Source organism: Lichenostomus cassidix, chromosome 1Aa (assembly GCF_008360975.1).
Source record: "Lichenostomus cassidix isolate B80296 chromosome 1Aa, HeHo_3.0, whole genome shotgun sequence".
NCBI lineage: Eukaryota > Metazoa > Chordata > Aves > Passeriformes > Meliphagidae > Lichenostomus > Lichenostomus cassidix.
The window spans coordinates 42,037,519-42,181,697 of record NC_139480.1 but is presented as its reverse complement, the minus strand read 5'-3'; the positions used below and the strand labels follow the sequence as shown (position 1 = coordinate 42,181,697).

General features: G+C 37.6%; 3 protein-coding genes across 3 annotated transcripts; all 3 read left to right on the top strand.

Annotated features, from left to right (window-relative positions):
- Nucleotides 1–56,356: 56,356 nt before the first annotated feature.
- DCN (decorin) lies at nt 56,357–92,360 on the top strand. Its single transcript, XM_085046424.1, has 8 exons — nt 56,357–56,562; nt 60,126–60,361; nt 74,364–74,476; nt 83,949–84,162; nt 84,351–84,464; nt 85,633–85,726; nt 89,627–89,765; nt 90,850–92,360. Exons 2-8 carry the CDS (start codon nt 60,154–60,156, stop codon nt 91,042–91,044), a joined length of 1,077 nt encoding a protein of 358 aa, XP_084902550.1. The 5' UTR covers nt 56,357–56,562; nt 60,126–60,153; the 3' UTR covers nt 91,045–92,360.
- A 14,292-nt stretch (nt 92,361–106,652) lies between these two features.
- LUM (lumican) lies at nt 106,653–117,956 on the top strand. Its single transcript, XM_085046409.1, has 3 exons — nt 106,653–106,854; nt 109,888–110,784; nt 116,921–117,956. The coding sequence occupies exons 2-3, from the start codon at nt 109,908–109,910 to the stop codon at nt 117,073–117,075; spliced, it is 1,032 nt and encodes a 343-aa protein (XP_084902535.1). The 5' UTR covers nt 106,653–106,854; nt 109,888–109,907; the 3' UTR covers nt 117,076–117,956.
- A 9,650-nt stretch (nt 117,957–127,606) lies between these two features.
- On the top strand, nt 127,607–136,322 carry KERA (keratocan). The gene is made up of 3 exons (XM_085079576.1): nt 127,607–127,688; nt 129,038–129,932; nt 134,343–136,322. Exons 2-3 carry the CDS (start codon nt 129,047–129,049, stop codon nt 134,513–134,515), a joined length of 1,059 nt encoding a protein of 352 aa, XP_084935702.1. The 5' UTR covers nt 127,607–127,688; nt 129,038–129,046; the 3' UTR covers nt 134,516–136,322.
- The last annotated feature ends 7,857 nt before the right edge of the window (nt 136,323–144,179 follow it).

The following is a 144,179-nucleotide window of genomic DNA, read 5'->3' as shown; positions in this document are numbered from 1 at the left end:
CTGCATCAACCTGATAATAAGCTTAGTTCTACAACTTCCAGGTGTGCACTGGGCATGCAAATAAACTAAAACCTCATCACCTCAACTTAGGAGCTGAATGGAAACAGACAACGCAGAAAGAACAGCCTTAAAACATGAATGAATTCTCATTTTGGGGAAAAGCAACGGCAACAAAAATCCCAACAAAAAACAATGCACAAACCCCTTTATCCCTCCCAAACCCTTTCCCCTTTGGGATGAATGAGAATTTTGAGCACCACAGCCAGACCCTGGAGCTTCACGAGCCTTGTACCACAGAAATGCACATGCTTAACATCACAGTTCACTGGCAGTGCTGATTAGCAGCTGGGGGATATTTCACTATCTGTTAAGAATTGCACGGTTTGCCATTAATCAGTGACATGCCCTTTTAAACACACTCCGTGCATGTCTGCACAAGATGTAGGACAGAGCACTGGTCCTGGGAAGAATTAGATATGCAGACAGGCCAAGCTGGAGATTTACCTGTCTAAAGGGAAAGCTGGTGGAAAAAAAAACCCTAGGCAGCTTTTGGGCTGTCATTTAGCAGTGCGAATGGAGCATGGCTCCCCCACAGTTGTTCCCACAGGTTGTAATTCAGTTATTCCTTCTGTGCAGAGTCAGGTCAAATTCTCAGGTGCAGCTGACACAGATTGTAGCTGTGTTTTTGGATACAGGCAGCAGATTGATATTGAATATCTTCTTTTGGCTTTCTTAGCGCATCCTAAACTATATTTTACTTTCTTTTTGGTCTGTTACTAGTTGGAAGGAATGAGGGACTTTCTCAGTAGGTTTTTGAAGGAAAAGCTTTGGACCTTACTGTGTTCCATATGTATAAACCTGGCAGGCCTGTATTCAATTGACCTTCACAAAGAAAGCATCATGCAAGGAAATTTCAGCAGCCCCCCATAGGCAGAAGAGCCAAAACACAACCAACGTAACCTCTTTTTCCAGTAAGCTTCAGGATTTGGGGGAAGACAAGCAGCACACTTGAGGCAAGTCATATTCAGTGCCAAAGGCTATAAAGATTTTGTGGGTAGCCCATGCCAGGAGAGCAGAAACAGCCTGCTGTTATGGCTGTCGTGGCCAGCTAAGCTTCTTCACCCCACTGCTAAGGAAAGATCGCCCTGTGGTTTAAATGGGCAGAGCTGCCTCTCCCACGCTTTGCTGTGGGTGGTGGGAGTTTGCTGCCTTTTGTTGTTCTGTTCCTTCAGCCTCCTTCTCATCTCTGAATGTTTAATGAAAGCTTTCTCTTTGCCTGCGTGGTGCTGGAGGTTTAATCTGTAAGACGAGGGGAATGGAATCTTCCTTCCCAAACAGCAGGTGGTGGTGCTGGGTTACACAGAGCGCTCAAGAAACTGCTTGCAGATGTTGCTTCCTCCTTGAATAACAGGCTGAAAATGGATGCTAAGCAAACTTTTCTCCATTTCTTTCCTTCCTTATTGAGGGACACTGAATGTTTACCCCTTTTCACCAGGTAGTTTAACAAAGTGTGTTGCAAAACAAGCTCTTCCAAAATAAATACTTGTGAGGTTAGGATAAATATAGCTTCCAGAATAAGATGTTATTAATCCTCTAAAAAATTTGCTGCGTGTCATATTTTTCTGAAAACTGGTGAAGTGCTGTTGTGTTTTTTAACTTCTGGAGTAATTTTGTTACATTTTTTTCATTGATTTTCCAGACTAGGGCATATATTTGTCCCTTTTCCTGTTTTTGTGGTTTCTTTTTTCTTTTGTTTTTTTTCTTTTTCTTTCTTTGTTTTTTTTTTTTTTTTTTGTTTTTTGTTCAAATACAATTTAATTCTACTTCCTCCCTTGGTAATTAGAAATGCTGTACAGTGTTGATTATTTGTCAATGGCTGTTTCATGTAATTTGCAATGCTGATCCCCTCGATATGAAACCTTTTACTATTTATTGCAGTAATAAATCAAGTTCTAAATGAGTTTTCATTGTATTCTGTTTCTGTTGACCAAGGGGTGCCGTTACCTTTCTCACCAGTACCATTATCTGAAATTATCACTTTAACATGAATGTTGTAAACAGTTTACATTGTATCATTTTGAAGCCAAGTCTAGAGTCTCACAGTAGCCCAAACATCAGTCAGAGCCTGCAGGTAAAGAGCTTCACATTTCTTTTCCCCACAAACTATGCAGGCTTTGCTCAATTTTTCCTTAAACTATTTGGAAAATAGTTAAACTTGTTTGATGATAAAAAAAGCATACACAGGGGAACACCCCTGCAGTGATGTGCTGGTCCTCAGCTGCACATGTCCAGTATGGCACAGGACTGAGGCAAAAAGGAAACCCAGATCCCATTTTCTAAGATTTTGACAGGCTTTTCCCCCATGTTGGACTGCAAAAGCCTTCTGCTATGTCTCTGTTCAGTATATTACTGCAAGTACAATAATCCAATATTTTATACAGTTTTGGCTTACCTGTATAAAACAGTGTAATGCACAAAGTAATCAGAGAAAGTGGTTTTGCTAACAGCATAAACTAACCCAAACTTTCCCTGGGCTCAGTCATTTAAAAAATTTCATTATTGCTTAGCCAGGAGGTTAACAAAAAAGTTTTCAGAGGCTCCTGAGTAGCAGAGGCATGTTTGCAATTGTTATGGGCAGGAAGGATGATCTTGTGACTCAGGCCCTGGAGTGTCCCAGATGTGCCACAGATTTCTTACACAGACTACTTAATCTTCTGAGGCCATATGTTCAGCTGGTATAAATCAGCACAACTCCAATAAAGTTAGCTTAGCTTTCTGGATTTTCTGCAGCTGAGGTTTCTGACCCCTTGCAGATCCGTTGTCTCTGTAGAGCAGAGATTAACACTTCCCTGCCTCGTGCACTGCAAAGGGATTGGCTCATTAAAGTTCATTTGTCTCGCATGTAACAGAGTTTGTGAAGCTGTAGAAATGCCCTGGCAGACAAAGAAACTTGGCATCACACATAGGTCTTAAAAAGATTTGCTACAGAAATAATATCCTTTTCCAACAGAGGGTTGTTGTGTAGAACTTTGTGTACAAAGAAAATCATTGCCAAACCTTCTGAACTTGTCAATTGCTCATTATTCAAAGGGGGAAACAATTGTAGTTTGGTGGTCCTGCCTAAAGTGTTGCTGAGTGTGGACCACAACAGGAGGAGCACCTCATCCTGAACTGAAACAGGAGAATTTTAGCAAAAAGCAGCCTTTCTGCAAGGCTGCTTTGGCTCCTCACTTTATCCATTTGGTTTGGGTTGGGCTCCTCCAGTGTTTTATGTTGGCAAAGCTCCTTTTAATAATAAGTAAAACAAAGGAAACTTGACGTCTTTTTTGCAGCAGTTACTGAGCAATTAAGGGCTCAATTCTTCAAAGGATTGTAAACCTGTGGGTGGTCTCATTGATTTTGGAGCTACTTGTGTGTGTAAAACTGGGCATGCGCTTGTGCATCTTGTGCAGCTGAGCCCTCCTAGAGCTGCTGCTGAGATTTCCATTTTAGAGTCACTTTACAGTCTCTAAAATTGTTACTGGAACTGCCTCCTCCTCTGGGCATTGCGTACACTGGCAGTTTGCCTCTGTCTTCTGACTGATTTAATGCCACAACATAAGTGTAGGATCGTGGCAATGTTTCCATTAAATCCACACTGTAGTGCACATTTCTCGGTATTTAAAAACTTCATCCTTTCCAGACTATGAAAAGAAATATCGAGATCGACTTCCTTTAAAAAATGCTTATTTCACATCAGGCAGGACAAAGGCTTGAAAATATGTATGCATTAAGTAAAACAAATGATCTGACAAACCTCCCCTCAAAAATGTTAAACGTAGCTAAACAGAATTCCTATGTGGTAAGTGTATTACAGGGCTTTAAATCAGCGCACATGGAATAGGCTGAGCTGCAAGCAAAGAGAAAATTTTGGTTACATATGTTCAGCTGGTAATGTGTGCTTTTATGCTCTCCAGTGTCCTGCTGGGGTTCTAAGAAAATATTTACAAGATGCAAATAAAATGTAAATGGCACCATGTTTCCATGAAGAAAAATGAATGAGCAACATCCATGCAGCTCACACAGTTTTACATATTGCACCAATGTTGCCTTATGATCCTCAAGGACCTTTCTTTGCACAGAAAGCCGATTACCTGAAATGTACCACTTTTTTCTTTTCTTTCTTTTTTTTTTTTTCAAAACAGACATTCTGTTGAAGACTATCTCCCCTTGCAATACATGCCTTCAGATTTTATCTCTTTATCATCTAAACAAACCCTGGGTTCTGAGATGGCTTTCCGTTTGCACAGGTGTTTTTTATCAGTTCCACATTTTCTTCTGACAACATGAAAAAAAATGCATATGTCCTTGCTTAGTAGCTGTTGCCTGACCAAATGCTAAAGCTTTTCTGAATGCAGAAATGTGTTGCGTGGCTGCTGTAATATCTCTGTACCCCAAGGGTCTGCTGCTGCTTTCTTTTTTACAGCGTCAAGGAGTCACATGCTTGGCAGTCAGCATAGAGGAAAATTCGATTCAGAGTCAGAAAGGAAAGAGGTGACCTATTTAAAAACAGTGAAAAAACCCCAGTTATTAGGCATTGTACCTCATTATCTAGCAAGTCCAGTTATTTGTTTCCCACATGCTGGGGTGCAGAGTGTCATTGTTTCTATTGCTGTTTCTCCTGTGTGGAAGCACACCTTGTGTGAAGGTAACAAGCCAGGTCTCTCAGCAGCCATGTTGGTACTTTTCCTGATTTAAGCTAAGCTTTGTTTTCCTGCATCAATGCCCATCCTTCACCTTTGGCACCTCAAATCTTCTTCCATCCCATCCCCACTACCAGAAAAGAAAAAGGTCAGTCCATGCTAGAGAATTGATATATTCTGGGTTCTGAGACAGCCACTGGAGCAAAGCACACAAGTACCACCAATGTGTGAATTTGATTAATCCTGTTTTATCTTTTTAAATGTAGAAATGGAAAAACTCACACTGGGAATATGTAGGCCTTCAAATTATGTACACAGTGCATTTGTATTTCTGTCTTACATGAGCTGTCAAGAAAGCATGATTTTATGGAAAATAGACATTTAAAAAGCACCTGAAATTCCTTTTGACATTTAAAATGTTCGATACGTACTTCAGATGCTTATTAAAATACTTGTCATTTATGAACCCAGACAGCAAAAAAAAAATGCTTTGTAATAATTTTGGAGTAATATGTATAATTAGATAGGAAGCTTTTCAGGGCAAACACTGCTTTACTGCTGATTATAATTACCTAGGAAGTTTCAATTGCTTTACCTTTAGAAATAAATCATCAATTTATTTCTGCAATCAAAGGCAGGGAAAGAGTCTGCATTTCTGAGCCCCATGGGTTCCCAGCCAGTCACCCCCTGCATTCCCACCCAGACACATGGCTGGGGAAGCCAGGCTGCAGTGCCTCTGGGATAGACATAAATTCATGTCATTGTGTTGGGGTGGCTTCTGGAGCAAACTACAGGCTTCTCAGAGATGTTAATCAACTTCTGGAGGGTTTGGTGCTTTTATTTTTTTTTAATCAGAAAAGGAAAGGTCTTTTTTCATGAATGTGAATCAAAAATTCTTGCAGTGATAACAACAGGGGGAGCAAGGGGGTAAGGAGCAGGTCGGTGTTCAGCTGAGTTGTGGGAGCTGTCAGGCTTCAACAACACAACTAACAATCTTTATGAGTACAGCTGGTTTCTGTACATCTGCACCGCCAGTCCTGCAAACAAGCCTGTGTAGCTGTCCAAAAGGATGGCTCATGTGAACAAGCCACAGCACTTAGAACACAAGAAGCACATTGTTTCTATCAGTTGTGCTTTCTTTGTCCACATATTAGTGCAATAGTCTCTTAATATATTCTGAAAAACAAAGAAAAACTTTTCTACCCTCCCCAATAAAGATGAGTGTTGAGAGAGCATGCTTGACCTCAATAGCTCTGTTTTGTTCTCCATTTCATGTTGGTACTTCTTTTAAGGTAAGGTGAGAGAAGAGCATCACAGAACCACGCTCCTGATTTTGTCTCAGCCTCTTGGGACCAGTGAAGGAATAGTCGGTCCAGTCCTCCAGACCTGGACCAAAAAGCCTTTTTACACAGTGTGACGATTGCCCGAGCTCTGGCTGTGCCAGCAAAGGGTGATGACATGCAACGTCACACCTCTGGCTGCTGGCAGCACCCCGGGATGTACAGCTGTAGGAAACCCAGCTCCACCACAGCTTTGCTTCTCCAGGGTGGCATGAAATACTCCGAGTACAGCTGACCCTGGGGCCTCTTTCTTCATTCGCAGCGTTACCAGGTGAGAACAGGAAGGTCGGATAGAGTTTCTGGTCTGATCTTTGTACAAGTGTGTTATGCAGGACCTCCTGTGTGTGCTGTCAGTCAGAAAGGAGGGATAAGTGAGATGTTATAATACCACTGATGTGATCCTGCAGTTTTCACACCAGTGGGGATGCACAGAATGGGCTGCAGGTTTGCACGTGTGGGAACTGAGCAGAGGCAGGTTCAGATTTAGGGCAGGCAGGGGAAGAAGGGCAATGAAACACCCTATTTTATTATGACAGTTTAGCTGCTGGTGGCAACCTGCGTCTCCCCTCCGTGAAATACACAAGGAAAACTTCCATTTCATCCTGTGACAGCAGAATCAGCCCCTTAAACTGCAACTCTTCCTTCAAATGCTTTTGTTTGCTGGTGGCCCTTACAAAAAACCTTATTTTCCAGAGCTTGTTTTACTCACTGACTTCAGGAGAGGCTTTGCTGCTGAATAGCCTGTACTTAGAGCGCACACCCTGACAGCCCAGATAAATAAGGGCAGGTTTTTGCCGTGTGAGAAGAGCTGTGAAAGCCGCCAGCTCAGCCGAATCCATCCCCCGAGCGAGTGAGGAGGCGCCTGTGCAGCCTGTCGCGGAGCCAGGGGAGCCAGGCGGACCCGGGGCTGCGCTCCCCGCTCCGCACCAGCCCCGCTCCCAGCCCGAGCCGCTCCTCGCCAGCATACGTGGCTCTGGAAAATGGAGAGTGCTGTTTAATTTTGGCTCTGATGGGGCTTGCATGTTTCTAATGAGACAAATTTCTCCCTGCGCCTTGCTTTAACTCGCTTGATAAGTCTGCGCGGGCATGTTTTTCATCCTAAAAATAAACAATTAAAGAAAGCTAAACAAACAGAAGGGAGAGAAAGAACTCCTTCCTGTTCTCACAGCTAATCTCTGCAAAATTTAAACATGCTTATCAGCCAGCTGTGCTCCATTATTATCTTTTGCTTCCATCTTTTGTCCCAGTCTGCAGCGGATGCTGGCCGTCTGGTTTGTGTCATCCAGCAGTTTGCTCTGACTGATCGTGATAAAGCAGCCAGAAGCTTCTCGGGAGAATGGGGGTGAGGAGGGTGGGGGAGAGAGGAAGAAAGTTTTCAATGGAAATGGAATCCTGAACAAGCCATTGAGTGTTCTGTGTTTCTACCTCCCTGGCAGTGGCTGGTGGTGTTCCTTGGCAATTCACGCTGGGACTGATGAAGGGAAAATGGGATCCTAGGCAGGGATGGGTGGGGGAAATGGCTCTTGCTCACACTTCTAGCAGTCTTCAAGGAGGCACTGGGTGACGGTCACACTGAGCCTGGGAGGTGGCTGTGTGCTGCAAAAAGCAGAATCAAGCAGCTCTGTAAGCGGTCCAATGTACAGCACGGTCATGCCAGGAATGTGAGGAGCTGCAAAGGTGTGCTGCACCACTTTTGCCCTGCTCTGTCACTGCCTGTTCCCTTGCCCCACACACAAGTGCACTGAGGCTGCTGCACCACGTTGCTTGGAAGAGAAAGCAGTCGCACACATAAGCAGAACCTTGATTTTCAGAGATCAAAATGGAAGCTGATAAAGTGCCACAAAAGAGTTGTGTGATCAGCTGCAGTTCCTGGCCACTCAGGACTAAGGCTGGCATCCAGGGTGGTGTAGGCAAAGCCCGTTTTGGAGGACGCACAGCCTGTTTAGTCTGATCTGTTGAGACTGGAATTTAAGGGGAGAGGGTGGGATGAGAGGGGGAGCCCACCCCTTTCCGTAAACACGCCAGTGCTGCTCAGTTCCAGTGTGCAAGGCAGCCGCTGGAGGGGCTCCTGGCCCAGCCACACGAAGGACAGCTCCAGCCACCAAGGGGCGATGTTGGGGCTCACAACGGCACTGGCGGCGCCGGTAGCAAATTTGGGGGGCTCCTGGGGGAATATACACTGACCAGTTCTGAATTTCTTGAGCTGCAGGACAGCTCACAGGCATGCTGAAAGTTTCATATGCAGTAGCCCAGCATTTTAGCAAATTCAGGCCAGTTTGTGGCTTTGAACAGAAAAAAAGGACTCTGGTTTGCAGCTGCAGAAGTGTCTGAAGATGAAATAGGGAGAGGGTCCTTTGTTGTGTTTTTTGCTGGTTTGGGTTTTTAAACCTAGATTACTCCCCTTGCATTACAGGGTTAAACAAAAACAGATCTTGAAAGGAGAAGTAGAGGAGGAGGGGATAACATGGATGTTGATCAAAAGAGGAGAAAACGATTGCTTAAAACCCAGGGTTGGACAACTGTGGTGTCCCAAGGAATGTCAGTGTTTCCCAGCCTGTTGTAGCAGCTATTTCAATGAACATGTGGGATTACAGGCAGCTGGGGGCTGGTGACCAGGAGCAGCCTGTCCCCAGCTCAGAGGCTGCTGGGCTGTGAGCACTGGGGAGAGTCACCACATGCTGGCTCTGAGGGTCACTGGGAAGGAAGCTGTGGTGCTCCTCCCCATTGCCACATCCCCAGCATCCTCCTCAGCTGCTTGGTGTCCAGCTTGGCACTCCAGGATTCAGGTCAAAAATTAAAAGTAGTGGTATACACCTACTCTTGCAGTTATAGGGTCTCAAGGCAGTCTCAGAAAGCTTTAAACTGGTTTCAGTGTGTTGTTTTTTTCCCTGCTGTGGCTTTGCACATGATTTCAGAGATACAGCTGTCCAGTTTTACCAGCGCTGTAACTTCTCTTATAAACATTCTTCCATGTATTTTATAGCAGGCTTTGTAGTCACCACATGCCACAGAAACATTGTTGACCACTTGCAACTTTCAAACAAGCTAGACTGTATTCATCATCCTTTTCTGGAAAGGCCAACAGAATGAAAGGTCACAGAAAGCCTTGAAAAATGCACTGTTTTGAAGCATGCCTTACCACTGCTTTGGATAGAAAGGGATTGTTAATATACCATGTAGCAGAGACTGGAAAGAATTGTGCATGGAATGACAGAGGAAGGTTCTGATAATTGCTGCCCACGTTATAACTTCATGAGATAAATATGATGCTTTTTTATACACTCTTTCTGAGAAATGCTCCAGTGAATGCATGGGGATTTCTCAGAAATGTTTCTGAGAAATCACTGTGCATTCAGCTTTGGAGAGCTTGTAAACTACCACTTTAGTCATTAGTTTGCAGATGAAATGAAAAAGAAAAACCCAACCAACCAATCCTCCACAACGTATCAAACCCCTATTTCAGTCATCTGCCAGAGGAGTCGAAATACAAGCTAGTCCTCTCATGCTGCAGGAGGAACTCTGTTCTCTTGTAACAGCTGTTAGCAGAATCTGAGGGGTGGTCATGTTTATCTTAAGAAAATTTTTTGGCAGAGCTTGCTCCTAAAGTTTGGGTTCAAATGGTCCTGTATCTCCAAATGACTGTTTAGGGGGAAGGACTGGCAGTGTGAAAGTGAGTGATTGTGATGAAAAACTGGTGAACCCATCTCAGAGACCACTGTGAGGTAAAACTCTGAGTAGCTGGGAAGTTAAGTGAAATTGGAAACCCAATGACAAAAGAACCAGCCCTGTAAGTAGCTGCTGAGGAAGAGAAATTTTGGAAATTACACATATGCCTGCATTTCTAGCCTTTTAAGCTCAGCATCAGTAACTTGCACTTTTCCAAGAAAGGAAAATTAAGTAGAAGCTATTTGCTTATGCCTCCCTGGATAACAGTCTTATCTTTATCTGTAAAAGGCATAAGACAAAAGGAAGACAAGACAGAGCATAAGAACAAATGTTGCTGGGGTTGCTGAGTGGCCTGATGGGGTGATGTACTGAGCTGGACTGAGAGGAGTCTGGAGAAGGAAAAGGAGCTGTAAATGAAATCTGCCATTACCAAGAAGACTTTTTTTTTTTTTTTTTTTTTTTGTCACAGACAAGTAGTAAACAAATACAGCCAGACCTGCAGACGAACATTTCTTAAGGGTGTGCTGGCCATCAGGAGCATGTTTCCTGCTTCCCTGGCTGCCTGCAGGGTTAGAGAAGGATGTTTCCTGAGGAAAAGCCCCAGACATTCCTGTGGGGGAACTGAAATGCAGAGGGTTCTCCCTGCAGTACTTGACATTGCTGCTTGCCTGGGTCAACCAGGAACCTGCACCAAAAGGAAGGGGCTTTCTGACAGGTGGTACATTAGCCAGCAGGCAGAACCAAACCTCTCTTTTCTAGCTGTTTGTGGGGCCTCAAGCTTTCAAAGGCCAGACAATGAAATGCTTTCCTGCATTTGACAATTTAGCAAAAAATATTATTATGGTAAAAGATGTCTGAAATCTAGAAATATTTAGAACATTATTGTGTGTCAGACTCTGTACAGAAGTGATGTAAACACGAAGGGAAGTAAAGGAACAACTTTTTTCTTTTTACATATTGCCTTTGTGTATATGAAATTTTTAGTATTTAAATATATCTTTTCCAAAATACTGAAGTCATTGTATCCATTTAAATGGTTGCTGTTCTCCCCTACCCCACAAATACTGAGTAGTCATGGGCTGCACCACCCAGCAAGTGGATACTCCTTTATTCCCCACCGAGTAAGTGGATACTCCTTTCTTCCCAGTGGTTTCTCAGGAATTTTTTCACAGCTTGAAGAGAGTTGGAGAGTGTTAAACTTCCTTGTAAATATCCTCTTCTATCACAGAAAACTTTACACCTTTCATAGTTCAATATATGTCAACACACTGCAAAAATAAATCCAGGGACAGAAATGTAGGAATGTCTTTACCACAGTCATCTGTTGGGGTCAGTGCAGCCCAGCCCAAAGGACTTGTCAAGTATTTCAATGCTAGAACAACATTTTTGATATCACAGTAACCAACTAGTAGCTAATCCAGTGTTACAGCTGAAAGAGGGCTGGACTGTTATTTTTCATTTCATAATTTTAATGTCATAAACCCTGCTTGTAGTGTCTCACTGTAATGCCTATCCAGCTCTGATTACTTTTCAGAGAGCAATCAAATAGCTTCCTTAGAGCTTTTCTCTCTGCAGCTCACTGATGGGGACCTTCCAGCTGCTTCAAGAAAGAATTTTTTTCCACCACAGAACATAGAGCAACATCTAAAATACCTCAGGAGAAAAGAAAAATATGTCTACCTTCCCCAGTGGCAGTGGTGTATTGTATTCAGAGCAGTCTGAAATCTCATGAGGAAACAAAACTCAACCCAAGTGGCTTGTTGCCATTTGTTTAGACATTACTGAAGGCCTAAACCATACCAGCATACCAGTTTTCCCTAGCTGTCCTTTTTTTTGCTGGAATTTCATCACAGAACAGACAGCAAGTGGAAATGACAGCATCCTCAGGAGTGCCTAGCAAGCCTCATGTCCAAGAGGGATTGAGAGCAATCCTGGACACAATTCTTGGAGGGCCCAGACCAAATAGCTGTCACTGACCCCTGGGGCACACTGGGCTTCACAGGATAGCAGAATGGGTCAGGCTGGAAGGGACCACAGTGGATCATCTGACCCAGCTCCCTGCCCCTCAGAGCCAGAGCTCTTAATGGCAGCAAAGCAAGAGGGAAGGGAGATCTGGTGGACAATAGGACCTTGTCCCAGCCTCCAGTCAGAGCATCGTCTAGACATCTATTTAGACCATGAGTTTGGGAAGTGCTCACTGGATCTGCCAGCGTGGGCTAACCACTGCCTGTCTGGGAAGAACTGTGCATGTTTTCAAGAAGGAGTTGGATTGTTCTTATTTAGACATGCCTCATATATGGGAGGCAGCAGAATAGCACAGCGTGGCCTAATTGCTTACATCTGGATTCCTGCTGAAAATGTACAGTGCTGTGTGCATGCAGCTCCAGTGGAAGGGGCGTGATTTATCGAGCTGTTCTTGGAAGCAGTGGAAGGTTGCTGAGTACAAAGCAGACATACTCCAAGCAGTAACTACAGCCCAGAGCTCCTCTCCACCCTTTTGTTCCATGCACTTTAGCACACGTACACACACGCAGAACTGGAGTGCCAGAGGAGCACTGCTCTCAGAGCCGCTTTGTTAAAATAAAAGGAACAAAGGAAGCCCCTGTGCGAAGGCTATGGTAGCCACAGATACTGTTTACTCCTCAGAGCCATGTAATTCTGAATCTTGACATTTCAATGGAATGGAGATAAACCACATCACGGTTACTGTTTCCACTACAGTAATAATTGTGGTGATTACCTCTAGCACATTATTTTCTACCAGACTGCCTGTGTGAAAGCAGCCACAGAAGGAGGCACAGGCTTCCTCCCAGGAGCTGCTGTTCTCCCTGGCGTTGGTTTCACAGTGCTGCGAGGCCATGCCCAGCCCTCGTGCCCAGGGCAGCTTCCTCAAACACACAGAGAAGCTGTTCAGGTGAAGGGGAATGTGTGATTTTGTGCAACCTGTGCGTGAAATTCTGCACACTTTGGTTGTTAGTCTGGGATACTGAGGGGGCTGGACACCTCAGGGATACCTGGTTTGTTTATAAACGCATGTGTTAATGACTGTAATTTAAACATGAATGCTAACTTTGAAGATTGTCCCTGGAAAGAGGTGATTCCCTGTCACCACAATTTCCATGTATGAATGGATGTTCCTTCCTTTCTCCCTCCCCACACCCCTGTAATATAACCTTTTCATTGGGATTAATTTCGTAAATGTGTTTAGGTACATACCAGACCCACTCCTAGGTCAAGATTTTACTTTGGTCAAACTTTGAGAACACTCTGAGCACTGATTCTCATTGTCTGTTTTAAAGTTAAGGAAGAAGAACAAATTACAAAACTGAGAAGGAAGACAGCAATTAAACCAAAACTTTAATTCAGGAAATGGCTTTGAGATGAATTTATGAATATGTGCTATTTTTCCCCTCCTCTGGTGTTTGCCCCAATAATCAATAGATCAGTCCCATATAGCACCCATTCATGCAGTCATCCCTTCATTCTGGAATCCAATTTGTTTAACAATTATAAACTATACAATTCCTCCCTACCCCTGACTTCTCCTATCTTGTTTTTCTCCACCCATAATTTTTTCTGCTCACACATCTCCCTATTAGTGATTGACCAGCTGCCAGATTTGTTGTCTGCCAGGTTAATATTTTTCCTGGGAGGGGAGTTTTGCATATAAATTCTCCATAAGATCATAATTACATCAACCATGCATCTAGCTAGGTTACTTCTCTATGTTTCCTACAGACTAATCCTTCCAAAAATCTTTCAGCTCTACCACACACAAAGAAAGGCTTTTATTTAATTTTATTTGGAATTATTTCTATATGGAAATCAACAGACCATCTGAATGTTTGGTTTTTTTAATTACTGACCTTACTGCTCTCTGAGTTTGTTTAACTTCTTATTTGCCAGTATCATCTAGCTGGACTGTGTAATAGGCACATACTTATTTTATTGTCAGTTCTTGTACTGAAATAGAAAGCCATTGAGTTGGGTTGCTTTGTAGGGGACCCGTCCTCTGCATAGAATTTACATATTTTTGGAAAAAAAAAGGCAGTTCAAGAGTTTTATCTTTTTATGTCTTCACAGCATGATATTTACTCTGCAAAGTTGTATCTAGGGATGAAAGAAATGGTGTTAGATGCAATTTAAAAGTTCTCTAATCTTCTCTTAGTGGTATTGCACCCTTGATCTTCCTGTGGGGACAGGGAGGGGAGAGAGCTGGACAAGAAGAATGTGTCACTCCTAGGACCACTGTCCTGACAGGTCTGGAGTGCTGCCATAGATCAGGAGAGGGCACACCATTGCATTGATACTATTATCTTCCCTGCAGCTTTTGGGGAGCAAGTATGGTCTCCCAGTTAAGTCCTACTCTTTGTTTTCTTTTCCCTCTCTGCTCTCTCCCCATTTATTTTTTTTATTTGCTTTTGCTTGTACATGTGCAAGTCTGGCTCCTCTCTTAACTCTCTTCTGCTTCTTCCCTTGCTTCAGCACTTTTGTTTCTTGGCACCAGAAAAAGTTGCAAAAGCAGGACATGAAATATGCCATGTGAATAGTATAAGGATGAATGCTCTGGAGGTTTAGGAGTGGCTGCAAAGCCCCGATTGCTCTTTAGATACAGCAAAAGACACTTACAGAAATAGCTCATGGAGAGGAAACAGTGGCACCAAGGGACAGAACTCACTGACCATAAAATCAGGATGCTTAGGGCTTGGAACAGAATTTAAAGATCATCTAGTCCCCACTCCCCATGCCATGGGTTCCTCTAGCAGATCCAGGTACTGCATCAGATCCATCCATTCTTTTTTCATTTTCCTTTGGACCATCAGTTTTATTCAGTTTAAGCCAAAATAAGATCTCATAAGTAACACTTCTAACAGTCACATGTAATTAAAGATACAAAGGCTATGGACAGTGTTCCAGAAATAGTAGTTTTCAGTGTTTATAGGGTCTCAAGGGTTCTGGATCCCTCAAGCAGTACCAAAGAGAATGTTAGTCACCCTATTTTTTGGCATTATAACAATTTTCCAGCTACAGGGATTCTTGGCACCTACATGACAGCTATCATCCAAGGGAAGAAACTCTGCCTCTGACCAGAACAGTTACTGTATGCAGTGCTCCCAGATGTTGTTTACTTCAAATGTGTCTTCCTTGTGAATGTGTCCCATTTGGCAATAGGTAGAGCAGTGGAGGTGATTCCACGTGACACAAACCTAGTAACAGAAAATACAGAAGACTTCACAGCACACACTGTCTTCTGAGTTCTGGCTGACTGTGGCTCTATTTTTTTAAATTTAATTTTATTTTATTTTTGAAAAGACCTTTTGTTTGTCTTTGGAGAGTTCACATAGAAAATAAATACTGTAGTATTGAGTTAGTTCCTGGGACTGGATTTTTGCAGTTTGAACTGGAGACACTGAGCAGAGACAGGAATCAAGACTGTGAGGCTGGAAACCACCTTGTCCCTTGCCTGGGAAAAAAAATATCCATCAGATTAGGAACTTTGTAATCTTGTTTCACTTGAATCACTCACAGACAACATTTTACAGTGTCAGGACTGAATGCTACCCTTGGACAGCAAGACAGAGGATTGGTGAGCTAGGTATGATCAGCATATCTAAAACAAACAAAATCGTTTAATCAGTGAGTACACTTTTATCTACTTCTGCTAAGTGTTGCAGAGACTTTAATTGTTCTTGTACCCCTATGTGAAAAAGCAAAGCAAAGCAAACCAAAAAGCCCTTCTTCCATCCACTTTTATAATATTGAAAGCATTTGCTTCTTGAAGTGGAATGATTTTCCATTCTTATACTCTTCCAAATATCACATTCCACAAATTTGAGAACACCAAAATTGAATTACTGATATTTATTCAAGAAGCCACAAAAATGCTCAGACCTTTCAACCACTAGTATTGTAATCAGCGTGGCTCCTATCTGAGTGCTGATGGTGAAAATGATGACTTATTTTAAAAATAAAAAGTTACATTCCAGACACTCCCATATTGGTTGAAAATAAAAAGAGTTGCTTGCTTCAGTAAAAGTTTCAGTTAAAAATAAGTCTTCACTTTCTTACCATTAATGGCAATTGAAAAGTTCCTAACCTATCTTGACAGTGGCTGGTTTTCATTGGGGTTTTTTTAAACTTTTTATTATTATTATTAATAATAATATTGTTTCATTGGTAAAATCTTCTGGGATGTGGATTTGTATTTGAAAAAAGGAAAATAATGCTATGTTTTCCAATTGGATGGAAAGCATTTTATTTCTAATAAAAGCAGTGTGAGACAGAGAAACAGGGAGAGAGAGCGAGAGAGAAAGCGAGAGAGAATTATCCTAAAATTGCCTGTAGTTTTGGGGTGGAGGTCATATAGCATTTGGCAGGTATGCAGTAAAACAGGCTTGCCCCATCAGACAGAGTAAGGTCTTGAACTATGGCTTTCTACACCCAATTACACCCAACCCCACCATCCAGACCATATCTAGTTGTCTAATGCAATTCATGTTTAGTTGCTGATGCAAAGTAAATCCACGCCAAAAGGAGAGAAAACTACTTCAATACCATATCTAAAGCCTAATAAACAAAGCCATGATGTGCATGGAGAATGAATGTATCCAAGAGCAGAGCAGGAGTGGTGAGAACACTCGTCTCCTGTGAGTTTTTATCTGTACCTATTAAAAATACTCCTTTGGATTACAAATACTTAGAGATGGTGTATGCATTAGTGATGGGAAGGCTGGTGTGAGGTAAAAAAAGGTAAACAATGGGAAACCTTTGGATAAATTATACTTTGAGTCTGTGGGTATAAATTATTAATCTCAAAGGAATAATGTGGAGACAAAGTACCTGACTTTTCAGTGGGTTCAAGCATAGACAAGTTAAAATAGCAAAGTGTTTATGTAAAGCTCTATATTCTCCTTGGTATTTTTCCAGTGAATAAAGGAGGTAACAGTAGTGCTTCCATTGTTCAAGGTGAACTGAAATAATTTTTCTTCATTATAAAAAGTAAGTTTTAAATGTAAATTTCAAAAAAGAGCAGTTCAGGATTTCCAGGATCTTTAGAGAGAGTCCTGAGCAAGTCTTTCACCCAAACAGAATATGCATTAGACATGTCAGCCTATTTATGTGTATAGAGAGAGCAGTCTTACATACTTGCAATTTATATTTCCAAAAGAAGTAATCTGATTTTATCTTATTCCAACATAAGCTGGTAAATTCATAAATTTCTTCCATTCATTGTCATTCCTTAGGGGAGGAAGTTTTTTAGCACCAAGTGAAAGGGGGAGAAACCTTTCAGACAATATTACCTGAGCAGTTGTGCTCATCTTTCCTGCTGAGGTGTGGAGGCACTTCTGCACAGCCTGTCACAGCTCCTCTTTGGTGCTCAGTACTCTTCTGCCCAGTGCAGGTAAAAAAAGGAAGAAAGTCATGAACAAAGTAAATTTCATTTCTTCTGCAGCAGCTATGATGTTCCCAGCTTTCAGCATTCCTTACAAGAGATGTAGGCTTCTCTAGATTTATTCTAAGTATAACGTTAGCCACTTATGGACTGAGGACCCTTAGTTTTATTTTTCAGCACCTCTGCCCTTCCATCCACTTTCCCTTACCAGATAGGCTTTGCCTGGATAACCATCTTTGTACAGAGTTCCTTTGCACAGGAGACTAGATTATTAGCTGTAGGAAGTGCCCCCTAATGAAGGGCTGTAGGCTGTTGTGCAGTAACTTTAGTGCTTCTTTCTTGGGTATTTTATGAATTGAATTAAAGGGTTAGGACAAAACAGAATGATCACACAGAAATTAGTAAAAAAACTGTATAAAAGGACAGAAAAAAATCAGACAAAAATTATTAAATTACATCTGTGGAAGCAGGCGCACAAAGGATCAGAGCATCCTCAGGCTTTTCCTCAGACTTTTACTAAGGACTCAAAAAGACTCTTTAAAATTTACTGTAGCACTGGTGGTTCCTTAGTTGCTAATACTGTCTGGAGTAAAAGGCTTGCCATGAAAGGAAAGAGTAGATGGATAAAGAGAAAGGATTTATGTTCTTCTATTTCTGCATTCCCTCTTCTGAGTCTTTTTTTAAGGAAAAGTTGATTTTTGTGTTAAAGAAAAATCTGTCTTCCGAGTTTAAAATTCCTTCTGGTTGTTCTGAGGTCTCATTTCATGAAAATGACACAGACCTACCTCACTGTCTGGCAAACAATAATAATGACAGAAACAACAGCAGCTACAAAAATATATCAACAAAAATATAAAAGTCTCATGCTCAGTATTTTCCTCTACCTTTTCAAGTACGTTGAAAACAGGAAAATATAGATTTTTTTCTGATTATAAAAATACTGAAATTTTATTTTCATCACCTACAAAGTTGCACATATTTGAGAAATGAAAACAAGAAAAGGCAACTGTAAAAATAGTGGAAAGTTGGGAGTTAGTTTTCATGGTTACCTCTTTTTCACATCTCAGAAAACCACAAAAGGATTCTTTGATCCCAGCCGGTCTAATGAAGTGATAAATTAGGTCGTCATTACCCATTCCTCTGGCAGTTCTTTGGGCAAATGGAAAACACCTATAAAACCAAATATTTTGGTCTGTAAGGGTAAAGGCTTTTATTACAGCTAGGAATAAAAGATGTGTGCAACCTTCTAAAGGTGGGAATTTTTTAAATTTTATTTTCTCTAATTTGTGTCTACTGATGTTCTCAGTTAATTTTTGTTGTTCGTTCAAAACTCCTTTAGGTTTCTTTGTGATGCTTAATTCAACAATAATCCCACTGACCCACACAGGAATGTCTCACAACACTAGTGACTAGCCAGTGATATTTAAGTAATCATAATGTAAGTGTGTTGGAAGAACTGTGTTCTGCTTTGGCCTCTTTACCACTGTTTGGAACATATTTCAGTTATTTTTATGACGTTTTTATCTGATATTCTGTAAATAACCCTGAGAGAAATACTTCGTAAGGGACACATAGCATATAAAAATATACCAATATGAGAAAATTCTTCAGAGTTTTCTAAATAGTCACTTATACAGATACTGCAGTGAGTGAACTTTTTTCCTTTACTTTCCCAAACCTTTTGTATTTTTGTGTTTTAAGTAGATGCACAAAGAACAGCTGGATAACTTCAAAAGCCAAGTCTTGATGCAAACATCTAAAGCCCTTTTTCTACCCAAAGTTTACCCTCAACTCTTTGGATAGGCTTTCTGTATTTTCTAAGTGCAATGCACTTTTTTCTTTTAACTCAGCCATGGTCAGCTTTCCAGTAGGTTCTAATCATCCATTCCTTCAACCTTTGAAAGCTTGCTTACCATATTGAAGACAATGAAAATTATTCTCTAGCATGTTTTTCTGGTGGAAACAGTAAAGACAAAACACCTAACCAAACTCTTGCATGTTTTTTTTTTTTCCTGCTCTTAGACCAAAGGCTATGGAAAAGCTCTGCCTATGTTGAATTTTGCGTGTGTACTACTGTCTCAATTACTTATATTTTCTTCTGAAAATATACTCTTCTTCTTATATATTCTTCTGAATTATTTATGTTTTCATATCAGCCATTCTTGTTATTTTTTGGTTATGACACTTCTGATGGCAAGCAGGGAATCCATCTCCAGGCCCTCATACCATTACATGGTGCAAGGAGCTGTTTGAGGAGGATCTCCTTTTGTGTCCATCTCCTCAGGTCTGTGATGTAGATTCAAAGGCAAAAATTGTCACACAAAGTCACATTGCTATCATAACCATAACAGGCCTCTAACAGGCTACTAGAGCATGCAGATGTTTGAAGCAGAGCACTTAATGGCAATCTCAATCTGTCATTTATGGAAGGAAAATTAAAGCTATGTTTCTACCAAGTTCAAGTGAGGTTTCTGGAAATATCTCCTTGTAAACAAAATTGCAGAGTTTTCCCACCTGCTTCTGCTTTCAGTCCCAATTAGACCTTAAGGTCAATTATCTGAAAATCTAGCAAAATTTCTGAGTCAGAAGCTGATCAGTTTCCAAAAAGAGAAATCCAAATGGGAAAAAGAACGGATAAGGCAAACTGTTAATGCTGACAAATAGGTCAGCTTTTTTAATGGAGTCTGTCAAGTTAAGACAGGGAATTTGTGAAGTAATAGGAACATAAATTGTTGGTCATAATGCAACCGACATTTATTTTAAATTGATGGAAAGTTTCACAATAAGCACATTTTGTCCACATTTTTTCTGCAGTGCAAGAATGCTGGGGCCATTTTTTCTTCCCACTGAGTGAAGAGAGTAAAGGGTCCTTCTCTCAGCTTTTCTCTATTTTTTGTTTTAAAGAACTGATGCACCTAGCCGTTATGTACATGTAATGTGAATATTCTGGAGGAAATCTTTTGATCATCCATCTTTTAAATGGAACACTGAAGAAAAAATATATGTATGAAAGCCAGGAATTTGCTGGAATACACCTTAATGAAAATTTGGAGCAAAAGGATAAGACTATTCCTCTCATGTGATTATTAAACACCAGGTTTAAAGTTTCGGAGCTAGTCAGACTTCCCTTGAAATATTTTTATCTTATGCTGCTCTACACTTACCAGCAGAGATGCTAAATTCTGGAGTGGTCTTGCTGGTTTATTCCCGAGCTCTGCTTGATTGGGGAGAAATAAATTCTGCTGGCATGTTAAGTATTATCTCACAAAAGAGGAACACCAAATCCAGAACAGCTAATGAAAACATCGAAAATGTCATGGGGCAAAGTAACAATATTCCAGAAATTGGAAATCTCATCAGATGAGGTCAGCGAAATGGAATGTATGTCATGAGACATAGGATGTCTGATGAAAATAAAGAGGGCTTAAGAAAGTTATTGAAGATATTGAACCTAAATATTTCAGTCTCTGAATCAGGAAGTCTGAGAAAGAATAGTCAGCTGTATTGGAGCCTCAGGAATCTTAATAAGCATTTAAGGAGGGGGACAAATTTATGCAGGTGATAGGTGGCTTTTAGACATCTGTTTTTACCAATGATAATTTAGTTGAGATGTTGCCTGAGACATACTATTTTAAGGGAATAAGCATGAGATCAGTAAGGTGCAAAAGAAGAATGATGGGAAAAATTAGCAAATTCAGAAAAAAAAAGTGATATACAATCAGAAATTTTAAGAGAACTCAACAGTGGATTTCCTGAGCTACAGACAATAACAACACAAGCTGCATAATATTGGTTGCTACACTAGGAAATTGGGTAGTAGCAAAAAATTTATTTACATTTGAAGTCCTAAAGGATAATATTTTAAGGGAAAAATATATTTCTTCATCAGGAGTTTGAAAAAAGATTGAAATATGGGAATTTAAACTAATTCTTTAATACAAAAATATAATTTTAATTACAATTTTCATTTCCCTTTTAATATCTAAACATTAGCCATTCCTGTATTGAATTTGTAACTGAAAGTTCTAGGAATTTTATCGCTTAGTCTGAAGTTTTTCTGATTCCACATGTTTTTTCTTTTTCATTCTTTTTCTTATGTCTGTAGTATCTTCAATGCAGGAGAAAAAAGGAGAAGCTGAAGAAATGAATGGGCAGAGCATTTCATTAAAGAGATTACATCTGTATTTGGACATATCTCATAGAAATCTGGATTAACCTTCAGCAAATAAGAGTGGAAACTTTAATTTTGTTCCAAGGCTAATGAAAATGTTCTGGATAGAAATGTGTATCATTTAGCAGTGCAGCCTCCTCCTTACTCACATTGTCTGTGTATTGCATTACTCCCCAGGGAACACATGCCTTCACATTTCTCTCCATCAAAGCCAGATTGCTGCTATGCCACGTAAATGGAGGCAGTATTTGAAGTGGAAGAGCTGATGGCTCATGGTTATATAAACTCTGCGGAAGAGTTCAGAAGGGCTGGGGTTACTTGGACCCCTTAGCCTTGCTGAGGCAGCCTTTGTTTTTTTTTCAATCAGATACTCTAGGCATGGTGGAAGAAGCCTGTTCTGTTGGGTTTTTTTCCTTTCATTTTCCTTTTTTTGTTTCTTTTCTTTCTTAGAGGGCTATAATTTTCTTCTTCCAATTACTTTCACTATCAGAATCCTGTTGCTGATGTGATACTTTAAGTATTTATTAATAAGATAATACAGTCAGGATCTTGGCAGTGGGGAAAGCCCTGAAACTGATGAACAGAGACCCCATGCCTACAGTGACTTTTTTTTCCTTTTGTCTTTCTATGAACTATGTAAAGCAGTTTGCAGGGACTCCTGATGCAAGATTAGGGAAAACAGGTAGGAACGACACTTTAACTAAGCAATGCTAAAAAACAGGGGGAAAAGGTTATTATATGTAAATTTTACTAAGTAAAAGAACAAATTTGTTTTAATTTTTTTCTCTCCTTCCCCTTTGGCAACCTGTTAAAGGGGAACAGCATGATCAAAAACCCTTTCAGTGGCAATACTACTCCCCTCTTCTGTAACCTGCTTCCATTTCTTCATGGAGTTTGACCATCCTGGCCTTTGGGAGCTTTCTAGGAGGCTAACACAAGAATTTCTGGTGCCAAAAGCCATTAGGTCCAAATACATGTTTTCAAAGCTAAAATAGATAGCACCTCTCTCCCAGCTGCCTCCCTGCTGCTGCTTTTAGTGCCTGGCAGTTGACCTTGCCAATCTGATCTTGGTCCAGCTCAACAGAGGACAGATACCACTTATCCCTATTTTAGCCTGGGGAAAAGGAAAAATAAAATAATCATAGCAGGAAAGTGATTGGATAACAATTTGACAGGAATCAATAAGGAATAGCAACACAAATCATCTGGACAAACACTGAACTGCTTAATACAGTGAAAAACAAGTGTTTGCCCTTGTTTTACCTGCTTATTTAAAGTTTGTAATCTTCTTATTTCATCCTTGTACTTTTCTTTACCTTTCGATCCCAAGAATCTAAGTCCTGTATTATAAAACTCTCTAACTACATAATATAGCTCTAGTTTCTAGAGCAGCTCTGCAGATTGTGGTTAGATATCACATATGCTTGTCCCAACCTCAGAGTATTATAAAATACTTTATAAAAATTATTTTATGGCTCTGTGTAAAGCAATAGCAAATTACAAGATATGCTGTTACACCAAACCCTCTTTCATCTGCCCAATGCAACCTTCTCAGACTTATTGTGACGTTTCTAACACCAAGGCAATGAGAAAGTATTCATCATTTATTTCCTTCTTAGCTTAAATGCTGTTCTGTGTTTCTCACAATGTTGGACAAGTGTCCAGGAAGAAAAAATAGTACACGTACAATGGACAAGAAGGATGATCACAGGAGGAAAAAAACCAATTTGCTGGGTTTGAGATTTAAGAATCTGGTCTTCTCACAGGAAACTTAAACCAGCACTGTATGGGCCGAGTCAGTTTAGTACAATGACAGAAATGCTTTTGGAATTTCCATGACAAAACTAGATACAGAATTCTATTGCAGAAGTACTTTCATGTAACCTTAAGCAGAAACTCTCTAGTGTCCCATGCAAGCTGTGAGGAGCTGGATTGGGAAAGTTGTTAATAAACTATCAGACATGTCTAAGTCTGCTAGATATAGACAAGCACAAATATATCGCTGCTCCCTCTTTGCCTTGGCATCTCATCCACTATTGGATTAGATACAGATAGGATTAAATACACAAGGAGTTATGACAGAAGGTGTCAAAGGGTGAAGGAAGTTCTCATTGAATAAGAAAAACGGCACAGAGGACTGGATGACATCTGTCTCAAATGTTCAAACTTTCTTGTCTAAATTTCATAAATATTGTGAAATGCTCTGTGGTCTCTATTAGTAACAAAATGTCCTAAAGGCCTTTACTAAAAGTATGCTAAAATCCCCTTCCCTCCCCCTACCCCCTGGAATTACCAATATTTGTGGTCAAAAAAACATAACAGACTGCAAGAAGAAATTAAAAAAAAAAGAAAAATATAAGTGTAAAGTCCATGCAACCTTCTGGGGTTTTGTGCTTTTATAGTAATCCTTGGTGATAATTTCTGTTGACATTTTTCTTCAACATGTCCAAAACTTACCTTAAGAAATAGGATACAATTCTTAGATCATACCTCAAGAGAGCTTGCATATGAAACTTGCAGAACTGAACTTCCCAGAGACCATAAGTGTTACAAGTTTAGATTAATACCATGAAAGCTGGCAATTCTTGCAAACTGCGATGATAATTTCAAATCCTACTTTTAGAGATCCCAAATGGAATTTTGTAAGGAGGACATGAGGGTACCCATTAGAATGTGAGCTGATACATCAAATGATTAATCCTAATAGCACACTGAGCTATTTTGAAAAGTGGCATTAACTTTCCTTGCCCTAATATAGCTGTCAGAAAACTTCTTTGACAAATATGATATTTTTTCTGGTCAGAAAATATCTGTTTGCTGTCACTGAGTCTCTCCACAGGAATGAGCTATTCAAACAAAATTTATTAAGAGAGCCTTTTTATGTTCAGGATAGAATTGCTGATTAAGTGTGAAAGAGGAAAGCAGAGAGAGCTCACACACACACCCAGTTGCCTGGTGGTTGGAGCACATATTGCAATGCAAGGGCTTTGTGTTAGTCCCAAGTGATCCTTGAATCAGGGCTAGTCCCAAGTGATCCTTGAACTTGGGTGTTTCAAATGCGAGGTGACAGCCTCAGCTCCTCAGAAAGTGACTATTTTGGGATGCAGTGATTTCTTCTATTGCTCTTTAGCATAAGGAGAAAATTTACAATGTTTGGACCATTATAAAATCTTAAGAAATGCAGTTCCACTCAGCTGTATTTGTGAGCTTGCTTAGTTCAAAATACAAAAAGTGAGTTGACCAACTCAAATGGCAAAATTTTCAACATGTTATTTCATGGAAACACAGGAAAAGTCAAAATCCCAGTGTGTTGCCATTAATGACAATAAGCAAAGGTTGTAATATCTATGAGCTTTAGGATGTTTTAGGATATTTTAAAATGTCTTAGAATAAATAAAAGCCCAGTACCAAAGCAGGTTTCAGGATTCTGGAAGAGTATTTGACAGATGAATCAGTCTCCATCACAGAGACTCCCATAAAGCACAGGCTTGAAATAGGGTTTAAATTTGGTATACTTATATTCTGGAAAATTGTAAAAAGAGACATGCCATGGACTTTTACTTTCTGAAGACAGAAAAATAGAAACTAACTTCACAGGAAAATATTTCTGAAGCAGCAGCCTCATGCTATCCCCTAAGTAAAAATACCCATTCAGATACTGTCCTTACCTTAGCTATGCTGTATACCCTAGGTGTATATACAAAAAGGATGGAAATCCTGGACAGATGAGTTGTATGGTTACTGCCTTCCTTTTATAAATCAGTGAGTGCCCAGTTCTTGTCACTGAGTGGGTTCAGCATGTGGAAGAAACAGTATGTCAGTGGGAGTGGGACCTGGGTGCAAGGTATTGATGTTAAAATAAGTGACTATTCCTCACAGCTTAACACTGCTCTGCTGGTTGGGATGGGAGGATGGTGGAAAGGACAGATTTTAAAGGACTTTGAGTACTTTGGGGATGTGGTTTATGGATCTTAGATATCCAACCTCAACTATCCATCTAGGCTTCTTCTGTGGCCTGTGGAAAGAAATTGCATAGCCACATGCTCTTTGAATCATCTTAATATGGGTCTGTGTGATTAAGAGAGTGAATCACTTCCTATAACAGCCTAACCCTCTCCATGCCATAGAGAGGTTGCACACATATCTGATTAATTTGGATGCTTCACTTGGAGATAAAGGAAGTCAGGTGAAATGAAATCCTTTCCCCTTAGCACTGTAGCTCGTAATTGTGTAACTTGTGAACAAGGGCTCTCAGTCTTTGTGAAAAGCAATGATCCATAGGACAAAATTTTCAAACTCCCCACATGAAGTTTCTTGTTCTGTTTTGGGGCAAGTCAGGTGTTAAAAAGGAATAAATACAATATATGAAACCTCTTTCACAAGATTTTTTGGTGGGACATTTCCCCAGTCATATGCCACAGTCTGTGGTGGAAGTCATATTTTTCTCAGTCCTTGTGAAATGGTGTCTCATTTTGATTCAGAGAAGTATCTTGTTACTAACAGTTTTCCTCTAGTTTAAATGAGATGAACTGGCTGTTAATAAGTAGCACATCACAACCTTAAAAAGAATGAACTTTACTGAATTTTTCTGGATATTTTACCTGGATTACTAAGTGACCATTATTAAAATTCTAAGCATTCTAAAAGCAAATAAAAAGAGGGTCTGGATGACACCTCCTTGGATTTCTACATTTGTCTGTATTGAATAAAATTATCCTAAATCTTGGATTAACAACTGGTCTTTTAAAATTTAGTTATATAATATTCTAATGAACTTTCAATTTCCCTCCCTTCCCCTCCCTGTTTATTTTAATAAGTACATGGAAGCTCTGTGAACTTTTGTCTGGCAGGTTTAGGGACATTTTGCCTTAAAACAACCACAGAGCACGGGATTTAACAAATCAGAGCCCTACATGCTTGCACTGCAAGCAATATGTCTGTTGTGAGAGGAAATGCATCTTTTTATCTTAAAGGTCATAGGAGGTACTGTGCAAAATAAATCACTAAGTTCTATGCATCTCTGGTTAATAAACATATCCTTTTGGAGAGGCAAAATTCAAGACCTCTGGTGTTTTTCTGTGTGCTTGGGGGATCCACAGTGCTGCGGCCCAACTGCATGCTAAAATTGGATGGTTTAAAGTCAATTCCTCCTTGACATACCTTTCAAGTCTGAACAGATTTGAAGCCCTCGGGGTTCTAAATGTGACCTTCTCTGGAAGCAGTTTATGAGATTAACTCTCAAAGCACAGCTGGTCTCTGTCTCCTGTTATGCTACACATTAGTGATGCCATCAAACTCTATTTGGAAAAACACAAAAATCTGCAAGTCTAAACTCAAATATGACTGAGTAAGACTTGCCCCAAATTATTTATGTTTCCTTTCTCTTTATTCAGAGTCCTTCATAGAAACTGCTTCCAGAAAGAATTCCATGGGTTAATCTCAATGTAAATTGTTTTGCAGAGCTCTTTATAACTCTGGAGAGACTTCAGATTTTCTCTTATGTACATTGTTTTGCAGAACTCTTTATAACTCTGGAGAGACTTCAGGTTTTCTCTTATGTACAGTGAGCCTGTTAATATCATGGTGAGGAAAAGAAGCTCATTTCCCCCAAATTTGTACAAAGACATTTTCTTCAGAGAGATCTTCTTCATAGCACTGGCAACAGTAGATGAACAGTTGTTAGGAAATAGGATTCAGCAACTAAAGAAATGTGAAGTAGAAGCTTCCTTCTTGCTCATATCCTGTGATTAACTGCCAAGATCAATCCACTGAGCTTTCTTTTAAATTGAATTTATTCAAAAGTCCACTATATAAAAAGCACGGAAAGAATGAAGACTCAGACTTTATTAGTTACATCACAGTTCCTGTTTGGCATTTACAGAGTGAGTCTGTGGCTGTCAGAACCAGAATAAGAAGGAAATTGAGCACTACAAGTGGCCAGTGTCGGGACCAAAATGGAGTCAATTAGAACCAAGTATTTGTCAACACTCCTCCCTCTCAGTCAAGGTTTGAAAAATGGAAGATCCTGCATGGTTACTCTCCTGTGTGCCCTGACATCTTGTTACCTGCTCTGGGGTAGAGCTGCCCCGAAAGTTGTGCTCCCACTATGGCAGCAGCTGACCCAAACACCAAAAATTAGACATAATGAAACTACATGTCATTTACTCCACTGTTACACTTAAAAAACCTAAAATATTCTTTGCTTATTTGCTACTTTGTATCTGAATATGAGATTGCAGGACACCAAGGATTGTCACTCAAAAGACCCACTTTATGAGAGTCCTCAGGGGAATAGTTTTAATCCTGAAAAGATCACACTTTATCAAAGGGTGGCATCTGGACAGCTGTCAGAGAAATGGCAGAAGAGGAGTAAATAAGAAGTAAAATTTGGACAGAAGATTGCAAGAGGTCATGGTTTTGTCAAACAACTGGGGCTTCCAAATGTAAAATAAATCAAGTTCCTCTCTGAGTTTTTATCGAGCTCATTTCTAATACTAGAAGAAAGCCTGTATGGCATTATTTTAAAAGCTGCTTTTTTTCCCCCTTTACATAATTTTAAGTATAATGACTTCGTGGCCCTGGTGGAAGCATCATGCATCTGTTACTCTGCTTTTAGAGCAAGCTGTCTTTTATCTCACTGAGGCTAAAGGGTATGGATAAAATTTATTGGAATTTCTAAAACTGTAAAAGGATACCTTCTGATCTACAATGGAAGCTTAAATGGAAAAAAAAATACTAAAAAATCATACTTATAAAGTGGGTGGAGTAGAGGATCTGCCTCTGCCCTGTTTCATTCAAAGCCTCAAATATGAGTTTGTGTTGCTCAAACCCCTGAAATCAGGTGGCTTCTATTTAGCTTTACTGACCAGTTATGGCCACCCTTGACAAAAAAGAAGATACATTCCGGGTAGTTCTGCATAAGCAGAAAAATGAAGAATGAATGACACAGGAACAATCTCTGCAATTACAGGAATAATACTTCAGTTCCTCTTTGAAAATAGAAATAGGCAATGTCCTTTGGAAAAGAGAAGGAAAAAAGTCTGGAAACTTCCAGAGAAACCCACATAGTCATTGACAGTCAGAGGCCAGAAATGTTCTGATAAATGTTATTTATACTGTTCTTATAATTTGGAACATGTGATAGAGCAAATGAATGACTGCACTGGAGAAAGAGGACAATCTGCAAGGATGTAAAATTACACTTGGCACAGTTTGCTTTGCCTCAGGGATTTCTAGAGAATCAGTCTTTCATTTTAGCATGAGCCAAAACACAAGGTTTTTTTGAAAATCTATAACTTTTGTGGTGGGTTGCTAGAAACATAGGTTAAAAAGGAACTTGGAATTACAGTACACAGCTACACTTCCAGAACTACATCACAGTCTGGATTGCTCACTTTCCTGGGGCAGGGGAGAGGAATAGAGAAAAATAATTAAAATTAATATTTTCTTTCTTGCATTTATTCTCTGCAGTAATAAAATATTCTAGAACAGAGAGGTTCTTTGTTGGCAGTATCCAAATCAAGCCTCAACTAAAGACAGATCCAAACGGTGTCCTTTTGATCTTTTGCAGTTTCATTCTTGAAACCACTCCCTTAATGCTCTTCATACCTTTCATCATATGAGCTCAGATGGTATAAGACTTTCCCCACTGTCAAACAGGGGCTGATCAACCCCTCTCAGGACAAAAATCAGTAGGATTGTCTTTGAAGGGAGGGTCTGCACTTTAAGTAACCTTCAGCCTTGTCCTCTGTGTAAAACCAGCATCCTGGAGAAGCAACAGGCAGCACCCTTTAACTCCATGGCACGACCTATGCACACATACTAGACTGTTGGGCTGACCAAGAATTTGTTTTCAACATTTTTGTGGATTACTGGTAGCTCTGTAGTTCTGTGATTTGGGTGCTTAAAGGGAGCTAAATAGCATCAGTGATCAGGGTCTTTCTCTGCTCTAAACTTTTTTTAAGATATAATTGGCTGTGGAATGTTTGTTGTTTTCATATTAAAAACAAAACCAAACCAAAATCAGAGCTATGTGAGTAGTTTAACTGCAGAAGTCTTTAATGTTTACTGCCGTTGTAATTAGAGTTTCAGCAGACATTTTCAAATATTCAACAACAATCAAGGAAACCAGATAGAAGGCAGTGGGAGAACTGTACAAGCAAGGGTTTTGGTTCTTATGCAGGACCTCTGAAAAAAGCTACCACAGCATTGTGGCAGCTTGATAATTCTGAGAAAAACCTCAGAGCCTAGCCCTGAAAAGGCTATGTGGTGAAAATTTTTTATTTCATTTCTGGTTTTTCATTTAACAAGAAGTATTCAAGAATATTCTAAACCAGTCAGTCCCATTTGTGGACAATACTGGAGGTGGCTTTCTGAAAGTAGTTGAGGTGCTGCAATAGTGAAATAAGGGTATCAGGACCTGCTCCTTTGCAGCAAGGTTTTCTGGTCTTTTTTAGAAATTAGATCACATCTGCTGTGGAAAGATGGCTGTATATGTTGTCCTTGGTATGAATGATTTGGTGAATTGTAGGACATGAGGGAACGAGGCTCCAGAATATATAAATATGTGTACAAATGCACATCTAAATCTACATATGCATAAGCATATTTTTTTCAACACTCCTATGCAACACTGCCTTTACCAGATATATTTGTGTGCCCTGATAAAGAAGCAGAACCACTGCTTTCAGATATCACTGCAAAACATGAGAAAATAGAACTGGCCAACAGGCCTCAACCAGCTGAAGAGCTGTTTTTAATTAACCTCAGTGCAAGACGATAATGGAAGTGCATTTCTCTCTTCCTGTTGAATGAAGATGCACTGATTCAGCAATAATTGAACCCTAAACACTTCGTAAACTTCTGGGAGGAGCTGCAGGAAATGCCAGCAAAATCATCTGTGAGTCATTAAGTAGGAGAGAGGACTCTCTTGAAGCTGATCTTCCCAGTCGCAGATCACAAAGGGAAGGCAGTGATAGTGGCTGGTCATCTAAAAGTGTCCTACTTGGCATAACCAGCCCAAGTTGTGAGTTTTCTAAAGGTAGTCGTTATGAGACAATGGGGTAGTCTGATGTGGTCTAAGATTTCTTAATCAAAGATGCTCTCATCTAACAGCTCTTTTACCCATTACAGTAGAGCTGTTTTTATAGTGCTTATGTTAGAAAGCAGGACTGCGTTTATGTTTCTGCTTTGTGACTGCCAGAGCCCTCAGCTGCTTTATTATAGTACATTGCCAGTTTTGTTGTAACTAAGGTGGAGAATTCCTTATGTTTGCAAGTTGGATTTTTTTCATGTAAGATCATAAACTCTTTCTGGTTTTGTCCAGAATTTCTCATGATGCGGGATTAGTTTTGTGGCCCAGACCTGGTTCAATGTGCAAAATTTTCTTAAGATACAACTTTCTGAATAAAATACCATGAAACCTGTTGCTGTGTCCACATGTGAATCGTTATGAAACTGCCCACGGAGCAAAGCCTGGCTTCACTTTTATCCCAGGATCTCTCAGATTCTCATTGCAAAGCTGCTGCTTCCATGAAAAACAAGACTAGGAAAGCTGTTTTTTGTTAAATTAAAAAATAAAAAATAAAAAAAGGCAAGAAAAAAAAAGAAGAAAACAGGAGAAGAGATTAGTCTTTGCAAAGAGTTATGCTTAGCTGTAAGGCACCAGATGAATTAAAGCGAGCACTGGCAGGCAGAATATCCCAGCAAGCATCTGCCCACGAGCCAGGGGTTTTATGAACTTAATTGCTCAAGGGAACATACTTTGGTTGCTGATTCCATGTCACACCCAAGCAATGTAAATCTGAACCTTGCTCTTGACTGAAATTTGAGAAACGTCTGCAGGCGTTTCACTGAAAAGCAGCTCTGCTGAAGGGGGTGTATGTGCATGGAAAAAAAGGTAATCAGAGTCTTCCAGCTAACTAGAAGCTGGTTGTGAAAAGAAAGTGCAAGATGTGCATGCTGGGTGGGAAGTGTTGGATGAATATCCAACAGCAGCTTTGGGAAAGAAGGGGAAACTGTTGAGAGACAGAGAATAACAAAAAGGAATTAAAAGTCAGGGAGCAGCTAAAGGCTAAAGGAGGGAACTGGGAGATCAGGGCAGCAGAAAGAGGAAGGAAACAGGCGAGGGAGGTAGAGGAATGTCAGATGTGTCTGGGACCAGAAATTGCTCTGCTCGGCCTTCCCAGATGTGTTCTGGGTTACAGAAACTGGTCAAGGGTCAATAGTGCCCTCCTCCTGTCTCCAGTTTTGTCAGAAATTGGGCTAGGTAAGAAGCAAAGAGAGAAAGATCATATGGATTCAATCTTTATAAAAGGAGGTCATTTAAAGGTAAGGCGTGGACAACCGGAAGAATGCTGGTGGCCTGGATGACTTATTGTGAGCAGAGGCCTTGGCAGAGCACGGATCAGACAGACCAAGTGAAAAAGAAAGCTGATTGAAAAAGCTGCAGGCTTTAATTTCACTGGTGTCCTAGACAGGACTTGCTTGGATGACAGCTCCACAATCTAGGAAAACCTGAAATCTTCTGTTATTTCTAAAATCTTCTACAGCAGTGGATGCTGGAAAGAACAAGTTCCTGTTATGTGCTAGCTGGCTTCTGGAGAGTTAATTGCTCAAGGAGAGAGCAAGCAAAGGAAGGAGAGGGGGAGATGGAGGAAACAACTGAAAAAAGATAGTCAAAATGCAAATAACTTGTTGGGAGAGAAGGAAAGATCAAGAAGGAGAGATACCTTCTTGAAATATATATTCGTATGTCCCCAACAGTATTAATTTTTCTTCAAAACCAAATTTTTTCTGGAAGTGTTTGTATGGGTTATGCAGATTTTCTATCAGATAAGCAGCTGTTTGATGCTGCTGGCAGATGAGATGGGGCTGCTCTCAGTCAGAATCTCCATCCAGGCTGCCATACAAACAAATATCTCAGGTATGTTCCTAAGCAACTACATGGTGCAATACACTTACACGGATCTGAAAAGCTGCTTCCTAGGTAAGCAGCTAAGGTCCTGTCATTGTCGTGAAATAATTAGATTTAATCTGCAAAAACTAATATTGTAAAATGTGCATAATAAGTAGATCCAACACATCTTGAGTACATCACTCAGCACAGACACCTGAACATCAGGACTGAGGAGGAGTGTGGCAGCCCCAAATTACTCTTCTCTTCTAAGCCTTTTGATCTGCTATAGCTACCATTTATACTGTACTGTACTACTATCTACATATTTGTGATTTATCTCAAAAACTTCTGTTAGAAAGAAAAAATGTTGGCATTTCCCTATTATCTTAACCCTTTGACACAGTAAAAGGTATACTGAAAGGAGTATATGTAATTAAGACACCCAATAGCAACCATGTTGCCTTAAAAAAGAGACTGGTTAGATTAGTACCCTGACCACTGAAGAAACAAAGAATTAACCATAGTCTAAAGTGCTTACAATCTGGGAGAAATATGTGATTTTCTTCCGTTGAGAACAATGATTTATCCTTCAGCTCACCAAGCACTCTGGAATAGAAAATGTTTGGCCCAACAGTCTATGGACCTCCATATTTTCTTTTTAATGAGGCACAAGGTGGAAGCTTTGTTAAGAAGATTCATGATGTTTTCTGGATCAGACACCTCTTTCCCTTGCAAGTTTCTTAAAACATTTATTGTGTTATTGTAGGCATTTCCCTCCAGGACTTAGCATGACCATATGTCAGTAAAAGATGTCAGTAGCTCCTCTTCACTATCCTGCTGTTCCCAGTCTGTGATGGGTTTAAAAGATGCCTTTCTGTCACACTCGGGGGATCCTTTTATCCCCTCCACAGTGCTGATCTGGAGCCAGTGGGCAAACGCCAGCTCACCCTGCTGTCACTGTGGCACTGGTGAAAGGTGATCTCAAATGGGAAAAATTACACATCCTGATCGGAGCTATGAAACAGCGAAGGCTCTACAATGCCAGTACTGCTAACTGCTGGCAGTAGCTGCAGCCTCGATGACAAACATCTCCCTTGGTGAAGCAACAAGTGCAATTGTGCCACAAAGTGTGAAGTATCTCTCATAAATGCCGAGCAAGAGACTTGCTGTGATATGGGAAACATTGGGACAGATTGAGTAGGAACCTATGAGATAATGCATCTTTTCAGTTTTCTGCTTTCAGACATAAGTTTCCCTTACTTCATGCAATTGAAATTGTCTGGAGAGCTCTAGAGAGAGAAAGGAGAGATTATTTTTCACAATAGTACATGGTGGTTCCAGAGTTCCCTGGTATATTCACCACATACACATTTGAAGCTCTTCAGAGCACTAAATCCTTGTGCACATAAGGGCTTTTTAGATGTTATCAAGGTATGAAACTGCCTTCTGAAATTTCTGTCTCTTATCTTGCCATATTTGATATTACCTTGTTATTTCTAGTATGGAGATAACAGAAGCTTAGTCCTGGATTTCAAAGTTAAGCCTGTAAGCTGGTCTGTGGTTTTCTACTAAACAGACAGTCAGAAAATAGGACTTATGTGGAAAAGCTGAGAGAACTGGGTTTGTTTAGTCTGGAAATAAGAAGTTGAAAAAGCAAATGATAACAGGTATGCCAAGACAGCAACACAGAAAGTAGTGACTGATTATGTTCCTGGATCCCAGGGAAAAGGGTGTGCAGAAATTGGCTTATTTTGCATAAAGACAGATTTGGATCAGCTGTTAATTGAGCACTTGAATGGTTACTTAGAGAAACTGCAGAATCCCTTTGAACACCTATTGTATGTTCATGTAATTTCTTTTCATGGACGCTCTAGATCCTATCTGGATTGAAGTCCTCATGTTTGTCCCGTTATGGATGGTGCTGTGCTCTTGTGGTCACAATAACCAGTGAAGGAGTGCTATAGGGGACACACAATGTGTGAAAACAAAATAACCTGAAGATTCAAACAACTTTGTGGTGCAGGAGTTTGGTAGAAGTTTCTTGAAACTCCTTTTTTCTTCCTCCTGTGCTAAGGATGACTGCATTTCCCAATTTCATGCAGAAGTGGAAATTCCAAAATGCTCATGGAAAAGTTTTACTTGTGGTCTGTGACCAAGCCATAGGCATAAAGTACTGGAAACATTGTGAGAGAATTCTACCCGTCAGCTTGGAAAAGAGCAACAGTATTTATTTATTTATTGCCTAGACCAGCTCAAGCATTTAAGCAGCAAACACCCGGGCTTCGCAGACATTTATTTATAACATATTTTTCTATTTCATAAACAAGAGAGTTCATATTTCTGATTGCCAGCATATCCTCCTGTACTCTGTACTGGTTCAGCGTGCTCCTAACAAAACACTAAATAAAACACCTTCCAAACTTCTGAACTACTTTTTCATTCAGCAGGGTGCTGTAAGCAGCCTCAGGGCAGTATTAGCTCAACCAGCTAGTCTACATCGTGAAATGAAACTTAGAAGGTTTCCTTCTGTCCCTGGAGTTGCTTTTTTCTGCTTCCTCTGAATCTTATTGACAAGCTTCAGAACTGTCATGGTGGTGACATTGTCCACTTCCCTGGTTTTGAGTGTCCCTGATTCTTTGCCTAATGGGAAGCTATTAAATCCTGCCATGATTAATTCTTAATTTGATCTAAATTTGCTGAAACCATCAACTCATTTTTGTGGTGATTATTTTTCTTTGGTACTTGCCTCACCACTGCTACATTATTTTTATCTTTTAATACATATTTTCATCAAAACTTATAGTGATTTCTCTCTGTATTAGAAGTAAGTCAGAATTTTGCTGTTTTCTACACAGGAATGAAGGTTTTATATTTACCGTGAAAGTTTATAAAGTTAGACTGACTTTTGCAAAAGGCAGAGCCTATACTTTTGAGTGCTATCTGCTTCTGACAAAGCAGCCAGTTTCAACCAAAAAAACCACCCAGTTCTGTGCTCTTGTCAGTTTGTGGAGACAATTTCACCAATGTTACTCAACTGCTGCTGAGGCATTTCAGACATCTGGAGCTCTGGCTTTGAGGGTGCCAGTTGTCATTTTCTGGGAAGGAGCTCAATAGTTTCTTCCATTTGGCCAGAATGAAGAACAACTCAAATATTCAAGGCTTATAAACGAGCTAAAATACTAGCAGCTCTCAGAACATCTTTGTGATTACTGAATGAAAGATGTAGCCTGACAGGTATAAAGCCAACATTTAATTTAGCTTTGAGAGAGATGTTCATGGGGTTTTATTTTCCAATAAAAAATTTCATTTCAATTCCTGTGCTGCTGATGAATGAGAATCACCTCTGACCCTGAAAGCAAACACTCCTCCACAGCCAGTAATTTTAAAAAAACAGCAAGAACCCACAAAGCACAGTTTAGGGCCTGATTTTTGTTCAGATTTCACTGTGTGAATTAAAAAATTGCACGCGCATTTCACAGATGAAAAGAGAAAAATGTGATAATTAAGCATTCCAGTCTGGCAATCAAGGTCCTTAAAACCATGCTGAGTGTCAACAGTTACAAATTCTTTTTGACTGATATTGTAGCTTCCATCCCAGTGGAGACAGCCATCATTGTAGGCATTGTATTGAATCAAATAAGAAAAGAGCTCTAGAGAAACAATTGATTCTCTCTCTGGAAAATTGCATGGATTTCCTTTTCTCCCAAGCTGAATTATATGAGCACACCCACAACTAGCTCAAAAGAAAACCCTTTTGGAAGCAAATCCTACATTTCATGTACCAGCAGACTGCCACCTCACTATGCAGTTTTTCAAGCAGAAAGAAGATGCACTTCTGAATTAATTTCTATCTCTTTTCCATCACATACAACCTATGTTCTTGCCTCTATTAACTAATCAAAACAAACCTGCTATATTAATGGGAAGCATTTATGCAGGCCTCACATCCCAAATACTTTTATAATTAGCCTATTTTCCAGGGTAGACATGAGATACATTATTCTTCATCCTAACATAAGTCTCTACATGTGTAAAACATCACCAGAGATTCCTTCTTTCCTTCAAGCAGACTTTCCCTGCCCTTCTACATTAGTTTGGCTATTACAGCACTTTTAAGGCACTCCACATGTTGATGAATAAACCGTCATTTCCCACTTGTAATAAGATTACTCAGTCCTTAGGAGCAGATTTATTATCTACAGTTATTTCATGTCTAATCACAGCCTTGCTCTCTGTAAAGAAAATGAACAGGCGTGGATTGCATTTGAGAGCTTGGGCTCCTAAATATTTGGGTTATGTGTATGTAGACTTTGCTATATGGAAGGATACCAAAAGGAAATAATAAAAGAGGGAGGGAGGGCTTTTTACAAACCTAAGCTAAAAATGGACTTTCTGCATATGTTTTAGAGTTTTGCAAAGGCTGAAAACACCTTCACCATATATTTGTCCGACAACGATGTCATCTGTTATGAATAAATGGTGGATGGGAACAGAAAAATGCAAAGGAGGGAATACACTACAACAGTGGAATAAACAGGCCTTATAGTAAATATGTGGTAAGAGAGAGACTTTGTGTGAGGTATAAACCACATTTCTACCAGATGGCAAGGGCAGCTGTCCTGGAGGAGAAGGGATATGATGGGGCCCAGATGTTAACTCTTGAACCCCCAAGTATCATTCTGACCCTAGAACTATGGAAAAGAGAGTTTTGGGAAACCTAAAATTCAGGTAATTCTCTCTTTCCTACCCATCCTCCAGAGTGAAATTCAGAGGCGAGATCTAGCCAGAAACTTCAGCTACAAGGGCAGCTTCAGATGTAGCCCAAGGAGGGTCGGAGACATTCCTACCTAGGGGAGATTTGGACATGTAATTACCATTAACTTGCCTCCATCTAAGCCACAGCTGCCTCTCCTCTGGTAGTGTTTCATTATCCCCTGTTCCTTTCAATGTCCCCTTTCTTCTTATCTTTGCTCTAACTTAGTGTTTTCCTCCCAAGTATCACCACTGTCTCTGACATGATCAGCAGTCTGAGATCTGCTGCCACTCAGTAGTGCTTGTGTTGCCAAACACATCCAGGAGTCTATCTTGTCTGTTTAGAGTAGAAGCTTTTAGCAGCAAGCTGCAGCTGTGATTCTCCCAGGGCTGCCTCCTAGCTTGATGTTAGTGTGTAGTCATTCTACACTGTTAACACATAAATAAGCAAAGAATCAATAAACAAGAAATCAATCTTTTTTCTTTTTTTTTTCTAAGTTCCGGAATCCCCTAGGGTGTCTTATTGGATGGCTAGTGCAGTTAGATTTGATGAAATACTAGAAAATATTATTTTCCAAGTATATTTCTTAATATGGAAGCTCACTTTCCGCCATTTCCCTTCTCTTAATAGATGTGTTGTTGCACTTTTTGGGAGTTAGTACAAAAAGTTATAAATCAGTTTAAAATCTCTTACAGGTTGAGAAGAAGTAGTATATTTGAATATAGGCAAATGAACTGTAAATATTTTTTAACCAAGGCAACCTGGTTTTGGTGATGACTTCACTCCCACAGAACAGTCTATTGATCTTCTCAGCTTTCAAGGGAGGGTCATACTCACAAAAAGATCCAGGCAATGCTGCTGGGATTTATAGGGCTCATTGGCTAACACATCTGTCACACAGTGCCTCTGTTGCCAAGTTACATGAGAAAAGCAGCATATGTTATAATAGCATATAATTATGGTGCCTGGTATACTTGAGAGAATCACAGAGTCCTAGAATATGCTGAATTCAAAGGTACCCATCAGGATCATCAAGTTCCAACTCCTGGCCCTGTGTAGGAACACCCCAGGAATCAACGATTCCTTGACATTGATTTAATATATTAGTACTGAGATTAGAACTAGGAATTTAAATGGAGAGAAGGGGCAGTTCTGAGATTTCTAGCAGTTCCCAACAAATCACACGCTTGTTTTCCAAAAAAAGGCCAGACACCCAATTTAGCACAGGGGGAGAATGGAAGAAAGGAGATTTTATGTGTCTTAGGGATCAGAGAAGCCTCAAGCCTGCTCTGTTGTGGGTGTCTGCAGCACTGCCCTACCCCAAAGTGAAAACCTGCAGTTTTCTGAAAAGTATGGACTTTAAGAGACCTCTTGTATTTTCCAGTCTCTGTCTGGAGACTATAGTTCTGCAAAGATGTAAAACTTTGTATAAGTCTGCTTCTGGTCTATGAGATTCCTATATGTTGAGTATTTAACACAGCTTTGGCAATGCAGCACCTGCAAGAACCACATTGTATGAATTTTGGAGGGTAATTTACTTCACAGAAATTGCTAAGCATACAGCAGGAACAGTGGGTGTACTGAGATTGTATCTAATAATGCCAAAATTTGAATTAATCTGCTGTTTTCAACAACCGGGACACTAAATATTAATTACTGCAAAGCATTTGATGTGAAAACAAAATTAGCCAAGGTCAATCAAAACCAGTGCTGCCCTGTAGCAAGAGGAACTAGAACTGATGTGCATTTATACAAGGTGCTTTTGTTCCCTTTCCACTCTAATAAAACTGTTCTCACCAAAATCCCTGACACATGGACCTCTGCTCAGTCACACCATGCTTGTCACTCCTGCTTTCTTAATTTGCCTGAACCAGATACTCCTCTTCTTTTATTGCTCCTGTGCTTGCCAATGTTTTCCCTTCTGGTAATCTGCTGACCCAAGGGTTGCTCTTCAGAAATACTTCCATGTTTCCATTGTTCTGTAGAGTAAGTATAGGGTCCCTATACTTACTTATATATAGTCTTACCCTTAGAAATATGAAATTATCATATGTCACCACTTAGTAACATTATTGTATTACTTATTTGTATAGTGGTAAAATCATACCAAAATTGTACTTGGTACCTTGATCAAAGGTCTTGAATGTTAGTATGGAAACTGTGTCAATATTCCAATATGATTTCTAATCCACGGAATGTAAAACTGTAAGAAAAGAGATCACACATGGAAAGATGGAAGGGAGGGAGGGAGGAAGGAAGGAAGGAAGGAAGGAAGGAAGGAAGGAAGGAAGCAAGGAAGGAAGGAAGGAAGGAAGGGCACATGAACTGTAGTGCTACACTGATTTATTCTCTTGTCACTCTCTTCACATTAAAGGATAGGTATTATCCAAAATAAGGGAATCTGCATTCCTTAATTTTCCCACATGTCTTCTTTTTGGAGTCTCACTTCTGAAAATTTCAAACTACAATTGACTTCAACATGTTATTTTCTTCCAAAAACCAAACCGTGACCAGATTATTCCTAGGAAGCACTTATGACAAAATTTTTCCACTTCCAGCATGTTAAACCTAAAGGTAAGGTAATTAACAGAATTACCTTTAGCTGCATCCTCCAACCATCAGCTGGGAAATAAACATATTATCTCTCAAATCTCACAGATCTTACTAAAAATAACTTCCACTTTCAGGGAACGAGTTTTTTCTAACATCTCCAAACTTACAATAAAGCTGCTGAAAATTATCCTGCAGCTGTGATTGACAAATTTAGTTTTCATACTTGTGGATATGGCAGATGGAAATTCCAGAGATTTCTGAAAACAAAATTCAATGTTTGAGTGACAGATGGTTTGTGCATTAAGGCAAAGAACATGGACTAAACTGGTGGCATGTATACTTTTTTGATTAAACTGGAAAATCAGCAGCTGTAGCACACATTCTTGCCTTGGCTTTGGGAAAAAAGGGTTATCTTATTCTTTTAATTAGCAGTGACAGCATGTAGAGAGCAGCAAAGAGATTTGCTCTGTACCAAAAAACTTCATGGGGCATGGCCAGGTCTGTGCTTTGAGAAATATGAACAGGAATAAACAGCATTAAGGGCAAAGTTTAGTAAGGAAACAAGTCAGTAGATTCATGAGATGGTGGCTACAGCTGCAAAACCAGCATGGGAACTTCCCTCTCCCTGTGTACTGCCTTTGATCATTAATTCCTCTCCTGTGCTCTCTCCTCACTTGTAGGGCTACAACTGGTCTTAGTGTGAAGTGGTCAGATATGTCACTGAAACTACCACAAACAGCATTTCAGAGAAAAGATAATGCTTTTATTCTGTAATCTCAATATAACAGCGGTCTGTCCTGGAGGTGCAGGAGAGGGAATACAGGGATAAATCACACTGGTTTTCCTTTGTGACTGTAGATAAAAAGTTTAAAATTACTAAAATGATTTCTCAAAGTTTAGGTCATGCCAAAACACAACTGACTTAGGAAAAGGTCTTCCAGTGGTTTTGAGGAACCCAGCTTGGATTCAAGGTTTTCTGATTTCTGCATCTCTGTGTTCAAGGTGTACAGTCAATTCCTGAGTGTTAAACAGAAACCAGTATCTTCTCCACACCTGGGTTCATGTCCTTGCCGCCTTCCCAAAGAACTGGTAGAAGCCACATTCCTACTTCTCTAGGTCATCATGCTAGGCTGAGTTTGGGAATCTTGTCTCAGAAACATAGATCAATCTTCTGGTATTTGAGATGCATGATATAAGCTATAACAATAGAATAATTAGAATTCTATATGTCTAATAATCTCTTCTGTCTTAACTAAGCAGTTTAAATATTTCACTTTTATAAGAACAATTCTTTGGCATACCTACTTGTTAGAATTCCTATGTCAGCTTTTTTATTAAAAAAAAATTACTTCTGCATGTAGTTTTGAAAAACTTGAGAAGGCTTTTGGCTTGGCATTTTTGCTCTCCTTGTACCGCTTGCAAAGCTAGTTTGAAGTACATAATAAAATGTGATTATTTAAATGTTATTCACCAGTGTGAGCAGTGTGCCTGTTACCAATGTCTATGTAGTCTCACAGCTACACAAGTAGAAAAACCCATGGTAAAAATGTTACTCGGAAATAACACCAGTTGGAATAATCAGTTTAGGATGGAAGAGCATTGCAGAAATTAGGCAGTTAATAAAAAAAAAAAAAGCATACAGCTTTGCCCAGATTTGTTCAGATATGTGTGGCTACTATCCTTGTGAGTGGCTAAATGCTTTGGAGGGCCAAAAAAAAAAAAAAAAAAAAATTCGAGTATTTTATTAGTTACAGCAACAAAATATCTGAACTGTACTAAATGTCCTATTCACTTAATCCTTATATAACAGTTCATTTTTGGATGCTTGAAAATATATTTCAAAATTCCTTTTCTGATCAAAAGGCAGTACAAGTAGACCGGAAATTTTTTCAGATATTTGCATTTTAAAGTAACATCTGAAGCTAAAAATAGCAATTTTAGAGAACTGGTTTTGGAAGACCATGTTAAGAAAGTAATTTTTCAATGGTTTTTTATCAACAACCTCATTCCTTTGGAGAATTTACAGTTCAGCAACTGTACACAGGCAAACAGCAGAAAAGAGGGAGTTCCTAAAAACAGCAGCGTATACTTCCCTCTTTATCTTCGGTATATAAAACTGTGCAAACCCAGCTGTTTGATGATAGTGCAGCATCTAAACCACAGTACTATTTAGCTTTTTTAAGAGCCAAAATTTTTGAAATGCTATGTAAGTAGTGAGAGCAGTATATTTTTCCTCTGGCTTCAGATTATACTGGGTTTACAAAGAACTTGTGCCTATTCTGCTGTTTTTACTGGACTTTCTGCCTTCATGTCCACTGACCATCTTGACATCTGATTACTACTGATATGCAAGAATTAGGTGAAAGTTTCATTTTAAATGACCTTTTTGCCTAAAGATATGATGTTACTCCTTAGAGAATGTTTTCATATATGTTCTTCAAATTACAGATCCTCAGACAATCCTCTGACATCTAAGTCATTCAAAACAATGAATATTTTCTCACATTATTGAGGCACAAAATATCTTTATATTTCATCAAGGGGTATTTTAAACTAATAAATAGACAGGCAGAACATTTACAATTGAGGCTGCCATTTTTTCCTCCATTCAGATAGTTTTTAAATGAAATACTGTGTAGTTTTTCTGAAAAGAAAAAGAAAGTGTTGCAAAATTAGATGTGAAATCTGAGATATCTGGGAAGGAAACCAAAGTGGACTCTTCAGAAATCATGTGTTAAGGGGTTTGTAGAGTGGCTGTCACTGCTGCTGGCATTCCCTTCCTCCTACAGGCTCAAAAATGCCCCTGGCCTTACTCTGAAAGAAGCACTTTTGCTGTGACAAAATTTTTTTAACAAATTTTTTATTTGTTTGTTTTTCCCACAGGAGTACAACTTCAGTTTCTTTTTGAGGCCCAAACTTAGCCTCTCTTGTTTGGATAGTACTACTATCTTAACTGCTTTTTTGATAAGGAAGAATTTGAACCTCTGATCACTGTACTCCTTTGGAACTTATAATAACACCAAGAACTATTTCACTACATTAACCATTGTAAGTGCTTCACCTTACTTGAAATAAGGAAAAATGTTGATCTTAAAGAGGCAATATTCATTTGAAGTCTGCTCAGCTTCCAGAACGTGATTTGAGACATCCAGCACAGCTTCACCAAGGGCAAATCCCATCTGACCAACCCCGCAATATTCTATGATGGAGTGACTCCACCAGTGGACAAGTGAGGGGATTAGGATGTCCTTTATCTGGACTTCTGTAAAGCCTTGGACATGGTCCCCCCAACATCTCTCCCCCTAAACTGGAGAGCAATGAATTCAATACAAGGCCTCTTAGATGTATAAGAAAGTAGGTGGATGTTGCATCCAGAGGATGGTGGTCAGTGGCATGGAGAGATGGACATCAGTGACAAGGGTGTCCCTCAGGGCATCATACTGGGACCAGTGTTATTTAATATTTTCATTAATAAGACAGATGAAGAGATTGAGTGCACCCTCAGCAGATTTGCAGATGACACCAAGCTGAGGGATGTGGTTGACACACCTGAAGGATGGGATGCCATCCAGAGGGACCTGGACAAACTCAAGAGATGGCTCCATGGGAATCTCATAAAGTGTAACAAGACCAAATGCAAGATGCTCCACCTGGGTTGGGGCAACCCCTGGTAACAATCCAGGCTTGGGCATGAACAGATGGAGAAGAGCCCTGTGAGAAGGACTTGGGGGTGCTGCTGGAGGAGAGGCTGGACAGGAGCCAGCAATGTGCACTCACAGCCCAGAAACCAAACATTTCCTGAGCTGCAATCAAAGCAGCATGGGCAGCAGAGCCAGGGAGGAGATTCTGCCCCTCTGTGCCACTCTGGTGAGACCTCACCTGCAGTGCTGCATCAGCTCTGGAGTCCCCAGCACAGGAAGGACATGGACCTGTTGGAGTGAGTCCAGAGGAAGAACACAGAGGTGATCAGAGGAATGGAGCACCTCTCCAATGAGGAAAGGCTGAGAGAATTGGGATTGCTCAGCCTGGAGAAGAAGGCAGTTTCAGGGTGACCTAACTGTGGCCTTCCAGTACCTGAAGGGAGCCTGCAAGAAAGATAGAGAGGGGCTATTTACAACAGCATGTAGTGACAGGGCAAGGGGGAATGGCTTCCAACTGAAAGAGAGTAGGTTTAGATTAGATATTAGGAAGAAATTCTTTACTGTGAGGGTGGTGATACAATGGAACAGGTTAACCAGAGGAGCTGTGGCTGCCCCATCTCTGGAAGTGTTCAAGGCCAGGTGAGATGGAGCTTTGAGCAACCCAGTCTAGTGGAAACTGTCCCTGTCCATGGCAAGTGAGTTGAAACAAGATCCTGTTGAAAGTCTCTTCCAACCCAAACCACTCTGTGATTCCATGATTCTATTAAATTGAAGTGATTTTCAGTCCACTTCCTTTTTTTTATTTGAAACTTTTCATGCCTAGTTTCTCTTTTCCTGTAGTTGACCATTTAAATTGTCCCATTTCCCATGGCAACACAAAACAATGGAAAACTGTCTACACATTGGAAAAGGTGAAATCATAAAATTTTGCATTTAGCAACAGAAATATGAATTGCTGATCAGTATCAAAAGTGTTTGTCATTAATGATGAAAAGTTGACTTCCTATGACAACTGGCCTGAAAATGACAAGATAGGGCAGAGCCTTACACCCACAGAGAGGCCATGGTTTCCTGCTGATATGCTCATATGGAAAAACAATCCCCCACTGGAAAAGAGGACAATAGGACATCTCCACACTTCTGGCTTCAATTTAAATTAATTTTCTTCTAGTTTTACAGTTTCCTGACTGCAGTTGTATTTATACTCTCTTAATCATAAATTGCCTTATTCTACTAAATATTTAAGCAACTGCCATAGTACAAATTGTATTTCATGTCTCTCTGTAGCAGAGATACATAAAACTGCCTTTCATTTCCTTTCTGTTAATCATCCCCAGTTTTTTATCTTTACTCCTAGCTTCTCAGCTGTCTGTACATTAATTAATTCTAAGGAATGATACAAAATGCTATCATGATTTTAGTTAGCAAGCCCAAATGCTTTTTAGTAACTCAAATACTTTCCTTTTTTGTCTGTTTATGAAGGTTGTAAAATGTTTATGAAAGTACAGTAGAATTAGCAGCAAAACACTCCCAAAGGATGTTTGTAAAGGCAGCATATTTGCAGTACTAAAGGTCTTAAGACAGGCATTGTACTGTCTGTAAGATTTATCAGCAGGCAAACCATATATTTAATGAAATCATGAAGGGTTATTTTCATCATTTTATCAGTTGAAATAAACTTAGGGAAAATGTCGTGACTGGACAAATTTTGTCAAAAATAAAATGCCTCAATAGTAAGATACACCTTGACTGTTCAGATCTGTACCATCCCTAAACAGCTGGAGTATTTACATATTAAAAATCTGGATGTAAATGCAATTCTTCACCCACACCACCTGTTTTAAACCTACACTGGTGTGGTTACCACAACCTGAAGAATGATTCAATGACTTTTAAGTAAAATAAAAATAAACCATCCATTCAATGGTGTACTCAGCTGCTAGGAAATGATCAGCAAGCACCAGGAAAATGCTCTGATTTTCAGATTTGAACAGATTTGGCCCAGCAGGTTTGTTCAATAATCAGAAAACCAGTACTGAGCTAAGAATTCAGACAATATATCTAATAATATGTGGTTTATGTTTTAGTGTTTAGGAGAAGAAAATTATTCCCTGTTAATAATTTCAATTTCATATTGTGTCCACACTTCTTGGACATATCTACAAGGTGAATCAAGAAATATGAATGTGCATGTCAAAACCAGTATGTTACCTAATATTTACAGTGAGTGGATTGACTAATATTTATGACTATCTTATAAGGTATAATTTTAACTCAGAGTAATGCAAGCAATAATTTATCTGTGGGATCCTAGGGGTTGCCTGTCTCCGTGAATCATATCCAAAATCTCAAACAGCTGTAAGCATATTTAGAAAATGTGAAGTTGTTCCTAAGATTCAGCACCTGTCTGTAGAAATCTCTGTATGAAAAATCATGAGCTAGAAACTGCACACAGCTACGGCAATTAAAAGGTATTTAACCTGGATTGAGTTCTGAATTAGCATTACATTTAGGTGGGTATGAGGGCACAATATTTTCAAGTATTCAAACATGTTGTAAATTTTTTTCCTTTTGTGTTCTGTCTTTGTTTTTACTGAATTTATATACATGTGGAAGTTGTTCCCAATGAATATCTGAATGTTACCTTCAGCAGAAATTTCAACCAATATCAATGCATTTTAAAATCACTGAGACTGAGCAATTCAAAGGCAGAAATTATCCATTTTTGAAAGACAAGTTATATGCCAAGAATGTTACTCAAGCTCAGTGATTTTTACTGTTTTCTACTTGATGCCTTTGTCAATATCCCTGTATTTCCATGAGTGCTGTTAAGTGCAAGCAAAGGACATATTCCTAAAAGGTCATGAGGATGGAACATAAAAATCAGCCTTTCAAATGCCATTTAAATACATATACCTTTAATATTAGGATTTATTCCATAGCTCTAGAGCACTGAAATTATAAATGAGCCGTGTTTTCATATTACGAGATAAATATCTGATAAGAAACACTCCTAGTCAAAATCCAAAATGTTTACAGCCTTAAATTTTCTGTTGCTTCAACTTTTTAGGTGGCAGAAATATGTTTTCTGGCATGAAAACTTACTCTACTTGATATTTAGAAGTATTCCTAGTACACTGAAAAACAATAAGTGAAAGAGTAATCCTGCCAAGAAGCTCGTGCATTCTGTTTGGTTAATTTACTGCATGTTTTTTCACTATAAGTGCCTGGTACTCTGCCTATGGTAATAACATAAAATTGACCATCAACCAACACACAGGAGTCTATGACATGTTATTTCAGAAATATTCCCTACATGAAGAATTTCAGGCCATGGAAAGATAAGTTATTACATACTGGAGCTGGGAGATGTGAAATGGTTTCTTAATCATTAGTGGAGAAAATGCAATCTGGTCTGAATCCATATTAGTGAAACTAGTGGTCCTTCTAAACATGTTCTGCAGAAAAAAAAAAAATCTTTATTAAAATGTATGCAAGCCAAAACTTTTTCAGTACATGAAATATCTGCTTACTCTTCCTGTAATGTTTTATTCACACATGATTTCATAGTAGCTTAAATTTTCTAGTACAATTCCCAAAATATATGCTTATATCCAGATCTGTGGTCTCATTCTAAAAGCAAGGAATTTTCCCACATCTCCCACTGAACAAACACAACTGAGCTAATGTGCAAAATTGAACTATATATTTATGGTTCCATCCAATTAAAATTAAGAATAAAGGCCTCTTCCGTGCAATAAGATGAAAGAATTTGTTACATCCTTTAAATTTAGGAAACCACTCACAAAAAATTTTATGAAAAAAATCTTTAAAATGCAAGAAGAAGAACTTGGTATAAAAGTTTAGGTTTAGAGGAAAATGTCTAATTTTGATCATTGACATTTATATTGGAAAAAAGATGAGTTTCTAAGACTTTCCCACAAAAATTTATTGCTGATAAAGAAGAGTGGCAAAAAAATCTCAATATTTCTTATTCAGAATATCACACAAAAATTATCCTTCCTATGTGACATTAAAACAGTTAACCCTAGCCCTAGTTAATTACCCAGGCTGAGCGCCTGTGTTCGCAAGTTAAAAAAGATGGCGGAGCAGCCACGTTAGGGCCTTGTCGCAATGGCCTTGGGAGGCTCTTTCCAGCGGCAGTGTGCCTGCAGCTCCAGGCCCTTTAGATCTCTCAACCCTAACCCTAGCCCTAGTTAATTACCCGGGCGAAGTGCCTGTGTTCGCCAGCTGATAAAGATGATGAAGAATACTGTCATGAGATATGTCACAGGGAGTAGAATAAGGTGTCATTGTCTTAATTTGCAGCAGATAGTCATGTTTGTTATTGGGAAAGCTTTAGTAGCTATCAGTAGAGCTGAGTAACTGAGTTAAAAAGGATTAAATTAAATGTGCTTTTACAGAAATTGCTCAGAATGCAGGAGAACCAAATAATGAATGCAATTTTTTAAGCAGGATTGTACATGAAACCTGATGTAGAACAGAGGTCTATAGTAAGAATATGATTTTCCTTTTGATTTTGTTGGTTATTTTAAAAATACTATGCAACTTCAATTTTGATTCTATTAAGTATTTTTGTACTTTTTCTACACCCAATTTGGACAATCAGATCCCTTCTCTGATGATTTTATGTCCTTTGGACTTCAAAGAGGTGGAATATTTATAAAGACAAACAAAATAATATTCTCACAAAATAGTTAAATTCTAAAGTCTCTAAAGAAAAATACATGTGGATATAAAAGCATTGCTCATGGTGATAGAAAATATCCTCTTGCCCCGTTGCTGCCTATATGGAGTATATTGTTCTTCAAGAGCAAAGAGATGGAAAGAAGAAACTGATGTACAGTTTTCTGTATCTCACATAATCAAGAGTTTATGGGCCTTGGACTTCTGAAAAGCTAACAGAGAAATCCAAAATTCAGGAAGCAGCAGATCTAAACCAAAATCAAGCCTTTAAATTTAGGATAAGCCTGGGAAGTCTGGGTGAAGGTTGCACTGCAGGTCAGAGATTGGTAAAGCAGTTGCATGTGTCACATCAGTCTTCTCTGTTCACCAGCTTTATACAAACAAAATGAAACTAGGGAACAAAAGAGGCTAAGGTACTCTGAATGGCTAGAAATGTCATATTTAAATAAGTCACATTTTGTAGTAATTTACTGTTTAATTACCAGCTGCCCTGAGTCAAGGGCTCATAGTCACAGGAATGATAGGGTCACCACAATATTTTTTATTGTCCCACTTAGCACCCAGGATAAGACTTATCTTTTCTCACTACTTTCTCATTTAGACTGCAAAATGGCAAATCCCTAAATGTACATCACATCTTAACAAGACAAGATGAATATACACCATTATACTTATTAACTGTGTTGGTTAAGAACTGGAGTATGTAAAATTCACATTTTTCAGAATAGGCCCAGGAATTCTCAGACTGGTAAATATTCTACAAAATTTTATCATAAAGCTGCAATTTGACTCTCTTTTTCCTTGATTAAAGATATCTAATATTATTTTTTAAAGCTTCTGACCTGATATACAACAATGTGTATTTTCATCACCTACAGACATTGATCTTTTATAATAAAAGAAAAAGTCATATTATGGCTTTGGTTTTTAAAAGTAAAATACGCTGAGGTATACCCTTTAAGAAAAGCCATAAAAAATAACAATCTAAAATTAAGGGCTAAATCTAATCTAATTGAATCTAATCTGCTGTAGTCCATAATCCAGATGTTCATTCCATTGGAGCTGGGGGAATGCAACATCTTTGGGACACAGGAAGGGAGGGTTGCAAAATGGACTCCTTCTAAACCATATTTGCTTCCATCCAGGATGGGTGCTTGACAAATAGACCATGATTATTAGTAAGGCATTTCACACTAAATATCAGGTGTCCTTTAGGCTAAAATATGACCTAAACGATTGCCATAGAGGGACATGTGGAAAAAAAAAAACAACCAAACAAATAAAATAAAGCCACAAAAATAAAGATTTTGTGAGGCCTAAAAGGTTCCACAGAATTTAAAAATTGGCTAGGGTTTTCTTGGATGCATTTTCAAAACCTGTTTTTCTGGTGTCTATCCTATAAGTTGAATAATAATAGTTTATTTTCTCTGACTTAATTCCATTGTTTCTTTTGTCAACTCTTTCTCATTTTAAATTGACATCATAATGAATGGCATTGCAGGCTGTGAATGGGTTAGATACAGCATGAGCTCCTCAGAGAGATGAATTTTCTAATTGTGACTGAAGAATAGGCAGTTCCTCTTGTGAATCTGATTCACACTATTTGAAGGAGACACAGTGTGCAGGAACACAGGGAAGAACATGAAGAGAAGTAACTGTTCTAAACTGTCCAAGTCTCGAGATCCAGTTTGGAGAGGTTTTGGTTTTATAAGTGAAGAACAGTCTCTGAATAGATTTTTCCTTGCAGGCACATTTGGCTTCTTCAGAGGCAAGCTTTCCATCTTGCAATAAGAAGCTGATACATTCATTTTGAAACATCCTCTGTAATTCTTACATTTAAAGCAGAATTAGTCAATCCTAGAATTTAGTTGGTAGTTTCTAACTGGTATGATACACTGATCTTCTCAAAAGCTGACAGATAGTGTGGTTGCCTAGCTGTTTTCTCTGTCCATCCTCCAGAGCATTATGCAATACCTGATTTTCAAGAGGATCTTTGAAATCCTCTTTCAAAATCAAATCTATCATCAGAGACATTTTGTAAAACTGGTAGTCACTTTTACAAATCTTGACTTAGACCTCTAAGGGTTTGAGTTCCTCATATATTTTGATAGATGATGATGAGTCAAGAAAATCAGTGGTTAAGTTCTGAAATGGCATAAAACACAGGATGCTGCAATTTCAATAAGATGGTATGATTTATGTCGTCTGGAGTTGTGTCCCAGCATGATAATAAAATTAATCTACTACATATGCAGATCTAAAAAAACAACCAAAAAGCCAAAAGTGAGACAAATAAATGCAAAACAAGAATATTCGTAAGAATAGTAGGTTAACTTTTATTCAGTTGGAACAAAATGGATGTATGTTATCCTCTAAATTAAAATGTAGCTGATCTTTTTGAACAAAAAATTCCCAAAGGTAACTGAGAAACAAAATGTAAAGAAAGAAATAAACAATGAATAATGTAGAAAATGGATAGCCTTCATTTTTTTCTGATTACCAATTAACATTCCACTGTAATTCAGTAGCTGAAGGCATTGCCATCCTATTTAAAGTTTTTCCGTGTAGAGGTAAACTCTCTTTTCTTTAGAAAGCCTCACTATGTTTATTCCAGGTTGACTACAGAAAATTTCTGTTGAGTAACATCAGTACAACATCTTGGTCTACACTATCCTTTGAATAGCTTATTTACAAGAATAAAAGTAGAATATATATATGTTAAATGGTAGTAAAATAAAAACTCACACCTAGTTAAGGCAAGTTAAAGTGAATGACTCTTCCATTGCTTAAGGAAATACAAGGGATATTTTAAAGACCCTTCCCAAAATAGCTAAGGCTTTAATTTTTTAGTTATTATAGTGTGAAAATCAATTTAAAAGCTTCTACTGCACTCTTTTATGAACTTCCATTTCACTCTTCTTTCCTCTCTAAGAGTAACACACAGTCCATACAAAACTGATAAGTTTTGTGATGACATTGCTTATATCTTTAAAGTCACTATTTCGTATGTTTAGGTGAAGTTAGAATTTTTTCCTCAGCAGATTGCCAAAAATGAGCATTTTAATACAGAGAAAAAGACACAAAACCTTATGTAAATGTCCTTTCTTTTTCTATTCCACTCCTTTTATCCAGATTCTCCTCAGCAAAACACTCACTAGCTCCCCCTGAACAAGTTTACTCTCCTTGATTACTAAACTGGAAATGCAGGATGACCCTGGCATTCACATGTGTTTCATAATCTGGGAATAGGCTGTTCAGAGCTGCACAGGATGTGCCTCATTTCGAATGCTGGTTCATAACCCATGACTAAAAGAGTGCATGCAAGGAATACAGTTACAAAATTTGCATGAATTACTGTCATCCTTTTCTAGGGCATTGTGTAATTCAGCTGGGATGACGAAGCTTGTCCAGAGCATGATCTAAGGGCCATCAAAATGAGAATTAAGGTTTGGATTTTTCATCTGAACCTTGAAAATAGTTGGACTGCAACTCAAGATACTGCAAAATACAGAGAAAGGCAAAAATCTGATTGAAAAGCTGCTGACTTGAAAGAAAATTAATCTCCTCTTACTTAAACTAATTGTCTCTCCTCTTCAGTCATCACTTCCTGTTTTACAGCCCACACTCCCAAAGTGACTCTGTTTTCTGGGAAAGTGTTTTTAATGGGGACTTGTAGATTCCTGGGGCCTTTGCTGAGGGATTTCTGTCAGCACACTTCCCTATGAGAGGTTTTCTGGAGGACAGGAGGCTGCTGACACTCACATAGAAACCTGGCAGGAGCAAAATTTAGTGCTATCACTGAAGCACAGCAAATGGAGCACCTGAGTACTGGTACAAAGGTCTATAATTGTTTGCTATAGCAAACATTTTTGCCTATGTTTTCTTCAATTTTTTTAACTAAAGGTGAAGAGGTAAAGTCAAAGTGAAATTCTGGGATCTTTGGTCCACAAACACTTTTACTTTTCTCTCATTCTTTGCTTGTAGTATGGCCAGGAGCTGAAAGGACTAATACAAAGTCTAGTTTTACCTATTTGCTGCATTTTTGAGGGGGAGAGCTAAGGGCAATCTCAAAATGTACATCTACGCTACAAAAACATGAGGAATAGGCAAGGAAAGGCTTCCCCCTCAAGGGTGGAAATTAAGTCCAGAACATATGAAATCACAGTGAGCTGTAAGGCTACATTGATATATGGTTAACCCCGGCAGCTGCTAGATGAACCTGGACAAAATTATTTGATTCAGGCAAGAATAGAAGAGCCAGCGGAAATGAAAGACAGTGTTGAGTACAGGAACAGCTAGGCCTTTCCAAAGAAAAGAGACCAAAGGGAAGGATATGACCACATGTCAGATACTTGAGCTGAGGAAAATTTGAATTTGTTTCCTAGAGTGACCTGTAGATGCCACAGACTCCTTTCAGAAGAGAGGAGAGAGATGACCCTGAGAGGTACACTGTACATGGTCTTGCAGATTGGAAAGGGAGAGATGGGAAGAAGAGGAGACTATTCCTCCAAAGAGAGAGCTCCCCCTTTTGAAGTCTGACTGCATATTGTTCAAACAGTTGTACAAGAATTGCTTTTCACAGAAGCATAAATAAAATGTTACTGGTAGCACACATGCAAAATCTGGTACATTAGCCCTTTTCATCTGTAGAAATGTGAAGGAGTTCAGGCTGACAGTTTCTGAGGTCACAGAGCACTGAAGGAAACTTTCATACTCAGAATATCCAGAAATTACATTTCTGTCTCTTTAACTACCTTGTTAGGCTGTGCCTGGGTCAATATTTACCTGGATCAAGTTTACTAAGCTAGGGTGAATATTTACTCACATTTTTAGTAAAGGAACTCTGCTGCTAACTGTGAAGAACAGTTTACTACACTTAATTGGAAGAAATTATTATGCCTAGTGTAGAAAGAAGAGACAGGCTGTACTACCTAGAGAATGTGGAAGATGAAGTGCTGGGGTGTTAGTAAAGCCCAAGTGGGAGATACCAAGGAGGTGGAGAGGGTTCCCATGAGGCAGCCAAGCAGGAGACCTGTTTTTATCCCTTCCTAATGGGGATTGGCACTTCCCTGGTGGGGATTGGCACTTACCTAGCTGGTTTACAAGGGCTTTGAGGCAGCCTTGCCTGCTCTGCCTTACTACAACAACCACAACAATGCTAACCAGGCTTTGATCATCAAAGATGGGATCTGTTAGAAGGCAGCCCAAAACAATGTCTTCTTCTCCAGTGAAAACTTAGAATGAGGTAGACTCTGAATCTCTGGGATGCCATGTTCCTGCAGAAGAGATCCTGTCCTCCTGCTTTGATTGCATTCCAGTAGCTTTCTGGTTTGCAATAAACGCTGCCCATTTTTTCCCAGACTCCCTAAAAAAACCCTTTCTTTCCACCCACAGGGATGGATTATGTCAGTTCCTCTGGAGAGTCTGCAAGCTGCTCTGGCAGCACTGGGTGCCTGCTGAACATGCCTCTCTCCCAGCTCAGCCCCATGCTCCAGGAGCAATTTCCCCAGGATATTCTTGCTCCTTACAGGGCAGTGTTCATCTCTTTCCTGCAGAGACTTCCACTGGACCTAGGTAGAGCATTTCCCAGCAGGCAGGCTTCCTGCCTTTTTTCCCACCCCTGCACTTTGAAAGCTCCATGAAAAACCCTAAGAGCAAATGAAGCAGATGCTATCCATCAAAATTTAATAAAAATATTGTTATATAAATAACATTAACATGCAGTTGCCTGTAACTTTCTGGGAATCAGTATTTGGAGCAGCATGTAGCCCTAAAAGCTTGTTAAATTGGAGTAATAAAATCACATAGAAACCAAGACTGTTCTAATAATGATTTTTTTATACTGACTAAGCAGTAGTCAAAGTAGGTCAGACTACGAAGGATAGCTGATTGATGCATGGTCAAGCGCCATAAAATTACATAATGACTTAATATTGTTCTTTGGTTGTTGTTTTTTTTAAAGTTGTTTATCTTCTAAGTGACACAGCAGGGGGCAAAGAGTGGGATTAAAGGAATACTTGTATCAAAAAGGATCTGCATTCCCACGAGAGCACGCAAATGTTATGTGACCAGAGAAGGGCAATGAAGCTGGTTAGGGGTCTAGAGAGTAAGTCCTAAAAGGAGCAGCTGAGGGAGCTGGGGGTGCTTAGCCTGGAGAAAGGGATGCTCAGGGGTGACCTCATCACTCTCTACAACTGCCTGAAAAGAGGCTTTACCAGGTGGGGGTTTGCCTGTATTCCCAGGCAACCAGTGACAGACAAAAGGAAATGGCCTCAAGCTGCACCAGGGGAGGTTCAGGTTGGACACCATAATTTTTTCACAGAAAGGGTGGTTAAGGTTTGGAACACGCTGCCAAGGAGGTGGTGGAGTCACCATACCTGGAGGTGTTTGAGAAAAGCCTGGATGTGGAACTTAGAGCCACAGTCTAACTGACAAGTTGATGATCAAAGGTTAGTCTCAGTGATCATGGAGGTCTTCTCCAAGCTAAATGATTCTGTGATTTCTTGATTCAAAACTATTAATAGTGTACTGCATCAATATTCAATGTCCAGGTCCTCTCCCATTCAGTCGCCCTACCTTCCACCTAACTGCATTCCATTTCAGGAGGGGCTGGACCCCTGACACATGCCTCTTCTCCTCGTGGGTATCAACAGGTAGCACAACTGTTTTCATCATTCCTAAAGCTCTTTTCCTCTCTGAGCTTCTTGGAATGGACCTCATGAAAGAAAATGGAGCCCCCAGTCCACCCAGCAGGCACCCTGTGCTCCACCTGTTCCCACCTTTATTTTCATACTTTGGTTTTTGAATCCCCCTAATACCTGAGACAAAAAGAAGGAGAGATGGCTGTTCATCCCCCTCTGCCTACAAAGAAATTACTGAGGCTTTAAATTACAGCACCTTTTAACCCCATAACAGGTATCAGAACAAATGTATTAAGGCTTTGCTGGGAAAGGATATGAATGGGTTTTGTGAAGCAAACTGACAACAAGTTTACCCCGACCTGTTCCTCATCAAAATCTTGCTTTGAAATGTTTTTAAACACCAGATGCAGCTGGTGACCAAGGTTCAAATAACTGACATTACTAAGATGCAGCCAAGATTTCAGCAAGCCTCATGGCGACACTTCTGGACAAAGATAAGGCTTTGTTGTAAGCATGAAAGCTTGGAACACCACTAATCATATGTAGAAAAATGTCACAACAAAAACCATTAGCAGTCTTGAATCTAGTGGAGAGGACTAGGGCTGAATAACTGATCCTTAACATTTAGGGAGAGCTATATAAAGAAGCTGTAATGAAAGATGTCTGATTACACCTTTGTTCTACACAGACCAAAACTAACAGATAATTATTCTACCATGCTTTCTTCCACCAAAGGAGAGCAATTATCAGGTCTCTTATAAGGGCTTTTCTTGAATTTAAATGAGGAAGACAGCTAAAATTTCAAGAATCTATTGTGTTTCTGAAATTCTGACTTCTTTTAAACATCATTTTACAGGCTTTAATTTCAGATTTGCACCTGGTCTTAGCCTGGGGGCAGAAATAAAAAGGATACAAGTCAAAACACAGAGACACAAGCCTTCAGTATTTAGATAGGATAGCTAACTGCACAGGGAAGCTACACATGTTCACAATGTGTTTGGATTACTAAATAAATAGTAATTTTTGTATTTGCTCTCATTTCAGTTTACTAGACTTTTAAAATTGTGCAGGAATAAAGAAACTTCATCTAAACAATAAGTCGGAGGCATTTTTCTTTCCATGTTTTAAAAAAACTTTCCTCTGTCTCTTAAAGAACTCTAACTAACCAAAAAAAAAAAAAGCCACCAAAAAAAATTTAAAAAACAGAAAAAAACCCCACCAACCCAAAACCCAAACAGTTAAAGCTAATTTCCCCTCTGTTTTGCTGTCCTGGTGAGAAGGCAGTGAAGAAAAAAAAAAAAAAAAAAAAGCAAAGTTTATATAAAGCAGCTCTAACCACAAATGTTAGAATCATTTTACTAATGAAAACATGATTTTCATATATATCAAAACCATGCTGTAGTTTGAAAAAATACATACAAACTCTATTATTAGACAAGATAATAATATATTAAACTATATACTGTTTAGTTTGACAATGATTATAGCATAAGCAAAGGCAGGTTGATATCTGTTTAAATAGTTTTACTTAAAGCTAACCCTTTTTTTCTGATATTAATCTCCACTTTGCCTAACTCAAAGATTAATTTTATATAATTTCCTTGATTTCCAAATACTTTAAACAAGAGGAACCAAACATTTTTTTCATTAATGAGTCATAAAACCCCCCATAGTTAAAACCAAGAAAACTTTCCTAAATTTGTCCTGTAGGGACATAAATAAAAAAAGTAGGATGAATTACAGCTAAGAATCTGTCTTATAATGTACAAGTAGTTTGGGATTATAAACAGATGAAAGAGAAAGAAAGCAAATGAAAAAGAAAAGGGAGGAAAAGAAAGCAAAAGAGCTGATAAAGTTTCTGGCTACAATACAGGAGACATATCATTACCATATGATCTAATGTGGGTGTCAGCCTGGATTGTGTTCATTGAGAGAAACCTTATTTTTTAACTGTGCTATGGAATAGAAGCAGGAGGGTTTTCCACCAAGTGACAGTCACTGAGCTGAATTTACCCCCTCCTCCTTTCCACACCTGCAAAGCCTTTTGCCTGGGTTGAATATTTAGTTTAATTACATCTCAGCTTTGAGACCTCCTGTTGCAAATCCCTGGATTAAAAGGTACGTTTTTTAGTAATTCTCCTGAACTATGCTGCACTAATAAAACTTCGGGCAAGTCTATTGCAAGAGCTATTTGAAGTTTTAAGGGAAGAAACTTAAAAATCCTACTCAATGTTTAGTAATGTTAAGTTTTCTATCTAGTACTTTAGATTCTTGGAAACATGAGAATGCATTCTCAAAGACTCTGCAGATTTCCTACTGTTTATTTGACTATTCTGTCTCTTGTTTTGATTTGTATAAGCACTGCTATAGTCCTTTCTTTTTCTTTGCTGTAAACTTTTGCAGCAGTATATTCTCTGTCTGCAATCCAGTGTTTAGAATCGGTGATGTAGAGAGTGTAAAAAATGCGTGTATGCTTACATTTCTGTTTTAAACTGCACTCTGTGATTTCTTTTTCATGTGTTTCTTCACATATATTTCAGACACTGGTGAATATAATTTCAATTTCAGAGAAAGAAATGTGTAGTAGTTAGTTAAAAGGGCTCTGTGTATGCTTTTGTAACGTTAGAAAGTGTTGTTACAGGGTACAAACAAGGGAATCACATTTAAAGAAGGTTCTTATGAATGAAATAGTAGAAAAGAAAATTCCTGCAGTTGAAACCCCTGTTAACAAAGTTTTATTCTCTTTAAAACTTACAACCCTTAGGTCTGCACATCTAGACTTTATTGCACAAAATGGGCAAAACATAAAATGGAGGGGATTTTTTTGAAACTGCAAATTATTGTTTCACTTTTCTTTGTGGAATTTTAAGAGATTTCTGACAGTAGGTGAACTAATAATTTAACCTTAATATTAAGGTAAACTGACAAGAAGACCGCCAATGCAGTGGTGACGTGAACTGATGAAGCAGATTTTCAGTGGTATTTTAAAACGAAATGTGGCCAAGCCTATGGTATAGTTTCCTCTGTTTGTGGAAAAGTCTTCTTCATTGTAAACACATAATTAAAGGAATTTTAAACAGTTATGTCCTGCAGACATAAATATTGTGTCACAGAATTCAGATTTTTTTGCCCTCTCTGCTTTTTTTTTTGTAAGTGAAGTGTAAACATTTCTTGGTTAGGACAGTTTTGTGTATATCTTTTCCTTTGTTTATGTTCAGTTACACAAGCAAACAATAGGAACAGATACATGTGTCTGCAGAATGAATGTGTATATGACTGAAGATATCTATTCCTATATCATGATTAATATGTAGTTGGTGTTTGCTATTTTCTCTGTTGTATCCTCAGGTTATATACTTGGTATCCTTTGTTGTCCTACAGCTTTCCTTTATAGCCAGCTCTTTCTGATTTTATTACAGTTTTTACAAAATAGGGACCAAAGGAAAGGCCTGCTACAAGGTTTAACTGAGATAAATGAAGTCATTAATATTAATATGAATAAGAAGCAAAGTGTGAAGACACTTCCAAAGTGCCTTTACTTTCTTTCTTTTTTTTTTGGTTTTTCTGAGTGGTAGTAATTAAACTCCAGGATAAGATCCTGATTGTGCATTCTTGGGATGGGTGGTACTTCAGCAGTGACCCTGAGAGGGAATAAAGGAGTTTTAAAGATTTAAAAATGTTTAAAAATCATATTAACACATAAAAAAGGCTGAGGAAGGTTTTTAAAAAGTCCTGACTGTCACTGCCATTGAAGAATTAGCATGCAGCACTCCCAATGTTTTTTGTTGTTAATGTACATTCTGAAAAACAGTTTGTAGGGGTAATGTTTTATTGATCATTTTCCCAAGGCAGTTTATTGTGATGAATGGTGATGATTTAGCAAATTTTTCTTCTCATTTCAGATTATTAATAAATTGCATTGTTATTTTACAATAATTTGCACATGATAACTACTATTTCAAAAATCTTGTTTTAGATTAAACCCAAGTAAGAGCTCACTACCTTGCATTTAACAGCACTTTGCTGTGACATCCTGATGTATATCCTGCCCACACTGGTGGGGATGTTGCTGGGAAAGGGACACAGCCCCAGTGTTGGTCGGGAGCCAGGGCAGGAGGAAGCACAGGAGGATGATCTTATATATATATATATATATATATTTTAATTTTTAATTTTTTTTTCTTTTTTTTTCACACTATCCATTCATGTTAGAGTACCTGGTTGGAGCACTTTAGTAAGACAAGCATCAGTAAACCACTCTCACCCAATATCATCTATTCATGTTTGTTATCTACCTGGTAGGTTCCATATGTCAATGTAGAGAGGGAGGCTGTCCTCCTCTTCTGCCTCTCCCAGTTTTTTTTATCCAACAGTGAATATGGAGCTGAAAAATGTTCTACCACACCCCTAACTGTCAGATAACTTCTGCTAGAAAAAGAAATAATCCCAGCTAGCGCCCAGACAAGGCATTTCTAAGATACTGACCTGAAGTAGCAAGTGGACATTTTTACTTTCATTACATCTATATTCAGGACTATGCCATCCATTTTAAGAAAAAGCTCCTATATAAATGACAAGTCTGCCACTCTGTCACTTGGCAATTTGAAGGAAGATTTCTTAATTTTTTCTTGCGGTTTTTTTAAGACCAATTAAAGTTTTTAAGGTGCGAACTTCATTGTATAAAATACACAGTAAAAGAAAATAATTTTCAGAAAATGAGCTGATCTGTACAACCTTGACACAAAACCTGCAAGCAGTTTTGTAACTTCTCCTTAGAGCACAACAACACAGGTAGCACTACCTACAGTGTGTTGAAATACATTTAGGCCTAAGTCCTGAGAACATGTATTTAAGCAGCTTTTCTTGTTAATATCTATGGCAATACATACTTGTGTAAAGTTGCTCCTGAGCATGAAGGTCTGCAGAATGAAGCCCTGAAGTCCTGTTAGAAAATGCGCACACATCACTACAAGCATCAATCCAAATGCTTATGCTGTGCAAAGCAGAGGATTCTCAGGGTGAATGTCAAAATTTGGAAAGAAAGCCAAGAATATTCCATGTAACACACCATTGTATTCCATTTTATTTGCTGTTTAAACTAGGAAAGAAGTATAGTGCATTTAAACAACCAAAGATCTGCCCCTCACTCTCCACCCTGTCACTAAGTCCTACTCTTTCTCAATCAGTTTTACTAGGCTATAATTTAAAACACACTGCAAACTGACACTTAAAAATATTTCTCAAGACATGAAATACTGAATTACAGTGAATTTGGGAACCTCAGGTTTGTCCCCAGGGGTCAAACCCATTGCCATGAAATAAATGCTAATGAAATCAAATAGACTGTTATGTTGGCAGAAAACAGGCACATGGAAAATGTGGCTTATGGCTTTGACTCTTTTGCATAACAAAGTTGACAGCACTGCCTGTTCCTAATAAATATTACCCTAAATATGCAAACAGATGTGTTTACAGTTGCCTCTGTAACAAAAAAAAAAAGGCCTATTGACAAGGAGTTACCAGACTCGTATCACATAACTGTCCCATTTTCACAATGGAGTTTTCTTTTATTGAAAGGAACAGTTATGCAATTGGTAGATATGTTGGACCTCCTTCAGCAGGAGCTGTGCAACTATGGGAAACTGCTACTTTTGCTGTTAATGCGCTGCTTTGAACCCTAGGTTGTGCTGGGAGTCAATGAACTAAGCCATGAAGAGGCTGGCTCTCCTCTTTGTCCTCCTGCTGCCAGCATGCTTGGCCAAGCCCTTCCACCAGCAGGGCCTCTTTGACTTCATGCTGGAGGATGAAGGCTCGGCTGACATGGCTCCCACGGATGATCCCGTCATCTCTGGCTTTGGGCCGGTGTGTCCCTTCCGCTGCCAGTGCCACCTGCGCGTGGTGCAGTGCTCTGACCTAGGTAAGCCCAGCAGGAGCTCCACTCTCACATTCTACTCACAGGTTGGCAGCTGACATGGCAGGGCTGCTGTGCACTGCCATCCCACAACTTTCTTTTTCCAAAGAAATTTGCTATAGCTATGGTTAGCTAGAATTCACTCTACAAACTAGGCCAGAAAGCCCTGGCGAGATGGGCATTTGCTGTGATCATGAAGAGTGTTTGATTTTTTTAATGTGTATTTTGAGTCTGTACATTTCATTTGTTCTTTGAAAGGCCACAGGTCTCTCTTGCAGAGAAAATAACTTTTCAAAGCTATTACTTCAGATGTATATTAAGTACATTCAGTGAGGTCATATGTGGGGTTGGAAACATTTTAAAAGGTTCTAAATTGCATGGTCCAAGGTCCAACATCCTTAATCATTCTGTCTAGTTCCTCAACATAGAAGTCATACGATTTCCATTGGAATACATGAGCATGAAATAACCGACTGAATCATATATCCTGGAACCAGGTCTTTGGAGAAAAGAGCTTGGAAACACTCCAAAATAATGAACACATTCTGGAGTTCCTTATTAAATATCTTTCTTAGGCTCTATATAAGCTGAAACCATGAGAACCTTTCTCACAAATTTCCCTTACTCCCCCATGTACAAGCGTTTGTGTGCACAGTCAGAGCAGCAGGATATGAAGCCATGTCTGCCATCAGTGTATTTGACTTTTCCATGCAGAAATCTCAAGTAATGAAGTTGACTTCAGTGAGACTGCTCTTGGTTTAAACCAGTATTATTCAGTCTTAGTCAGTGTACAGTGCAGAAAATCAATTAAAGTTGGTGTTTCTCATGAGGAAATAGCCAAATAACTTCTCTTGGTTTTATAGAGCTTTTTTTCTTTAAGTGTTCTCTCAGCTCTTTAAATGTATAATTGGGTGTTTCTATTTTCCTATGTTAAAGAATTTGCTTTGATAATTACTGTAAATCATGGCACAAATCCACCAATTAGGACCTGTGTCTCACTGTGGTGGGTGTTGTGTAGTTACAGAAAGGAGGGGGAAACTTTAGTTACACACCTAGAAACTTCTGTGAATTTATTAAAATGAGCCACATAATTAAACAACAGATACATTTGGCAAAGACCCAGTGAACACTGCAAACCAAGTTGCACAAATGAGTGTGGGCTAACCTAGCCATGCATTCATAAAGATTCCACAGTACTGTCTCTCTTGAAAGATATTTTCTTTTTTCACCATTTAGGTGCCAGAGACAGCAAACGTGGAGTGGGGAGTGGAGAGTGAGGAGGAGGTTGCACCACATGCCATGAAAGTCTTAGGTTTTATTGTTGTTACACTTAGTAATGCTGATGGAATTCAAGTTATTTTGGGAACTTGTTCTCAGTCTGCTTCAATTCTGCAGAATGTAATGAGCTTTTCCTTGGTGAAAAAGTAGAGACAGTCACACAGGGACCCCTTTTTCCTGCCCTTGCTCTCGTGGTCATGCAGTTCTCCTTCGCACACGTGGTTTGCAAAAGGTTGCGCTACAGTCCCATACTTCATAAGGTACTTCTGGGTTAATAGAGTCCCATACTGACAAGGAGACTCAGAAATGCAGCAATTAAGGCCCCAGGTCAGTGTTTCCCAGATAATTTCAAGTGGGGTGAAAAGAAAGAAATATATTTCGAGCTTGCTTTAAACCCAAATGCTGCATATGCATGAAAACATTGTGCTTTTTGGAGCAGCTGGGCTGATAACATCCAGCCTTTGGGTATGAGGGAAAAGAGATCTCCCTGGGCTCAAAAGATGCAGCCCTGAAAAGTAACTAAGGTTCAGGGATTGGGTTTCAGGGATCAGGAGGACAATTTGCACCCAGGAGCCATGAAACTAGCAGTGACAGTTTTGCCTCCCTATTAACCAGCGCTTCTGGCCTGCCTTTCCCTTCAGCTCTGAGCATTTCTGACCCAACCAAATTAGCTACATCTGTCCTCCAACATTATCAAATTTAGTCATCTAGTCCCATGGGTACTAATTGAAGAAAAAATTCAGGCCATAACAAGAGTCCTTATAACAACATATTAACACCTTAATAAATTCTCACAAAGAAAAGTTGAAACCTGAAACAGGATCCTTCCTCCCACTCACTGTCTGGCATGGAAGGGCTCTTTACAGCCCCGGGCCCATGGGTGCAGGGGACATGAGCGAGCAAGGCAGCTGGAGGACCCTAACATGGGTAACATATGGAGAGGTCTCCTCTTCCTCAGCCTGTTTCTTTTGTGCCTTAAGGGGCATTTGCTGTTTGTAGACTCGTACATCATAAGGAAAAAAACAACTCTCTGACACAGGGTTATGCGAATAAACCACAAGAGAACTATTGGATCAAGAGTCCAGAGATCAGGTTTGCCCCTTTTCTCATGAACACTGGATGGGAATAACAAAAAAAATAAAATCCAAGTTCAGTAAAAACAGTGAAAAAAAATGCCCAGTGGTCCAATTACACTCTTGTCAGCTGAATTTTTTCATTCCTATACTCTTAAACTTCAGTCACATCTTCCTAAGCACACACCTACAAATTACTTTGTTTTGCCTCCCAGCCAAGAGCTGAGTTGGCAGGAAGGAGAAAGCTGCCTTCTCACATCCTGAGAAAGGATTCTCTCTAAGTTGTGGTTACTGATGGATCAAAAGCAGAACCCCTTGAGCCTACCTTTCAAGAGATGTATTACCTTTGTCAACAGGTTCAAGGGTCTCATCAAGGAAGGCCACTGTGGTGTCCTTATAAAAGTGCTGCCTTTTATGAATATGCCTCCTGTTGCTAAAAAGGAGCCACAGGTTCACATTTTAGTCATAGTTCAGTATGAAGCATTGCTATGGTATGTCCAGACTTTCCATAGAAATCACAAACATCTTCCCTATTCGAGCAGAGTACAGGTGGGGAGTAGCTGATACAGCTGGTCAGGGGCTGCTTTTCCTGCTTTAAAATAATACATACAGGGAAGATGTGCAATCAGCTGGCCAGGCAAACACACTTCGTAAAAACCCTAGCAAGGATTAACAGTTCCATTTAAAGTCTCCTCCTCCCAAAGGGAGCCTCAAGGAAAGTTCATCCCAGAGTGCCCTGGTAGGCAGGAGGATGCATGTGCGATTACTCATCCCTGCAGCAGATGCAGAATGCTTCCTAAGTACATTCAGAGGTGGTGGTCAGAGCATTATTTCACCTTGAGATAAGTCTGGCAGCCCTTTCTAAATGAGCAGTGTCTCTATACAGGATGCAGTGAGATTGCCCTCCTTGGAGACCTTACAGGACATAGTGGGGGACTCTCCATCTCTCTTGCTGGGAGTATCCGTGGAATTTTTGTGGTTTCTGAAAGGTGTGTGAAAGAGAGATATCAGCAATCAAAGTTCAAGCAGTATTACAGCTAAAATTTGAATTTTGCTCTCAGCTTGGAAATGCCGGGTTTATCCAGCTATATATAAAGAAGAGTTTATTAGAGCTCAGCATGGGTGTTGGAGAGTGTGTTTGAAAAACACTTTGAGATCAGGAGATGAGCAGCTCACAGATATGGGAAGCATTATCCCTGGGATCTGATGAGGTAGTTTATCTGAACACACAGAGTATCTCAATATATTACCTGATGGCTCTTCAACACCTGAGCCATCGTTACATGGCAATTTATTTGTTCACAAAAGATAGTTTATCTCATTGTATGAAATCTTTCAGAAGTATCTGAACACCAATTTTCAGATCTTGATGCCAATGTGAGAATCTCATTTCTCATTGTGAAGGAAATTATCTCCTTTGTAATATACCTTGATTTGAAACATAATCTTTAAAGCTAAATGTTCAGCTCAAAATCTTGCACGTTGCTAAATATGCAATAAAAGAAAGCATGTGTCCTTAAATGGCCAGATATTAACAAATACAATTTTTAAATAAAAAGGTTTTTGTGAATTTACATTGTCACTGATGAGATTTTTAGGACAAGGTATTTCATGTTTTTTGCGGTTTTTTTTCTTCTAAGGATAAGTATTAAAGGCTTACTCCTTTCATGTTTAATAGAAGCTCATAATCTCATTAAATGCCCTGGCTTCATGGAACTGGGTCATCTAACAAAATTATTATCACCAAAAAAGGAGTCATGAAATCCATGAAAGTATACTGTCACTTATACTGAGAATAGCCTCTACATCCCAATACCTTGGCCGTAAAACTGAAGGCTAAGTGTCCATGTGGATAATATTCTTCAGTCAAATATAACTGAGGCTATCATCAAGCACAAGTCATTGGGCATTCCACATGCTGACTGGGTGGATTGGAATACCCTTATGTTGGAGGTCAGACTGGAGGACCTGTATGAAATATTTCAGGCATTATCTGTAATATAGGAGCGATCTCAGGTGATGTTAAGGATCTAAGAGTAGTCTGGTTTCCTTTCCCAGACATGGGGTGGGTTAGGCAGCTGCCCATGCAGAGGTTTATCCTGTCTAAGGTAGACAACAGTGATGGAAAGGATACATCACTCTTGAAGAATCAAACTGCCAAGATAAGGCAAGGAGCACTTGAGGCTATACAGTTTACTTTCAGATTAATGAAGTTATGTGTGCTAAAATTGAGGCAAGGAAATATAAATCCATGTTGCCAGCTTTGTTTTGTGATAAATGTGGCATGGATTATTATCTTTTTCGTATATATTCTGCTTCAGTACAATTTTGGGGATGTCCTGGAAGTTAAAACAAACATTAATTAAAGCCTTGTGCCCAGTATAGTCTAGAAAATTATTAAATCAAGAACCCAATAATTAGAAAAAGCTCTTGAAAAATTGTCAAGAAAAAAAGAGTATTGACCTGGATGTAGAATTACTTTATATTATCAAAAAGCCACTATCTATTGCCAGTGTAGCTGTAAAAGACAGGCCCTCTTGCATCACCATCTGAATTACTGATGTTCCAGTTTCAGCTGAGAAACATGATTCTAGATGAAAATTAATCCACTCTAAGTATATCCCTTCCTTATTTACTGCTTACTCCAAGGTAACACTGGCCAGCTTTATATGTTTTCCTTTTTTTCTTTTTTGTCTTAATTTTTTAGATTTGTTTGCTTGCTTCAGACTAGGAAATTCCATTTATGAAAGCCCAGTGGCAGGAATGGAAATCCAGGCTGCCAAGTCTAAATGATACAAGAAGTGACTGTTCTCTGGCTTGCTCTGTGACAAGGGTTCATTTCTAAAATCTCCCAATGTACAAATAAATAGCAAATAGATAGCTAGTAAAATGTGAGTCAATTATAAGTTATAGGAGGTGATTACAATGCTTGAAACAAGCTAAATAATCACTCCTCACATGACCTGATGTTTAGGACTAGTAGGTGTGACTGGTATGTGAATTATGTTCTTAACACCTTTGTAGGGTGTGTTACTTGGTAAGACACACAACTATTTTAAAATTATCTGTGTTTTCACAACAAATAACCTCAGCTATTTAACTGTGAAACATTTCCAGCCAAGGAAGAGCTAAAAACTCCAAAGGCTCCTTCCCAATGCTCACTGAAGACACATTGCCAACAGGGAGGAGATCTAGGAATTCTAGATCCTGTGTGAAGTGACCAATGATAACAGCAAGAAACTTCTGGTATTAGCATCCAGCTATTCAGGAGAACTCTGTTCACACAGTCTAGTCACCATGGTATTTTGAAAATATTCTTGTTTTAAGCAGATTTTCAAAACACCAGTCTCAAACACAGATTGCTGTGTCCCATCCTTATCAAATTTGGACTCAGTGTTCCATATTTTGCTTACACATGTCCTGAATCTTTGATTAAAAGGAAGTGGTCCAAAAGAAGATAATTAGGTTACAGGAAAATGAAGTATTTTTCTGAATTTTTTTTTGTCTTTTTCTAAAGTTCAAATCAAAGAATATATTCTTCAAAATATATTGCCATTTTTAAAAATTTATTAATCCTGCTTTAGATGCCTGACCTGACAAAAAAAATATTGGCTTCTCTGCAAGGATGGAGGTTGAAAAAATGAACACAGACACATGGGGACATCAAGACCAAGGGACATGCCTACATGGGTTAAAAAAAAAAAAAAGATGGGGTTTGAGTTAGAATTTTCCAGTTATGGAGCCAATTATGAAACTCAAACATCTCTGTGCAAATGACTCTGATTTTAGTATGGTTACATTTGCTATAGGGAACTCTACTGCAAACCTCGTATGCAGTCAGTACGAAATAAAAAAGGTGAAAAGCAGTATTTAAAGAATTTATGTGCTCTCTGCATGCATACTCATGTGAGAGGCCACCCAGGAGAGCATCCCATACTGTCTTTGTGTTTGTTTCCTGGGACCTACTTGAAGTGTTTGTAGTTGCTACAAAAATCTGTTAAGGAGAGGATGCACACAGGTTTAATTTCATTAAGAAAGGAATGTAATAATTATATTTAAAAATTGCAGTGGAAGCAAAAACTTTTTCTCCCCACCTGATAGTAACTTTGAGGATTTAATGGCAAAACCCCCAAATAGACAGATTATTTATAGAAATGTTACAGCTTTTAAAACATGTGCAAGTGTAAATGGGGCTAAGGTCTGGTCCTGCAATACAACATTAGCACAACAGAAATATGCAATAAGGCATCTGAGAACCAGTTTCTGCTTGCATGTCCTCTACCACCTTAAACGTTAAACCTAGGATGGTTTCAGTTTCTGTGCTGGACTATGTGTTTTCCCTTCTACTGTTCCAGAATGGGCCTCAGAAACTAAAGAGGTTCTCACCTAATTCATGTTTTAGGGTAACATGGAAGAAAAGTGTTTGTAGTGGTGCAATTTTCAAACTCATTGCTGAATATCTCTACCTAAGAGATATAGGAGCAAAGGCAAATAATTGAATTAAAATCTTAATGTTTTCAGGGTTAGGGGGGAAATTTACTTTCTCGTCTTTATTCTTTCACTCTGTGGCAGAGAGTTTACATCTTCTGGAGATGACTATTAACAATTTTAGAAGACCTGGGGAAGCTCTATCACTAAACGGCTGACAAAATAAAAGTAAAAAAGCAATCGTGTCTAAGAGTTACAGGGGTATATACAAAATCATGTAGTAGAAAGAGAGAACTATCAGGTTGGCAGCTTCCTGATTCATTCAGGAAATTCTCTCCCAAAATTTATTTTATTGTTATTCAGTGTGTCCAGACGTGATCAGAGCAGCTTCTTCCACTGCTTGCTTGCATGAGAGTAGGTTGACAACAATTCTACAACATTTATGAGAAATGGCTGTGTTATGTTTAGAAGGACCTGAAATAACCAGGAACATATCTCTGCCCTCAGGTTACAAGAAAACAAGGGCTGTGTAATGACCATGTGGTCAGAACAGGATGGGGTAAATTTACTTGAAACCAGAGAAGACCTCTCCCAAACGACTCTTTCTGACATTATGTTAGGGCTAATTCTGGTAAATCCCAAAGTAAAGACTGAGGGAACTGTCCTCAATTGTCAACTGTTGCCTTTTGCTAACTTAAACTGCAGCACAGGTAAACATCAAATTATAATACTCCAAGGGGTCATTCAAAATATAATTTGTTAGATAATGCTCACTTTTCTGAGTCACTGAAATGCTCTCTTATGGCTCCTGAAGAAATAAACGTTTCACCTTGCTGCATGAGTACTCAGAGATGGTATATCTGCATTGCATCCACTTTGAGTGAAGCCATTGCACACATGGCTCTGGCAGATTGCAGGAATCACACGAGTCAGCTGCTCTTCTCTGATGGGATGTTTTATGTCTGCAGCCATGGAAGTGGGAAATGTAAAGCTGATGGTTCTAGGAGTTAACTAGAAAATGCACAATACCTGATTTTTATTTCACTTAATGCCTTAATCCCTGAAGTCTGAAGATTATTTCAGAATATTTTTCTGCCTTTCTAAAATGCTGGTGTCTTGAGAAGGCATATACCTTTGGGATCATTGTAAGTAAAAGTCAGAAGTAGAAGTTCCTTGAATTTTAGCTTCAAGAATATATCATTACTCTTAGGAATTAACTTTTGGAGCCAGGAGACTAACTCTATCTGTACCAAAAATGTGACTAGCACTGAAAAATAATTCATAACATCTGTGGCTTTCAATATACGTTATACTTTGAAATATGTGTTCACTGCACAGAGTGGGTGGAAGTGGAAAAGAGCAGTTAAAGTAAGGCATTCAATTTTATACCTTTGTTAGGGCTTTTATAATATTAGCACTACCACAATGGAGAACTATGCGTTTGATCACAATGTGTGTGAACTCATTTCTATTTTCCTGTGTTCCTCACTTTGTTCTGGGAAGTGATGTTATAAATGTTTAGGGGAAAAAAACCCAGTGTAGTAACAGGTCACTAGGTCTACCCTTGATAGGGGCCACCTCAGCAGGGAATGGAGTTTGTTTTCTTGTTCTTTCCTATGGGAAGGGTCAGACAGACACAAAAACAATAATCTGTGATAAAAATAAATCTGAAATTGATCTTATGAGCCTTGTAAACTGCAGAACAGGAAAAAGGTCTAAAAAATGGTTGTGCAAGACATTTAAGAATATGTATTTTAAGATACTTATGCATTCCATAATGCTTTTTTATATCTGTTAGAAAAAAAATTAGTGCTGATTTCATAGCAAGAGAGGAGAAGGTTGAGAACAAATTTTTAATTTGAAACTGGGAGATAGAAGGAGGCTATGGATACTTCTCTAGAAAAAAACAATTGTTTCTTATTTTATGGATGCAAATAATAAAATTACTCCTATTTGCAAATCCCACACAATAGAGAACAAGTTTCCAGTAAATACTGCAGCACATAGCCTGGGAAAGTGTCAGCAAACTTTTCCAAGTCAAAACATTCAAAGCAGTTCCTTGCCATTCTTCCAGAACACAGTCCTTGGATCCAGTTCTCTTTCCGTGACTAAGTATCCTGACCCTGCAAACTCTCCTTTGGCCTCATCTGCCCCAGAGTCCACTCAGGGCATTGCTGAGGTCACTCACCCCGGGAGGATTGTTGCCCATCAGGGGATTCAGCAGAGCTGGGCTTGGAGCAAGGAGAGAGCACAGGCAGCTGCTGGAGAGGCTGCCTCCTCTGGGACTGCAGCCACTGATGATCTCGGCTGGGAATTACATGGAGCTCAGTCCAAATTCCTCAGCTGGCAGCAGCTGTTTGCGGAAACTGAGAGAGTCTTGAAGAGAGCCCCATTTTATGGCCCCTGTGATAATAATCCTAAGTGTTGCAATGTAGTAACACATGTATCCGAGCTGTAGTGCTCAGATGGCTCTGCCTTTTGGCCCCTGCTCTCCAGCTGGGAAAGCAAAGGTTTACTCAGAGGAATAAGCCACATCCCTGCTGCTTGTAAAATGGATAGGTGGAGGAAAAATCTCCCAAAATACCCCAAGCACACAAAAAAGTCCAAACCGCAAGCTCTGTTGTATTGTAAAAATTGTTTATAATTGTCACTGTTCACATATTTGTTATTTTGACTTTGTGGTCTCAGTGTGGCAGAGATGCAATTCTCAGGAAAGTGTCCTCATCTCTGGGCTACAGACTCAGACTTCCATTTGCTTAGTCTCCCTCGCTGGCCCCATAAATCTTGCATTCCTTTTCTGCATACTCGTATGGCTTCAGCAGAAATGTGGCTCCGAGCCAGCGTGCAGGCTGACTTGTGGCTCTCACTGCTGAGAAGCTCAAGCAGTGGACTGAAACCTCTGCAGAGCAGGGAGGGCTCAAAATCCACCCTTCCTTGTGGGTTAAATGATTTCACGGCCACTTGATCACAGCTCCTGTAGCTGAGCAAGTTATTCCCTCAGCTGCAGAAATAATAAAGCCTGCAGTGGATACCAAAACCCAGAACATCCTCACACCATTCCCAAATTCTTGCTACATCTCCTACACCTGTTTGGCTGGCTAAAGAGCAGCATGTGCTGGTTGGGCTGGTGCAGTGCTACACAGGAGATGGCTAGCCCTGATTGATTCTCTCTCAGGGACCTGATAAGGGATGAGTTATACCAGTCTTGGCTCTTTTCTGCCTCATTTCTGGTCTCATAAAATCTCCAGACGCATCAGCCTTCTGTCCTCTCCAGGAGGTGAGGCAATCACAGCTAAACAGCCAGACACTGCCATTTGCTTAAGAAATTATAATAAAAGGCTACATCCCACAAGGATGGGATCCCACAGAGACAAGCTTGGTTTCTGCAAAGTTACCTTCTCCAAGCTCCCACTAAGCAGGGATTCCTGGCCCATGTAACATCTCCCCACCAAAGCTGACTGTGGATGAGCCTTTCTTGTGTGAGAAAGAAATTGGTTAGTGATCCAATTTGGCTGGCTTTTACTGAGTACATTTTGATGGTGTTTGTTATTTCAAGAATCTGTGGTGTAGCAAGAAAATGTACGAAAAATTAGGAAAACTTCTGTCATGAATAATGAAAGCTCATCCTAAGAAAAGGAAATATTCGAGTTTGTTTGTACACTTTAACCCCATTTTATAGTCCTGTGGCTTGTTCTGTTTGTCATATGTTTTAATGTGCATACACTTTTACACGCATAAATGTATACTGGTGAGAATAGTTGTTGGCTCCAGATGATAACATAGAAGAGTAGGAAATTTCTGCTTATAAAAATTCATAAAGGATAATACAGATCTGAGCTCTGCTACTGGAACTGTTGGCTGTTCAGCTTCTATAAGGAACTCATGGTTTCTCCCAGAGAAATATTTTAGTGCAAATCAAAATGATATCGTGATTAAGATATGTGAAGTGATTAATTAAATCTCTTATATTTTCAGAATCTTTAAGCTCTTAATCTCTGTGTAAACAAGGATTTTGGAAGGGTGGAGCTATAACATTTCTTCTTATTTGTGAATAAATTGATTTTTTTTTAATTTACCAACTTAAATACCAACTGACTTAGTTTTATTCAACCAAAATAAATAAAGTTATATGTATTTCAATTTACCACACAGTGGGAAAGGCTGAAAAATCTAGATTTTTATTCAGTTATAAATTAATCTTAGGGACCAGAAACCTGAAATATTTCCTGGGAGTTGAATACCAAACACATAAAAACTCAGACTGCTAGGAGAGATTTCAGAGATTTCAGCTCATGCAAGCTGAATCACAAGCCAATGTAAGTGTGGATCTGGTCTACACCTCAGATGCAGGTTGGTCCTGAATTATTTGGATGCTGATTTTGCAAGTCAGCGTCCAGATTCACCCATTTATAAACCCTTCCTCCCCTGGAGAGCTCCAGATGATATAGTTTTCAGCTGGAGATGTACTGAACTGCTTTCACTGACAATTCAAGGTCTCCCCAGCAGTTGGTGTGCACCCTGTACTCATCTACACTTTGCTATTCAAAACCCACACAGGTCACAAAAATATAATGAAATATAATGTCTGTATCTGGTTTTGAAAACATTTTTTAAAACAGCTTCAGGAAATGCATAACAGAATATACATGGCAAACGTAATAAAATAAATTCAACACTTCAAGTGATGGCAATTATACTCTGCATGCAGAGCCAATTATTGTATTGTACATCCTTCTATTTTCTACTACAAGACACGAAAATAAGGTTATAAGTAATTTTCAAAAATGTATTTGTGATTATTAAATTTGTCTCATCTTTATAATATGAAACATTAAAAGTCTAACTTTATTGCTCCAAGAAATTATCGGTTCTACTATATTTATGGATAGCACTTAAGCTTTTAGAAACAGAAATGTGAAGCTTGAAAAGCACAGCTGGAAATTTAGTTTGAAGTTTAGTTTCTGGCAAATTATCCCTTCAGCAGCAATCCAAGTGTTCTCCAAGAGTTCTTACAAAGTATGTTCCAAGGGCATCACATGAAATACAGCTGTATAGCTCTTGCACCCTTTTGTCTGCCATAACACTTATTAGAGGTACCAGTCTAGCGATGCAGATGCACTGACAACCAGAACACACCAATGTTACTTTGAATATAGGTAATTAAACCCTTGGGGGTGTTTATTTATATGTGGAGAATGCTATGGAAGTTGCTAGACTGTAGGAAGTTATAACAAAATTGTGGTCTTGAAAAAGTAGTGTTTTTTGGGAAAGAATTTTTAGTTGCTGACATCAGTCCTGCTCACTGAAGGCAGAAGCTGTCCAAAGACAACCAACATACAAATTATACAGTATCACTTATATATTTGGAAGTCTAGTACTACACTTCTAAAAGTAATGAGGGTTTTGCAACTATTGAAGTAAAAACAAAGTTCATGCCTAAATGAGGAAAAGTTATTTTAGTAATATGAAGAATCTTAATCTGTATCAAATATTTGTGCACTGAATATCAGTAAGGTAAACAGGATGAGATGTGAGTTTTGGCTGTTGTCAGTTTATGAAGCTTTTACTAATTCATCCCAGGCTTCCTGATTCTGCTTTTAAAACTTTTGAATTCTGGCGTAATTAAAACTCAGAGAGGTGAATTTTTATTGCACCCAATTTTAATAAAAATCTGATCCAAATATTTAATTTTTTTATTTTACCATACTTTTATTTTACATATGCACATATATATTCTAAGAAAGGATTGAAAGAGAAGGAGTTTTACTACACTTAGGATTTTGACAGAGAAACCTACATTCTGTGTGTGAAAACATATTTTTTGATGAACATTAAGTATCACAGAATCTCAGAATTGTTGAATTTGGACATCAACCCTTGAGATCCTTTAGGCCACACCCCTGCTTAGAGAGGTTGCTTGGGACTGTATCCAGACAGCTCTGGAGTATCTCCAAGGATGGAGTCACCACAGCCACGGTGGGCAAAGGAGATCTTCTCTCTGGGAAGCAAATCTCACTGCCTTTGCAATGCCATGCTTGGAACTACAATATAGAGGTTTAAAAAGATAACATATATGGGTACGTGTCTTTCCTCTGAGAAGAATATCATGCAGTTCAGCATCATTCTGGGAAGACACTGGAAACACTTGCAGAGAGATCTTTCCCAGAAGAATTCAAATATAGCTTCAGGAATACTAGTTAAAACCTTTACTGGTAAAAAGACAGTTTTACCCAGAGAAGTCCACTTCTGTCACATGCCCATACAGAGACTTTATTAGTGTCTATAAATTTTTTCTTCCCAACTATTCATTTAGCATTTCACATTCTGTTTAAAAAAAAAAAAAAAAACACCAAAAAATTAGTTAGGAAAGAACATTTTAATTTTGTGGTAAATCAGAATGACTATAAAAGATTTGTTTTATTCCAAGTCACAGTATGAAAGGAAAGCTGGGTAAAGCAAGTGTTATTTAACACTAAATAATTTCATTTCCATGACTTCATCAGACTTACATATCAGCTATTCAGAAAATAGTCCCAAAGAGAGTCTTTAATTTAAACTGTCTGATGTTCTTTTGGCAGTTGTAGTGAAACCAAGAGATTTGTTCTCCAGAAAACTTGGACATCGTTTCAGTTCAAAGAAAAGGGGGGAGGTGGATTGGTGGGTTTTGGTAGTTTGTTTTTTGTTTTTTTTTTTTTTGGTTGGTTTGATTTTTTTTTTAAGGTGGGCTTTACTGCAATTTACTCAGTCTCTGTCAAACCAACTGTATTTTTTCTGGAAATTATTAAAATTAACTATTGTACTTCTTTCAAGAAACCTAGTACCTTTGAAACAGCAGGAAATGTTCTCTGTCCACAAAAGCTAACACCCAGTGAAAATAATAAATACCATATCTCTTTCCAAAAGCAATTTTTATTCACACAGTGTAGTGGAATTAAACATGTTAGAAATGATTTTCCCAAACGAAATCCTTTGCTTCAAGCTATAACTCAGATATATTCTCAGAAAAGGCATAATGGAAATGTGAATAAATAAATGTTGATTCAGCTTAGCAAAATAAAACTCTCTTTGACTGGCTGGAGAGAGAAACACTTTCAAATAAGTCTTTGTAAGCTGCTTCAGGAAATTAGTTCTGGAAATGGTGTTTACTGAAAGGAAAATGCTACTAAGAAAGGCACTGTCCCTTATTTAATGTTTCTGTCAAAATAAATTGTTCTTTTCACTTTCACTAGGTCTGGAAAAGGTGCCAAAAGACCTTCCCCCAGACACAACCCTGTTGGACTTACAGAACAATAAAATCACTGAAATCAAAGAAGGAGATTTCAAGAACCTGAAGAATCTTCATGTAAGTGTACAAATGAACTGGTGTTTGCCAACAAAAATGGGGAGAAAATGTGTTTTTAGCTTGGTACTGTGTTTTTTAAGGAAAACTGATTAAACTTTGTGATCTTCCTCTACCAGCCCAGCCTATTTATTTCTATTCCCACTCCTCTCCTGTGAAGTTTCTTGTCATGCTACAGAAGTTTCTCATCTCTTTTCAGCTCTTCATATCTGTCTCCTGTCATTCAGTCCCCTGATCTCCATCATGACTTCTCTCACATATTTATTTATATTTTCAGTCTCCTTGGCACAGTGACTTCGTTATTTCCATCTCAAACCTGCCACCTCACTCACTCATTACTATATTCCTTCCCCTCCCACCCCTGAGCTCACAGAGATTTGTATGTGCAATGCCTGCCAGCAGATATTCTGTACTAATTTTAATTCAAGAATCTTTCCGAATTGCTCTTCTGCACCCCTCAGTACAATGAAATTGTGTTTTTGCAATAACCTTCTCTCAGCAAAGCTCCATCCTCATCCCTCTTTACCTGCCAGTCTCTTCCAGCACTACTGTCTGGTTTCCTCTTTGCTAAAATATTTTCCTTCCTGGTTTCTGTGAGTACTTTGTTCTTTCTGGTTCACCTCTTCTTTTCCAAGTTTCCATCAGACAGCTACCTTCCTCCATTTCTAATTTTTTTTTTTTGCTCTGTCTGAGGTCCTTCTCCCTGTCTAAAGTTTTTATCAACATCTTAAAATTCATACCTCATACTTTTGCCTCAATTTTGTTGAAATATCTTTTTTTACAGAGCAGAAAAAAGCTATTCTCTGTCTTTGAAAGTAATACCCTAATTCAGGCATATGGCTGGAAATATTATTTTTCTAACATTTCAACAGCTCATTTTTTTCTTTGTATTTCTCCATTTGATCCTTTATTAATATAAACAATATATTATTTGCCTTTGCTTGCATGGATCTTTACAGCCTCTTTCTGTTTCTATTCTATTCTATTCTATTCTATTCTATTCTATTCTATTCTATTCTTTCACAAACAAGAAGCCAACTCCCAGTTTCTATCCATCACTGGTGCCAATATCATCACCCAAAGAAGCACTGTTTCAATCAAGAATCTGCATTCAGCCACTTATATTAGGAAAAAAAATCCTATAAAATTTCACCTCCTAAATTTCTTCCAAAGTCCCTCTAAATATTTGTTTTAATGCAAGATCAAGAAGATAATAAAAAAATCTAGTAATGGGCAGAATGCCAGTCTGTCCATAGTGAAGGGATCTGCATGAGTGAATCACGATGAGGTTCATGTCATCTAATTTTAGCACAGGTGTCTATACTTGATCTAGTTCCATTGATAACTTCTAAAGTCAACAAAACACATTCCTCCACATCACATTTCAGTAGACTAGGTTTAAAAATGAGATAATTTTTTCCCCAGGTTTCTTTTTTTTTCAAATCCTCTCCTTGGCTACAGAACAGATTTGACACTGCAATTCCTGCCCATTTGTTTTGGTTCCACCTTGGAAAGAAGTCCTGTGTTTTCAGTGAAGATTATCTACAAGGTGCTAAAAGAGACAAAATTCTTATCAGTGAAATAAATCTTTTGGCAATCCTTCTCCATGACGCTGCATTAAATGAGTCAGAGCATGGTATTGCAGATTTAAATCACTGCTCCCAGTGACTTCTACCCACTTGGCACTTGGCTCAGGTCTGAGTTACACATCCTGCTGGGAGTTAAGCTGTTGTGAACTATTTTATCTCACTGAAGTTAACTCTAAGGGGTTTTCTTCGGTTTGTTTTCTTTTTTTTTCCTTTTTTTTCACAACAGATATAATTTAATAGTGTATTAAACAAGTAACTCTTCAGGGAAGAAATTATTTGTTTGGCTTTGTCACAAAAATACCCAGAACATGCTTAGGGACCACTGGAAATCATACATTATCTTAAATTTTACCGAATAATCTTCAAAACTGCAATTTTCTTGGATTTACTCAAGAACAAATAATGATTTCCCCAACGTCCACTTCCAACCCAAACCATTCTGCAATTCTATGATCTCCTCCCCAAAATAATAATTTAGTCATGCAGTACATTTACGTAACTGGGCACCATCTTTGCTCTCAGCAGGAATATTCCTGTGTAATATCTGGGAATGATTCCCATTCCCCAGCTTTCAATTAAATATTTTTCCAAGGGAGTATTGTTTTTAGAAAGTAAAATGCAAAAGCATTGTTGTTGACAGAGCTCTATTATGACATTTATTTTATGTATATAATAGATATTATATATACATATATATACATAAAATGTATGTGCTTTTAAATCTTGTTTCCTGACAAACATGGCTTGGGTTAATGTCACACTTGACAGTGATATGTTCAAAAATTTCTTAGACATTACTAAACTTTCTTGTATTCTACTACAACAGGAAAATTTACAAAAATTAATAGTATTTTTGTTCCAAAATCTAAAATGAGAAGATGGAGTTAACCTTTTGCATGAAGTGATCACTTGGAGGAACAATTCTTTAAACTCCAACTTTCCGAGATCTTGAAAAAGAAAGAGCAGTTCATGCAGTTTGTTACTTTTGAAAAATCCATTAAAATACCCTCCTTATAGCTGTCACCAACCACAGGAGTTATAGTTTTAGAAGAGATTTTCATGAGCAAGTTGGGTTGAAACTGAGGTGCAACCGCTACTAAAACCCAGAATAAGTAGTGAGGAAAGAAAGGATTTACCACTAACTTGCCCATGGCATCTCTTTCAGTACAAATGTAACTGCTTATGCTACACTGCAGAGTACACAGCACTGGAGTTCACAGCACTATAGATAAAAGAGAAATAAGAACCTACAAAAATATTCTTTGTATTGAACATTTTCCTAAGTACATTTCCCAAGAGCAGCTAAAATTTGCAGCTGTGGAAATATGGCAAGCAATTAGAAGAGCATGCAACTAAAGGAATATTTACCTGCAAATAATAGATTTCTGCCATGAAACACCAGAGTCAACAGTTACAGTGCACTTGGTATTTTTATAGTTTTTAATTATCCAGGAAAAAGTCACTAAACTATTAATGCTGTGCTACAAAAAACCTGAGATTTCACTCTATTTGAAAATGAAAAAATAAAGTTTATTTTTTCTTTTTTTAATTTTTTTTTTTTACCAGGGGACTTGAGAGAATAGGGGAAAAATTAAGGACAGTCTTTTCTAAGGGCTGAGGACTGAGTTTTACTGTTTCAGAAAACTGCCTGATATTTTGTAAAAAATTTGCTTATGACTTACTTAGACCTGTGGCAAAAAAGTCAGACAGGAAATCTCTTGGAAAAGCCAGGAAAAAAGTCTTCTATTTCTATGAAACTCTCCGAATTTTCCAGGCAGACTGACATTTCTGGATGCAGTCCAGTACTTTGACCCCATGGACACAATAAAGAATCCAAAATACTCCATGAGTAAGCCCTCATGCAGAGTAAAGGAGGAGTTTTCACAAACAGCACATGGAGCTGCAGGCTGGGTGGCAAAGCCAAAGCAAACCAGCAGAATGCCTGGCACCTGGAAAAAGAGGTGAAGGAAACTGTGTTAGATCCCTGTAAGAGCAGCACAAACAACAGAACTGTGACTGCATGCTTTTCCAACAAGGGTTTTTCAGTTGGCACAGTGCTAGTATAGTGAAAGAAGATGAATGCACTATTGGCCTGAAATCAAATGGAACGTTGCTTAATTGAAGCTAGCAGAACTATGCAAAGCCATGGCTCTGCACACTACAGTGCTAAAACCAGCTTTGTTTAAACTGAAGGAAAAGACCAAAGAGATAACAGTTTAAACTTGGAACTTAAAGTTATGACCATATCTGTACTAAATGATTATCTGCACTAAATGATTATCAACACTAAATGCGCACTGAGAGAAACTGAAACATTCTCTGTAGTAATAGCAAGTGGAAAAAAGAATGTATTGCATTACAAAGCTTCATGCCATCCTTTTTTTAAAAACAAAACAAAACAAAAAACCAAAAAACCCAAACCAAACAAAACAAACCTGAAGAAAGGTTTGCTTTTCAGGGATACAGAAAAGCTCCTAAAATACCAAAAAATATTAATGGAATAATCCAGTCTTCTGGTAACTCGTTGCAGCTTCAGATTCCTTTTCCCAGGCATAAAAGGAAGTTTAGCAAACACTTATTCTCTGTAAATCACAGAATGAAGAATCAGTAATTGCCATCATGCTGTAAAAACAAAGACAGATATCTCAGTCCAGGTTCTACCTCTTAAACCAATTCCTAGTATCATCAATGGCAGGACTGAGAAATACCTATTTAAAATTTACTTCTTTTTCCCTGGTGGTGGAGTTTTAGTTTTCTAACAAATATTCAGAGGGTAAAAAAAAGTTAATCTTTCTGAAATACAGCCCTCCCTTGGAGAGTTTTCATTTCCTCAGACTTCCCTTTGCATTGTGCTTAACACACAATGAGATTTTCCACTGAAACAAGCATACAACACACCACATGCACAGAAAACATCTTTCCTGTACAGTGGGTTAAGATATTTTCATGTGAGGAAAACAATAAGACAAAAAATTTTGAGCTCCTTATAATTCTGGAGAGACTCAATGTACTTCGCTAATGAAGAAAGAAAATTTTTATAGAACATGACAATAAAATAATCAGGTGAATTGTGCATGAGGTTAAACTGCTTTCCACAGGCTCCTTTTGTTTGGATTGACAGGCTGTGTTTTCAGTGCCTTGACATCTCCTTCCTTCACAATTCATTCATCTCTTCCCTATTGCTTCCATGTCATCCCTTTTTCCTTGCTTTTCTTAGCTATGTCCTCTTGGTCCTAGATTTGGATGATTAGAGAAGAATGTCAAGTTCTGTTTTTCTGGTTTTGTTTGTTTGTTTGTTTTATTTTGTTTTGTTCCTGGGTTATTTAGTTTTTTATTTTTCCATAAGTGTACATACATTCTTAATAATTTGGAAGAAACCTTGACTATATGTCCAGGCTATAAGTATGACCTAACAACTGAAAACATAAGGTAAATGAAAGGGATTAATTTTATTATTATTTTTATTGGGATGCCTGGCTCCTGAGCTTAAAGTTCTTAAGACATTACTGCTCCTAGCAGAACTGTAATAAAAACCAGGTAATAATGTAATACATAACCCAGGAAATTAAAGAAATTCCATTGGGTCAGCAGACTGACTTTTCAGTTTAAACCCTGAAGGATGCATGCATCAGTAAAGAATGGATGTTAGATAAGAGTACCATCCCCAGCTGGCAAAACAGGTGAATCACTATGGAATATGGCTGATAACAGTTTGCTGGTAATTTTCCAGTTTAATTCTGGTTTTGGCAAGTCTCTTGCTTCAAACTATACTAAATTAAGATGAATGGGGATTGAAACCCCTCAGAGAAATCTCCTGAGATTCTCATATAATGAAATTACACCAGAAAATTTATTCCCCTGATCCCCACCCCTAAAATTGTAAGTTTTAGTAACCGCAAGAAGAACAACCCTTTGCTAATTCCAACCTGACTGCCACATGCTGCCTCTGCAGTTTGTCAGGCTGTGTTTTGACAAAAGCCTGCCAACAAGGCTTCCAAAATTTTCCTGAATTGTGAATCCTCCTTTTTTGTTGGGAATAAATACTTGAGGTAGAAACCAGGTCAGAGAGAGCTAAATGGCCAGATTCCCACTGACTTCAATGGAGCCAGCATCTATTCTTGTCATACAGTGATTCTTTTTTTTTTCTTTTTTTTTTTCTGACTACAGAAACACCAGAGGTGTTTCACTGAAAACCAAAGTCATCTTTAGAGCAAAGCCTAATTTTTTTTTCCTCTCTGAACACCACTTAACCTTCAGGTCATGATAAGTTAGCACAAAATTATAGGAGAGACAATGTTTACTGTGCAGTTTTTGTGCTATATGATGACAAAGGAAAAAAGCTTTATCTCAGGAAAATGATGATGGAATTTAAGTTTTCTCTTATTCATGGGAAATTGCCATGAGCCTTCTAAGCCTGACTGAAGGATTTATTAGTACTTTATGTATTTATGCCTCTATTTGCTCTTTCTTTCTTGCCTTTAATTTTAGTTAAGGCCATATATCTTTGCACCCATACAAGGTCATGTTGAAAGCTGTACATTTGTGTGCTCAGTTTTTTGCATTGTGAATTGGTGATATGCTTCAATTTTTTTGATGGGGGCAGCTAGGAGTTAGGGAGGATATTTATTGTTAATGAAATATCTTTTTTCTTCCACTAAAAATGGAAGTGTTGAAGAAGGTAGCTTTTCAAATAAAAGCATCACTTCCCGTGACTTCTTTTCTAGGCTGTCAGATTTCTGCCAAATCATGTATACCAGCAACATTGCAAGTGACCAAGGGCTCCAGCATTGTGAGCACTTTCAGGCTGACCCTTATTTTTCTCTCCAAGTACTTGCCCTCTACAAAAATTTCATATGTCCTTTAGCATGCTGAATATGATGTCCCATCATGCCATCTGGGCTTTATTCAGGATATCTGGTCCATGTGACCTGTTTTTTCCTAAGATCCATTCCTCAGTAACACTGCCTGCAGATGTTTTCCCTAGGTTTTTGTCCCCTAGTTCCTGTTTTCATTGACCTCTAAATCCCCTGAGTTTTTAATTTTATTTTATTTTGGTTTGGTTTAGCTTTTGTTACATGCAAACCATACGGGACACATTCTGAGGAAAGTAAACAGCATTGCTGCAAGGCTAATAACTTAGTTCTTTAAGCATTGGATAAAATGGAGTTATTGTGAAGTGGGAAAGGAATCCAGGGCTATGGCTGGCCAGGTGCTATAGTGGTGTGTTATCCTCATCATTTGCTGTTGCTCTGGGAGACAGTAAAACTTCTCTTGCAAACTCTGGTGTGTGGGTTTATTTTTCCTTCTCTACAGCTGCACAACAATGTGGAAAAATGAAACAGGTTTAAAATACTGGGAGCAGGGACTTGCAGAGAGGGATCTAAGTGGGAAATAGTATTCTATTGTGAAAAATAGTATTCTATTGTGTGAAATAGTATTCTATTGTGAAAAAACATTGTGAACTCTGATTTGTGGCACCTTCCCACCTCGTACCTCCAAACACAGGTTCCCACTGTGAAATCAGTATTTTTATACATACCTTTGATAGACACCATCATTTCTAAGTGAGAGACTCCTTGAGTGTTTGAATAAAACAAAAATTCTGTGTGTTTCCCCAAGATAACATTAACATATTGAGGAGAAAGCACTGGCAGAGCAGAGCCGATTAATCCTAGGTACCTAGATAACTTCTGGGTTTTGTCAGGGATATTGGTTCTGCTCTGAAGAGATAAAACAATCAGCTACTCAGAGAATATTTACAGTGTCTAGCTGAATGGATACCTATCCATTTCCATCAAGAAATATTTGACACCAAATAATGTGATAAATATTGCCCGAAGATTTTTGTCTAAAAGGTAGTAAAAGAAATCAAAGAAAAAGGAAAAAAGGTAAGGCAAACAGACTTTTAGCTGAAACAAAAGGCTAAGCATTACAAAGCAAGATGCAGGATAGAAATATCGAGTGTTCAAAACATAAGTCAAAACTTGTTGAGGCTTGATTTAGAGATCTATGGAAAAGAAATACATGGTGGAATTAATAAAAATAAAGAATAATTTAATTAGCAGTAGCATATTCAATTATTGAAATAAAAACAATGTGAGACACTAATGTGCATTATTCCAACTGTACAACTTTTGAATAACTGGCTTGTTTGCCATGTCCTAATACTGTACAGGTAGACGTGTTTCACTAAGGACAGAATCTACATCTCTATCCCAATTTTGGCAATCATGAATCAGGAAACCACTCCCAATGAGTATCCATGTCTTCTCATGTCAGATTTTATAGTACAGGCCCAAATAAAAGAGAGCTAGGGCCATGGCTTCCACTGACCAATATATATCTTTTGGGACAAGCTATTGTTAGGGAAATACTCTGCTGAACTGTGAGTGACCTCTTCTACCTCCTCTTGCATATGAGCTATTTCTAGCTTGCATACAAAATTAAAACCAGATATGTTCAGCTTTACGTGCACTCAATGAAACCATGTTCAGTACACACTGCTGCCTTTGCTCAGGGTGATCTGCAAGAGGAGTCCATGGGGGGAAAAACACACATCAATCACCATTTTAAACTACCTTCCCACTTCTCTTTCAGTTTCCATGATGGAGAGGTGCTATCACAAAGGCTGATAGTCTTGTCATTGTTTTAATACTTAACTGATTGTGGAATAAGTCAAACATTCCATTTTCCTCCAAAAATGGAATCAAGTGTAGTTCTGAAAATATTTAAAGTGCATGAAAATGCTCTGAGTGCTCACTTATAGTGCTTACAACTTATGTCTTGAAACCAGCATAATGGAGGTAGAGAAAAAAGATGCTCTATAGGTATTCTCTAGTAACAAATAAAAGTAGCTATTGTATATGTATTTATATGTGTGTATATATATACATATAAGTACAATGTGGCCATTCTATCTAATCCACTGCACAAGCATGCAGCACTGTAAATCTGGTAAGTGGGTAGCAAACAGATGGAATGATAAGAGTCATTTAAATATCTGTTACATCTGCAATACTTTCCAATACTCTGTTATGTTCTGACAGTAATGGGACTTTCTTCTCCCTTTTGGTGTCTTGGTCAATTAATTGATAAGGCTTAGAAGTACTGTAAAATTTCAGAGGCATGCAGAGAACCCCTATTACAGGTAACAATGCTTTCATGGAGGCCTTCCTCCCCTGGCTGTATAGAGAGCTAATTTGCTTAGAGTTTCACACTTGTGAGAACTCGATTAGGCACCAACAGGGAAGGCAGAGTGAGTATGGACTGTGATTCCTAACAATCATGGAGCATGATGCTTTAGATTGTTCTCCTTCCATACAAAGTTTCACTAAACAAAAAGATAGCTTATATCTCTGCAAAAAGAAAGAGTTTGTTATTGGTCAGAAAATTAGTAAGTGCAGTCTTATAAGACTAACAGGAACGAGATGATGTTATGAATGTTTTTATTAAGCTGGGCTATGCCTTCACTCTATTGCATAATAGAACTTCCTGTTCAGAAGTTGCCTAGAATGGTTGTGTGATGATGGGTAAGGTATAACATATCCTCAGAATAAACAAATTCAGGGAAAAAAAATCCGAACAAAAATTAGATTCGTTTTTTGACTGTGTTGAACGTAAATTATGGATGCTAACAGAAGCTGCCTTGCAGTCTCAGTGATGAAATTGCACTAGTATTTGTTCTCCAGGACTTATCTTTCACTGTTTCAGAAGCTTGTAATCTATTTTGTTAGTACTGCATTGCATTTTCTTCAGCTCACCAAATTTGCCATCAGCAGACATCAAAAGGCACTAGAAAATAATAATAATAAAAATAATTCTTAAATCTTTCCCTACTAAAGTAATTTCCCTTGTGATCATCTGAGATCTTCATTTTTACTCCACAGGCATTGATCCTTGTCAACAACAAAATCAGCAAAATAAGCCCCATGGCTTTTGCTCCTCTGAAGAAACTGGAAAGACTTTACCTGTCCAAGAACAGCCTGAAGGAACTCCCAGAAAACATGCCAAAGTCTCTCCAGGAGATACGGGCTCATGAGAATGAGATCTCCAAGCTGAGGAAAGCTGTCTTTAATGGACTGAATCAAGTTATTGTCTTAGGTATGAGCATGAGAAATTATAACAAAAGCGACTCAGTGTTTTTTCAATACGTTGTTTTTAGTTTGATCAGTGATTATATGTAGAAAGCCAAAAAATGCCCCAATAAATTGTACCTCCAAATTAGCTATGACCTGAAGAATAAAGGTACCTAGACTGCAGCACAGCTCACAACCATGTTTTGTTGGCAGAACTAGGCACCAACCCAATCAAGAGTTCAGGCATTGAAAACGGAGCTTTCCAGGGGATGAAGAGGCTCTCCTACATCCGCATCGCAGACACCAACATTACAAGCATCCCTAAGGGTAAGAAATTCAATTAATGATTCAGAGATTTGCACAGGTACAATGTGGTAACTTATAGTCAGTTGGGGGAAAAAATATTATGGAAGCATTTTGAGTCAGTCCTTAGAGTACCTGTTTTTTAATCAGATGGCTTTATTAGTTTGGAAATTTTTGGCTTTTTGTCATGAGAAGCTCCATGAGAGGTGCACTGTAAAACATCATTTTATATTATTTTGCTTTTCTTGTCTTGCAGCTGAAACATAAAGTTTTCAGCCTCCAAGCCTATTTATTGAGCCTGATCAACATGACACTGTTGTAAACTCATATAGAATTCACTGAAGTTCTACAAGCATAAAATCAGCCCTCCACAAGTCTGTGGGTTTGAAGCCAAAAACACTACACAAAACAGAAACCTTTGCTATTTTTCAAAGTACTTAATTGCAAATTCCTACAAAATGAGAACAATTTCATTATAATTTATTAAAAACAAAATAAACAAACCAGAATGGTTCCAATACAGAGGAAATTATATTCAATTTCTTCATACTTCAGCCAAAAGATTGTTTTGAAATGGCTGAAAACTTTTAGAAAGATAATACTGGTTATTATTTTTTTTTTCTTCCCATATTTCCTGTTTTGGGTCTTCCTTTGAGGGACCTCAGATAGGTAAAATATGTTTCCTCTTTTTTTTTTTTTCCCTGATAAACAGAATTTGCAAACTAGTATGAACCTTAACTAAAATAACATTAAAATTATTTGGCCTCATAGTTACAATTGCATTTTCTGCTGCTGTTACTTGTTAAATATCTAGGTGGCAAATATTTGTGTATTTATCTATGTGGATAGTCTGGCTAAAATGAAAGCACTTTCTCCTACAATTGTATGTGTCCAATTTACATGATCATGAAGGCTAGAAGCAAAATCTAAGAAGAATTTAATTTATGTATTTTTCAAGTGTTAACGGTTCTATTAGGACTCAAGGAGCTTGGTCTTATTTCATGCTAAATAAATTGTTACTAATTATTTTCAGTTTCCCTGACTGGAAAAGTTCTTTGTTTCATTTTGTGATGTGTTCATGTTTAGCAAAAATCTAAGTTTTGTCAACTCTAAAAGCCTTGGTATAAGTCCTTTTAAGAAAGTTAATAATCCAATGTAATCAAAAGCAATTTGATGGTGTTCTCTGTTTCAGGCCTTCCTCCATCCCTTACTGAACTTCACCTTGATGGCAACAAAATCAGCAAGATTGATGCTGACAGTCTCTCCGGACTCACCAACCTGGCAAAGTAAGAATTGTTTTCTTCTTTTCACAAAAAATATTTGTTGAAATTCCAATCACCACAGACACAATTATAAAACATCAGTCTGGACTTTGTGAGTGTTAGAATCAGTGAAATAGTCACAACTTAGCAGGAAAGGCTCCTAAGGATTTGTGTACTGATTGAAGAGAACACTTCTTTTATTTTCCTTACAAAACCTTTTGTCTGTTTTCACTTATGAGTGTTATATGCCCAGGAAAACTGTTTATGTGATTTATTTTTTAAAAAAAGAATAATTAGATTTTTTAAATTATATCATGTTTCTCTCATTGTATGTCCATTTTGGTTTATGCAGCTTTCTTGGAACACAGCATTGTTCATTTTGCCTGGAAACTGAGGAAAAAGCACAGGGGAACCAAAACTTCCCTCAACCATAGTTCCTTTGTTTCTCAAGAGAAGCAAATCTGCAATGAGTCCAGGAACAGGATTAAAAAAAAAAAATCATAAAATTTAAATGAAAAATTGTCACTGTCAGAGTGATTTTACTCTGCTAATCTGTGACTATGTTGTTGAATAAGCTTCTCTAACTGTAGGAAAATAAAAGGAAAATTCCCAAAATGTAGTTACAGAGAGTTATTTGTGATTTCATTCACATTAAAAAAAAACATGTAGCATAGTAAAATGGGCCTTTATTACAAGTTGTTTTAATACTTTAACACTTTAAAACTTTACTATGAAAATAGCTTAATTTATCAAAAAGACTGTTAATCAGACTATTAATCAGATTACTGGATCTAATTAATGGATTTTCATCTTAATCATTTTGCCTGTCATAATGAGGACAGAAAACAGAATCAGAGAAAGATTACTGAGTAACAGGAGTTAAGTTTTAATACTATTTATTGTCGCTTGGACAGCAATTTAATGCAATGAAGTATATGGTAACCTAACACATACTTTGGATCTGAAAATTCCAAGATGTAAATCTTATGACAGCTTTGCAGAGCTTATAAACTAAGACACTTCATCTTGTGTTTTATGTTCATATTTGTTCACAGACTCAAAAAAAAAGTTCATCCTAGAGTTTAATGAAAACATAAAAACACTATAATTATGGGTTTCAAGACTATGAAGCAGTTACTCTTTGTAACAGAGGCTTAGTATAGAATATAACATTCTTCAGAGAAATTATGAAGAAAACTTCCAAAACCAAACCAAGATGATAACTACTCAGGTAGAGAGTAATTTACATTACTGGAGGTGGGGGCTGTGGGGTGTGTGAGCTGTCCTGCAGATGACACAGTTTTTCTGTTTTTCACATTCACGCTTGGAAAACACTACAGGCAGCACCACATGGGCAACTTTGTTGGAAGTCTGCCTTAAGACATAAAGGTTTAAACAGCAAGTGCCAATGGGCTCCTAAAAATATCTAACCTTGGGCTGCTTCTATTCTGGCTGCACTGTACAGAGCAACAAAATATTCTGTTGATTGTGATGTGGAAATGTGGAGCTGCTCAGAGCAGGCACCAAATTTTAAACCACTCTCTGCCTGAGCCTCTGCAGGTAACCTAAGCATAGTCAGAGATGCCCTTTTGCAAAAGTAAGAGGCAAGGCAGAACACAGACTTGTGAACAAGGAGCAATTGGACAAAACAGAGCAGACAGATGAGGAAAGGAGGGAGCTGTGGAAGAGCTCCAGCAGACCATTCCAAACCCCAGCTTTTATTTACACATGAGTCTTCAGAGACGTTAGGACAGGGTCAGACAACCTTGTTCATGTCAACTCGAGCCCAACAGTCCAATAACTGCCCTAAAGCACAGTTTAACTTTGAGAAACAGGTACATTTTCTGACTGTGTTAAGGTATTTTAAACTGTAAAATGTTTCACAAAAGAGCTTGGTGTAGGTCTATTGCTCATTCTCTTTAGAGTTCTTGCATTCTAGTAGATGTACAATATTTATCATTTTTGTTTGTTTGTTTTCCTTATAAAATTACTCTTAAGTTTTTCAAAAGCCTTCATAGAGTGCTTCAGGGAAAAAACCAATAATCTTCTGAGAGACCCAACAAAGACTTTGCTGATTACATGCAGGAATGAGCTCCAAGAGGATATTCACATTATACATCTGATACCATTAATGTCTATATCCCATTAAAGCTTATTGAAATGGTCTAGCTCCATACAGTGGAAGTTCCACCAAACAAAGGGAGGTTTAGATCAGATATTAGGAAAAATTTCTTCACTGAAAGGGTAGTCAGGCACTTCAACAAGCTGCCCAGGGAGGTGGTGGAATCACCATCCCTGGAAGTGTTCAAAAGGCATGTGGATGTGGCACCTGGGGACACGGTTTGGTGTGGTCACATTAATGTATGGACTTGGTGATCTTAGAGGTCTTTTCCAACCTTAATGATTCTATGATTCTAAGTCCATAATAACGATAATGTTGAGCATCATGAAGTTTCTTTAAAAAAAAAAAAAAAGTGGAAATGGTCCAGCAGGGGTGTTGGAGAAAAAAGGTAAAAAAGCATTTGAGAATTTCTTCAATTTTTAGATTTGTTTTTGATGAGGCTCTTCAATGATTTATAACACTGGGACTAGATCTACTGAAACACTGGAAAAATGTTATTTATTCACTATTATAAAAGGAAGTAATATATCAATGTATGAAGCAAGAGGGATTTTTCACATTCTTCCTTTTTTTTCCTATGGGAAGGGTGATGAAGACCATATTCTTTCCAAACACTCTTAATCACCCTCTGTTTTACACAATAATATTGGCTTACTTCATCTGTAAGCATAGTCCCAAGTGACTGAGAGGTTTTTTGTAAGACATCTAGAGGAGATGTAATTGCATTTATTTTCACTACTCATGGGACTTAAGACGGTTCTCTACAGACTCCTGCAATTTCATTATTTTCCTAAAAGACTGTGCAAAGTATTCCTCCATAGCAAATTATTTTAACACTTTTCTTATTACACGTATTAAATTCTCGTATTGATTATGCTATTAATAAATCTCAGAGAATTTTCACTTTCAATAATAATAAAAAAAGATTGCTTAAGGAGAAAAAGATAGAGAAAAATAAATGAGCTAGATTTAGCCTTTATAGAAATAATTTTCTCAAATTAAAATACTCCTGATGATGAAAACTCCTGAAGTATTGTCACTGATTTCTATACTGCAACATAGAGCGTTGTAATTTATGAGAGTCTCATGAAAAAGTTCTGTAGTTTGGTAATTGCAAATCAAAATAGTATTAACACAGAAATACACAGATAGTAACAGATTGTCCAAATTGAGAAAAATTTCACTGTAAACCTTAGTATGTGGATGTGTAAAGCAGAAAGGATGATTTTGTGATGAAAACTCTGATTGGAACTTAGGAACTTAAATGTGTAAGTCCCACTTCTGTGTCCTGCTAAGGGGTTCATGAAGTATGACAGATCCTGTTCCCAGCATGTAACATGGCTCTAACTACCTAAGTATCTTAGAATGATGTGATTAAGTTTTAATCTTTACAGTTCTGGGAACATGGGTTGTGCAGTTTGACAAAAAAAGTGCTCCTAAAGTTATACAAGTATCCTTCATGCAGTGTTTCAGCTTTTAAAGAAAGACTGGTGCTTATGGAAGTGCACAGTATATACATATTTACACCAGGGTTAGTCATATAGCTCATCAAAGTATGCAGTAGCATAAGAACAAGTGGAATGATAGAATGATAATTATGATTGTTCACATCAGATGTCAAATTAATTGAATTTTGTTTATTTAAACTAGATCTACCTAGCTCACACATGATTCTGAAAATTAGCCTGGTCTGTTCTGCAACAGTGGTGTAGAGAAGCAATCAGCTCAAGAAAGATGGTTATGTGGGCGAGTTTAACATATTTTTTGTTGGTTTCCTCTTTTTTTTAATTTTTATTTTTCAGACTGGGTCTCAGTTTCAACAGTATTTCTTCAGTTGAGAATGGCTCCCTTAACAATGTGCCTCATCTGAGAGAGCTCCACTTGAACAACAATGAACTTGTCAGAGTACCCAGTGGGCTGGGTGACCACAAATATATACAGGTAAAGTTTATCACACTGTCTCAGAGAGCAAGAGTTGGAAGATTCCTAATGGGATCTGTGTGTTCATTCCGTCTTGAATAGAAACACACACAGTATTTGTAACTTGATGCAATTTTCAAAAACTCTTGAATTATCAAGGAAAGGTTGCATACAACAGGAAGACTCTTTTTCAGATTTTTTGTGGAAATGGTTATGGAGGTGTATAGATCTGGAGGTGCACATTTGTTGTCTCTGTGTGTCTGAGGGTCCCCAACAGATATGGGATTGTTTGTGTACTTTGGTTTCCTCTTTACTCAAAAAATACTTTCTAAGAACATTTCTTTATTGATTTTTTTTTTTTTTAGTTCTACTCAGTGATATATTGCAACCTTTCCCAATAACTTTTCCTTTGAAATTGCACAAAACAGTGCCATCAGGAGGGCAAATAGATGAAATAGGCATTTCACATCACTGGTATTTTTGAGGTCCTTGTGGCTGGATATCCAGAAATATTGCCTCTTGTGAGCAATTTAAATCTGTCTTCACCTGGACTAAGATTTTACAGGATAGAAAGCTCCCAAAGAATGAAGACTCCCAAATGTAAATTACTGCTTGTATGTAGCTTGAAAAAATTCACAAGAAATGGTGAATCTGGAGCAAAATAATTTTCATCAGCTATTTTAAATCATTAGTATTTACTTTGGCTCTGAGTCCTATATAGTTGCACTCATGAGAATGAAAGCATTAGAGCTGGAGAGAAACCAATTAGCATCAAGTACCTTGTCTGTATACAGTGGTACTTCTGAGCCACAGTGCTTTATTAATAATTTCACATCTTGGAGTCCTCTTTCGGTTACAGAACTGCCAGCTGACAGTGATGTTATTAGGTTGCCTTGCACAGTTCCTGCACTTCCTTTAGAAATTATTTCAGTTGGGTATACACTAGGTATTTCAAAAGGTAAACAGAGTCAAGGGTTTGTTTGGAAAAAGATATATAATCTTTGTACAATGTTGCAAAACACATACCAAGGATTTCATAGGAAATAACTTCCCTTATTTGCCATGGTATCTCTATTTCTCACCTCGGCACTTCTATGCATTCCAGGTGGTGTACCTTCACAACAACAAAATTGCTTCCATTGGTATCAACGACTTTTGCCCTCTTGGCTACAACACCAAGAAGGCGAGCTATTCCGGCGTCAGCCTCTTCAGCAACCCCGTGCAGTACTGGGAAATCCAGCCCTCTGCCTTCCGGTGTATCCACGAACGCTCTGCAGTACAGATCGGAAATTACAAATAGATGGCTAAAGATGGGGTCCGGTCGTGTTCCAGCTGAAGTGTCTGTTGTCATAGGCCTGTTCCAAAAAATCGTTGCTAACAATTAATGCCAAATGCCAGAAGCTTCACTTTAAAGTGGGGATGATCCATTGATGTAGAATAAACGAAATTTTACGGATGTACAAGGGCGAGCATACCATCAAAAAGAATTGCCAACTGTGCTTTAAACTGACTTATTTCAGCCTTCTTTTCCAGCATGCTTTCTGTGGCATTTTTCAGTTTGCTGAATGCTACAGGTTTTCAGTTTCCACTGTATATGAAATTCGGAGTAAATATTTGTCAAGTTATGATATTAAAAAAAAAAAAAGATAGTGATTGAGGTTATTTTTATAGCCACACAGAGAGAAAAATAGTAGAGGGAAAAAAGACTCTCAAATCATCTTGAGACTTGAGAAGGTAAGAGTTACCTCCTTTAAATTTATTTCAAGCCCTGGAGGTTTAAAAATATCCACTATAACTCTAAGATAATTCTGAATGTATCTATTTAGCAGAGGCAAATAAAATTGTTGCTAATGTCATTATTTTTGGAAAAATAAAATAAATTCGTATTGTACACATAGTTCTTTAAAGTTTGCCATTCTTCTAGAGCAATGCTATTCAGAATTAGCCTAACGTCAGCCTAATGAACAAAATATTGAGTAGTCTGCAGTAAAACCTGTAACCTATATCTGGAGCTCAATGACTAAATTTCTCTAGTGCAAATCCTTCTCACCTTAGTCACAAGAGCAGTTTTTATGACTTTACTGCCTTGCAGAGTATGGTATAAGGTTTAGTAATTATTATCAGTCCATGTATTTATCTAAACAAAAAACCATAGCAGTTCGCTGTTCACTTGTTCTGCATTGTACATTTGTCAGTATACTTAACTGGTTTTGGTTTTTAAAAAAAGGAATTAATTGTGAAGTAGAGATATGCAGGCTCCTCCATCTGATGAATATGGGGAATTTAGACTATAAGCAAAATTCTAAGTATAGAAATCTATGAAGTGAAATAACTGCAATTATGGATGTTGCTGGGACATCATTTGTAGAACTATCTATTTTAGAGTGATTTGGAGCCCTCTGTAAATTGGGATTCTTCAACCCATACCAGTGGGTAGCAAGCACATCAAAGGTAGGCTGCACATTTCTACTGTCAGTCCTCAAAGCTAAATATATACTCAACAAAAACATCACCTGAAAAGAATCTTCTGCAGACTCTTAATACTCCAAGGTCAATCTCTCTAATTTGTAAAACTTATATGTCATTTATATTAAAGAATAATGTAATACAGGCAAACTCCAAAGTGTTTGTCTTTCTTCTTTTGTTTTGATAGCATAACATAGTGTGTCAGAACTTTAATTAAGGCTTGAAAATTGAACATCTTTGGTATGGTGATAGCTAAAGCAAGAACAAGTTGTGTGAAGTTCTTTTGCCTCAAGGAACTTTTTCATACCTAACTCTCAGAGGTTTGGGGGTTTTTTGGAACAAACAAATATAGTATTTTTATAGCTGTCATTTATTCAGCAGCAAATAATTGGAAACAATTATTACTCACTATAACCATTACACAGAAAAAGCATGTTTGCACTTTTCTTAGCTATCTTCTTCATACAGTAGCCAATGATTTCTCTGCTTTCTATCTGTTTTTCTTCTGGGTTTCACATTTTCAGAGTGGTATTTTCAAATAAAATAAACAGCATATAATATCTTTCTGTCACTGGAGGGAAAAACCTCCAGGAAATCAGCAGTTATTTTTTTTTTTCCTTTTGGTTCTTGGTTGGATATCACCTATTGTGCAGACAGAGACTTCATGGAGAAAACTAAGCACCAATATTTCAAGCAAGAACTAAGGCATTGTCTTAGCCTGAAAAACTCCACATGGTTTGTATGCACATGGCTACAGGAAGAGATTCACACAACAAATAATAACAATCACATAAAGCATCATGTAAACACAAGTACAACTTTCCATTTCTTCATCCATAGTTTTAAAATCTCACTTACAAAGACTTTTCTTTCAAATTAGAACAAACTTTAAGTCCAGAAGGAAATATCTGAGTCTTTTCTTCTTCTGTAGTACCCATGATATCCCCTATCAAGCTTGCTGCTTGGTGTTAAGCACAAGTTATTCCTTGTAAAAAACATTCCCTGCTAACAACCAAGGGCTGCAAAGATAGCAGGACTTTCCTGATTCCTAGTCTTGCTCCATGAAACAGAATAAGCAAATCCTATAACAAGGGACCTAAGCAAGATCATGACAAATTTGAAAGGTAAACACCTTGTTGTTTTTCCATAATTTGTGCAGCCACACCAGCAATGTTTGACTGATGGGATTCTATCCATGCACAGCATCTGCAGAGACTTCAAAGCAGTGGGAAGGCCAGTACTTTTAAAACTGTTTTTCATATAAATACAAAACAGATGGCTCTTCCACTCAAAAACAAAGGAAGGAAAGCAAAAATGAAAAGAAATAAAGGAACAAACACAAACAATCTATAAACAATTGGGTGGAAAGAAATAAGAGAACTAAAGTAAAAAGCCTTCAGGCCCAACAGTGCATCCCCAATGTCTTTGTAAAGTATGAAGACAGTAAATGATCATGACTTGGACTCAAGCACATAAAGAGTAACAGTCTTGTTTCCTAGTGCAGCCTAAAGCATCTTATCCCTTACTGCTGGCAAGGCTGTGGCAATTTTTAGTCTGGTTTCTCCTCGAGTGCACCAGGTTATGGACAGTTATCATATACTCAGTTGCTGATGTATAAATGACACTAAACTTAATTGCATTTCCTGGAAAGGATCAGCTCTTGAATTCTTGGCATCAGAGTGTTGCTCTCATTTCCAGGACCATACATTTTTTTTCAGTTGGCTCCACAAACTGTTTCTAAAATCCTCTAAGCACAGGGTCTAGCAACAGCTCTTTGGCCCATAATTTGGTTTGGGGTTTGGTTTTTTTTAAATTTTTTTGGTTTTTTGGGGGGTTTTTTAGATGCTAGTGAACTACTTTGTTATAATCTATTTCTGCTTATGTTAGGTATTTTTTTGAAACAGATAGAATTTTCTACCTCACACTCATATGTAAAAAATAGGAGAAAGTTGACAAATTGTGTTTACTCAAAGCAAACATTAACTTATTGCATCTCTTATATCATATGCAAAATAACTAGAGAAGTTTACAGACTTTCTGATCCCAGCACTACTCTGAAGTGCCATCTAGTGTCACTGAGGTATTGTGACAAAGTTACTGTTATCTGGAGAAAACCAGAAGGAAAAAGGTTTATGTGGCTTTTTGAGAAGAGGGTAAAACAAACTCACATACTCAGCTGTTTTGGTTTTCTGTTTTTATTAAGTCAGAGGTGCAGAACTGTGAAATCAATAGCCTTTTTGTACATCCACAATCAAATATTCTTGCTTTGAACAAGGATGTGTTTTTGCTCATTCTCTCTGTATGCAGAGATTGCTCTGAAGTCAGTTTTGCTTCATAGGCTGGTCCACATCTGTGGGTTTTGTTGCTTTTTTCAAAAGAGTTGGCCTAATTTAGCTGAAAGTAGTTCATTCAATAAAAAAGAAAATAAATTAAGGAGTAATGTTAGTGAAAAGTTGCAGAGCACTAGAGGGAAAACATGGGCTGTGAGGTAGATGTCCAATACTAACTGCCTCATCTTCAAAATGAAAGAGTGAGATTAAAAATAGTTTATAAACTTTAGCATGAAACATTATCTTAACAATGCTCCAGCAGCTCCATCTGCAAAAGAGCAAAGTTTCTGTGGATGTCCTGGAAAGGCACAAGAACTGTTTAGCTGTTTGGATTACACTCAACACAAACACTTGAACAGCTAGACTCATCAATGGCTGCATTTGAAGTGACACAAACCAGCCTTTGGCTTCCTGCCCTGCTTCCTGCTCTGGAAGTTCAGGGCTGTTAGTGAGCCATAAGTGCATAAGAGGATCAGTCTGGATACAGGCACTACAGAAGGCTGTTTACCCTGCCTGTTCAACTCCACACTTTCCTTGCTGAGATATAAAGATGTGGTTTCTTCAAAACTGCTTTGTCAGGCAGTTCCCTTACTCAGTGTGTACATTATGCTGCTTGAAAGCTTTGGAGATTACCTCTATGTGGGTGTCTTAAATCAGCAGCCCAGAAGAATGTTAATACTCTGTTACTGCCTGCTTAAATTGGACTTAAATCTGTGGGAGAAAGAATGGGCACAACTATGAGAAACAGTATTGTTTTACTTATATATATATATATATATATATATATATATATATTATTCACACATCTTTTTAGAGTATAGCAGAAAACTAATAACAAAATTATACCAGTGTGATGAGAAGCAGTGATGGTTGTATTTCTATATCCACATGTATGTCTGCTGCAGGAAACACAGTAAAGAAGCTTTTGAAGAGCAGCAATAATTGTAGGCCTTGCATCTGCAAACACTTACCCACATGAATAGCTCCAATATTTTTCAGTAGGAGGAACAGAAAAATACAGATGGGCATCAATTTTGAAGGGAAATTAAAAAAAAAAAAGATGCTGTCCACTTTTTAAATACAAAAGGCTGTTCTTAAACAAACAAACAAACAAACAAATGAAAAAAACTGTCTAAACCACTTCCATGCAGGAAATTTTTATGCCAAGGAATGTCCCAGGTACTGTCTTTGGCTCACAACCAGAAGGAGAGAAGTTGAATACTTGAAAATGGTGATTTCTCGTCAGAAATAGAATGATATTTTGTTTAGATGCACAAATATTAATGGATAGGCTGTGTTGCTCCGAGCTTTTGGCAGAATGGGTAGTAAAATATATACTGCTTTATTCTGGATATTCCTGGATGCAGAGATAGAATGTACCCTTAGCAAAGGGACTGGAGCATCTCTCTTGAGATGAGGAGAGGCTGAGGGAGCTGGGTCTGTTTAGTCTGGAGATGACTGTGAGGAGATATCATCAATACCTAAAAATATTTCAAAGCTGGCTGTCAAGAGAATGGTACCAGACTCTTTCAGTGGTGCCCAGCGACAGGACGAGGAGCAGTGGCCATAAATTAAACCACCAGAAGAGTCATGTCTACATGAGGAAGAACTTCTTGACTCTGAGGATGGCAGAGCACTGGAACAGCTGCCCACGGAGGTTTTGGGGTCTCCCTCTCTGTACACCTTCAAAATCCACCTGGACAAGTTCCTGTGCAGCCTGCTCTAAGTTGCTTTAGCAAGGGAGTTGGACTGGATGATCTCCAAAGGTCTCTTCCAATTCTGATTCCGTATAAAATATCACAATTTACAAAACATTCTATATTCATATTTAACATGAAAATAAGCAAAATTTTCCCAACTCTTTATGTTGCTGTTTTAACAGCATTGAAGTACATTTATCATAAATTATACTTACACCTTTTATTCCTTTTCAACTAGTATATAAAGTATATATTATATTTAAATAAAAAAACTTAAGGACTTTGTTGCTATTTTTGAAACTTCAGGTTTATACAAGTTACATTATTGTTTCCAGATGAAGACTTTAATTGCGATAAATTAGGCTAGTCCTGCTCTACAGAGTAATTTTTGAAAGTGTTCAAATCCTTATATAAAGGCATGGAAAATAAGGACCATGTGTCTGCTACTAAGCACATGTTAGAAAGCCCTTTCAGCAGAAAAACTGAACCAATTAAAGCTAATCATGTAGCATTCTGAAGCTGAATCCTTTAATCTTTTAATTTCAAGGTATTGAATCTTTGCAGGAATCAAAAGCTTGTAAAGAATAAACCAAATTCCAGAGTGTGGGAAAAAAATAAAAGAAATTTCAACATGCTGATATTCAAGATGATAAAGTAATCTTGACATGAAAGACAGAATAATTCAAACTACTGCTTGCCTGTGCTAGAAACACCAGACAACAGAAGTGCTTCAAAAGGCTTATTCCCTTCTGAGAATAAAACTTCAGAGGTTTGTCCATACACATCATTCTAACATGGAAGGAAAACATGGACACATTGCAATGAATTCTTGAAACAAAGCACTGTGTTTGAAGTGTTGCTAACAGAGAGTGACTGAGAGATACTAAGCCTCGAGTGACTTAATATCCCATCATGCCATCACAAAAATGAAACAAAAAGATTAACCTTTTGGGTATAATTTATTTTTCTATCATTTACTGTTCATTTTCTGCACCAAATTCTTTAAAGACATGTCAATATTTTTTTATATGCAGGGGAGCCACTGCATGTGTAGATTATAGAGAGATAGAGCAGATTGGGTGAATTTCTCTTTAACAGATACAGATAATTGGATTGGGATGGAAGAAGTTAAATAGATTCGTTCTTTGTTGCTGTCAAAGGACTAATGTGAAGTGGTAATATTCCCTTTGAACTTGTTAGAATGTTGACACATAGGATTGTTGTCTTCCCTATGTCTTAGACAGTGGGAATGGTTCTTACACTCTGAAAAAATGTAACAGCACAAGGATTTTTTCAGCAGAGCTGAGAGAGAAATAGTATTAACAGGGACTGAAGAAGACATCAAAAGCAGCATGGCCATTGTATCCAGGGAGTCAATTCTGCTCCTCTTCTCCACATCCCTGAACATCCCACCTGCAATTCTGCATTCCATGCTGGGGTCCCCAGAACAGGAAAGAGCTGATAGAGCAGGACTAGAGGAGAGCTACAAGAAGGGTCAGAGCTCTGGAGCACCTCTCCTACAAAGAAATGCTGATAGAATTGGAATTGTTCCGGGGAAAAAAAGGCGAAGGTGAGACATTATTGCAGCCTTTCACTGTATAAAGGAGGCTTATAAAACAGAGACTTTTTACCATGGCCTGTAGTGACAGGATAAAGTGCAATAATTTTTAAGCTGAATGATGGTAGAATTAGGTTGGATGTAAAGAAGATGTTATTTAAATTAAGGCTGGAGAGACACTGGAAGGGGTTGCTCAGAGAAGCTGTGGATGTCCACTGGGAAGGCAAGCTTAAGGCCAAGCTCAGATATCAATTCAATAATATAATGTCAGGTACAAAACTAGGCACAGCATACTTACAACAGAGCCAGGACCAGGGATTCAGCTTGAATATAATGGGTGGAGGCAGTGTGGCTGGAGAATGTGAATGAGGCTGGAGTAAAATCTTCAACACCACCAGAGTTAATTAGGACCCCAAACCCTGTTTTCCAAGACCTTGGAAAGCACATTTCAAAAAATGTTTTGATGTGAGTATGTGGCAAGTCATCAGCAGTGGCTTTCAGAAAAAGGATTTCCTGCTAATTGGTAAAGCAAACACCTTCTTCCCTTCACCAAGCTTTGAATCAAAATGTTGTGGGCTATCACCTGCACATCTGTTCCCTACTTGCTTGAAAGAATGACCCTTAAGAGGGCTCCCTAGAAAAGACACCAGTCTGGGCCAACACTAATCTGATGGCTTTCAGAGTTTTTCAACTATGGTTGTGCTAAAAAGTCCATAATCATGGCAAAGATTTAACTGCTAAAGCACAGTGTAAAAGCTTTTCCTTTATGAGTAAAGTTATTACAAATATGGGATCCTAGGTCTCATTCTATTTTCATGAGGTTGAAAAAGAGCAATGGGTTTGCTATTCCACAAGTGACTAGTCATATTATCTGTGTCTATCTAAAAGTTACCTATGGAGTAAGAAAATTACCTAAATTATAGTGCTGCTCACTGGTATGGCTGAAGCTAAGTTTGTGTCAGCAGTTCTACATGAAACCAGCTTTTCTACTTAAATTTTATTACTTTGCTAAATCTTGGAATCAGATCTTGTTTCTGGAGCATATTTGTTTCTCCTTTGAAAATTAAAAATAGTCCATATATCTTCTTCAAAATGTCAGTATAAAGCAAGAGTGATGTGTCAATATAAACACACACATGCATACACACCTAAATTTTGTGAAAATGGTGGAAGCCATGAAATCATTATTTGATAAAATTCAAGTTCTTTATCAGGTCATGTCAGCATACTTTAGGTCCTGAATATCTACCTTCTTATTGATGGCTTAGGTTATATTCCAGAGTCTAAAGCTACACATGTCTCATTAAGTGAAACCATGCCATTTTCCACCTCTGGAACATGACTTAGCCCCATCTCTGTTTTAAGTCTTTCTTGCCTCATGGAACATGGTGGCTTCATTTAAGCTTTCTGTTGAGAGTGGTAAGTCTCAATGCCTCTCTAGGAATTGTTCAGTTCAGGCTTGCATCATGCAAAACCAGCTAATAAACTAACACTATAAAGAACTTCTTGCCAGTGTCTGGTTCATTATGTGCTTTACTGGAGTAGGTAAAGCCTAAATGGGAGAGAAGTCATCAATTTCCTTTTATACAATAATTTTTTTTGGTGACATTAATATTTTGCATTTATCTACCCAAATATTGAAAATGCTGTTAATTTGCTTGCTATCTGAATGCTTTCCTTACTTTTTCTTCTCGGTCAGTTGCAATGCTTTCTCCAACCCTTCACAGCAAAGTTTATTTCTGGGTTTTTTATATCTTTGAACAGCTGATAAAATGGAGTTCCAATCTGACTGGGACCTTGAAAGAGTTACAGTATTTGATTGCAGTGATTTACCTTCCATACCCACAACCCAAAAGTCATTGTAACCCCTTTGAGAAGAGAGGAGGGAAGACATTCCCCCTGAGTTAGCTTTTTGTCACTATTCCAAAAAGATGCAGCATCTTTCAAAATACTGTTCCCTTTAATGTATTTATATTAAAAAAAATTAAAATATTATGAAAGCATTAAAAGGTCTACTGGGAAACTGAAGAGCTAGATGTGGATTCCAGTCTACCATTTAATAAACAGACTCACATTTATATAAACATACAGATACAGAATTATCCAAATACAATTGCTAGGTGCTTACTGAAGTGCAAAAAAAAAAAAAAATGAGGTAAAGCAAAAAGAGTTAAGCTAAATAGACAGAGGACTGAAATCTGTGAGATATGAACAAGTTTAATTGGGAAATGTTATATTCTCCTTAAAACATTGCAGGATGAGGGAAAAGTTAGTGCAGCTGGGCCATACTTGGGATGCATGGAGATCAGCTTAGACCTTAAGAATATTTGTGTCCATTCAAAATAAGTTTATGAACACCTGTGACACAAAAAGGCTTAAATAGTTTCTCTCCTTTCCAATGTATATAACTTATAAATTATGTATGAAAAGCTTTGCTTGATTGAAGAAAAAGAAAACTGTTCAGTGAGGCCTCAGGTGATGGTCTAATGGAATCAGAGAACTGTCTTCTAAGTTTTTATTTGACCTTTCAAATAATTGTTTATTTTGGCTACTTTATTATTGTGATTTTTAGAGGTGGTAAGAAAATGGAAAATACCTGTGGGTTAATGGATCATGACGGTTTCCAGACTTGTGCATCTCATTTTGCTTGGCTCTATTTCTGTGACATATTTTTGCAAATATTCTGCTCAATACTCAGCTAAGAGAAGGCTCCAGAAAGGACTATTCAGACAGTTTACACAGTGTGAGGATATTACTTAGGAGACTGATTATTTCCTGGACTGGAGATCCAAGGGCACAGTTTAGGTTCCAAAAGATAACGGTCTAATGTCATTCTGGATTGCTTAAATGTGTCTTGCCTCCTGCTACTACTCCAGGGCAGGGCTCCTCAGAATCCTGAGTCACAGTAGTCAGGGAAATTTGATTTTGTGAGATGCTGTTAGCAGTGCCATGCAGCCTGTAGTAAAGCATTTTTAGAGTTTCTCAACCCTGCACAATTCCTAAGACAAAAGGTGTTGCATACAGCGTAAGGTTAATTCACCTTGGATCTCCTTATAAAGAGTAAAGATAATTTAATCACTGGATTGGAATCTGTGGTTGCCAAAGCTGACCATTTAATATGGCCAAAAGCGTATTTCCAGCCAGTCTTTCAGAGGAGCTCAATGTCTCCAAACAGGAAAAGGATGAACAAATTTGTCTGGGAGGAAAAAATGGTAAGAAAAATAAGAGTACCTATACTTTAATAGAATTTAATAATGTGTCCTCAAATACCTCTTGCTTCTTGATACAACACCCAAAAAGGGCTAGTTTTAGCCATAACTTGCTTTTTCAGTTGAAAAAACATAATTAGAAGGGGAAAAAAACTATGAGACATGAAGAAAAACAGAAAGATTAAGTATCTCTAATAGTGTCCCTGTACATATTAGTAATAAGGAAAAAATAAAACAGTTGCACTGAATATATCAGCGACAGATCCACAGATAGCATGGCTGAAGACAGTTGGAAGAAAATGGAGTTTTTGATGAGGAAAATAAATTCTAGTAATGTTATGGAAACACAACTAAAAAGACACAAGACAATTGTTAATAATTAAATATGAATAAAAATAATAGTTGTTTCTCTGACTTTGGAGAGGAGTAGATTTGCTTTTTCAGACTGATGTATTTTTATTATATCTCGTTCTTTCTGAGGAAAAAAAAACCAAAAAAAATGTTAGTGACAAATACTTCAAGATTTGGTTGTCATAATAATTTGTAATTAAACAACTCAGGAAGACATGTAAGAGTTTTTTGGTTCATTTATGGTTCATTTACAATCCATTTTCATGAGCTGGGAATACCAGAACTCTGATGTGGTGTTACTGTTCATGGACTATAAATAGGTAGATGCTGTCTCTACCTCAAGACTATTAACCTGCCACCAGTCCTAGGGAAAATAATGTAAAAATCTCATACAGCATACAGTTGCTCCTGAACTAAGAGACAACTAATGTCAGAGTAGATACTATTAGGTAGCCAATGATATAACAGATACTGTCTATCAAGTTTTACTTGCTCATGAAGTTTTAAACTTGGTGGATAAAAGCATCTTCTGTAGTAGCAGCAGATTCATCCAAGGCACTTAATTCTAGAAATGATAATGGGCAATATTTTTAACAGCTGCACATTAAGTGGCTCCCAAACTGCCCCATCTTCATGGCAAAGGCCATTTATCCCTTAGTAGATCTGTTTCTGTCCAGAGTCACAAAAACTATCAGAAGGTCAAATGCTATATTCTGGTTATACAGCAGAATACAGATGATTTAACATCCCCTCTGACCTTAAACTGTAATGCTCTGAATGCAGACAGACTTTGGTAATGCTTAGATTGTGGGAAGGTGTTTAGAGCCCAATGGTTTTCAAAGCAGGTCTATGTTGTTATAGCATTAGTATCTACAAACAATAGGAAATGAACTAACCAAGTTTGCCAAGTCCAGCTCTTCCTTTTTCATGAATTACCTGTACTGTTAACAATACAGAGATGCTACTATAATTTCCACCTGTAACCACAACTTTCCCACAGATTCAACATCTCCTTGAGATACTCTTGGATTCTTTACACTAGGAATCATTTGGATTGTGTCATGTTCCAGGGCCACCTAATTTTCTTTTATACGTGGTTCAGCAGATTTTAAATGCTATGACAAATCATACAGGATATCTTAAGGAGTATGTTTTGAAAACAGATTGCTGCCTTCATGTTTAGTCCTCATCATAAAAAAAAAAAGTTTGAGCAAGCCTTGATTCAACTCAAAGGAATTTTGCTGTTGACCATTTGAATCAAATCAAAAACAGTCTGAAAAGCAATGGGGAAGAGGATAAGAGTACTAGAATATAGACATTGTCAAGTTTGATGCAAAACAGTGAGCAATCTTTCAGAAGGACAAAAACAAAGATTCATTCTCAACTAAAATGTCTGTTGCGGTTTGCTAATAGGTTGTAACCACTATTACCATTTTTGTAAGTTTCCAAAGCTGGTATTTCCTTTTTAGGAGAAAGGAAAAGAAGGACTTGGATCACCACAAATTTTGTAATGCTTACAGTATGTGCTCTAACACTTTCCATTTAACATGTAAGTCCAGAGGCTGAAAAAATAAAATTTCAATTAGGAGGAATGGAAGTTTTCAGATGAAAAAATAAGCACCTACAGTCTCCAGAATCTGGAACTGAATTGTTTTTAGTGGAACTAATTTGATGTGAGTCAGCCTTCAGTGATATTTTCAAAATGCTGCAGATCTTTTTACAAAAACACTTTACTAATTGTTCCTGGAGATTGAGCCAATATCATGTTTTTGTTTATTCACTACATATAGGCTAACAGGCTGTATATTCACTCTTTAGAGACACAGGAAACATAATGTATAAACACTATGTTACCATTGTCTTGCTGCATTGTGTCCACGGAACAACCTTTTCCTATAATGGAGATTTCTTAACCTCTGCTGCAGGTAACCAAATAAAATGAGCTAACCTTCATTTCATCTTGAGGTAATCTTTGATTTAAATTTTGAGTGATCAGTGGAAAAACCTCACTACCCATTTTATGTGGCACCATGTAAAGTTCCACAAGGAATTTTTCTGGGGCTATATGTTCCTGTGACACAAGAACACTACTCCTGACACTGGGCACCCAAATCTCTTGGTTCTGTGTATCAGACGTGGGTACAGGTTTAAGATGAAAACAAAACAGCAGTTGGTGAAGATAACTAGGTTAGGTTTCAGAAATTTGAGATTTTTGGGAGAAAGGGTATTAAAAGAATAGACTGGGAGGCACTTCCATTTATGCAGAAGTGCATAGAAGCGATAAAGAAGGAGTTTTACAAGAGAGAAAAAGCAAAGAGGATATCACTGATGAGTAAAGAAGCAAACTAATGACACTGTAACTCGACAATATTTGAAGGCTAGATCTCAGCCATTGAAATTGATATACTTGCAGTGAGTTCTGCTTTCAGAGTCTTTCATTACAACCTATTAGGCTTGGCTATCTCCAGCCACAAAAATAGGAATTTAGAAAAAGTAAAAGGAGCTTTGGATCATGTAAAAGAAATATTTCTGTTCATGTATCACAATCCAAAGAATATTAGATTATAACAGGTTTAGATCATATTTCCCATCAAAGAAAAATGAATCAATAAGGTAAAAAAAGAAAATAAATTTCAAAGAAAAACTGGAGCACAGTAGTTGTAAAGGTGAAATATTCATATGTCCTGACATCATCAGCGTGAAGCATATTCATAACCAGTTTACAACTTAGATGACACAGGTGAATTTACATACTATTTTGTGTATTCCTTGGAAATTAGCTAGACTTTATTCACATGCTGTTTAATGACTTCTGAGAGCTATCAAAAGAACCCCTACGCAGAACACAAAATACAGCCAGGAAAGAAGAAATTACCCAACCACACTCCCACCCTTTGTTGCGTAAGGAAGGGTGGAAGTGTGGTTGGGTGATTTCTTTTTTGAAGCAATACCTTCATTTGCTGGGGTTTAGTACATACCTACTCTCCCAAACAGAGACTTATGAGGTGAGAGCTTCATGAGTCAGAATAGTAAGATTAGGAAAAGCATAAAAATGATGCCAAAGGGAAAATATTAAAAACTAGAATGCAGATATTGTAAAAATCTTATGAAAAAGGCAGGTAAAGCTATTGTTTTATATCTTAAACCTTGGAAGGCATGTGATTCTTCATCTTGACTGTGCAATTTCCATAGCTAATTTAAAACAGTCAGCAAGACAGGAAATATATGAATGAGCAAGTCTCAGCTGAACTTTATGTGACCCAAGCTTTTACCTTATGTTAATTCAAAATATCATCAGTTTGCTTAATAAGTTTTGTAAGTTAAAAAGATATTCATGTTTTGTATTTCTGTTATTAGAATGAGAAAAAGGATGTACACTGGATGTGCAAAAAAACTGGTTCATAAATACAACTGTGCCAAAAAAACCATGTTAAACCTGGATTGTCCTGTTTTTACAGCCAATGTACAGTTCTATTTGTACTGCAAATGCAAAACTACACCTATTACTGAAATTTCAAAATATGTATTAATTTATCATAATATTGGGCTTCTACAAAACAAATCGATAGTCACAGAAAGCACAATTAATGCCTTTCTTGTGATTTTTTAAATTCTTTTTACAAATATTGTCCTCCATTGCTCAGCTTGATACACTTTCTTCCACAGAGCAAACCCTGGTACTGCCTTAAGGGTTATCTCTTTCTGTATGAAAAATATTTTTTTATTCCAACTGATCTCTTGCTGAGTGCTCCTTCTTGTTGCTACATTTGCAGTTAACTCACAGTTTAGGTTTCCTTGGTCAATTAAAGCTAATGAAGTAGTTTTCAGATAAATATCATTCTGTGCATGAGAAACTCCATCTGGTCTCCGCTTGTACACAGGCAGAACAACAGCAGCTTTGTCCACTTTTACATTTCTAGTCCTGATACCATGCAGTTTTTCACTTGGCTTAATTCACTACTGTAATCCCACAGCTTCACATTCACTTCTTGGCACCATTCAAGTAGCAATAGAGTTATGATCTGTCACCACTGTGTTTCCCAGTGTGTAATGGGCTCTCCCACACCAGGGAGACAGGCATGATGTCAGAACATCAAAAGCATAGCATTCACTCCCTGTGGGCTGCACTGGTACTTGGTGCTCTGTGTTGAGCAAATTTGTTTGCTAATTGGGACATTGCAGGAGCACAGAGGTCTGTAAGTGTTTGGTGTCTTTCCTGTTCTTGGAGAAGGGCATTGGCTTTTCCCTTCTTCCAGTAACCTTCACTGGTGTGGAGACTGAGGTGCATCAGCAGCAGATTACTTTCATAAAGAGAATAAGTTGATAATAGACAAAATCTCTGGATTTCTATGCCCAACAATTACAGTCAAATGAAATTAAACACACAAGACACTTTAAAATGGCTTGTGCATGTTTTCTGTATGCACATTTGACATTTGTCCCTATCCTACTTTATAAAAAAAAGATGTCTCATAAAAAAGGAAGACATCCTCTGTTCAGAGATAAGGGAAGGTTCTTATGGAAGCATTAAGATCCACTTTAAATAGTTACTGTCTTAATGCATTATTTTCCGAGATTGCTGGTGAAAGTAACATCTCATCCAAGCCTTAAGATGCATTCTTGAACTACATCCATGGAATAAGAAACAGACAACATAAAGCTGAGTAGTTCCAGACTCTGAAAAGCAGGAGAAAGCTGTAAGTGCAAAAATGAACAAATGTATGAAGTGAGTTTACAGTAACTGCTGAAAACCCATTCCTGGGATGTGTTTTTATTAAACAAACCTACATTCAACCACCAAATAAAATCTCCAGACCAAATCAATTCCAATGATTTGCAGAAGAATCTTTGAACTCAAGTATGTAATCTTTGGACTCAATATGTAATGTGGAAAAGGTTATGATTCAAAGATAATGCTGCATCTTTGAATCTGATCCTTAGGCTAAAGATTTTATTAAGGATTTTACTGTGGTCATAAGATAGTTAAAGAAAAAGGCAGAAACATGAATGAGTCACTTGGCTGAAGAAGAACAGCAGCATTGAGGTCTGAGTGCTATGTGTTAGTTCATGTCTAGCAGTATAAAATAAGTTGGAAAACAAAAGCCTGCTTGCAATTTCTTTTACAATATAGAATGTTTTCCCTCTCAAACACAAAAATTCCTTGTATAAGCCTATGGCTCCTAAACTTTCTCAGGTTTGTGAAATATCATTCTCTGGTCCCACAGGAGTAACAGATGGGTTGTCCTTGTACGAAATATGGTATCCACCTGCACTTCATTAGAGAGCTGCATTTTTGTCCATGCCACACCACAAGATCCCCATGATGACATAGCAGCTTCAGAGAACAGCGTGACTAGGGTTTTTTTTTCCCCTCTTGTAACACAGAGGATCTGGCAGACTTTTACCTCCTGACACTGTTTAGAGCATATATTGGTCGATACAGTCTCTTCCTGCATCTGCTCTGGGAATTAAGGAAAGCAGCTTCAAGGCAGTAAGGTAAGTGCTACTGCATGTTTTAACTGTAATGTTCAGCTATTTAAATGTAGCTGCAATGGGAATGTGAAAACATGACAGGATAAGTTTGCCAATTTGTAAATTGAGCACAAATCAACAGTTGCTTAGTCGATTTGCTTTCTCAGTTTCCTTAGAACTTCACATATTTTGTACATCAGTGTTGTAATTTTTTACAGTCTGTTTTGTTCTACTTCTGAAAAAGACTTGATATAGAGTTCAAAGAAGTTTGTAAGAGTACTCACTGTTTACTCTTTCATTCATAACATTAGTGAGAGCTGCATAAACCCCATTTGTTAATTTTGCTTCATTCTGCAAAAAGACAAGGTATTCTGATATTTAAATAATTAATCACATAAACAATGGGAGGGAAACGGTAGGTATTTTAAAATTTCTAATTTATTTTAAAGCACATTTTAAATATACTAGTGAAATTTTTTAAAAATGTAATATTTTGCAAACTCTGTAAGTTAAGCTACAGAATTAAGGCTGATTGTTAATTTTGTATTTAACTTTTTCTGTTAATTTTTTGTTTCACAATAACTGTATAATTAAGGAAGTATAAATGAAGTCAAACATAGTTTGAATAGTACGTCTACTCTAATGTAGCAAGCATTTTTCCAAAATCATGGATTTGCCATTTAGTACATTTTGGCAAGTTGCCTCAGCAACTTCACAAAAATTTTCACAGGTATTTTGCAACGTAACTACTTAGAACAGACACAGGCGATTAGTTAAAGCATGCTTATGTTGTAAGATAAGTGTCTAAGAATGTATTCGGATTTTTATCTTTTGGATTCATGTTGTTCAGTGTAACAAACAAGCATGATCTCTTAACCTTTTACACTTCTGGCAGAGAAACATTCACATACCTGAATTGGAAATGCATGAAGAAAAGAAGTTAAATATATTACATATTTACATTGCTGTTTTATGCCCATAAGCCTTTGAAGTACAGAGTTGTCACATACATTCTAACACATTGCTGATAAATTAATTTAAAACTCTATCTAACATTTTAATTACTTCCAGAATTCTGCAGACCAGTTAAACTTTGTACACTGTTCAAAGGACTGTCAGAATATGATATCAATAATGAAACTTAGCATTACAAATATAATTTGAAATTAGAAAAAAAAATTGAATTTTAAATGTCTATGTTATTTTAACACTATAACATTGAGGAGATGTGGAAAAATGTCACTGTAAGGCCAAAGAGTATAGTCCAAGAAGTTCATTACACTCTCTTTTGTACTTTGAATACAGAAGCACTTGATTTCCTTTCTTCAATGTTTAGATCCTAAGTAGGACGGGATTTTGAGACAAATTGTGTTACTGCAGTGTTTGCTTTCAGATGAGCTCTACTTATTTATAGCAGCAGGGGACTAAAGGTTGAGCTCATGTCCATGTTGCATGTTCTCATACAGTAATGAAAACCAGACAAAGAAAATTACACTGACTAATATTTCATTGATTATCCTAGGGTTTGTAATTAGGGAAATGTGATGGGGCCAATACCATGGAGATGGTATGCAATCATATTCCTTTTTTAGGGGACAGTAGCTTAATATCTAGCAGTGGGACTTTATGGGTTATTGAGTGGAGCTAACATAATTTTTTTAAAATTCTTTGTGCTATATTGCATGAGATGCATAGGCCCTGCCTACAGGTACATTAAATGAGATTGTTACCTCACTAGAATGTGATGTGGCTTTTATCAAGTCAATAGAAGCAAAGACATTTAGAATTAGGGAAAACTTTTTAGCTATGGCCCTGCACTTTAAGTCCCCTGTGTAACACTAAACAATGCCAATAGCCAGACTAAGTTACTCTGCTGGAAGATTGCCCAGATGAGATCAATGTCTTGTGGTCTGTTTACAGGCTTCACATACTTTCTGAAATTCCTTGGGGAAAAAAGGTTTTAAGTATTTTTGTAATTCTCTCATTCTCTGAACAGTAGTTGAGTACTTGGAGCCTTGTGCTGTACTAGTGAAAATCAAAGTAAGCTCCCTGACTTTATTGATTCTAGACCTACTTTTCCAGCAGAACATCTATCTAGCCAGTAAGAGGTATGACCAAATACTACCCTTCACAGATTAATTGGCCTCTTGTGGAGTATCCAATGTGAAAGGTAGGAGAAAGCTTAAAAATTAAGTGACATCACTTATACTGAATCACAAACATCTCCCAAGGACACTGAACGTCCTTTTTCTGTATGTGAACTGAAAGACTAACTATGTGAAACCAGTGTTTTATTGCTCAGATTCAGAATGGGCATACAATGTAATCAACATCTGCTGTATAGAGAATTCGCAAGAACATCTTCACTATCTGAAATTCTGTCATTTCAGATCCACTGTCAGATTCAGTCATTTCAGATCCATTGTACACATATGCCATGTTGATTGTTTGGCATGTTAAAGATAATATGCTTTATATTTCTATTAGTTTATTCTTTAGGTGACTATGAAACTAGTGGGCCAAGCTTTATGGAAGAGGGAAAAAAGATCTTTCAAGCTGCTCACATGTTAACACAAAATGCACTAGAGAATTGCCCTCAGCTTTAACTTTCCTGCCTCTTTCAAACATCAGTCACACAGCTACATGTTTAGACAGGAGAAAATTCAGCACATTAGGAATGCTTGATAGAATTTCAGTGATGGAACTGCCTCTGAACATGGCCTTCAGCAAAACTGAAAACTTCCGTGCTAAATTAAAAAACCTTGTATTTCATAATCTTTCTTGTGACTTAATGAATGAATGCAGAAAGATATAAAGAAAGTTTTCTTACAGCAGCTGAATGGCCAGCAATTTTTCATCACAAATGAAGATTATACAAGACAGTTGCAGTAAGTTTATAGTAGTAACAACATAATACTAATTTTTTTTTAATTAAAAATTTTAAATAGGAACCTTAACTGGGTTTTAATTATAATCTTTATGTGGTAAAATTTCAAATATTGCTGAATGAGATAAAAAATTAAAGTTATATCTTGTTTATTCCCTTTCACCATACAGGAACAAGACACATCAGAAAGATGACTTTAAAGTCCCTACCTGTCTTTCTGCTATTGATTAGTGGCATTTTTTGCCAGTATGACTATGGTCCTGGAGATGATTATGGTTATGATCCTTTTGGGCCATCTGCAGCAGTCTGTGCCCCAGAATGTAATTGTCCTTTAAGCTACCCTACTGCCATGTATTGTGACAATCTTAAGCTGAAAACCATTCCGATTGTACCAAGTGGAATAAAATACCTTTATCTTCGCAACAATATGATTGAGGGAATTGAAGAGAATGCATTTGACAACGTGACAGACCTACAGTGGCTGATCCTGGATCACAACCACTTGGAAAATTCAAAAATTAAGGGAAGAGTATTTTCTAAACTAAAGAATCTGAAGAAACTTCACATTAACTACAACAATTTGACAGAAGCTGTTGGACCACTCCCCAAAACTCTAGATGACCTGCAATTAAGTCACAACAAGATCACAAAAGTCAACCCTGGTGCACTTGAGGGGCTGATGAATCTGACTGTCATTCATCTCCAGAACAACCAGCTGAAAGCAGATTCTATTTCTGGGGCTTTTAAGGGCCTGAATTCACTTTTGTATCTTGACTTAAGCTTCAATCAACTTACAAAGCTACCGACAGGACTGCCTCACTCCTTGCTCATGCTGTATTTTGATAATAACCAGATTTCCAATGTTCCTGATGAGTACTTCCAAGGTTTTAAAACCCTGCAATATTTACGTTTATCCCACAATAAATTAACAGATTCTGGAATACCAGGTAACGTCTTCAACATCACATCACTGGTTGAGTTGGATCTCTCCTTCAATCAGCTGAAGAGCATTCCAACTGTCAGTGAGAACCTGGAAAACTTCTACCTCCAAGTCAACAAAATTAGCAGTGAGTTACATTTGTACATATTCATTAATGTTTATCACAGACAAGATATTGGTGCAAGTATCTGAAATGAGAGATAAACCAGCCTGAAAAAATAGTACTGGTTAGGCTGTTAGCACACTGACACTTACCTGATTGTTGTCCACATTCATGTTAAAAGACAAATGTTTAAATAGCCACTCAAGGTACCCTTAAAGAGAGAAATTTCTGTTTTCATACTAATGTGGATATTATTGTTCAAATTCTCATCTTCTGTAAATTGGATTAACTGCATAGAAGCCAAAATAGTTTTCTTATACAATTGAGGGGAAAACGGTGAAAAGTTTGATCAGTGGAAAAAATGTTCAGAATTCTAAAGGCAACAAAAAGAGACAGATGTCAGCTGAGGATCTGAATATGGTAACCTTTCAGGAGGCTAGTAATCAAAGTGCTGGAGGGAGGGAAGAGGGAGAAGGCAACTAATTTGTAAGGCATCAGGCACAAAACACAGTGAAAAAGATACATCAAAGTAACTGCATTTGTTTCTTTCCTCCCTTGCCTCATGCAGCATCCCTCCAAACCTATCTTGAATTCCAAAGAGCTGCTCCTGCTCTTTTCTTTTCATTCCTGTTTCCTATATCATACAATCAGGTGGCAAGCTTTCTCCATTCACTCATTATTAGAAAAATGTTCCTTCTGAAGTCAAGAAATGACACACCTGGCATGAGACCATGCAGGTTTCTGCTGAGACTTTTACAAGGCTGTCCTATTCCTGGGTTGACAAGGAGGTGCTGCAGAGCTGGAGAGGTCTCACCATCATGTCAGAAGCTCTCCAGCTGCACCTCTGTCAGTGGTAGACCCTGATGGAGAGGGAGATGTGTCAAACTAACAGTGTTTCTACAGGAGGATTTATATCATCTTGTTAGTTGGCATAAAGCAAATCACAAAATTCTCCCTTCTGTTTGCCTGCTGGTATCCATCAAGGGTTAAGAGTTTCAGTATTAGCTACTCCATACATAGCTAACTCCATGGAGATGTAACCTTTAAAACCAAATATTTTTAGCACAGATCTTACCAGAAAGAGTGCAAAACATTTTGAATTGTTTTGTATTTATTATGTTTCACAATTTTCTCAGTGCTATTGGCTTTTCTTTTCCTAGTGCATCTCAGTTCCTTGTTTTGATGAGGGAAAACAATGAGTTAATACTATCCACCTAAGCCACTACACACAGCAACCTGTGGAACCCTATCAGATACTCTGCCATTCCTAAAATAACTAACAATGATGATTTTTAATTTCTCATGAGACATATGAGGCACTTTTCTCTGCTTAGAATGAATATTCTGAGCCTTCTGCAAAATACCCAGATACCAAGATTACCTGCTATTCGCTTTTCCAAGGACTTCAGATTCAAGGACTATGACAACATTTTAGCTTTGCAAAGAAAGCTACATTTCCAGGGGGATGATGTGGGGAGTGAGTGTTCACCTGCTACTGCTACTCTTTCATTGCTACCCTATGGACTGATGCAAGAGAATTATGATTTACAGTTTTTTCCTTGGCCATAAAATCTAGTGGACTTCAATAATCAATTTTCTAAACAATCTAATTTCACAGACGTATTAGATAGTTCCCTAAAATGCTGATTGAAAATATGGGATAAAAATGAATTATAAGTAATCATTACAGTTTAATGAAGTACCATATACAGGGTAATAAAAGCCCTTGGATTTCACTGTTCAGGACACCTGATCTACGCTGTAAGTGCTTAGTCTTTTGGAAAATTGAGTTGGTTGATCTGTGAATATTTAAGCCTCAAACCAATTACCAGTTTCTTTGTTCAATATATTATTATAATTTAGCAGTGATTTGTGTAAGGATGACTGTAAACAAAGCCAGCTTCCTTTCCATACCATGGCCCATGGTACACATATGCAGTGAGAGACTTTTGTAAAAGGAGTAATGATAATTTGTTTTAAAATACAGAAAGGGTATAATCTTTCAGATAATGCTTACTTAGTTTGAAGTTTTCATTATACTGAAACCTACCATAAAGATATTCTCCAGAGTTCTTAACTTGCTATGTCTCCCTTTTTCTCAGGTACCTTCAAGCTAGCAATTAACATTTATATTTGTCTAAGACACATACTCTGGTTCCAACTTTGTTGGTATTACTAGAAAGAAAGGAAATATTTCTCTAAATTACTGTCCATGAGTTTTACCATGGACTTTCTGCAATCATTATGCATAATCATTCATAAAAACAGAATCTGTTTGAGAAATACCCTCATTTTTGAGTGACTCTGAGTTTTTTTAACAAGAACTGATAAATAAATACATTAAAAATGTGTAGCAGAATTAGTTTTGTTTCAGTATGTTCTGTTTCCCTCTGTGCTTCAAAAATTAGTGGGCAAAGCAGATAGCAAACCCTTAAGCAAACAAATTCAGAGTAACTCCCCTGATTTCTAACTAATAAATCGAAGCACATCCATTACATGGAGCGTAGATATCAGATCTAAAGCTTTATCTACTGTACTTGATGCTGTTTGGATCTCAAAACAAGAATAGGACCATGGAAGATTTAGAAAAATCTTTGCCTTTCTCCATACCTCAAACCTAATCTGTAGTTTCTAAAATGCCATGTCTTTTACTATTTCTTATTAATGGTAATTTAAGGGTGGAATTGCCTGCTTAATAACAGCAGTGGTTTGCTACCAAGCTTTAGAATGCCTTCAGTAATGGGGTTACTCCATGTAAATGGAGTGTAAAAGGGGAAATATGAAAATGTCCCAGAGGACAGTTAAAAGGCTGTATATTCTGCTCCAGTCCATCGGCTGGATCAGGGCATGCACCATAATTGTATTTATTCTAATCAGAATCATTGTGGAGGTGCTTTATGGTCTTTCATCTGGCCCACTCCATCAATTCCCAAAGGATTTTTTTAACATGGCCTGCCTAGAAATGTTTCACATGTGGTCACTGGACCACAGACCAGCAATAATGATTATGGGACTTCAGACCCTGTTACGATTGCCCACTGTATTGCACACCTGAATGAGGAATCTATGCACAGTTTATCTTCCTCTCAGCTAAAAACTTCTTACTCTCCTGATATACAAGGATATACTCTCACTTAGTACGCAGTGAAAAATTCTAAAAACAAAAATTGGTCTAAATAGTAGACGTTTCTTTGCTCCCATTTTCCTCTATAGTTGTGGGAAAGGAGAGGAGAGGAGAGGAGAGGAGAGGAGAGGAGAGGAGAGGAGAGGAGAGGAGAGGAAGAAGGAGATGCCTGTGAATGTTTTTTTTGGGGTGTTTTTCTCTCACCCATTTCAGGTAGTTTTTTTGAATATCAGAATTTCCATTATGGGAAGAGATACTTTCAGTGAGAACATAATTGTTCAGATGAAAGTCCAATTTTCATCCAATACTTCTTATTCTACCAGTGTCTGGCTCATGCTGGAATTCTGTGTCATGCAGGAAAATGTGTGGGAAAAATTCCAGCTACACTGCCTCTGAACCTGAATTTTATGAATTCAGGAAGATTTTTTTTTCACCTACAACATTAGTAAGTGTAACAAAAGAGGAAGTAAATTACTGAGATATTTTATGCCACAGTGCTCCAGTCTCATGGATTGCAGTTCCCCATATAGATCATATAGGTAACAGCTCACCAAGTTCACTCACAAGACTCACTCTTCATATTTTCTGCTAGGGGAGACTGTAATTAAAATGAAACATTTTTTAATATGGTTTTAACAACTGACAGTTATATGAAGAGTGTAAAAATTAATACCCACATTTGAGCAGTGTGGACCAAATATTGGAGCAAAATCCCACTGTCAGAGTTCCTTTGACTTCTGTGGAGACAAGATCTCCATCCACTTCCCAAGTGTTTTTTTAGTCTCATAAACAGTGAGCACAGATCACAATTTTGGTAACAAATTTTGTGGCTTACATGTATTAAGTTTACATTTTTTGAGTAGTTAAACATCTATCCAACTTGTATAAGCATATCTTATTTTGCAACCAAATGTTAGTATTTATGCCCTAAGGTAACAATATGGAAAAAACCCCACAAAATTTATGTTTATAAAGTTTTTCAGTGTTTGTCATCAGCAAAAATATAAGATGGAAAATAACTGTGTTAGAATTCATGTTTATTTTAAACTTTATGAATTGAACCCAAGCTATCTGAAAAAAACTGGAACGAAATAATCAATGGTATAGTCTCTAGCCCAATAAAATGAGTTAAAATTGCAGGAATTTATGGTTTCATTAAGTAAAATTGATAATCCTATAAACTCCTCTCAGATTATATGATTTTAACACATGAGAATCATTAGTTTGCTTCTGCTGGTACATTCTGAACCAGGAAAGTATCAGAATTGGCTTGAAGTCTTAAAATTTTACTATATTGCAGTATGGACTGACCACAGGATGCTGTTCATCTCCTACCCTTTCAAATAAAGGCTGCACACTACACAAGCTCTAGGAAATTGCTTTGATTCGCTTTAATGAAATTGGTAATCAAGATCTGATTTTTGAATTATATTTCCTTAATCCCTACTCAAAACAACTTATTTTGTGGAAAATACATTATCCTTTATCCATTCTTAACATTATATTTCTGTCCAAAAAATTACCTAAGCTCTTATGCCCTGAAGAGCTGCCTGTTAATTTATACTTAGTTTACAAAAGCCATGTTTCATCAGTGATAGAAAATTATAGTAATGCAAATTCTGGAAGAATCAAATTAGAAGAATGTTAATTCTTAAGTTAATGAAGAGGTATGAAAGGTACTTCCTCCACTTCCTTTGTACTACAGTTTGAAACAGGTGATCACATTTCCTTAGATGAATTAAGTAGCCACATAGAAAATATACATAAGATGGTGTTTTCAAAAGTCCATTAATGACTTGTGATTGGTAATTCAGATGGCATTTGATTTTGAGAATTCTAAGTTGATGTCTCAGAAATTATGAGATGCATGGGTTAATTGAAAGAGTCCCTTTACGTTTTAAAATATTTTCTGTGCGAATTCATCTGATGTCAGTGTTCTGTTGAAGAACAAGTCTCTCAGACTGCTTTTTTGGTAGTTATGGAGATTTTCAATAGACTAATCCTCTGTCTGATTCAAAGGAAACACATGTGAGAATGAAGAATTATTGGTTTTGAAGGATGAAGACCATCGTTGCAAAATTACACAATGTGGTTTGCAGGAGACATCAGATTTATTCCCATACATTCTGTCCTGAGGATTGATTTGCTCTGCATAAAGGATGTCTATAATAGGTGTATGTGTGTGCTTTGCATACTGAGCAGGGAACTTCAGTGATTCATGTAATTTCTACCTTACAGTTAATATTGATCATAGAATACAAGACAGATTTCCATTCAAGATCTATCTGGTGTTATGTTATGTGCAGTATTAAATAATACTGCAACTGAATAGACCATATATAACATAATATATAAATTACAATAATATAAATATTTTATAAGTATTTTTTGCATTTATACTTTCCTGCTAATCCTGAAGTGAAAAGGTTCAACTGCACAATTTAAATGTAAAACTCTTCTCCAACTCTAGACCCAAATTTCATTTTGAAACAGGCAAATCAAAGTGGCACATATAAAATACATACAAAATAAACAGGCACCCATTGGACTGCCTGTTTTTTAGGGTTAGGCTGTATCATGGTTTGAATTTCTGTAAAAACTTTTTACTTCCTTCAATAGCTTATGTAACAGTTTTACCCTCCTGTGATAACTTACCCAACAGGATGGACACCTCCCTCTGCAACTCCAGTTTTACTGAAGAGTGATTTTTCATTTTATCTAAATGCCAGATTAGACCTCTCTATAAAATCTGAAGTCTAAAAGTCAAATTGGTACTGGGACAAAATAGTGTTTGAAAAACTCAGTCTTGAAATTCTGAAAATCTCACAACTAATGGAAAGAACCTCTCCCAAGAAAAGTCTCCAAGTTCCAAGGAACTTCTGAGGATTTACATCAGTGTAAATGCAAAATATTGAAAACAGTAAAATAATTTAGGGTCACAATTTCCAGCTGAAATTTAAAAAAAAAAAAAAAGTTTTTGTCCTATTTATCCTAATTATTCATGTTTTCTTTTTATTTCTATCCCTTTTGCTTCAGAGTTCCCCCTGAGCAGCTTCTGTAAGGTGGTTGGACCAATGACCTATTCCAAGATCACCCACTTGCGCCTGGATGGAAACAACCTGACCCGGGCTGACCTGCCCCAGGAGATGTACAACTGCCTCAGGGTGGCTGCTGAGATTTCACTGGAGTGAGATACCTGGCGTCAGCCATTTCCCTTCCAGGGGCTGCTACAGGAATAACACACCATGATAGTGCTTTAAAACTAGGATATGCCTTAAAGCAAGAGTCAATCTGCATATTATCCATTCTGTTTGTTAATATTTAGAATGCACTTGGCAACGTTAGGGAAATGTGTGCATATTTTTACAAAGGGTTCTATTTAGAAAGCAGAATAATTACCAAATCTGGTGAAAAATATGCCTTCATGTGACTAGGTGAGTTGATGAAAAAGAGTCAACTTCACAAAAATCTATATCCATGCATGCAATACATGCCAGCAGGTTTCAGACTCACAGGGAAGTCAGGTGGGTTTCATCATGGGTTATACTGAGCAGGATGGGCTGGCCTGTGTAAATACAAGATTCCTGTCCAACTTCCTAATTATCATGCCTTTTACATATTGTTATTGATTACAAAGGAAAAAATGATTTAACGATCTACAAACAATTTAAATTTTTTTAAAATTTATAAGAGCCTAAGACATTATTAAATTAATAGAATATGTGAAAGATAACAAGGAAAAAATATTCAGGTTAAAAAATTGTTTACTCTTTTGTCACACTTTCATTTAACTTTCATGGTAAGATTTTTATTCATTGCTGGTATAATTGTTATTTCAAAAGAAATCATATATACAAATATTTTTACTCAATTACTTGCATGTTACTTTTAACCAGATGTAGAAAATAAAACATATCAAATAGTGTTCTTTTGTCCATATCGTCAACTATGTTTCTTTCTTTTATAAAATGAAAAAACAATCAGGTTAAGACAAGAAAATCTAAACTATTCTATTATTATTAAAATTTATTGTAAGGTTAAATAAACTAATTTCTCTACTTTGAAGTTTCAATATGTTTGTAAACATAATTTAACATGCAGCACTACACTTGTGTTGGCCAATAAGTCAATGCCTTATGAAGTTTGCAGTTTGGGAATCATGGCACCATGAAAATGTGCAAATGAATGTTTCAGTATTGTCAAAAGAACAGTGAAGTCTCTCAGAAATCACAGGTGGTGAGTAAAATGCAGCTACACGTGGTAAAGACATGGTAGTATATTCTACCCAGGCATAAACAGTCCAGATATTGTCAGCATCCTGGAATAAAATAAATGTGTTAGTAACTGAGAGCCGTAAGAGGCTTGCTTGCAAGCACAGATCATCCCACGGGTACTATTTTCTTTTCAACTACTAGACTATTAAACACTCAAACAGAAAATTTGCCAGTTTGTATAGCAAAAGCAGAAGCTATCACCTCTGAATAAAAACCCAAACCAATCCATACCAAACCATTCAGTCAGCATGTTCCAGATGTTCAAAATCAAAACACAATTCACAAAGAAACCTGGGACTGAAACAAAAGGAGATATTCAGAAAATAATAGAAATATTTCCCTCCTCATTTTTTTAAGTTTTGGAATTCATAAATGATACTGCTTTTTTACCCTCATACAGGAAGGATTTACAATAAAATTTGTTACAAGTAGGCTAGAATTTTCATGGAAGAATGGAGTCTAAATCGGGGGCTTTCTTAACACATCAGAATGGGAATCACTATGGAATAACCTCTAGGCATTATAACATAGAAAAAGGAGGAGGAAGTTCATGCAAAACACCCCAGAGAAGAGAAAAATGTATGGGAAACAGTATTGAACCATTTCCAGAGAGCTTTTAACCCAACATTTCCCTTCATAGAAAAATACACTAAACAGTAGGACTTCTAGAGCACAAAGTGATAATGAGATTTGTCACCTGATTGCTGTAATCTAAAAAAACAGAAATGTATTCTTCTTTTCAGCTTGTTTCAGCAAACCAATTACTTTTATGCAAAATGAAAGAATGTGAACAGTGAGACTGAGAACAGTCCACCTCATGATAGCTCAGAACTTGTTGAGGGTATTTTCTACATACCCTTATTTTGCAACAAAAAGCATCCACAGATGTTCACAAGGCATTTTGATGTCCTATTCAAGGGATCCAACAGAAGGAAGCCCTCTGTCAAAACAGGAAACTGTACCAACAGCGTCCCTCAGAAACTAGGGAACCTTTACAGCTTGCAATAAGCACTTGGCCAAGTAAAAGAAAATAACATGGTTCAGAAATTCATGGTCAGTTGGGGAGATGTGACATTGCACAGCTTGCTCCTCATGCTACATATAAAAAAAAAAAGAACATGAGATCATTCTGCTAAAGGAGAGATGGGCCACTATTCTTTGCTTTCATACTGCGAGACACAGAAGCTCAGGTTTTTGCTTTTGCACCAAGGAATTGTTCTAAATCACTGTAGAGAATGTTTAAGTTTCCCATCTCTACATATGTTACAGAATCAGACAACAACATACGTGTTCCTTAAATCTCATTTCATGAAAGCAACATGAATTATTTTCTAGACACTATGCAGAAATTTAGATGTTGGGGAATGCTTAACAGAGCCAATGCCCTGGAAATTGAGTCACTACAACTTGCAATTTCTGCCCTTCCTGGGAAGGAAATTGATAGACCTTGGTGACAAAGCCCTCAGTATTCTGGAAACTGAAAAACATGATGCATACATCCCTGTTTACCCCTAACCTGATCATATTATGAAATACCTGTGTGTACAGGTGCAAACATGTTACTTATAAGTAGGCAATCTGAACAGACAACTCAGCTGCAGGAGCACACAATGGAATGGGTGAATTCCTCTGGATCTAGGGCAACATCCTATGCAACCTATAATACAGCTATACAATTTACTTACAATACGTGTTCCTCCTTCCCTCAGGTCAAAATTATTAAATACATCATAAAACTTTCAATTGAAGTTTCATATGGAAGACCTCACAAAAATGAAGAACTTTAGGAAAGAAATGAACTTAAAAGCAGACATAAAAAGGAAACTTTGTTACAGATATAATGAAATGAAGTATTACAGAAACAATATATAAATGTGACAGACAAAAACCTTAGCCATGGAATTTTAAGAACTGGTCTGCAAGTGTGTTGCACACCCTTTTGCAAAGAGAGAGTTATCTTTCAAGTAGACAAGCATTGTCTGATTTACAAGATATTTTTCATATTAGGTTAAATTGCAGAAGTTCCCTTGAAGGAACAGGCAGGGACACATGAATTTTTGGACTATTGGGATAATAAACTCTTCACGGCCTCTACAGCTTTATAAATCCAGCATAGTTAAATGGATCAAGAAAGGAATGAGCAGTTAGTTGTTGAATGGAGCTGCATTCTAGTGCAAGGAACGTGGCAGGGTCCTATGTCTACTGCAAACTTTTGGTTTTAGTGAAAGGCAACAAATAGGTAGTTGCTTAGCGTGAACCAAATTATTTGGAAAACGGGGGACCAAAAGGCAAAACATCATTCAGAAGGGCAGTCTGAATTGCTATATGTACAGCTGCAACAAGCATAGACTGAAGAAGGTAGAAATTGTGAGATTAAAAAGCAAAATGAAGTTTGGTGGAGAGCCAATAAGATGTAAGTCTGTCAAGAGAACTTCCCTCCCTTCTTCTTTCCAGGTAATGCCGAGTTACTTCCCTTAACCTCTCTAAATATATCACATGTCTCAGTCCATGTCTTACTGCAGTCTCCCACTTCCTGAAAGAGTATTATAGAAAAAGTGTCCAGTTTTGGGGTGCATGGTGAAAGGGAAAGGCAACAAAGAAACAGTTCCAGAAAGATAAATTTGTCATACAAAGGAATTCTTCACAACGAGTGCATAAAGCACTGTCACAGATTGCACAAGGAGGCTATGGACTCTCTGTCCTCAGAAATTTTCATAACTTGCATGGGCAGTGCCCTGAGGGACTGATCTGTCTTTGAAGTTAGCCTTAATTTTAGAAGGAGGTTGAACTAAACAACCTTCAGATGTTTCTTCAAACTTATTTATAATTTCTGTGAATCTGTGATTCTAAGAATACTAGTAACCAATGGAGAACAATACCAATTTTAGCAACTAGATCTGCAGCTGAAGAGTTTAGCTTGAAATTCCTGGGGAAAATGTCTTGTTTCAAGTTTGAGTCCATAATTCCAACTCCCATTGTAGTCACAAAATCTTAACTCAGCTGACATTTGGATATAGATTCCATAGGCAGAAACTGGAATCTTTCTTTTGATACCTTAGCTGGCTTGTGCAAATCTGCTCCCATTTTAACATGTGTTATTTACTGAGTAGTGGCAGTGAAGTTAGAGATCCATCCCATCTAAGTCTACTTTTCATAATTTGAATTCTTAATCTCTGGATCAGACAACAGAATATTTTTAGGAAGTTTTGATTACTAGAATAATTGTTTTTAAAGTATAATCTCTTTTATGCAGTACCTCTTTGGTATAGCATATCTTTTTATTCTGAAATGGGTAAAGCAAAGCAGAAAATAAAGTCTAATTAAGAAGGCAGTGAAGAAATGAGGTAAATACAAGAGAGGAGAAGCATTATTTTTAGTATGCAAGTGTAGAAACAAAACCATTTTGTCAAATGCACCTGACTGCTGAAGAGGAAAGCTTTATTTTGGGAAAAGTACTACTGCTCTGGCAAAAGAAGGCAAAGCAAACCCTTCTGACACGGAAAAATATAAAGTATCATGATGTTTTTCTTCACTCCGAGAAAGCACTCTTCGGTGGTGTTTTGAATAAGTGTCTAAATCCATTCTTATGAGATGCCTAAAAGTATTTTTAAATGTTCATGGGAAAAACCCTACATTATTTGAAATATTTGAATTTTAGTACATTTATTTGGCAGAAAACTTGACTAGCTGCTTAATACTAAAGAATTGGCTGACATCAGTCTTCTGTTCTTCATCAGATATGCAAAATCTCTCACAGCTCCGATCTCTTCACTTTTAGATTTCCTCATTACACCCTTTTTGCTGTCAAAAAAATAAACTCTAATATGAATAATTTCTCAAAATTATGTGCAACGCTGCATTGATTTCAGAAAGAATTTTTGATTATGTGTGTAAAAAATGAAAAAATGCAATTTTTTTTTTGCTGGGTAAGGAAAATCATCCCCTGCAGTATTTTTATTCCCACCCTCAATGCAAAAGAAGGAAAGGCATGGTGCTCCTAATGGAACTCACAGCCTTGAGAGGAGGTGCATGTGATCCACTGAATGCAGGGAGGAACTACGTATTTACTGCTGGGATTCCCGCTGCCACCATGGAGAGCAGGGAATTATTTAAGGAAAGAGCAGGTAGTGTTGAAGCACAACTCTGATTATTTAGGGCTCTGGAGCACTGCATGGTGCTTGGACAGGGATGGGTGATGAATCCTCCCTGGAGCTGGGCTCCAGAGCTGGCTTCAAAGCAAAGGGAGGTGTCAGTTTGCATCAGTGCTGGGTGTTGAGGAATTTCATCTACACTGTAAAGACTTCGTTTCAACATGTTCCATCTGAAAGGCTAATCAGTGACTGGAGTAGGCATGGGGAGTGAGATTTGAGCTTGAAGTCTGGACTCTGGAAGAAAACTCAAGTGCTTTGGGAAATGTCAGCTCTTGAAAGTGATGACTGATATTGCAGTTTAAGAAAATAAAAATCACATATTCTAATGTTTAATTTCAGTATTACCCAAGAGTATCTGCATTAAAAATTAGAACAAAAATCACTACAATTAATGGAAAATAAGAGCTGAGTTTTCATATAGCTTATGCCATTTGGCTTTTCTTTCTAAATATTAAAAAAGTCTCTGAACCTTGAATTTCTCATGTGGCAAAATCACTGTAGCAGAGTGTTATTATAAGGGGAATAATTTTATTTTTTTTTTTAATTAAGTTGCGGGAGTTCTCTTTTATGAAACCCTTGTCATTTATTTTAGAGGACAGAATTTTATATAAGTTTTAACTATTTGGAATCCATTTTTTTACTGTATGGATCTAAAAAGAAGATGAATTCTAATATTTTTTTTACTTCTTTACCATCAGAAGATTGAGATATTAAGGATAAGGATATAATTAAAGGAGAGTGAAAACCTGGTCTGTTTTCACAATCCTTATATTTATCTCAGAATATTTAATCCTTGATGGTCTATGTTTCAAAACTGCAGGTTTGCAGAATGGGCATCAGGTTGCTAATTCATGTTTTAATCTACCATTAGTTGTCTGGAAAAAATAAATCATCTAAATAGCCACATGTGGGCCCAGTAAGTCAACATACATGTGTAAATGGTAAATGCATGTTAGATATTTAATTAAAGATACATTTAGCATTTTAACAATCAAGTCCCTGAGAAGGATAGGTTTGTCTCAGTGTTGAAATTGTTGAAGGCATGAAAACAAATTAAAATAAGAGATTGACAGCAGCATTTACTGAGTAGGTAAAGTAAACCTAACAAGCCAAGACAAATTCCAGATTTTGGCATTGAGTCATGGAATCTTTATGGTGTCACTGTGGTAGAGTTCAAAACAGAGAGAGAAAGGGATCAGAGTGCCAAAAAATTATTTAATGAAGCATATTCAGGAGACCAGTATATTTCCTATAAAAGCTGAGTCCTTTTCCATAATTGTTCTTTTCTGAAATGTATTGCTGTGCAATGATTTCTTTAAGCTAAGCTACTCAGTTCCCACTGTGGTTTTTACAAGTGGGTGAAGGTGTGCAGAAAGTAAACTGCCAGAATTTTTTTTCTCAACTTTTAGAATGGGATCTCGTCTTCCTAAATCCTATATAAACAAGAGGTCAGGTGGCATCTCTATTTAATAAGTCAGTCAAACTGTTCCTCAGGGTTTCTTTAAACAATGTATTCTGACCTAAACTGAAAGCTCACCAGGTAAATTCTCTATACTTGAGCTGCCTGCATATGCACAAAAAATACCTATTTAAATAAGAAATGCAATTTCTTTCACTGAGAGGTCTAAGCAGACAATTCCAGGCTTCTAGGAGAGGTGCAGCATTCCTGCTCCTAAGTCTGTTTTGTTTTAATTTCTTTTTTTTCACTAGGAATGATGTAAAATACATCCATAGGAGCAGGGTCTGGAACATCTGGGCTGGTCCTTTGATCTGTCTGCAGTGTCCCTTGGGCTAGCCTGAAGGGCTCAGTCATCTGCTTTCTTTTAGACTCTTTGATCTTGCTGACCTTTTGTGGCTGTTTTTTTTTAAAGGAGCAGCAGATATTATTAATTGAGATGCATCACTGTCTGGTGGCCAGGGAACTGTTTGGAAATAGAAGTTTTGTCTTTTTGACTCTGGGTATGGAGTTACCACTGGAGTTGATGACAAAGGATATGCAAACTGGACTTAATTTCTCCAGCCTTTGAAACTTTCTCTTTTCTCTAGTGACCATGAAGATAATGCAGGAGCCTGTTCCAGATAAACTGGCTGTCCTGTGCAGCAAGACACATAGACTTTTAGCAAAGTATTATCCAAATTTAGGCACTCTGGACTGAAGCCTTTGCTAAATGGAGCAATCCCCAGGGCTAATGAGTAAGCTCTGCCTGCAGGATACTCCTGGGTTTGCTGGTAATGAACTGAACACAGGCTTGATGCTTAACAGACCTCGCTTCAAATTCAGTCTGGGACATATGGCAGCCATTAGTGACAGAAAGCAATGCATTTTTTCATTGTCAGCAACTCTGATGGTGAAACAGAACAACAGCTCCTAACAGCACTCCCAGTTGTCCATATCTTCTCCCAATGGGTCTTTCTAGTTTATCTTTTTTACTTGTCTAGTTTTTTCTCAAGGTTCTGAGCTATTTTAGTTTCAAGCAGGTACATAACGCCTCTCAAGCAGATGTTACCACCCTCTGCAGTTGTTGATGCTCCTTGCATTTTTTTACATTTTTTTAATACAAATTCTTTTGTTTAACAGTGTGGACTGAAAGGAGATGGAGCAAAAATCCTGTAATAGCTTGAGACATCTTTCTCAAACTAGAAAAATCCCAACAGTATCTCTTAAAAGATCTCCAAAATTCAGGGTGGGTATCCACAGTATTGCTACTGTGATAATTTTCCACTTGCTTTTATTGTCATGCAAATACCTTTCATACTGTTACTTTTGAGGAGATTATTCATGGTCTCAGGAGCACTTTATTTTTCACTGATATTTGCCTTTGATCGCTCAGCTTCTGAAGTTAAAAATTACCTCATTAACACAAAATTCTTAGCTGTCTCTTACTTAAAATAAGGTCCTGGAAAGACTCGCAGGTTGGATACTCAAAACAAAAAGTCTCCCAAACCATTAGTCATTTTTCAAAATCTTGGCCATGGTCTTTTATTAGTCTGTAAAACTTTATCACCATATAGTGCACCCTTTAAATAATAAATATTAACCCCAGATGATGGAGGACTGAACAGAACAAATGCATGATATGTGCATAATCTTGAAGGTTTCATGGAAAGCAGGCTTTCTGCAAAGTCTGCTTAGACACCCAAGCAATCACTTGTTTCTGCAGAGATACTTCAAAATTTTTTGTGTGCTTGTGAGAATACATATTACAGCCATCATATCTTTTCTTCCTGATTTTGAGGACATTTCTTGTCATTTTTCCTGCTCTTTGTTTGCATTAGAAGACATGGAAATTCACATTGTTGAGAAAATCTTAGAAAACGTGTTTTGCAGTTTTCTTCTCCTAGTGAAGAACTCCTCCTTTGAATGGGATGGCAACATGTGTGTTTGATAAGGATCAAATACCTGGACCCTAAATCCACGCAGGGCAGATTGTGACCCTTGCTGAGCAGTATTTCATACAAATACAACCACTGCCTGCCACAACGTAAACAGCAAGTCCTTTTGCCAGGGACTTCTATGACAACAGAATGAATATCTAGACATGATTAGCAGGTAAATTCAGACCACCATGAAGGGTAGGATAAACTAATCTTTTTTTTGTTGCTAAATGTAAACGTCTGGCAACATGTATTTAAGTGTGTCACAACAGACATCTGCCATCAGGACTCGCAATGTTAGACTGTTCAGTACAAAATTCACAATGGATTCATCTCATTCTTTACTAGCAAGGAGACCTCAGTGACTTTTGCCCTATAATTAGAGTATCTGCACAAAACTTTTATTTTTAGACATAGATGTAAATTCATTTAATCTCATTTAAATTACTAAAATATTCTACTTAGTATGCATGAAGGAATCAGTTTTATACCTAGTTTGTAAGAAATCCTTAATAGGCTTTAAGAGGCGTTGAAGGGCCTGGAGCTCTAACAGAGTGAAACACTTAAGTGCTTATTTTATTTTTAGGAACATAAACAATGTAAAAATTATTGATGGTAAGGATGAATTTTTTCCTAAACAAGAAACATGGCAGTGCAAACATATGGTCATGAAAAAAACTTATGGCATTTAATATTAGCCTTACTGAAGTCACTGAAAGCTAACTGTGTATTTAAGGTTTGCTTTCCTTCCTTGACTAATTTTTGTCTTCATTACTCCTAAACTTCTTTTGAGACATTCTGAGTTTAAGAAGCAAGATTTAAAAGTTATTAAATAGGCTATTACTGGTTTTATGGTTTAAATCAATCAGATGAAACGGAATTAAAACAATTATGTAACTAAGTTTTAAAACTAATATAACTCATCAAAAGTACCAGAATATATTATATGTTTTCAGTGTTTTCCATTAGCTTTTTCCTTAAAATATTTATGTCATTGTTCTGGCTTTGAACAGGGATAGTTTTTCTGATATGAAGTTGTTACTCTAAGTTTGAACTGAAAAAGAAAACAAAAATCTTCCAAAATACTTAATGTGAGAAATATGTGTCTATCTTTGGAGAGCAAGTTGGTTGGAAAGAGTTTTCTTTAGATCAATGATAAAAGAAAATTGCAGGAGGCACTGGAGAGTGTTATAACTTTGTAGAAATATATGTAAATATCTCTATGAACAAAAAGGAAAAGGTAAGGTTTAATCTTTAAAGAACTGAAAATATGTTATTAAGAATTCTTAGCAAATGTTTTTCCTCTCTTCTCCTAATCAAGAACTTTGTCTTTAAATGGCATGACAGCATCTGCATTTAATAAAAATCAAATAAAACATTTCCGTAGCAACAGATGGCACTGGTTTTAATTCTTTGTGGCCAATTCAGGTATTATGAGAATGAATTATGATGTAAGTGAGCTTTGCATGTAAAGTATCTTCTAACAAAAATTTTGAATAAATGTACATTTTTGGTTACCTGTTTCACCTTGACCAGCTCCTGTCATCTGTTAGAACACAAAAAACTCAAATGCCTTCAGCTCTGTGGCTGCTTGATATTGAGGCCAGGATTTCCTTCTCTTCCAGCCTAGGTGCTGAGGTGCCTGAGCTGTTTCAGGGGTTAAAAGCTGTAAGCACTGATGCGTATATATGAGGCTGTATTCCTAGAACACGGCTGGTAGCCTGACTCTAGCTATTGCAGTCCAACCACAGGGACCAATAGAAAGAGAAGAAGATCCAAGAAAGCTGAGGTAAGCCCAAACTCTGAAGCAATGTCAAACTAGAAGCAATAGCTAATAAGGTGTGTATGGAAATACATCTGGGAATGCTAGTATGTGCTTCCAGTTTTATATGCTGCTAATTCTTAGGAGGACAGGAAACAAACACAGTGGTTTGCAGCCAAAAGCGGTGAATTTACAGTGATTTCTAACTGGCTTCAGATAGCTCCAGGAACCTGACTAACAAGGTAAATTGCTTTATATGTCTTTTTTTTTAAATGTTATTAAGGTTATGAATATTTACAGAGGAAGAGGGTTGCAAATTCACTGGGTAAAATAGAAATGTTATTCTTTAGGAATACTTTATTTGTCTTTTTTTGGAATGCTTCCAGATAACAGTTTCTGGGGCTGGAAAAGCTATAGGATAATGCACTTGTTACTGCTAATAACAATGTTGAAAACTAGCAAATTACTACATATCATATGCAGCAACCTAACTGAGCTCCTAACCTTACCGATGCATTAATCCTATGAGAGAATTTACTTTTTATTTAAATAATATTTTTGCCAAAATCAACCTCCTAATTTTGACCAGAAATTTCAGCTCTGAGTCTTTTGCCTCTGCATTGCAAAATGCTTGTTAATCTCCATGAGGCAGTGAGCAAGATAACAGTGTTTGTGAAGCACTCTTTTTGTGTGACACACATATTTCCTTTCGGAGTTAATGATCAGGGTTGATTTTGTTCATCATTTAATGGTGGAAGAGACTAAAAAACCAGATAATTAAGTGTCTAAAATAGTTACAAGTTGCATGAGTGTATATGAATAATGTGGTTAGGATTTATTTTTTGTGAATATAATTTGGTTTGGATCTCTTTTTTCTGTCATTTAGATCAGACACTTGTTTTGTCTGTTTGCTTTAGGGAAGGCAATTCATAACTTTGGATATGTGAGAGTGAGTGAGGTGGGGAATGGATTAGTCAAACATATTCCCTCCAAGATTTTTAAGAACATGCCCAACAAACAGCTGTTAAAACATTATTTGATCTTCCACTTTTCAATGAAGACAAAAGACCCTGGAAAATCTGATCCAGATGCCATTATAATTTAAGAGAGAAAAAGAACAGAAAAGAGGGTATGATTAATATTAAAAGGAGGAACACTGACTACAATACTATTTATATTATTGTGGTAATGATAACTTTTCTGAAGATTATTCATGATATAATGTAGATTATAGGTCCATACTGGAAAACTTACTCAAATTTAAAAGAGACACTTTAGATTTATTGTCTAAAAATGATCCATATTTTCATGTTCTTTGAAATGACACTAGTATGAACATCAGTTAAACTGGCAGTCAATGTGGAGACTAAGTTCAATCAGGGAAATGTTCATCAACATATAGCACTGAATTGTTATTGCTCTTATATAATTTTTAGATTTTCCTTAACATGTCATGGAAAATACCCTAGAGGACAAAATTTGGCTGTTTTTTAAAGGAAATATTATTTTATGTGCAAAACTGTTTTGTTAATCTAGTATGCTGCTAGGGAGTTTTGTTGAGAAACAGCTAACTTTTTTTTCCCCTTCCAAGGTAAACAGAATGATTCTAAAAGTCTATACGAGCCTTTTGCTCCTATTCTTGGTCAATTCCGTGTGTACTCGAACTGTGAGACAAGTTTATGATGATCTGGGTCCTGACCATTGGTCTCGCTACACTTCTGAGTGCCCACAAGAGTGCTTTTGTCCTCCTAGTTTCCCCAATGCATTATACTGTGATAACAAAGGACTTAAAGAAATACCTCCAATTCCAGCAAGAATTTGGTACCTCTATCTTCAAAACAATCAAATTGAAACACTTTCAGAGAAGCCTTTCATGAATGCCACTCATCTGAGATGGATAAATCTAAACAAGAATAAGATCACAAACAGTGGAATTGAGAATGGCGTGCTGAGCAAGCTGAAAAGACTGCTTTACTTATTCCTTGAAGAAAATGAATTGGAAGAGGTGCCTGCTCCATTACCAGTGGGCCTGGAACAGCTAAGACTCGCTAGAAACAAAATCTCCAGAATCCCAGAGGGAGTCTTCAGCCACTTGGAAAACCTTACTCTGTTAGACCTTCATCAGAACAGTTTGTTGGACAGCGCTCTGGAAGGTGACACCTTCCAAGGACTCAACAATCTCATGCAACTCAACATAGCAAAAAATTCTCTCAAGAAAATGCCTTTAAGCATTCCAGCTAATACTCTGCAGCTGTTTTTGGACAACAACTCCATTGAAGTTATACCAGAAAACTACTTCAGTGCAATACCCAAAGTGACTTTCCTCAGGCTGAACTACAATAAATTATCTGATGATGGTATCCCTCCAAATGGGTTTAACGTTTCATCTATTCTAGACCTACAGTTGTCTCACAATCAGCTCACTAAAATTCCACCAATCAATGCTCACCTTGAGCACCTGCATCTTGATCACAACAAAATCAAAAGTAAGTGTGTATTACCAGTGTGGGACCCCACAAAACTGTAATTATTTTAAAATGCCTACTTAACCATAAAAATGCTCTTTGAGGTAAAGTGATTAAAATCATAGAATCATTTAACAATTTGGGAAGGAAGAGACCTCTAGAGGTCATCTATTCCAACCTTCCTGCAATAAGCAGGGGCATTTTCAACAAGATGGGGTTTCTCAGGGCCCTGTCCAGCCTAGCCTTGAAATTTTCCAAGGATGGGGCATCCATCACCTTTCTGAGCAAGATGTTTCAGTGTTTTACTGATTTTACAGCGTATTTGTTCTGCTAAGATTTATCTCTCCAAAAGTTTTCCATGTTGTGGAAGTGAGATGAGGTTTTGTAGCCAAGGAAACAAAGCCTGTTGGTTTTCATAGTTTCAGTTCTAGGATTGTTTCCAAGTTCATCCAGGTGTAGTTGGGATGTGGTGGTTAGGGACATCACATACACTAGGTAATGCAAGTATCTGCTCAGTAAATACTTTGTTTCATGCCAAAAGCCAAAATAAAATCATGACTTTTTATTTACCACTGCACAGAAGAAAGCCAAGTTTCTATATTTATCCTCCCATCATGGTTATCTAATTGAATACATGGTCCCTTACCACTCTTTTGTGCCATTAGAGTTCACCACAAAAAATAATAGGTTGGTTTTTGCATGAAACAAGGACTTATAAAAGGAAGATACCTATTAATAATTTACATTTGTTCACTGCATTTGGCAAAATACATGTATGAAATCATGTCAATAAAAAATAAATTTTGTAAAACTGGCACCTATTTAAGTGGCCTACAAGAATTCTAACAGTTAATTAGAGTTAAAGCTTATGACAGATGTTGTTTCTGAACATATTTAACTGCCCCCTGGTTACAAAGACATTTATTTTAATTGCTTCACTGCATGGCCTCAGGTGCAGACTTTATCCTGTTACTTTGAGTGGACACAAATGGAAGTCAATGGAATGTAGCCTGTCCAGTTTAAAAATTATTTTGTGTTTAGGTAGTATTTAAAGGTCTGTCTAGTTCTCTTCCTTCCCTGGAAAAATTTGACAAAGCTTAAGAAAATTAAATTTTGTAGTATGTGCAAACTCAAGTCCCACTTCCCAATGGCACATGAGTATCTGTGAAGATAAATCACGACAGTTTTCCACAAGTCTTGTATTCCTTAATGCCTTTACTACTTTTCAAACATCATTGTAGAAATTCTTAGTGGCTGAATGGAAAATAGTTTCAACCTGATACCTTAAATGAAAATCAGGTACTATGTAAGTTACATTTTACCACATAGCATAATTGTTCAAGAGGTAGGGGATAATGACATAGTCTTCATGAGACATTGCTCTAATAGATGATATCTCAAAGGGCCTTAAACGTGGATAGGTCATTACTTTAAGAAAACCAGTGTAAAACTTTTGAAAGAAAACTAGCTGTAAAATCCTGGATCTGGTTTCTCCACAAAAGAATCCTCCTGAAGGTTTGCAGTACAAGCCCCTTTAATAATATTAATTCTCAGATACTCCTTCACAATTGCAAATCTCTGCTTTATTTCCTATTGGTGAATCATAGTTACACTGTTGTTATTTCAAGAGTTCAGACATCAACATTTCTGTGTAAATACCATTTGTCTATGTTTTATTGTATGTTATTTTGCAATACCAGTTGTTCATATAAGTGCATGGACTTATTTCTCCAGAGACCATTTATGAAGATGTAAGGCCTTCTTGTGAAGCCCAGGAAAGCCAATGATAGCCTCATCATTTGTCTCAGTGAAACAAGAATTACACCTGCAGTCCCTTCCCTAAGGATCTCAATACACAGAGGAAAAAATTATCCAGATTTTGGAAGTAAAACCAACTTAAAACCAAAGCTAATTATGGCTCCAATAGATTTGCACCACATTTGTTCCATAGCATTTTAAAACATGCATGCCTACATATTTATCTAGGAGATACCCTTGTGAGGCTCTGGGGAGTTGCTAAATAGTGAAAAAAAAGTTAAAATAAGCAAACAGAAGGTATGAAATGATGATGGAGCAAGTGAGCAAGGGTAAGCATTACAGTGTTGTCAAAGGACATGAAAGGAAGCAAACATTAAGTTCCCCTAGAGGTTGAGATAGATACTCTTAACTAATATTATTTCACATGTAGAGAAAGGGAGAAATCCTTGGCCAGAGTACCTAAATTTTTTTTCCATATTAGAAGTTTACTGGGAAAGAAACAGGACCTTCTGCAGTTCTTCAGGAGACACATTATATCAGCCTTTAGAAAGAACATCTTTTGCAGTTTTTCCTTACAGCAGCTCTAGTTTCATCTTAAAATATTACACAACGTAACAATTCTGTTGACAAGCAGTGGAATTCACCTTCTTTGAATAAACTATCCCAGATTTTTTACATCTAGTTTGAGATAGTCATACAGACCTCCTGCTCAACTGACAGAAATGGATACACAATTGCAAAGGGAAACTCATCCCATCTTAAGGAGCTGTCTGTCTCCTTTTGTAAGCATTCATCTCTAGAGTTTATAAACAAAGTCTAAATGGTTTACTTAGACTAACACTTAACCTCTACATGGATCAGTTTAGGCAGGGTGAATTTTACCTGTGGAAGAAAAGACCTGTTCCTCCTGCTTAAACAAAATTCAGTAACATATCCATGAGGAGGACTGAAAGAGAGAGAGAGAGAGGCTTTTACTCTCCTGATAGTTTGGGTAAGATTTACTGTTTATGGGAAGAGAACAATAAAAATCAAAACCACTTCATACAACACATCATCAGGAAATAACTTCTTCCTAGGTGGCCCCTGGTTAGACAACTGCTGCCTCACTTCAAGGGTGGAGTAATCAACCCAGTGAAAACTAGTGCAGTGAGACAGACTCTTCTCTGTCAGACAAGACAGAGATTTAGGATACACTTGAAGCCATCTTGTCTGCTATGAACAGTAGTGCTTACCAAAAAAGCAGATTTTTTTCTACTACATAGTGTTGATTCACCTAAAACTTTCAATAGCTGCATTCATAATGAAAATTCTCAAGCCTTCTGCCTTGTAGATTCACACACAAAAAAAAAGTTGTAGCTGTTTCTTCCAAGAATATCAAAAGCTTTGCCAACATTAATCAAATTTCACAAGATAGACAAATATCACGAATATAACAAAATTTTCAGGTCTTGGCTGACTGGATATATTTATCTGGTTTCCATTATAAAGATGAAGTCCACTTCCAAGATGTTGCAAACATCTGGGCAGTTTTTCAAAATAGAGTGTGGGGGGAAAAAAAGTAAGTTATAGGGGTGAAAAACTGTATGTTGCTATTTTTACATTTATCTGATTTTGGGGTTTGTAGTCAGAAGAATTGTGCATGTTATCACTACTAAATATAAAGGGAGAAATTATTTTTTTCTATTTTTTTGTTACTACAAAAATGTATTAAAAAAGTCTGTTACATGCACATTCTCCATTCACTGTTTTTCAGTCAGTCCAGGGCCAAGATACTCAAGCAGTCAGACAAATCAAAAAATACCATAATTTGGTCAAAGGAATTTGACATCTTTGATAAACAAACACCACTTCAGTGTTTTCTAGAGGCTCTTTTGAGGCCATTTTGAGGCTGAAATAGGGCAGCAGCTGCCTGACTATTTAACAATTGAAGACAAAATGTAAAAAGCATTTTAGCCAAGTGATGATGCAGAGCTAACCTAGAGGAGACAATGTAAAGAACCCAAGCTATTCAACACTTATGATTATGGGTAATGATTTAAGCCACAGTTTAAAATTTAATCTGTACAGAAACAAGTGATATATACAGAATTTTATGGATTTGTTGGCTTTCAAATTAGGAAGAAAAAGATCCCATTGCACAAGTTATATTCTTGCAATTAAAGCCAACACTATTGCATAATATGAGCAGAAAAGTACAGATGTTAAAAGTTACAAACATTATACAAAAAGTTCCTCTGATTCAATAGTGCTATAGTTTTGAATGGAAGATATTCATTAGGGAATATTATCAGCCTAAAACTAATGTAATGTCATTGAAATAAGATGTTCAAAACCCCTCAGCAGTAATCTTGTCCTGCTCACTCAGAGTGTCAAGAGCTATTTCTCAATGCTTGCCATGGAGTAAATTGTCTAAACTAGTATTCTCATTGTTCAAGGTTAAATTATGCATCTAGAGGCCTTTTCTCAGTACAGTAAATATATGATTCATTGATCTAGATCACAATATATTACGATGCTTTTTTGCTCCATCAACAAAATAATTAAATATTAACAAAAGCAACAATCTCCCCTGCAAACATCAATGGAAGTTTACCTTATTTGTTTCCTAACTGACTTTTATCTTCATGAACTTTTCCCATGGAAATAACCTAACATGCTGGTCTACATTTTCAGGTGTCAATGGTACTCAAATCTGCCCAGTTTCCATTGCCCTAGAAGAAGACTATGGTTATTATGGCAACATCCCTCGCCTCCGATACCTTCGTCTGGATGGAAACGAAATTCAACCTCCAATCCCACTGGACATCATGATATGTTTCCGACTACTTCAAGCTGTTGTCATATAAAGATATCCCGGTGTCACTCTTGTACTGTGAGAGTGCTAAGATACAAGTTTTGCTGGAATGAAACTTGTTCTAACCCATAAGTCAAGAAGTAACAGCTTTATTTAAGTTTTTTCTTTGCTTGTATCTTTTCTATGGCCAAAAAGGGTGTTTTCTTTCAGAAGGGATTTTGCATGGACCTGATACATGTGCTTAACACCTTACCTTACAAATTCCTAATGTGAATATATATTGAAAATCGTCAATGTAAGATCCCAAATATTCCAAAGAAAATTTTTGCCTAATGCATCTTTCTTGTCAAATGTGACAATGCCTACCATGCTAACATCATCGCTACAGATGAATTATATGTCTTTTTTTGTTACATAGTAGCTAACACAGTGAATTTGGGTGCACTTGGCCAAATCATATGCTATTAAAATCATGAGCTGCATGAATACTAGTTATCAAGAACTGCCACTGACATTTCAGATAGTGACGAGTGGTGAACAACCACTTAAAATGTAAATAACCCATAAATTGCTGTCATCCTTTGAAGACTAATACGTTAAAGGCAAAAAGTACATGAGGCTCAGCATTCAAAGCAGTGTACTGAATATATATCATTGTAGGGATCGATTTAGTGAATTTCAGAATTGGAATAAAGTGATCCAACTCAAATCTAGGGACAAGAGAGCATGAGATGAAATCTTGTTCTTTTAAAGTCCCAATTTTCTTCTGTTTTATTCCACTTCTAGTTTTGACACCATCTCTTTCTGCAGCTTTGGGATAGTCATTGAATAGTTGGTTAATTCTAGTTTGCATAGAGATATAACCAAGAACATTAATAATAACATATTTCACGGACTAGGCACTTCATAAAAATTTGAGTGGCTAGGTAATTCAATGGTGATAAAGAGAAAATTGAGAAATTAAGTGGTACATCCCTTCCCAATTATTTACTGGACTAGGCAAGCACTTGCATAGGAATTGTATCATTTAAGCAAATACAACTCAGAGCAGTGTTTAGCTATCTGCTAACTCACATACACACACAGTAACACTGGATTTTAGAGAAGTCCAAATATTTAGAACACAATACATTAACAATTCACTAACAAGGGAGATATCAGAAGGCAATGTTTTATGAAATATGGTTGACTTTATAAAAACTGACTGATTTTTTTCCTATTTTATAATATTGGCACTTCAATAAATGACTTGAATATTAGAGTCAACTAATCACTGAGAGAGTATGACATTCTTATTTCTGCTAGCCAGCACAACAGACTATCCATCAGCCATTATTTTAGTCTTGCATTTCTAGATAGAAGAATTAATTGCTTTTTGATATCTTGCATCTATTGCAACCAGTTTAAGACTGGCCTCAGTAACAAGCATTTAAAGGCTATGCATGTGGTGTAATTTTTATTTTGAACATTAGATATTTTCTTAAAAGTAGATTTTTAAAAGTATTGAGAACTGCAATTTCTAACAGTCAATCCTTTTTATCTGAAAATCAGGCCTTATGCTGCTCCAGAGAACTTGTGGAAACAATCTAATATAGACACCCAGCATAGAAATAACCCATTCAGAAATCCAATCACAAAAACATTTGGTTTTGCTGTTCTTTTTATGTGATTGCTGAGAAACTCCTACCCTTCTAGCAAGAGTATTTTCTGTGCCTCTGTCTTCACCCTATATGAAAAAATACAGATTTAAAAATCTTTACAATATGTATGCATGTTTAGCTATGTTCTTTACTCAATAATAGCATAGTAATTTATTTTTTGAAAAAAAAAAGGCAATACTACTAATTAAATTATAACAACAATTATGTTCTTGTGCTTGGAAATTAATTTCTAGTTTAAACAAAGAACAAATACACGTAACCAAAGTGAATATTCACAGCATTTATGTGAATTATTAATATTATTTACAGTTCTAATCATACAGCAAAGCATCTTTGAAGATTCAGTAAAATATTATGACCCTTCTAGGTACCATATACACATTAAAGCAGAAAAGACTAAATCTTCCCTAAAGATATATCAAGCTTATACATGAGAAAGGTTGATATGTAAAATCATAAAGGGATACTAGGCATCAAGGTACTCCATTTTCTGGATAGGGGCATTATGTGATGGAATCAGGAGCACATGATCTGATGAAAAAATTCTCAGTTATTTTCACCAGCTTTGACTTCTATTTTTCCAGTACAGTGTAATGTGGAAATCCTTATAAATTACTTCTTCAAATGATCAATACAATCCTATGGAACAATTCTAGAATGCATGGAGATTGATGCTCAGGATTTGTCTCTGTCAAATTTCAGTTAATTCGAGTGAAGAGAAAAATTCATGATACATCCTTGGACAAACTTCTATTGAGCTCAAGAGCTGCTGCTGCCAAGTGCTCTGTGTTCTACACCTTTGATGTAATGCACTGAACTCCACATGTGGGAACCATTTAATAAAGAGAAAATCTTAAGTATCCTCACTGAGGCTAATTTGTTCCATCTTGATGCTCTCTCCCAGAATCAGCTCTATGAAGTATAAACAAAATAGTTATGCTGCTGCAGTGACCTTCACAAAATAAATCAATACTGATTGGGGGTTAAGCTTCTTTACTGCATGTACATGACCACTTACAACAGTTTTAATATTCTTAAGCATCCTGGGAAAGTTGGTGAAATTTCCTTTCAGACTACAATAGCAGGCCTAAATTGCATTATTGTGTGGAACTAAACAATGTAGGCTTTCAGCCACTACACAGCCAGTTCATTCATTGTGCCAGAAGACTATAAAGGAAAATGTAGAACACATTGTCTTTTTCCCAGTGTTGAGAGCTACTAATACAATGGAAAAAGCATCCCTGTACTTGAAAATCTGATTTTAATTCTTCCTAATCCAAGATTGCTCTAAGACTCCCCACTGATATTTCCTGGTTCAGAAAAAATTGTGTCGTCTTCCACTGAAAGGGGGGAGAACACACCTCTCAGCTGTCCTGTCTGAAAGTGCAGCTGCCATCATAAAACAGCCATTTGCTTCCCTTACTTGTCAGAACACATTGCAGACAGTTTTGAATGGAATACCATGCACAGAAACAAAGATATTTACAAGAATGAGAAGCTGAGAACAACAGGTCACCCATAAGCATTCTGCAGTCATAGTCAATCACTAACCAAACCACAAACATCTAGTGATGTTTGCAGAAATCCATATTCCATAAGATTTAATATTGAAATTAAGATTGGTAACACAGATGTGCTATCGCCTCAGTCCAGGGTACAGACAGTTGCTCTGTAAAGAAAAGCTTTAAAGCAAATGGAGAGACTTGAGAACTGAAAAATACCCAGACGTTTCTGGCATGTCTGCCAGCATGATTGGAGACTTGAATGCTGGATCTATCAAAAGGCTGTGGGGTTTTATAACACAGCTGGCTCTACAGGAAGAAAAGTCCTTTTCAGATGCTGCCAGCATAATTAAAATTCAGCAACATGCATGATTCTCCCAGCTCCATACTCTGGCATTTTCTGTGTCTTTCTCAATAGTCCAGTTTGCCACCACTATTTTTCTTCAACATTTTTTGGGAAAACAATCAGAACAATCATCCATAGATCCCAGTGGCCACAGCAGCCTGTGTGACACTTGAAGGAAGAAACACAAATGCTGAGGTAAAAATTTGAAGATAACCAGAAAATTAATTTGCATGTTTTCAATCACTAACTCCAGCACATATCCTGTGTCATTGAAGGAATTTTCAGCCACACTTGCTGAACCCAAACCGTTTCCAATGTTTGCTACAAGTACCTGCTGTTCACTTTTCCAGCCTAGAAAAACTATTTGCTAATATCATGTTCCAGGTATATTCATTACCTACCTGGAATCAGATTTACTGTAACAACTACATTTCTGTGTTGATTGTTAAACAGCTAATATCCCTCTTGTGCCATGCTTGGCTGAGAATCCTTGGCATTGTTACCATCAGCAAGTTAATATCTTTCTCTTGACTGAAAGTCTCCTTCATAATTGCATTTTTTTACCCAGAATTGCTTACCCAATTTAAACAAGAGGAGAGGCTCTGTAGGGCACCACACTGTCTGTGTAGTGATACTCAGGAATAGTAACAACTATTTTAGGTCAAGCATATGAAGCAATATCCATAATTTGCATCACATTCTGCCCTAGCTAACTTACTATCTCCCCCATTAGTAGAAGCAATATTGCTCCTAAGTCCTGTGCTTGCTTTAGCAGTGCTAGCTCCAGCAAATCTACACTTTAACAAATTTGAAACCTTTCCCAATACAGTTGTTTCTTATACTCCCTGCACTGTTGCCAACAGACTGGATATTCTTGTTACTGTTTTTGTCTTGATTTCCGTAGCGTTGGAACAAGTCCAGAGGAGGGCCACTAAGTTGATCAGAAGGCTGGAACATTTCTCCTGCCAAGATAGCCTGAGAGAGCTGGGGCTGTTCAGCCTGGAGAAGAGAAGGCTTCAGAGAAGTTGTGGGTGCATTGTGCTTGGAAGTGTTCAAGGCCAGCTTGGATGAGGCTTTGAGCAACCTGGTGCAGTGGGAGGTTCCCTGCCCATGATGGAGCTGTCGGGACTGGGGGATCCTAACAATCTGTTCCAGTCTAAATCACTCCATGATTCTATATCCAATTGACCAAAACACCTGCCTATCAGCTTGATTTAGTTTTGTTTCTCCAGCGTTTTGTCACTTACACATCTTTATGCGTGTGGTTTCAATGCCTGTCCTGATGTCATCCCTTTCCTGGTAGTTCAGCTCCATATGGAATTCCCCAGGGAAAGGTTGCCCTGACTGCACACAGCTACTGCAGCAGAGCAGCCCCAGTGCTCACAGTGCTCACACCTCCTCCTGCACCAGCATGCACACCCAGGCTGGTGCTGTCATGTAGATAGAGTATAAATGGAAATCTCTTTTCCAAGGCTTTGTCCTCCCCACCCCCAGTCTTTTCTGTAGGAAAATTTGCGAAGAAACTGGAATCATATCTTCCATAAAGAAAAGCTGTTCCTGATTAGGGGCTGGGGCAATGAAACTGGCATGTGGACTCAGCAGCTCTCTGTGAAGCTAGGCTTTTTCAATAATTTTTTGTTCATTAAAATGGTCTATCACCATTTTTATTAAATTTTAGTGGATTTAGAAAAAAAAAATGCAAATACTTTCAGCCAGAGGAAAAGAAAAAAAAATAGCACTTATGCTTCTTATTTAATATTTTTGTTGCTAAGATGCCCATGTAGCATGATATGCCCTTCACCAGTTTGTGAAATCCCTGAATTTGTCTGAAATCATGCTCCCACTGCTAGGAAGCCTATTTCAAGGACAGTAATCTCCTTGTGATACTCTACTTTGTTACAGGACTTGAAATAATCACCGTCTCACTCTTCTGGCAGTGAGGACAGGCTTCATGGTATTATAGGATCTAGGCTCAAGTCCTTGTCTGAATCAGAAGCAGATTTACTTCTTTTCTCTGAGGAGGCTGTTTTCAGCACCAGTCTAGAGGTTCAAGCTGTTTTGTGAATCCTAAGATTGGTTTCTTTAATGACTGGAACTGCTTCCAATGAAAAAGACTGATGGCAACCCTTCTCAACACTGCTTAGCAGCAGAATAGATGTGTTACACTCAAAATGTCTTTGACAAATCTGCCAGGCACAGGGTTCCCAAATTCCCTGCCTCTGAATTACTGAGCAAATTAGGAAGGGAAAGCTGTGCATGAAGGTTTTCTCTGAAGGTCCCAGTGGTTTGGATCTTTTAAAAAGCTAGTTATTTTTGTGTTTATTTTAGTTTGGAGCAAGTTCTTTAACTTACAGTTTAAAATACCTCATATAAACATGGTGTAAGATTTATTTTTCATTTTTATATGAAGAAGAACACTAAAATAATTAATTCTTCCTCAAATAAATATAAGTATTTTTATATTGGACTGACCATCAAATAAACAAATAATCAGGAAAGTCAATTTTCTGCTCTCAAGCCAAGATTTCCATGCTTTAACTTTGTTTCTCTGTTGTTCTCTATTTACACCAGCGTTCTCTCTGGGATCAGTGTGACTTATCAGGTATTGAGGAACATTGAGAATTATTTCAGCTGCAGTATTATCCACACTTCCCATATTCCTCCAAGTGTTAGTAAGACTTCTGCCTGTATTTTCCTACTTTTGCCAACCCTGAACTACAGCCCCTATTTTTGGGCTGTTTCAACAGAGATTGTGGTCAATGTTTGTGCAAGATGCTTGTGCAGGGACAAAGGTGCTCCCAGGGATTCAAGGCTTTCTGTGATGCCTGCTTTCCCCATATTTAGACATCCCCTGCTTACCTCCTGACACTCACATGGTTTTACTCCTGATAGTTGAATACTAGCTCCATATTGGGATTTTTCCCAGTGTTAGTGCTGTGGGGCATGGAGCTGGCTAATCTTTGCTGCTGGAGGGCTGCTTCTGCCATGGGTCACCTGGGCTTGATGGAGGAATGACAGCCTGGGTCATTGTGTCTGAGGAGCTGAAGCAAATAACCAGCAGCTCAGCTTATGAAGACATTGAACTGTGTGGCAGGAATCAAAGCAAAAATGGGCTCAACGACTAAATGAAGTCTGTTTTATCACAAACATGCAGAGCAGAAAATCATCCAGAGCAAGACAGATGGAGATTAAGATGTAATTGGGGCAAACTGCACAAGTATGTGCAACTACTGGTGCAGGTCTTTGGAAACCTGTGCATGAAGCTTGGGCAGTTTGTTGCTAAGGCACAAACCCAGAGGGACTTCAGAGAGAAGAAACAGTGGAAAGCTGTGAATGCAGAAATGGAAACACGTACCCACTCAAACTGTATCTTTTGACTGTTATGGCTACTTTAACACTCGCAGAGTTTTCTGATAATGTGTAAGGATTTGTCTCATTACCTTCTCAGAGGTAAGCAGTAGGCTGTCAACAGGGCTGGTTTGAAACATTATTTTTTTCTGTACTGATGATTGTGATTCGGTCTAAACAGTCATCAGGCAGTATTTCTAGATCTCCAGAAATTGTTTGAAACATACCAGTTTGGGCACAGCACAGCAGTTACAAGTGCTGCTGAAAGCTCATGTAAACATTTAACTTGCTCAAAAAAATCCCAAGAAACTAAAATGAGCACCTGTCCTTTGAAAGCTGTTATTCTTTACAGGGAGAATATACTAAGTTCTCCTACACTCTGCATTAAGTTTTCATTATTTCAGAAACCATTTTCAGAGGAATTTATGGACCTAATTTAAAAGAAAATAAACTTAGAACAAGCATATCTTATAATTAGCAGACAATTTAAAGCATTTTAGAAAAACCTTTTCACATTGATCTGCTAGAAGACACATTTTGTATGCCTGTTTAGGGAGAATTATTAGAGATCTCAAAAATCTGTGCAAGAGCCTTGTTGTTACCATTATTACTCAGTACTTCCAGATATATGAAAAGGCTTCCATTGTGGCCAGTATCTGAACAAGCAACAAAACAACTTTATCTTTCACTTTTCATGTCACTAATATAACTATACTTTGATAAGGAAGAGAGAAAATAAAAGACGTGAAAAAGATGACTAGGAAGGGAAGAGGAAAAAATTGTCATGAGGTGATAAAAGAGGAAGAAGGAAAAAAATTGGAAAAGAAGGTAGCTTGAGAGAGGCCTTTCTGGGCATTCCTTTGCATGAGAATAACAGAAGGGGAAACAAGACACAAGATGCTCATGGAGGAAAACTGTGAGCTGGAAAGCTTGGAAACTATCAGTCCACAATGCTTTTCCTTGCAGTGCTGTGGTCTTTCCTAAAGCCTGAGACTTATAATCCTCCAGCCTAGTCTAGAATTACTTCTTTTGGGAACTGGCAGGGCAGAGTAAGTGTTCAATATTTGTATTGCTGACTGAAGCACTCATTAATCCGCAGTCCAAACACAAAGGAACAGTGCAGATATGTGCATAACACCCATGAGCTTTCCTCAGATCATGCATTGCTGTATTCTGTCCACTGTTTCCTGCCTTTTAGAATGAATTCCAGAAGGAATATGGGACTATGCCACAACCACCAATTTCGTTAGTTGGAAACCACATGAAGGGGCAATGTCAACTGGCAAATCAACTCTGGCAGCTCCTCAGGCTTAGTCTTTATCCTGTAAACCATATGCTTCTCCATGTTTTATCAGTTTATATGCTTCATTCTATCAGGTGACACGTCAGACACTGGCTGATATATGATCCAAGGTTTACTAATTTTCAGAGGCATGTTTACTTGTTGGGCTTTACAGAAGTGCTATGGCCCCATAAAATACTTCCAGGTAATCATGGCTCAGATGTACCACAAGCTCTAAAGCAAAATTGTGTTTCTTGCTAGCTGCCATTTCCCATCATGCAATGAAAAATTCCTATTTTTTTCTAGGTACACTAGAAAAAAATTGTCAGTGCTGGAGAAGAAATGTTAATATTGGATGGTTATAGAACAAACTCTTAAAGAAATTCTAGTAACAGTCCAAACGCTTCTTAATTGTAAAATCTTTGGCTATCTAAATGGGATGGCTTTGTAAAGTCATCTTACTCATGACAGGAAAACAACTGCATGCTTAATGTTGATTGATATGGACCAAATGTAAATTTAAATTTAGATTTCAAAATATCAGAAATCCAACTTGCAGTATTTTTTTTTCACTGAACAGGTTGCCTTTCAATATAAACATTTTTCAGGCTTTTTTTTTTTTTTTTTTCAAATGCAGATAAACATTTCATCTTACATCCTCTGGGATTCCAGGAATATAAAAGTGAATTTATTATTATACTGATAGATTGGGTTACATTGGTCCCAAATGGATTCTGGTCAACAATTTGACAGCGAGAACAGCAGCACTGTTTTGAAATGGCCATGACAGCAATAGCAACAAAATTCAGCTGTTCCCTCATTCGGGACAATGAAGTCAGTGAAGCAGTCATTCCCAGATAGTGAGGATGATCTTATGGGTTCCTATTAAAAAACTATGGGAAAGGAAGGATGAAAAGGTAAACTGCTTGAATTTCCCTAAATCCTTTTCCACTTTAACAATATATATAACAATAAAAACACATATTAATTTTGAAAGTGAATTTCAAAGGAAAGGGAAAGCTGAGAAGAAAATACTCAATAGCTCTCCTATCAAATCCCTTTACCCACAGTATTGCTTTTTGGCTCAAACTTAACACAACACATTTTTATTTCAATACACAATCTAATTAGGGAATAAAATGTTGGTTTGGATCATTCATTCTCTGTCCACAGTGACTCATCTTCTTGCCAGAATTCCACAGTGGCAAGGTTGTTCTTTGTGTCAATAGCTCCCAATGGAGTGATACATACGCTCATTTCAGTATGTTTTTTTCCAATTAAATATGTGTAGCACACAAAAGAAACATACTGCATGCACGTATAAGACACAGGGTAGAGGAAGAGGCACAAGAGTGAATAAAAGATACTATGAAATGAAGACTTTCATGAAACTGGTTTTATTTAGAGAAAAATGAAGCTTTTAACCATAATCAATGCTTCAAGCTATTCTGGAAATAATCCAAGAGAAATGAAATGAGAATGAGGTACATGAAAGCTTCTGGGTTTGAAATAGTAACAGCTGTGTCTAGAGAACCTGCACAAGAGGGCTTCCTATTCACATATGTCTGTTTTAAATA

Coding starts and splice junctions, on each gene's coding strand:
- DCN (XM_085046424.1), top strand. CDS start 60,154: ATGAAGAGGCTGGCTCTCCTCTTTGTCCTCCTGCTGCCAGCATGCTTG. Junction 60,362..74,363: donor GGTGCAGTGCTCTGACCTAG/GTAAGCCCAGCA, acceptor CACTTTCACTAG/GTCTGGAAAAGGTGCCAAAA. Junction 85,727..89,626: donor GGACTCACCAACCTGGCAAA/GTAAGAATTGTT, acceptor TTTATTTTTCAG/ACTGGGTCTCAGTTTCAACA.
- LUM (XM_085046409.1), top strand. CDS start 109,908: ATGACTTTAAAGTCCCTACCTGTCTTTCTGCTATTGATTAGTGGCATT. Junction 110,785..116,920: donor CCAAGTCAACAAAATTAGCA/GTGAGTTACATT, acceptor CTTTTGCTTCAG/AGTTCCCCCTGAGCAGCTTC.
- KERA (XM_085079576.1), top strand. CDS start 129,047: ATGATTCTAAAAGTCTATACGAGCCTTTTGCTCCTATTCTTGGTCAAT. Junction 129,933..134,342: donor TGATCACAACAAAATCAAAA/GTAAGTGTGTAT, acceptor CTACATTTTCAG/GTGTCAATGGTACTCAAATC.